The sequence below is a fragment of the Myotis daubentonii genome, chromosome 3, assembly GCF_963259705.1.
Source record: "Myotis daubentonii chromosome 3, mMyoDau2.1, whole genome shotgun sequence".
NCBI lineage: Eukaryota > Metazoa > Chordata > Mammalia > Chiroptera > Vespertilionidae > Myotis > Myotis daubentonii.
The window spans coordinates 213,548,032-213,689,347 of record NC_081842.1 but is presented as its reverse complement, the minus strand read 5'-3'; the positions used below and the strand labels follow the sequence as shown (position 1 = coordinate 213,689,347).

Sequence of the window (141,316 nt, the reverse complement as noted above, 5' to 3'; positions counted from 1 at the left end):
AAAAAATGCCAGGCTTCAGGTCTAAATCTAATATCTTCGCAGTTTCCCCGGAGGGCGGCCTCGGGTCCTCGGCGTGCAGCCTGCCCCCTCTCAGCGGCTGTGGGGCTAAGCTGGCCTCTCGCAGCCTCTTTTCTCCCTCCTCCTCCCTCCCCTCCACTCTGCCCTTTCCTGCTCTGCCTCCACCTCTCAGCCCTCAGCCCTCAGCCCTCCACAATCCCCTGCAACTCAACTGCCTCCTGGTTTCCAGTGCACAGTTCATTGCTGCTTCTTTTGATTAAATTTCCAGTCTCTTCCAGTTGATTTCCCCTGGCTTTCCTGGCCAGAAGGGAGCAGAGGTGGCTGACTCTCTGGAGATGGCTGGAGAGTCCGGAGACGATGGGGGAGTGGGAAGGAGTGGCCATTCCTACTTGGGGGAGGCACCCCAGTACTTTCCTGATACTAGAATGTATCCACATTCTAGATGGGGCACTGAGCCGACTCATGGCCATGGACCTTCTTTCTCCAATTTCCACCCACCCCCCACCTTCCAGTCCCTTTAGTTCCTTTCCCAACGGCACCCGCTTTTTCTACCCAAGTCCTGGTACCTAAGAACGCGTCTTGCTGCATAAGGCTAGTCCAGCCCAGGCCAGCCTGCTGTCTCCCTCACCCCATCCTGATACCATTGGAGCTGAATGGGTGGCCATCTGTCAGTCTCTACGCCTGGCTCCCTGAAGTAGGGCCTGCCTCGCCTCTCCTCCATGTGGACTTCTCTCCAGCGATCACGTGCAAGAACGGCCTTCCCCTTCTACAGGAGGGATGGTGCCTGCTTTGGGCCCAGAGATAAGAACCCAGGCTTGGGTCTCGGTCCCCAACTTGTTTATCTGAGCAGTTGTGCAACCTTTGGCAAATCGTGTAGCCTCTGCTATGTCCCCTCAGTCTCCTTTCACCTAGTCTTTGGGTCTTTCTGTAATCGCCATTTAAAAAGAATATTTTTTATTGATTTCAGAGAGGAAGGGAAAGAGAGATAGAGACATCAATGATGAGAGGGTATCATTGATCCGCTGCCTCCTGCACGACCCCTACTAGGGATGGAGCCCTCAACCTGGGCATGGGCCCTTGACCGGAATCGAAGCCGGGACCCTTCAGTCCACAGGCAGACGCTCTATCCACTGAGCCAAACCAGCTAGGGCTGTAATCGCCATTTTTTAAGAGGGCCTATCAGATGCCTTGTAGCGTGTCTCACCATCTGAATACGTCTGGTTGTTTCCTTCTGATCTGATTCAGTTCAAACATTTTCGGTGAGAACCCTGCATAGGAGGTGGCACGGTCTCATGATGACATCTTCCAAAAGGGCAGGTAATGTCAGTTTGTCCCACTGCTCGTGACCCTGCCTTTGATCGCGTGGGAAAGTGTCTTTTCCTTTTCGTGTTGTGTAAGTAACCTGGGAGCCATCACGAGACCGTGTGAATTTACTGCTGTGCCTATTGCTGGTCTTGCCTGGAGCGATGATGATACTGAACGCTATTATTTTCGTTGCTACTTCATAACTGTAATGTTGCTACTGTTATGAATCATCATGTAAATATCTGATATGCAGGATGGTCTTAGGCAACCCCTGTGAAAGGGTCATTCGACCGCCAAAGGGGTCGCGACCCACAGGTTGGGAACCGCTGCTCTAGAAGGACCAGAGCTTCCGCTGGCAGGTGGCTCATACGCAGGGTCTTGTGAGCTCCCTCCATGCACCGCCCAGGAGGGGGCTTCAGGAATTGTCCTCAGTGGCCTGTCTCAGCCCCTCCCATCAGCCTTGCCTTTTGCTGTCCTTGACCACAGGGACTGGTTTCTCTGGCCAGAGAGCTGGTCCTCCACCACCCGGAGGAAAAACTTTGTCCCTTGGCACAACACAGTAGAATGGTTTCTAGTTAACTGGGTCAGCCAGGTGGTTGCTAGGAGTGTGTGTGTGTGTGTGTGTGTGTGTGTGTGTGTGCCCGCACATGCGCGTGCTGGGTGGGAAGAGTGTCTGGGGACTTGGAACCCAGAAGTAGCATATGCGCCATGTGCCTGGGAGCTGCAGGGTGCTGGGCTCCGGCCTTGGTTTCCATGGCAATGGGCAACCTCCTTCTGCAGTCTGCTTCTCTTTGGACCAGCTGACAGTCGTGGGGCCAGGAGCTTTGGGCCAGAGACGGAGGCTGGGAGGGGGCTCCCTCAGACGCTCTATGACTCTCTTGGAGAAGAGAGCACCTGGGTATCTTGGAGATGAGAACTTTGGGCCACTGCTCCCCTCCCTGGACTATGGGATGGACTTTTCCAGGGGTCCCTGGTACCTTCTCCTCACTCGCTGCAGGATGGACTCTTCCATCAGTAAGTCTGTGATACCACCTGGGTGGGAGCAGGATCCAGGTGGCAGCACCTTGCTTGTGAAATCAATTCAAGCATTAAACAGAGTCAGATTCCTTTTCTTTTTAAAATATATTTTTATTGATTTCAGAGAGGAAGGGAGAGGGACAGAGAGAGGTAGAAACATCAATGATGAGAGAGAATCATTGACTGGCTGCCTCCTGCACGCCCCCTACTGGGGATCGAGCCCACCACCTGGGCATGGGCCCTTGACCAGAATTGAACCCGAGACCCCTCAATCCACAGGCAGATGCTGTATCCACTGAGCCAAACCAGCTAGGGCCAGATTTAGATTCTTGATTTCTGAATTTGCTACATACATGATCTTGATCTTCTATTACATACATGATCTGCCTCACTCTATGGCAGCCATTTGAGGTGCTCTTATTATGATTCCTATTTTATAGATATAAGGATTGAGGCTCAGAGGGTCACATGGCTAGTGAGGGGGTGAGGCTAGAACAGGAACTCAGGGAAACATTGTGGTAGAGTAACCATGAGCATGATCTGCAAAGACAGGTGGTGCTGGTTTCAAATCTTGACAATTTCACCTATCAGCTGGGGGATTCTGGCAAAGATGGAGGCCGACTGCTGGCCGAGGCCGGGACTCCCCGGGGCCCAGGATCTGCGGGTAGACTCACAAGTTCAGCTGCTCCATGCTCTCAGTTCACCCAAGGCTCCCGAGGGAACTGACACCAACCAAAGTCCCCGAGACGGATGTGTCCATGGGACTAAGCTCTGGCTGATGAAAAATAAGCAAAAGTGATATATCTCACCTCTAAGAAGTCTCTGAAAGAAAGGGGCTCTCCCTTCGGTCTCTTTTCTTCCTCCTTCCTGCTGCCAAATGCAGCTGTGATGGATGGAGCACCAGCAGCTGTCCTGGCCTAAGAGGTGACCTAGTCCTAGAAGAAACAGGAAGATCCTGGGTCCCTGTTGACTTCACGGCCCTCTATTGTCTACACCCGGACTTCCGTGCACGAGAGTATAAACCCTGTGTGTTTGAGCCACTAGCTCACAGTGAGCTGATACTTGCAGCTGAATGTTATTCCCACCGATACACCAGGTGGTCTGTGCACAGGCCCATCCTACTCACCCACCATCTAGGACACCTGGGCTGAGTATTCCCCCAGAGGTTGTGGCCGAGTGTGGAAATGGCAGAGTCCCACCCGGGGAGGCGTCTGATTCTGGGCAGGGATGAGCTCCCAGCAGGGCCCACCTCTCTCCTAAGCAACCAGGATGCTCACACTGTCCGCTCAGGGTTCCTCCTTCCCGCCAGGAGGCACAGGAGGAGCAATACTCATTGCATATAATAGGCAGATGACAGCATGGCTGGTTACACTTGACTCTCCAGCCCCATGGAGAGACGTTCAGATGGACCAGAGAGCTGCTCTGCCCTCGGCTTCGACGCAGGAGATACCTGCCTCCTTTCTTTCCTGCAACATCGACCCATCATCTTTGAAGATGGTGCACTTTGAAGGGTGTCATGTCCTGGCCTTGGTCCCAGGGTGTGTGGATGGTGGTGGGCAGGGTTGGCAGCTCCCTTCTGGAACCTCCTACCCTTTAGGCCCTGTCACGGTGGCCTGGCTGGTTCAGGCTGCATTGCACGGCTCCCTTCTCTCCTCTGGCCGCTCCTCCCCGCAGCTCAAGGCATTAAGTTCTGACTTGCTAATTCCCAGTTCAGAAGTGCCGATCAGTCCCCCTGCCTTTTTGGTGCAAGTGGGGAAGAGGAGTCAGTGCCAGGTTTTGGTTACATCATGTCGGGGGATTTTATAACGACTGCGAGGGATGCCGTCAGCATAAGTTGAAGGGGCATTTCCTACAATTGCAGAAATTCAGGACTCTTCCATCCGCCCATCCATCCGTCCCTCCATCCACCCCAAAACCCATCCATGCACCCCAAAACCCATCCATGCACCCAAAACCCATCCATGCACCCAAAAACCCATCCATGCACCGGCCAACATTTATTGAGGCCTCTGTGTCCCAGGCACTCTGCCCGGCATCGGGGATAAAGAAATAAATAGGAGATGGTTCCTTTTCTCAGGGAGCCCACAGGTGTACAGGCAATTACAAAGAGAGGCTGTGCGGGCGAGGGAAGGGGAGCAGGCAGGAGTCCGTGGGAGCACAGGAGGGGCGGCTACAGAGCTGGGGGCGAGGAGGGTCTGGAAAGCTTCCAACTCCAAATGGTTTTCAGCTGAGACCTGAGTGGGCGTGGGAGCTGCTGGTGGGTGTGAGGAGGGGCGGCTTCCTGGCAGAGGGAGGAACAGGTGCAAGGCCTGAGGCCGAGCCTGGAGCTCCCTGTGCTGCAGGCAGTTCGGTCTGGTGGAAGGCGTGGGCAGTCAGGAGGGAGAGGTGGGCAGAGCCTGGGGGCTGGTCTATCTGAGATGGTAATGGCATCTCTCTATAGAGCTTCCCCTTTTTCTGGTTTATCCAGGGAGATAGAGAGGAGAAAACCATTCCCATGGGGTGATCCTGGCAGCCTGGAGAAGGGGAGGGACCTGTCCCAAAGCCATTCTCTGACTTCCAGCCCACCTTGGCTCCAGGCCCCGTTCACCTGCAAACTACCCGACCATCAAGGGCTCCCTTCTCCTTGCCTGTCCCACTGAAGAGCAGCAGGGGCACTGGCCCAGCCTTCACGAGGCCAGCGAGAGGGGCTGCATGGTGGCTCGGCTCCCTGCGCCATCACAGCCAGCCCCTCCAAGGTCCTTACCCTCCAGCAGAATCAAGATATTTCCCTTTGGGTCTGGGGCAAGCTCCAGGCTTGGAGGCCTGAGAGTGGCCGGGCCCGCAGGACGACTGGGGGAGCTAGAAGTGAGGGGCTGCAGGGATGGCTCTGCCAGGCAGGCTGTGGGCAGCGAGAATTCCTCAGCTCCCTCCCCTCCTTTCCTCGCCCCTTCCCTGGAGTGGGGCACCTCCTCTAGGAAACCTGGGTCCCCTGGATTGGCCCCACGGAGCTGGGCATTATGGCCATTTTGGCCGACAAGGGGCTCCTGCTGCAAAGGGTGGGTAGCTCAGAAGTTATCCAAACGCTGGCCCCGACCCTGACCAGAGGGGCCCTACAGGCTTGTTTGCCTGCAACTGGAACTAATAAAAGGCAAAGCACGCACGTGCACTGCACGACCCACAACCCCCCACCGCACACAATCCACAAACCACACCACGGGCAGCACATCCTATGCACATGCCCCACACCCACCAAACCCACGCATACGACACTATTCCATGTGCTATGCAGCATACACACTCGCACGCGCACGCACACCATATGCAGCGAACACACCACACAGCGCATCCATTGTGATGCACACAGAACTTTATAATAGGAATCGTGATAACGGCGAATGTTAACTGGGCACTCACAGTGCCAGGCACTGTTCTAAGAACGTCACATAATAAACTACCTTAATCCTTACAGCAGCCCTAGGAAGCAGGGACTGTTGTCTCCACTCCACTGCTGTCAGGTTCCAGGGGGCCACCTCCTTTCTTGCTGTGTGTGTCCGTTGCCTTGACAGGGCACATTCTCCTCTGCTGCAGGTGACCTGTCACCCCCCCGCCCCTCCCCCAGGCCTCTTGCTCAGGAGGGGGCAGTGTGACCCGGTCCCTCTTCCAGGCCTCTCTGTCCAGCAGGAAGAATGGCGTTGCCACAGCAATGATTCTCTCTATTCCAGTCCCCAAGGACGCCGCCCACCTACCAGGGCCCCCCTGGCGCCTGGGCCTCTCCCTGCTCACCGCCCACACGCCGTCCTCAGCTGCAGCTCCGTGGGTGCGGGTGGTGGAAGCCTCTCTTCTGGTCCCCTGGCTTCTCCCAGGCCAGGCAGCTGCCCACAGGTGTGCCCCAGGCACGAAGGGGTCTGACGCATCAAACTGCCCTCAGCCCCTCGCCCTCTGCTACCTGCGTTCTGTCTGGGGAAGTGCTAGGGTGTGTGGGGCGCGTGAGGGTGTGTGGGTCCTGCCAGGGGCAGTGGGGCCTCTGGAGACCCCAGGCAGCAGCCACAGCAAACCAGACCTTTGCACGTGGTAGAGGTGATGCCTCCGGGAGGCTGGGGGCTCCAAGCTCCTTTAAGGGGGCCTGCCCGGATGAGGTAAGGAAGGTTATGGGGCGAGGCCTGGCTGGGCGGGCTGGCCAGTGGCTGCATGGTTTCCCGATGAGTGGGAATCCCGTCAGCCCTCCAGAGAGGCGGGACGACACTGGACACTGCGACACTCCTCCTGGCCCAGGCACTCCCCGTGAGAGCAGCCATGGCCCCGGCAGGTCCGCCTGGATGGCCAGGCATCAGCAGTGGCCTCCCTCTGCAGGAGGGGGCATCCTCACTAAACCAGTGACCCGGCCTCCACGCTGCTTTCAGGGAGCAAACGTGAAGGACGTCACCTCATCTCCCTCGCGTGTGCACAGTGTAGAACTTAGGGTTTCTTCTTTTTTCTTTTTTAATATGTTTTTTAAAAAGATTTTTAGAGAGGAAGGGAGAGGGAGAGAGAGAGAAACATCCATGATGAGAGAGAACCATTGATTGGCTGCCTCCTGCACGCCCCACACTGGGGATCGAGCCGGAGACCCAGGCAGGTGCCCTGACCAGGAATCGAACCATGACCTCCTGGTTCATAGGTCGACGCTCAACCACTGAGCCACACCGGCTGGGCAGAACTGCAGGTTTCTGAGGCTCTGCCTGGGGGGGCGAAGGCGGGTGCCTGTTGGGAATAGTGAAGCCCAGAGCACCCTGGGAGGGAGCAGCGTGCAGGTCACCCCCTCAATGCACTGATTCGGTGGTTACCGTGTCCTGATTTGGGGTGTGGACTTGGGGAAACTGCTAGAACTTGGCAGTAGGCGAGGCCCATGAGAAGCCTCTGTCTGAGTCGGGAGGACAAACCCTGCTGAGCTTTAGCCGCCAGCTCTCATCTAACAGGTGACAAAGCAAGTCCCGCGATCTGGCCACCGGGGCTGATGTCATTTTTGTTTTTCTAACTGGCCATCCTGTACGGACAGCAGGGAAGCCCTGGGTCTCCACCGTGTTCCTCACCTCTGTGGTAGCGGGGTTCCCCCAGGGACCCCTTGGCTGCTGCTCCAGCCCCTCCCCTCCTCTGGGAGACAAGGAGAGCCAGTCCCAGGGTGGGGGGTGTTTCAGAGGCGCGCTCCTCACCACCCTTCCTCGCTCTCCCCTCTCCCTCTCCATCATTGTTTAGACCTGGCCTCTCTGAAGCGAGAAGACAAAGGGGCAAAGAAAACAGGAAGGAGCTACCGGGAGGGAGGAGAGGGAAGAGGGTGCAGGGCAAGGTAGAGGGGAGAGAAACGGGCTCCGGGGGAAGGGCAGGAAAGAGGGGGTGATGAGGCTCAGGATTACGCCTGGGCCCAGGGCTCACCTCCCTCATCTCCTTCAATTCTTTGCTCAAATGACACTACTCCAAAGGCGGCCTCTGTTCTCACCTTTAAAATGTCATCTGCTCATCATCCCACTTCCAACCCCCACTCTACTCTGATTTCCTTTCTTTTTTCTTTTCCTTTTTTTTTTTAAATCTTTATTGTTGAAAGTATTACCTTTGTTCCCTTTTCCTCCCACCCACCCCCTGCAGCCCAACCCCCGCCCCTCCTTTTTTTTCTGACACACCCTCTACTTTCCTTCCTTATTATGTTTATTTCCTTATCGCCTATCTCTGCTTGCTCCACTGCCGCCACTGGAATGCATTTTACCGTTATAAAAACTTCGGGGGGCGGGGAGAGGGCAGGGGAACAGAGTCTTAGGGCTTGAGTTCTAGCCCGGATTCTGCCTCTAACTTAGTGTGTGAGCCTGTGCAAGACAGCAACCTCTCTGGGTCTGCCCCAGTGACACCGTGGCTGAGGGAAAGGGACCACCGTGGCCACCCTCCTGTAAGACCGTACAGGACAACGTGGGGGCCAGCCTTCAGCCCAGGGGGCTGTCCCCGCAGTGGCCCTGGGACTCTTGCTGCCACCGGCCCACAGTCACTCTGGTCTCCCAGGCCAGCTCCTGCGGAACGGAGAGGAAGCCACGGTCAGGAGTGTTGATTGGGTTCCCCAAAGACCCGTGTTCAAATCCCAGCTTGCTCTTTACCAGCAGCAGGCCTAACCTCCATGGGCCTCAGGACCACATCTGTGAAATGGGGTAATGCACATGGCTACAGCACAGGGCTGCTGGAACTAAACGCAATAAGGCACGTGGCCGGCACATGGTGCTTGATGAGTCAGCTTCTCTCTCTCTCTCTCTCTCTCTCTCTCTCCAAGAAGATGGGAAGCTGGAGAGGCAATTCAGGGCCTGGCCTGCCTTCTTACCAGCTGGCTCTTTGGGGTCTGGAGCCACAGCCCCTCCCCATTCTGAGTTTAGCTGTGAGACAGCCCGGTGGTGGTGGTGGGGACAGGACGCCGCGTGGAGAAGCAGAGCAGGCACAAACCCTTGTTTATTCTCCCCGCCGGGAGCACAGTGGTCTCCTGGCTGGACCATCATTCTCAGTGAAAACCTTCGCTGAGATTTATCGTCCTGTTCCTGCTGGCTGCGGACGGCGGGGAGGGAAAAAGTGTCCTTTTGAGGCAATAAAATATAAAATGGAACCCAATTTTTCTCCAGGGCAAGAATCATTATGTTTGACAATGGCTGTAAAGTGTGCAGCAGTGAGGCGTGGGGTGGGCTGCGGGCGCCTGGCTGGGGGTGGGGGTGGGGGTGGTCGCCTCGGTGCGATGCAGTCCCCGAGTGGGCCTGGAAGGAGCCCAGGGGCCAGGAATGCCACCCTGCAGCCCATCTAATGCCCGGGGCCCCTGGAGGTCCCCGCGTGAATCCCGCGCCCAGCTATCGAGCACCTACGCTGGGCGGAGGTCCAGGCCGCCCTGCGTGCTGCACGGAGTACTGCGGGAGAGAAGAATGAACATGTGCTCAGTTATGTTAAAGTGAATTGAGTGCTACGCAGTTTGGCTCTTATCCAGGGGGCACCAAGGAACCCATTTTAAGAGTTTGTGTGTGTTTAGATTTTTTTTTTTTTTTGGATATAACTTATAAAGTGCTCAAGTCTTAGCTGTACACTTTTATTTATGTTTTTCAGGTGTAGCCACTACTCAGATCAAGAGGATGTTTGTAGCACTCGAGGAATTTACCCCCTTCCCCGGGGTGCCCCCCCGGGTACCCCCGGAGGTGCGTTTCCTGTCTTCTTAAACGTCATGTAGGGAGACAGGCAGTGTGCACGCTTTCGAGTGTTTGCTGCTTCCTCTCACACAGTGGCATCCTTCGTGCTGTTGGGTGTAGCAGTTCATTCTTTTCTTCGCTATTATCCCATTTTAGGAATGGATCACAGCTTATTTATCCATGCTGCTGTTGATGGACATCATAGTTGTTTCGAGTTTGGGGGTTTAGTAAAGCTACAGTGAACATTCTCTTTTTAAGGTTTTTATTTCTCGCCCTGGCTGGTGTGGCTCAGTTTGGCTGAGCATTGTCCCATGCACTGAGAGGTCACTAGTTCGATTCCCGGTCAGGGCACGCGCCAGGGCTGTGGGCTCAGTCCCTGGGAGGGGGTGTGCAGGGGGCAGTAATCGATAGTTCTCTCTTTCATCGATGTTTTTCTCTCTCCCTCTCCCTCTCTCTCTCTAAAAAAAAAAAAAAAAAAAAAAAACAATAAAAACATACTTTAAAATTTTGTTTCTCAATCAGAGTTTACATTTAATATTATTTTGGATTCATTTCAGGTGTATAGCATAGTGGTTAGACAATCAAATACTTTACAAAGTGATCCCCCATATTTCAAGTACCCATGCGGCACCATCCATAGTTATTACAATACTAGGGGCTGTGAGGCTGTGGTGGGCACAGGGGTGGGTCTCGACCCATCCTCTGCACCCCTGCCCAGCGCCTCCCACCACAGCCTGGTCCCCTGTCTGCTGGCAGTCCCGCTCCTGCCGCTGCTCCCACACGCTGAAGGCGCCGGCCCCGCTCACAGGCCCTGATGGCGCAGAGCGATTGGGGCTAGCGCCAGCAGTAGGTGTGAGCGCCAGGCAGGACCATGGTGTGTTGGAGCAAAGAATTTTCAGTAACCACCAGAGGCTTGCCCAGATGACAGTGACTGGTGCCCCGCCTTGACCTGGTGCCCCTGCTCACCTGCTCCACCATCCCATTGCGGCTGATGCCCACCGTGTCCCATGTGCGCCCCCTGGTGGTCAGCACACATCATAGCGGCCGGTTGTTCCGTTGTTCTGTGGTTCCACCGTTTGGTCTATTTGCATGTTAGAGTTTTATATATATAGATTATTGACTATATTTCCTATGCTGTGCTTGACATCCCCATGGTAATTCTGTGGCTACCAACTTGTAGTTCTTAATCCCTTCACCTTTTTCACCCAGCCCCCGAGCCCCCTCCCTTCTGGCAACCATTGATCTTACAGTGAACATTTTTGAACGTGTCTTTCAATGGATGTAGGAAAGAGTTGTGAATAGAGGAGTGACATGAGTAAACATTGGCCTTTTTTTTTCTTCTTTTGTCCCTTGTGATAGTTATGTGTCAACCTGACTGGGCCATGGGGTACCCAAATATTTGGTCAAACCTTATTCTAGGTGTGTCTGTGAGGGTGCTTCTGGGATTAACGTTTGGATCAGTAAAGCAGACTGCCCTCCCCAATGCGGTGGGCCTCGTCCAACCAGGTGAAGGCCTGGATGGAACCAAAAGCACTGAGCCTCCTGGGAGGAAGGGGCGACCCCTCCGGCCTGACTGCCTTGAGTTGGGACATCGGTTCTTTCCTGCCTTTGGGTTTGAACAGAAACACTGGCTCTTCCTGGGTCTGGAGCCTACTGGCCTTGGGACTGAAACTCCACCATTGACTGTCCTGGGTCTCCAGCTTCCAACTTGCAGTTCTCGGGACTTCTCGGCCTCTATAACCAGGTGACCCAATTCCTTATATTAAGTCTCTTCCTGTACATGTGTACTCCTTTGGGTAGGTGTCTATGGAGAACCCTAACATGTTCCTCCAATATTTTATTTTGAAAGCTTTCAGACTTAATGAAAGGTTGAGGTAGTAATGCAATTGTGGTAAATGGGCTGCATTAATGATGCCTCCCGTGTCACCCTCATTAGAAGCATCTAGGCTTGGCCACGTGACTTGCTAGGACCAATGGGACAGCCGTACAACTGATGTTTGAAAGAGTGTGTCCTTTTTCTCTTTCTCTCTCGGATTCCTGCCCGTGCCATGAGGACCCTGCCTGTGGGATTGAGAGACTCATGGCCGAGAGCTGAGTTGTGCAGGCCATGGCCACCCTAGACCAACTGGGCCGCAGCCCACGCACCTACCAGTTGATGACAGACTCATGAGTATACCCAGTCAATGAGCTCTCAGCTTGCAAGAAATCATAAGTAGCTATTGTTTTAAGTTTCAGGCTGGTTTGTTAACACAAACAACAAACGCTTCTTTAACCTTTACCTAGATTGACCTATTATGAACATTGTGCCATGTTGGCTTTACTGCTCTTGGCTGCTGTTGTTGTTCATTTTTTATTGATTTTTAGAGAAAAATGGAAGGGAGAGGGAGAGAGAGAAACATCAATGTGAGAGGAAACATCAGTGGACTGCCTCCTGCATGCTGCCCGGACCGGGAATCGAACTGGCAACCCCTCAGTGCATTGCATGACACCCAACCCACTGCGTCACACTAGCCAGAGCGGCCTTCTTGCTCTTCTGATGCTCGTTTCCCTGAAACATTTGAAAGTGGCCGGCATCCTGACACTCCCCGACACCTACGTTAGCATCTAAGAACTAGGCCATCCTCTTGCACAAGCACACTACCGCGATCACACCCAGGCACTGAATGTTGCTATGATACCATCATCGGATATCGCGTCCATTTTCAAATTCCCCCAGTCACCTCCAACAGCCCCTGACAGCTGTTCATGGTTTTGATCTAGGATCTAATTAGGATCAGTTTCTCACACGGCCCACTTCCAGCGTCCTGTCCCTGTACACGATGTTTGAAGGCCCAGCCCAGTGTCCACCCAGGGCAGGGCAGCCACACTTCCTGCATTGTCACTTCCCAGCTGGGTGGCCTTGGAGCTTCATCACATTCCTGGGCCTTGGAGCTGTCTCCGCAGAATGAGCAGGTCCCTCTCATCCACCTCATAGGGTTATCGTGGGCATTAAATGAATCACACACAGGGAGCGACATGGTAAGTCACTGCGCTTGCATTAGTGCGTTGTGTCCGAGAGACGGTCATTATTGCTCTTCGTGTCTGTTGATCAAAGCATTTCGTCACACACGTTTGCGGGAGCAGTGGGGTTCCGTACAGGGGGGAAAGGGGCTCAGATCCTGCTCTGGTCCTCTGAATGGAGACTGAGGAGGCTGCGGAGTTTGGGGCAAAGAGCACCTTAGACCAGCGGTTCTCAACCTGTGGGTCGCGACCCCTTTGGCGGTCGAACGACCCTTTCACAGGGCTCGCCGAAGACCATCCTGCATATCAGATATTTACATGACGATGCATAACAGTAGCAACATTATAGTTATGAAGTAGCAACGAAAATAATTTTATGGTTGGGTCACAACATGAGGAACTGTATTTAAAGGGCTAGAAGGTTGAGAACCACCACCTTAGACTTTGTTTGACCTCTAACTTGCTGTGTGACCTTGACCAAGTCCCTTGCTCCCTGGTCCCAATTTTCTGGCTCCCTTCCTCCTTCCTTCCTCCCTTTCAGTTTTATTGATTGAAGGTTCCCCCGCCCCCCATCATTCCATTTCCCCCCATTAATTTGGAAGCTAGAACACATGCTATTTCTATTCTCTTGTAATGAGTCTAGCAAATTTAACACGCATATTGAGGTTGTAATTGGCATTTATGATTTCTGTCTTCACCCTCCTCCCACACAATCCCAGGGCCTTAAGATGCTTCTTACTCAGTTTGCCCTGTATTTTGGTTCTCTCCTGTCGTTTGTTTTAACCCCACAAATCACACATTCTAAATTTTCAATGTTTGTTTAAATTTACCCACTCCCCCCCCCCCCCCCCCCACACACACACTATTTTTTTCTGGCATCTTAGAATTCCCGCTGGGCTTCTTTTCCTTTGTTCTGGAAGTTTATTCTTTGGAACTCCGTCGGGGAGGGCCTTGGTTGTAAACTCGGACGGTTTTTGTTTATCTGAAAATGCCTTTATTTTGTTCTCATGCTGGAAGAATGGTTTCAGAGGTGATAGAATTCTCAGCTGACAGCCTCGCTCGCGTCTTCCCCAGCCCTTTGAAGGTGCTCTTCTCCTGTTTCTGGCTCCCAGAGTTTCTCGGAGAGCCGCCATCGGTCTGTTTGACATCCCTGTTTAGGTAATCTCTCTTTCACACCTGGTCGCCCTTAGGATTCTCCCTTTGTCTGCGACACTGCAGTTTTCCTATGGCGTGTTTAGGTGGCGGTCTCTCTTCATTTATTCTGCATGGGATTCGCTGAGCTCTGTGAATCTGAGGATTGGAGTCTCACAGCTCTGGGCAACTCTTCGCTATTTTCTCTTTGAATTTGCCTCTCCATTATTCTTCCTCATCTCTCCTTCTGCAACTCTGATTAGACACGTGTTAGATCTTTTCATTTTATCTCCCATTTCTTAATCTCTTATCTTTTCCTTTTTTTTTTTTTTAATCCTCACCTGAGGATATTTTCCCACTGATTTTTAGAGAGAGTGGAAGAGAGAGGGAAAGTCAGAGAGAAACACATCGATTGGTTGCCTCCTGCATGTGCCCCGACCAGGGCCCGGGTAGGGGAGGAGCCTGCAACCAAGGTACATGCCCATGTCTGGAATCAAACCCGGGACACTTGGGTCCCCAGGCCAATGCTCTATCCACTGAGCCAAACCAGCTAGGGCTCTTTTCCATTTCTTTGTCTCTCTCTGCTGTGCTCTGGGAAAGGCTTTTTTTTTTTTTTTTCCAGTTTACCAATTCTCTTCCCAGCTTTATTTCATCTTCTGTTTTACCTATTACTTACGTTTCAGAGTTTCAACTATTGTACTTCTCGCTTCTAGATATTTTATTTGATACTTTTTCAAATCAGCCTTGAACTTTTTGTGATCTCATTTTCCTTTGTCATACACTGGTCCTCCCTATTTCATTTTAAACACACACACACACACACACACACACACACACATATTTATTTTACATTCGATGCCTGGTCATTCCAACATTCACCGTCTTTGCAGGTTGGACTGGTGGGCGCCTCGGCTCACTCCTGCCCATGGGCCTTGCTTCCTTCTGTGTTGGGCTTTCTTTACTGCGCACCCACATTTCTTAGAACCTGTTTCCTGTAGGAAGTCTTTGAGGCCTGAGAGAAGAAGGGTTGTGCTTCTCTCAGGTGCCACTGCCGATGGCGGCCCAAACCTCTGCTTGTGGCTTTTGAGGCCACAGGAGCAGAATAAACGCAGGCCCCACGCCCCAAAGAGGGAGGTTGTGGTTAGGCATTCTCACAGAGGGGGGTTCCCCCGCTGTTTTGCCAGCGCCCAGGCAGATCTTCCTTAGTCCACGTTGGGAGGGCCCCACTGTATGCAGCCCACCTCGCTCAGGCTCAGACTTTGTCTCCTGTGCCACTCACGTGGCTATCCACGCCCAGGCTGTGGGTTGACCAGATGCCCCCAGAGAAGGGCTGGCTTCAGGGCCACTCACTCGCTTCTCTGGAATCGCTTTTCTTGCCCCTTCCAACCTCTGAAGGTTTTCTTTTCGCTCCCGCCAACTCTCCCTGCATTAAAAAATACTTTAAATAATTCACCCAGCCATTTGAAGCACCCTGCATTGGGAAGATAACGTGAGATTAGAAGTCAGCCATATGGCCCGGTTTTACGGATTCTTCACTCGTCCACCTGTGCAGCGGACATTTCCTTGAGCACCTGCGAGAGGCCAAGTCCTGGGTTAGACAAAGGGGACGCAGAGATCCATCAGCCACAATTCCCGCTCTTGGGAGCTCACCATGGAGTAAAGGCCCTTACCACGTGACGGGATGGTGTTTGGAGAAAGAATTCAAACGATACAAATAACAACTGCTGTTGTTGATGGAGCCTCTCTTCACAGTACCAGGCAGCGTGCCAAGCTGCCAAGCGCACCACATGGATCATTTCATCGCCTTCTCTTGACAACCCAACATGGGAGGCAGTATTATTAACTCACTAATGGGGAAACAGAGGCTCAGAGGGGTTGAGTCACTTGCCTGAGGTTACAGGGTTGCAAGAAATCAGAGGCATACTTGGAAACCAGGCTTTTTCACTTAGAAACGGAGAGCACCCCTTACCATCTGTGCTGAGGGTGGTCCTCCACCTTCCCACCCTCCTGCCCTGAGGAAACCCCTTCCCCCCATCCTTCCTTCAATCCTTTCTTCCCCCCTCAACCACCTGGCCCGCAGTGGCTTCCCAGGCCTGCCTTGGGATCTGGGCCAGACGCATGCAGGCCCGTGACTTCCTCCCAGCCTGTCCTTAGAAAGACCTTCTCCCTGCCAAGAAGCAGCTCTAGCAAAAGAATATGGTGAGGGCAGCCTCATTCATGTCTTTCCTTCTGCCACTTTGGCAGGGAGGTGAGATCACGGGGGGAGGAGGGGAGGAACGAAAGCACCTGGCAAGAGGAGGGGGCTTGTGATCATTCATGAGGGGTCCTCAGGAGGCGGTCCCCCAAGGATGGGAAGGGGTGGCCTGGACTAGATGGAGGGTTAAGGGACTGGGTTGCCACCCGCAGGAGGTCAGGACCAGGGCCACCCCCGAGCTGGGGTTGACTCCTTAGGGCCTGTGGGGCTGGGGGATGGTTACAACCAGCATCACCATCCTACGTGTGTGCCATTGTGCCCACATCTGTGTGCTCCGTGAGGGAGGACAGGGAGGTCCGAGTCATCTCTGTCCCCCGCCCACTCAGCCTGGCTCCCCACTATAAATATCTAGTGAACAGATCCTGGCTATATGTGTTAAATTAAAATAGAGTACTCACATGTGTTATATCTGAGTGTGTGCCCACTGTGCAATTCAAGCATTGGAGAAGCATATCGTGGAGAAAAAGAGAAATTCCCTCCTTTATCTCACCCTCTTCTTATCCCTCACACAGGTACCACTGAGCACACACACACACACACACACACACACACACACCTCCAAGGGCCTCTCCACGCCCACCTTCGCTTTGCCCCCACAGATCTGGAGGAACCCCCCACTCTCCCCCTCCCCTCCCCATTCCCAGCATTTCTTCTCTGACAAGAGGAAGGGGTGAGGGAGGGGGGGCTAGGGATCCCCGGGGGGGTCCCCAAAGGGTAGGGAGAGGAATCGAAAGACCCAGAGTGCCTGCCTTTTCAAAGGGAACCGCTTCCCTGAGATCCCACGTCCACCCGCCCCTTCTCCCTCCTCCTTCTCAACCGCTCTCTGACTCCCCCACCCCACAGGGTCGCCTGCCTGCCTGCTCTGATCTGGAACCCTGCATGGAGGTCTCGGCTTGCTCTGAAGGCTTGTCATGTCTGCGTTTAATGAAGTTTAATTATCTTCCGAGATTCGAAGAATAATTATAAATCTTTTCAAGATGCAATCACACGGGTTCATGCTTCATTAACGGTGGAAAATCAATTGTAATTCGAGTAATTCCTCTCTTCTGGAGATCAGTCTGTTTGTACACGCGCTCCCCCTTCTCCCCAGCTTTGTCTCCCCCAAGAAGTACATTGGATGCCTGGCTTTTTCCTTCCGAATTAATTGACGAGCCTATGGGGGGGCGGGCGGGGGAAGGCGCAGGTGGAGGAGGGGAGGAGAGAGAGGGAGAGATGGTCCCAGTGGGTGCAGGCCTGGGTAGATGTTTATAAGAGGCAGGGAGAACTGGGAGAGGGGAGGGGAGGGAGGGAAGGGACAGGGAGAGGAGAGGAGGGAAGGTACAGACCCCTTTGCGTATCTGGAGAAAGCTATTGACACCCCTGGAAAATGCACCCAGACTGCCTTGCTGACTGTTGGCGTTTAGGTCCCATGACCCCTCCCCCAGCCACTCAGGCCGCCAAGGAGCCCCAGATGGCGCAGAAAAGACCAGACAAAGCTGCTTCTTAGCGACTTGGGACCTTCGTCCACCTCTGAGAAACCAGGACGCCCCCTGACAGCTGGGCGCCTGACGCTGTCTCGGAGAGAAGCTATAACCTGGATTTTTCCAACCACGGAGAGCCTGGTCCCGGCAGCTTTCCCGGCATCTCAGATGTCTTGGGGCACCTGTGGCCAAACTCCCGAGACCAGCACAGCCTGCCCGGCTAAGGCTCGATCTTGCTTTGAAGGTGGCGAGGTGCCTGCATTGCCACAGCAGAGGGGAGCAGGGCTCCCCCAGGGCTTATGGGGGGCGGGGGCACAGGGACTCGGGGGAGAGGGAGCGAAGGGAAGCCTTGTGCGGAGCGGTGGGCGGGTCAAGGTGAAAGAGGACGAGGACCCACGACCCGGCTGCCGGTCCACTTTGCCTCCCTGAGCTTTTGTTCGAAGCCTTGAGCGGCGCCGTCCAAGAGAACCTTCTGTGATGATGGAAAGGCCTCACACTGTCCCGCACAGCAGCACCAGCCATAGGTGGTTGGTTAAATGTAATCGAATTGAAGTCGAAGACAATGAGGAGTTCCGGCCTCCGCTGCCGTGGCCACATTTCGGTGGCTCAGCCACCACACGGGGCTGGCGTCTGAACAAAGCAGATGCAGACATTTCCACCAGGGCAGACACTTCTGTGGTCGGCACAGGGTTAGGTCCTCGGACATGCTCGCCCCGATCAATAACAAATGCTGCCCCTACACTTGGTGATAAGCATCGCTGCGTTGGCCTTGTTAGTTTCCTGCAGCTGCTGTAACAAGTTACCACGAACGCTGTGGCTTCAAACCACGTGCATTTTTAAACATATATTTGTATTGGTTTCAGAGAGGAAGGGAGAGGGAGAAATAGAGACATCAATGATGAGAGAGAATCATTGATCAGTTGCCTCCTGCAACCCGCCCCTCACCCCGCCCCACTGGGGATCGAGCATGCAACCCAGGTATGTGCCCTTGACCAGAATCGAACCAGGGACCCTTCAGTTCTTGGGCCGATGCTCTCTCCACTGAGCCAAACCAGCTAGGGCAGTGGTTCTCAACCTTCTGGCCCTTTAAATACAGTCCCTCATGTTATGACCCAACCATAAAATTATTTTCGTTGCTACTTCATAACTGTCATGTTGCTACTGTTATGAATCGTCATGTAAATATCTGATATGCAGGATGGTCTTAGGCGACCCCTGTGAAAGGGTCGTTTGACCGCCAAAGGGGTCGCGACCCACAGGTTGAGAGCCGCTGAGCTAGGGCAACCATGTGCATTTTTTATCCTGCAGTCCTGGTGGTCAGAAGTTGGACACTGATCTCATTGTGCTAAAACCAAGGTGTCCGCACAGCTGTGCACCTTTCTGGAGGCTGCAGAGGGGGGTCTGTTTTCTGGCCTTTCCCAGCTCCCAGAAGCCACCTGTGTTCCTTGGCTGGTGGCCCCTTCCGTTGCCTTCCAAACCAGCAACACCACATCTCTCTGAGCACAGCTGGGAGAGGGTCTTCCCTTTTAAGGATTCATGCGATTCGATTGGGCCACCCAGAGAAGCCATGATAATCTCTCAGTGTCAAGGTCCTTACCTAATCATATCTGCAAAGACATTTGTTTCCATACAAAATGACATGATTGTGCACATGTACCACATCTCTTTTATCCACTCATCTACTGATGGGCACTTGGGCTGTCTCCATAGTGGCCGCACCAGTCTGCATTCCCACCAGCAGTGCACGAGGGTTCCCTTTCTCCACATTGTCACCAGCACTTGCCGTTAGTTGATTTGTTGATGGTAGCCATTCTGGCAGGTGTGAGGTGATACCTCATTATCATTTTAATGTGCATCTCTCAGATATGGTACATTTACATAATGGAATACTACGCAGCTGTAAAAAGAAAGGATCTCTTACCCTTTGAGAGAGCCTGGAGGAACCTGGAGATGATTATGCTGAGTGAAATAAGCCAGTCAGAGGAAGACAAGGATCACATGACCTCACTCATTTGTGGAATCTAATGAATAAAATAAACTGATGAACAAAATAGATCCAGAGACATGGAAGCATGCAACAGACTGATGATCTCAGAGGGAAGGGGGGAGGAGGGGTGGGAAGAGATTAACCAAAGAACTTATATGCATACTAGAGGCCCAATGGACGAAATTCATGCAAGAGTAGGCCTTCCTTCCCTCGGCTACTGGCACCAGCTTCCTTCTGGCACCCGGGACCCTGGCTTCCCTCGCAGCCCCAGCTTTGTCCGGAAGGTCATCCAGAAGGACGTCTGGTCTAATTAGCATATTATGCTTTTATTATTATAGATATGTCTAACCCATGGACAAAGATAATAGTGTGGTGAAGGTCCGAGGAGTGGAGCAGGAGTGGGCTGGATGGGGTCAATGGGGCAGAGGGGGACAGGGATATCTGTAATACTTTCAACAATAAAGATAAATTTAAAATAAAATTAAAAAAAGAAATTAGTAATTTGATCAACCAGATTGGCAGACAATAAATGTGTAAAAAAAACAAAAGCAAAACATTATTCACAGTGTCCAGGACTTAGGACATGGGCCCCTCTGGGGCTCATCCTTCTATCTCAGGGCCCAAACTTTCATTTTTCAGGGGACCCTGAAGTCCAGAGAGGAGAGGGGGCTGCCCCCAGGAGACGCAGGGCATCATGGGAACTGCAGTATCAACCCAGATCCCCTCTTCCGGAGCATGTGCCCAGCCCCACATGACAGGATCGTGGCTGCTGACAGCTCACAGCTGTGCCCCTCGCAGGGCCGCGCCCTTGGCCGCAGGAAACTGCCTCACTCAAGGTTACCCCCTACCCCGCCCTGTTCCTGCCAGTGACGTTACAAGGTGGAGACACAAACATCTGTCATTTGGCCTCCACTGGGGGCCACGCTGATGGACCAGGCCAGGTCCTGAGCTCCTCACAGGGTCAGCTGAGGGCTCAGCTGCAACTTCATCATCACAGGTCAGCTCCTCCCTCTGTCCTGTGTCACCGTCCTCACGGCCTTGCATCTCCAGGGAGACTCCCCAGGCCATGGCACTAAGCTCCAGCTCCTCACCTTGGGTCATAGCGCCCTTTCTGATCCGACCCCTGCCGACCCCACAGTTTTAGCAACTCACATGCCCCCGCCCCCCATGCTCAAGCCCAGATGAGTCCCTTCCAATTTCCCAAATGTCCCAGGCCTTTCCCCCTCCACCTCAGAGCCTTTGTCCATGCTGTTCCGCATGCCCTCTGTCTCCTGGTCATCTTCTCCTCACTCTTTAGAACTCAGTTCGAATGTCACCTCTTCCTGGAAGCCTTCTCGGATCCCATCCCCCTATCCAGTTTCCAGGAGCTCCTCCTCTGAGTTCCCATGGCTCCTGTGGCTCCCGTGGCTCCCGTGGCCCACTAGCTCTCACCACGGTCTGGAGGACGCCCTGAGATTGGGGGCTGCGTCTTATTCCTTTCTGTTATCTCCAGACACGGTCTTGCCCAGAGCGGGTGCTCATTGAGTGTTTGTTGACTGACTGTTGGTGACCTCAGCTGGCCCTGGGAGCTGTGTTCTATTATCCCCATTTACAGAGGAGGAAAGTGAGGTGGAGAAGGAAGTGAGACCAGGGACACAGCCCCTTCCTGGAGGCTCGTTTTCCCAAGAGAAGACATCCTGGCATTGCCCCAAACGCCCTGTGGGCCAGGAGCTGCCAGCAGCTGCTTAGGTCTGAGTTAGAGGCTCAGGAGCCGTAGCTCCTGATAATGAATGACTCCTCTTCCACACACATGTTTCTGGTACTCAATTGGTGTGTCATTAGCCCACGGCAGTAGTTGTCTCAACTCCAAATGAAATGCAAATGTAATTGATTTCCTTAGGCCTGGTGGGCAGGGCCCTGTCAAGCTCAGGCTCCCTCCCAGGAGGGACCAGCCCCCTCTCCCAGACCACAGGAGGCTCCAGACTTGCAGGGCCTGCGAGTGGCCTGGAGGGAGGCTGGGCGGGGCGGGGAAAATGGAAAAAAAACCACCAACGCTCACCCAGTGGTGGGGACAGGACCCCAAGTTGGCAGTTGGTGGGGTTGGGCGGCCATGAGATCAAGGGACCCCTATTTCCTGCTGGCTTGGGCGGAGGGGGGCCACGGGACCTCTGATGCTCAAGGAGCCCTCCCCTCTGCACAGGCTCACTGAGACCCTGTGTGCCTCATGAGAGGCAATGTGGGACCATCGCGTCTGGGCTCATCTCCGACCCCCACGCCACCTACCACGTGCCAGCTGCACCCTGGGAGTCTCAGTTGGTCCAATGGAAGTGACACCATTGCCTCGCAGGGAGGTTGTAGGATGCTATGTGATGTGCCCAGGATGTCCTGTTCAGTTGGAGCTGAGCAAATAGGTGTTATGTGATGAAGTAACATCTCACCTGTAAGTGCTTATGTGTACCAGGCCTTATTCTGTTTTGCACCCATTATTTCATCCCATCCTTATGTTGATGCTGCAAAGTAGGTGCTGGTATCCCATTTTTCAGATGAGAAGGCAGAGGCACAGAGAGATTAAGTAATTTACTCAAGGTCACACAGCTAGAGGGAGCCTGGATTAAGGCCTAGGTTGTTTGTCTCTACAGTCTGTGCTTGTGATCATCATTAGTCTATACCAGTGGTCGGCAAACTGCAGCTCGCGAGCCACATGCGGCTCTTTGGCCCCTTGAGTGTGGCTCTTCCACAAAATACTGACTTCTGTGCATGGACCACTAAGTTTCAATTGCACTGTACATGTGCGCCCGCATGTGGTATTTTGTGGAAGAGCCACACTCAAGGGGCCAAAGAGCCGCATGTGGCTCACGAGCTACAGTTTGCCGACCACTGGCCTATACTGTCTCTGACCATGCATTCACCCTCTGGCCCTCCCTTAATGTCCCTGCTTTCCACCTTACTCATTAAGGCCTGCCAGGCTGAACTCTGCTTAGTTGGTATGTTTTCTGGGCCCTTTGAAAAGGGGGGAACCCCCGGCTTCTGGAGTCTGGTGGGCTGGCCCCATGAAGGCAGCTTATGAGTGATTGGTGGGTGACATGGTCTGAATCTCCAGTTATCGGATTGGTGGACTCTATTTTACACCCAGAACCCTAGCTGCAAGGGAGTCTGAGAAACGTAGTTTTGGTTCTGTGGCTTCTGCAGTTCAGGAACTCACACTAGAAGGAGGTGGAACCCTGTTTTTGGTTCGCCTTATGCAAAGGAACGAAGGACCTCTGCTCCCTCCAGGGTCCTTGGTTCTCCCTGCCCCTGCCCTCCTTCCCAGTCGTTGGGCTTTACTATTCAGTGTGGCACAGCCAGAGTTCAACCCTGGCTGGCTCTGCCTCTCTTTCGCTCTGTGACACCGGACAAGTCACCTAATCTCTCTGACCTCATTATTCTCATCTGTGAAATGGCGATAATAGTGCCTCTCTGGACACTCTTGTTGTGAGGGTTAAATGAGATTCTGTCATGCAAAGTGCCCCCGAAGGAGCCAGCCCACATGCAGGACTCCCTAAACGTAGCTGCTGTTGCCACAGCTCCCTCTACTCCCTCTTCTATGCCCTTTCCTCCTCCTAGTGCGTACCCCGTGGGTTAACTGGAGAGAGCTCTGAGCTGCTGTTGGAGCTGAATTATTAAATGTTTCCAAAGTGGTAGCTGTATATTGGTTGAATTCTCTCTCTGCCCTAGGCCCCTTCCTCTGGGCAAGGGTGAGTGACAGAGCCGGTGATGTTTTTTGGAAGGGTGAAGGTCAGAACTCCCTGAAACCCCTGAAATCCAATCAAATCCATTTGCTTAGTTGTTTGCTAAGAAACAAACAGTCACAAGATTCGTCCTCTCTACTGGCCAAAGCCTTTCCGCCTTCAAGGCTCACGGGAGGGGTTGCCTCCTCCAGGGGGCCCTGCTCGACTGTCCAAGCTCATCTCAGCTTTTGGGTTTGTTGGTTCTGTTTCCCTGTCTAGCACCACAGTCGGCTTGTCACTCTGGTACGCAGCTCTGTTGCAAGTACACTCGAGCGCGTGTCACTAATAATCATTAAAGCACCAATCTCTGTGAGTAATTTGCTTTTTTTAAAAAAAAGGATCAAATGTTATCTCTCTAATAAGGTCACTGTCACTCATCCCATGTGCTTCCTTGTGGGGACCAGGGAGGGGGCATGACTATATCTGGAACAGCACAATCCTTCCCTTTGCTGTGGCAACCCGAGGGTCATAAACAGTCAGGGCGATTGTGAGTGATCGTGGGGCGCGTGCAAGTGGTTTTATAGCTGCAGCCATTTCCCCCCACATGCTGACTTTTATTAAACTCTGGATGAGCTCAGAGGGGGGAATTATCGAACGGCTCATAATGAGGATAGTTAGCCCCTCTGGAGCACATGCCCGCGTCCCGGGGACGATGCTCAGCACTCTGCGTGCAGGATTATCCTATTAATCCTCCACACGCCTCTGAAGTCGGTTCTATTCCTCTCCTTATGTTAGAGTGGAGAAATGAAGCTCGGAGAAGTCGATAAACTTGCTCAAGGTCACACAGCGGCTGGGCGGCAGAGCGAGGAGCTGGGCCTGGGTGTAGCTGAGTCCAGAGCTTACTTAAAAAAAAAAAAAATATATATATATATATATATATATATATATATATATATATATATTGATTACAGAGAGGAAGGGAGAGGGAGAGAGAGATAGAAACATCAATGATGAGAGAGAATCATTGATCAGCTGCCTCCTGCACGCCCCCTACTGGGGATTGTGCCCACAACCCGGGCATGTGCCCTTGACTGGAATCGAACCCGGGACCCTTCAGTTTGCAGGCCGACGCTCTATCCACTGAGCCAACCGGAAAGGGCCAGAGCTTGCTTTTGAAAATTCTTGCAAGGTATTTGTTGAGCCCCCTGGAGGCACGCATTCACCCACCAACTGGGAGCCAGACGTGCTGGGAACTCAGGACCATAAGAAGACAGACCCAGAGGACCCTGCACCCCCCAGGGAAAGGCCACTGGCCACCTACGCCCTGGTGTCCCATCCCCTCTCCCTGCTCAAGGACAGCTCTCCAGCCGTCTCTCCTCTCGCCCTCTCCTGCGTCATCTCTTCCTGCTCTACTGGGCCATTTCCAGCACCATAAAAGTGTGCTGTTATTTTTCCCATCTGAAGAAAAAAATCTACCATGCTTTTCTCTTCCCTGCCTCCCTATTTCTCTTTTTCTTTACAGCAAAACTCCTTGAGTGGGTTACCATGTGGTCTCCAAGCCCTTTCCTCAAGTGCCTGTTGAATCCAGCCCATTGGCTCTCGCCCCCATCACGCCATCAAAACTGTTCTCGTCAAGGTCACCATGACATCCTCCTTGCTAAATTCAATGGTCGATTCTTGGTTCTCTTTGTCCTTGTCCTACCTGCTGCCTTTGACCCAGACATCCCTCCTCCTGGAACCTTCTCTCTGGGCTCCCAGGAGCCCCCGTCTCCTGGCTCTGCTCTGTGCATCCCTGGCTTCTCCCTCTCCACCTCTTTTGCTGGTTCCTCCTCATCAACCTGCCCAGCATTCAGTCCTCAGATCTCCTTCTCTGCACTTACTCCTCAGAGGTTCTCATCCAAGTCCATAGCTTCAAACACCCTGTAAGGGCTGATGATGCTCAGATGTCTATTTTCAGCCCCGATATGTCCCCTGAACTCCAGCCTCATATATCCAGCGGCCCGCACGGCATCTTCTCGTGGCGGATTAAAAGATCTCCAATGCAACACACACAAAACTGAGCTTCTGACCCCCCCACCCCAAGCCTACCCCACCCCTCTTCTCCATCCCAGGTGATGTTACCTGCATCACCCAGACGCCCAGGCCAAAGGTTTGGGAGTCATTCTTGACCCCTCTCTTTCGCTCACCCTCTAGATCCAACCCATCAGCAACTCCTGTCTGCTCTACTTTGAAAATACATCCAGGATCCATCACTTCTTATTGTCTCCACGGTTACAACCCCCTGAGTACCCATCCTTTTTCTCTTCGTTTATTAAAATAGCTTCCTGACTGGTCTCATGGCTTCTGCCCTTGCCCCCTTCGCTGTATCCTTGGCCCAGGAGCCAGAGGGATCCTATTAAAACATAAATCAAATCATGTGACTTCTCCTAAAATCCCCTCACATGGCTTCTCACCTCACTCAGAATAAAAGCCAAAGGGATATTATGACCTGGGAGGCTTCTCATGATCTGGCCTCCCCTACCCCCCCTGGCCACGTCTCCTCTCACGTGACCCTTGTTTGTTCCACACCGGCTTCCTTACTGCTCCTCAAATACCCTAGGCATGCTCCTACCCCAGGGCCTTTGCACTTGCTGCTCCTGCTGCCTGCCACTCTCCTTCCTAGAAATCCACAGCCTTATTCCCTCCCTTCCTTCGGTGAAGCCTTGCCCACCGTCACTCCCATCTTTCTTCCAAGTCCTATTTTATCTCCTTAGCTCTCATCACTAACAAAATACACATTTTGTTTATTTGTAAGTTGATTATCTTCCACTGGAATGACAGCGCCAAAGCTTTTTGCTTTTTAAAAACCGCAGCACCCCAAGTCTGTGGCACGCGTTCTCAGTGATATCTGTTTAATGAATGAGTGAAGAGTCCCCTTTCCCGTCCAGCACGGACAGACCCCGTTGTCTGCAGCACCCACGTCGCCCCCGGGTGGGTGGCGGCAGGGGCTGCTGAAAAGGATCACAAGGCAACAAACGGGCCCTGAAGGTAAGGGGATTCTCCATCTTCTCAATGAGAACATTGAAGAAGTTTCCTGGGCCAAATTGAATTTCTATTTTCTTACGCCACTGGAAAAAGTGGTTAAATATCTACTTATCATATTTATTAGTTTAATTACATGTATCTACTTGAAAGCACACGTCGAAACCGAGGCGTGCTGATTTAGAAATGTGGATTTTTCCACTCAGTGCATTTCATGAAGTGATTTCACTCAAGCTCCTCTCCCGGGCGCCCCCCCCCCGCCCCCACCCCACCCCACGGGGCAGGGCGCTTGCCAGAACCCCGTGCCCAGGTGTCTTCTGAACAGACTCTGCGTCCCTCTGGGGTGTCTGAGCATTGGCACCTTCTGAGTCCTTGCCTGTGCTGCTGTCACTGAAAATGTCAAACCTGGCGCCAGGTGCCTGTTCACTGTGGAATAAGAAGGGTTTGGTGTTGTTTTCTTCATGTATCCACTGGGCGTGTGTCACGCCCGCCATTACAGGCCAGTGGTGTGTAGGTAGGGTGGCGGGCTGTCCTGGCTGGCCCCCGACCCATAAAGGTCTTGCTCCCATCCACGCCCTGCAGTTCCAAGATCACACACCCAGGACGAGTGAATGACTCTGGGCTGGTTTCCCTGGCTGCGTGGTGTAGGCTGACCCTCCAGGAGGCTCCGTAAGGGCCCGAGCTTGCTCTGATGAAGGCTAATGTGTTTTTCCTAAAAAGTGCTGTGGAGTCCCAGGTCATTGAGAGAGGACTCCCAAAAGAGGCTTTGTTGGGACCCTAATATAACCCAGTCGCCCGGCCTTCTGTTGTGAGCATTCAGTAATGAAAATTCTCCCCGCCCCCCGACCCTCACCCACCCATCCTGTGGGTGCAAGCATGTCAAACTCAAAGGCTAACATGGGCCAAATAAACAAGGCATGTGGCCCACGGGCCATGAGTTTGACATGCTTGGTCTAGTAAATCTCTCACTGACCCAGATTCCCCATCCGAGGGGCAGTGTGGCAGGCTATGGCATGACCTCTAGTCCCCATAACACCTTATCTCCGTTTCAGAGACGGGAGAACTTAGCTGAGAGGGAAGCAGAGACTTGCCCAATGCCAGGCACCCAGCACCCACCATTTCTGGGGCGTCTTTTCACGGGTCCAGAACTGTTCTAAGTGCTTAAGACGGATGCGCTCCTCTAGCCTGTCAACAGCTCTTCAAGAAAGGGATGAATGTTATTGTCCGCTCCCCACTTACAAATGCAGTACCTGAAGCCCAGAGGGGCTACAGAATGGGCCCGAAGAGCCTTCAGCGTCGGTAAATATGGAGTCTACATTGCAACCGGGTAAGTCACCCCCAAATCCATGCTCTTCACCTCTGCATCACATCACTGACTCCGAGTTATCAGGGGACCTGCAGACTTCAGGGGCTCTGATCCCCCCCCCCCCTACTCCCCCCGGAACTGCAGTGTCTGCATCTTTCGGAAGAGAGGATCGATGGTGTTTATCAGGTTCTCAAAGGGGTGTAACCTCACCCCCAAATGAGGCTCACTGTTCTATGTGACATTAATTGGATGGGGTTGGAGGTGAGCTTAGTGGAGTAAGAAAGGTGTGTAGGTTTGTGTGTGTGTGTGTGTGAGAGAGAGAGAGAGAGAGAGAGAAGCTGGGATGGAGGTGGGTGGGGCAGGCACCTGCTCTCTCCATTTTCCTGTCCTGTCTCCTGACAGTCCTTCCATGTCAGCAGCCCGTGGACATCAGGGCCCGGCCAGCGCACACGTGTGCTCCCATGCACAGCAGGCCGGACTCACCGCCCACTTCCACGCCATGTTCCATTTCTCTCCTGCCTGTCAGCCAGGCCTCCCCAGGGCCTGATCCCCCCGGCTGTTTCATGGCAGGTGTCGGCTCCCCGCCCCTCCCTGGCCTGATGTAGTTATTAGGAAGAGCTACAAGAAGAGACAAAACACCGGGTGAGGAGGTGGGGCTGGGGTCCCCAAGGCAGCTGCTGCCGGCGTGTAATCCCTCATCCCTCGTGTCACCGAGACAAACTCTGGCTCCTGCCATCACTTCCTATTTAGAACCGCATAGCAATTAGGATGCGTATTTGGAAACAGTTAAAAATAAGCTGCCAGCATGTGACTAATTTCACTCCGGCCGCCATCAAAATATTAATCGAGAAGAAGGGGGAGGAGATGGCCGGTGGAGCCGCTGCAGGTCATCATGACCCAGGGCCCAGGGCAAGCCCTCTGCCATTGGGCAGGACATGCAGCCAACCCAATACTCAGTGGTGCAAGCAGGGGTTGTCATCCTTTAGCTGAGGGCCCCCAGACTCTCAATGGCCTGGGCCTGGGCCTGGGCCTGGTGGAGGCAGAGATGGCTTGGGCCAGCAGCCAAGGACCCTGGTGGTCAGTCGTCAGGGGGGCTGGGCTGGAGGACTCGCCTCTTCGATCTGGGCCTACACGCCCAGTGCTCTCTTGCTACCCGACAGCTGAGTCCCATGTGCTCACAGAAGATACATTCCGCCCCATTGGCCAGCCCCCTGCTTCTGAACCCCGTGGTTCCTGCTGCTCCGGCAGGTATCCGCTGTTATAGGACCTGGTTTGCGTGCGGATTGTGCTTTGGGAACCCTGGAGGTCCCGGTTCGAGTCCTGCCTCTGCCTCCTGTGCCAGAATGACGTTGGCCGAGCTCCTTTCCTTTTCTCCCTCTCCCTCTGCTGCTGCTCCAGACACAGGAGGCACTCAGCTTCGGCCTCAGCCAGATCTCATTCAGTCTACTACCTCTGCCCGCTCCAGCTCTGTGATTCTGGGGAAGCCTCCGTGGCTTCCTCTGCACAACGGGGTAACAGCACTGCCTTCCCTGCGGCAGAAGGTTCTTACGAGGAGGGAGGAAGCATGTGCACCGTGCTCAGCGAGGCGCCTGGCTCAGGGCGAGCTGTAGTGAGTGACAGGTGCGCTCATCCCACGGCAGCAGCCTGATCACCTGGGAGACCCACACGCACAGCCTCAGCGCTGCGCTTCCCTCGCCACGCTATGTCCTGGGCAGTGAGCTCTGAGAGGCAGGGACCAGGTCCCGGGGCGTTGGGTGTCCCCCGTGAGCACCCTCCCCGCCACACTCAGTGCATGTGGGTCAGGGGCCTGTCGGGATTACTGCGTGGCCCCTCCCCTCCCCTCCAGGCCCTTCCCAGCGTCTGCTCACATCTCCCCTCAGCTCAAACCCTCTGCTGGCTCCCATTTCACAGTGAGTGCTCAAGGCCTTGCTATGGTGACAGTAAATAATACAAATGTCTTCTCTCAAAATTTTGGAGGCTAGACATTCAACATCAAGGCAGGGCCACCCTGTCTCCGCAGGGTCAAGGCCGTCCCTGCCTCTCCGACTCCTGGGGTCAGCGAAGCCCAAAGGTCTGGGCTAGTCAGCAGCCAGCTTCATCCCCAATGGGAACATCAGCTGCCTCTCAGGGGGGTTGGCTGCATGTCCTGCACCTACGGCAGAGGGCTTGCCGTGGGCCCCAGGCCCTTCCACCTGGGCACACTGTTACAGACCAAAGACTTCCATTCCTGGCCAGAGCTCAACCTCCTCTTGGTTGGCCATATTGTATTGTCTCAGGTTCAAGGCCAGTGGCCGCGTCTGTCTTCCCATGGCTTCTCCTCTGTGTCTAGGTCTCCTCGAAGGACATTTGTCATTGGACTTAGGGGCCTCCCAGCTCATCCAGGTTGATCTCTTGATTGCAAGATCCTTAATTTAATCACATGCAAAGGGCCCTTTCCCCAAATAAGGTCACAGCCAAATAAGGGGGCTGGGACATGGCCATATCTTTTAGGGGTCATCCTTGAACCAGCTACAGCCAAACAGGTGTGGCGAGCCGGCACGGCCATGGCATACTCAGCCCCACATTGGGCGCCTTATGTGCCGCGCCAGCTCAGCCAGGTTCGGTGAGCCTGAGAGGGGCGGTGAAGGACTGAGAAAAGACAGACAAGAGAATGAAAGCTGAGTCTTGGCAGGACGCTGCCCTGATGGAGAGACAGTGCCACGGACTACAAGCCATGTCTTTATTTTATTTTTTAATACTTTTTATTGATTTTTTACAGAGAGGAAGGGAGAGAGATAGTTAGAAACATCGATGAGAGAGAAACATTGATCAGCTGCCTCCTGCACACCTCCCACTGGGGATGTGCCCGTAACCCAGGTACATGCCCTTGACTGGAATCGAACCTGGGACCCTTCAGTCCGCAGGCCGACGCTCTATCCACTGAGCCAAACCGGTTTCAGCGCCATATCTTTATTTTATAGCCAGATTCCATGAGGCAAAGTAAGGGTGTGGTCAAGATGTTTACACTGTTCTAATCTACTCAACTACATGCACCTGAACTCTATCAAGCCCACATCACTCAGGCACGTGGGACCACGTGTTTGGACCATAGGTTCAAGCTTACAACTACAGCTGTTGGCTATAATTGTGCCGGGAGGGCTCTGCCCTCCACGCTGGGACGTGCACGTGGCCATGAGAGGACTGTGCCCTCATTAGTCCGAGGCTTGAACCTGTCCAAACACTGTAGCCGCTCTCCACAGCGGATGAGGCTGGCTGCTGACTAGCCCAGACCTTCGGGCTTCGCTGACCCTGGGGCCAGTCCCCCAGGCCACTGTGGGGGTCAGCCTCCACATGGCACTGGCTGGCTGGCCAGGTCCCCGCCCCTGCCAGGAGGCCCACCCGGCCTTGGAGCTTGCCCCGGCAAGGGAAGGTGCTCTGCTAATGATGCCAAGCTACCGAGCCAGGAGCGGCGGACTGAAGGGCATGTCATCCATTAAGGGCCCAGCCTCTCACCCAGAAACACACAAATCACCGCGTCACCTGTCATCCCCTTCACACCTGCAGTTCCAACCGGGCCCTGCTGTCGCTGCCGGCTGCAGCCGCTCCGCAGGGACCTTCTCCGGCAGGTGTTGGGAGCCGGCTCCTTGCCCCCCCCCCCCCCCCCCCGGAGCAGAGAGCAGCTGGCAGGGGCATAGCAGGCACCGTCCCTCCCAGGCCCGCATCCCACACTGCTGCTCGGGGAGACTGAGGCAGCCCATCCACCCAGAGCCCACCAGCTCCCACCCCTGGGAGCAACTGGGCAGGGGTCCCGGCCACACGTTCCTCCCAGACACCCTCAGGCTCAGCCTGTCTTCCAGATGCAGGCCCGGTCCCCATCTGGCTTCGTAGCAGCGGTGGCCCTCAGGGCAGCAGGTAGGGGCCTGGGCAGTGCAGGCAGCTTCCCCGCCACCATCGCCCGTCATCTGTCCTGCCCTGGAAGGGGGCCTGGCCCTGCCTCCCGCCGGCAGCATGTGAAGGACAAGCTGCCCGCACGGCCGCTGCAGCCTGGCAGGCTCGTCAAAGGCTGTAATTGTCGGAGGAATTCGCCAGCTGAGCGAAATAAAGGGCCTTGAAGGTATAAAGAGCCGCGCCGCCCGCCGCTGAGAGACTGATTGATAGAGACTTTCATTCCCCAGGACCGGAATGAGAGCACGGGGTTGGGGTTTCTTTTATTCATCTGAGCCAAAGCCTTTTTGCCCCCAAAAGGCCAATGTGGGTGCAACAGAGATTGATGGCGGGGGGTGGAGGGTGATGGGGGCTGCCCAAGACCCCCCATGGTGGCCGGAGCATTTCCTGTCTCCTTGGGCTGCCTTTTTTTTAAAAAAAATATATTTTATTGATGTTTTACAGAGAGGAAGGGAGAGGGGTAGAGAGTTAGAAACATCAATGCGAGAGAAACATCGATCAGCTGCCTCCTGCACACTCCCCACTGGGGATGTGCCCGCAACCAAGGCACATGCCCTTGACCGGAATTGAACCTGGGACCCCTGAGTCAGCAGGCCGACGCTCTATCCACTGAGCCAAACTGGCCAGGGCTCCTTGGGCTGCCTTTGAGGGCCCCTCTGAGCGACCCTGTGGCCCAGAGCCCCCTGTCCCTCCGCTGCCCAGGCTGTGTGCACGCCCACCCAGCTCAGAACCAGGGGGCTGAGCCAGGTAGATCCCGGGACCCCATGTCTGCTGCCCCTTCCCCCCAGCAGGTCAGGCAGGGGCTGAGGGGAACTCCCTGTGGTTCTTCCGCCTTGAGGGTCCCTCTGCTTGCATATCATTTGGTTTAAGTGACACAGATTCCTGGTAGAATATTGAGAAAAGAGAGGAGCGCAGAGAGACGACGTAAGCTAGCCTGCACGTCTGCCTCTGCATTGTGTGCTGTGGCTTGGCCGTCCTTTCTCCCTGTGTATTTACCAACACGGGCTCCCACTGTGTCTCCATGAGCCGCTTCCCCCCCACCGCCTACTAGGGTATTAGGAACACGTTCCGTGAAGCCTGTTCATTCAAGGCCCACCTGGTCCATGAGTCCCACTGATGTCGGCTGTCCGCTGTGACAGCAAGTGACCTTGAAGGTATAAAGAGTCGGAATCCAGCTGACGAGCGAACATGTGTTTACGAATCACAACAGCACCTTCACACCCTTGGAAATGGTCTTGCAAGACACAAAATTTAACTTGCAGGCAATGCGTGAATGTGCGCGGGCCCCTTTAAGCAATCGGTGGCCCCTTAGGACCTGTGGCTGGCTTGGGCCGGGAGGGGGCCGTGCGAGTGCCCAGTGGTGTGTGTTGGGGGTCGGGGAGGGTTGGCTTCGGACCGACAGTGTCTCACGTGTAGGCTGAGTCACTTGAACTTTGGGATTTGTTGTGTTTGCTTCCAGGTTCCGCTCTCCTCCTAGTTACAGTCACGTCCTTGGGTCAAGGCAGGTCTCTGGACTTCCTTCCCCCACCCCCCCACCCTCCCTACCCTATGAATGACTGGGGGCAGTTACCCACTGACCCCTTGAAATCCACCCACTTAGACATCAGCACAGATGAGCTGCCTACTTAGATGGATAGCGAGGGGGTAGGACACAGGAACGTTCTGATGCGTGAGAGCCAGAAAGGATGCAGGCACAGAGGACCCAGGAGGGAGGGCTGGGAGGGGAACTGCACTGGGGGCAGCGGGAGGGCCTTTGAAGTGAAAGGAGGAGGCGCCCCTGGTGGAAACAAATGTGAAAAGACACAGATCCAGGCTTCTTCAATATCTGACCAGGAACCAGAAAGAATGCAGAGTTGCAATGCTGGGCTCACCAGTATGAACACAGGCCTAGGAACCATCCCTTCTATCTCGGCCCCAACAGGGAATTGTCCAGCTACTACCGAAGGATCTCTCTAAAACAGTGGTTCTCAACCTTGGCTGCACATTAGAATCACCTGGGAATCTTTTTAAAATCCTGATTTCTGGGCCTCGTCCTCCAGAAATTCTGTTTCTGTGTTATGGGGTGGGGCCACAACATTAGCAACAAGGAAACAGAATTTCCGGAGGATGAGGCCCAGAAATCAGGATTTTAAAAAGATTCCCAGGTGATTCTAATGTGCAGCCAAGGTTGAGAACCACGGCTCTAAAACGTGATTCAGACACGGTCACGCCCCTGTGATGGCTTCCATCAGTCTTAGACTCAAACTCCTCACCCTGGCCCATAAGAATCCATGAGCCCCAGCTGGTTTAGCTCAGTGGATAGAGTGTCGGCCTGTGGACTGAAGGGCTGCGGGTTTGATTACGGTCAAGGGCATGTGTCTCAGTTGCAGGCTCGATCCCTGGCTCCTGTTGGGGCACCTATGGAAGGCAACCCATCGTGTCTCTCTCACATTGATGTTTCTCTCTCTCTCTGTTTCTCCCCCTCTCTGCTAATCTCTAGAAACCAATGGAAAAATATTCTTGGGTGAAGATTAACAACAACAACAACAAAATCCATGAGATCCACTTCACCTGCCTCTTCCACTCATTCCATACCTCGTTCTCCTCCCGCAGATCCCGGTCCCAGGAGCGTCCTTGCTGTTTCTCCAACACACCAGTCTCTGCCCTGCCTCAGGGCCTTTGCACTAGCTACTTCCTCTGTTGAGTGTGTTCCTTCTCCAGACCTCTGTATGGCCACCTCCTTCCCATTACTGGAATTTCTCCTTACATGAACCTCCTCAAAGAAGCTTGCCCTGTCCACCCACAGTAAAATAGTCCCTTTCTCTAGTATTGCCCTGTTTTAACTGTCTGCCTCACTTTTCACCATCTGTGATCATCTTGCTTTATAATTTGCTTAAACTTTTATCAACTGACTCAGTTCCTACTCTAAGAGCCACTAGAACTGCTGTCTCCCTGGAACAGTGCTGGCATGTAGGAGGTGCTCAGTAGATACCTGTTGACTGAACGAGCAAGCAGAGATGGACTCTCACTCCTGAGTGAGGCAGCCCGTTGCATTTTGGGAAACTTCCATTGATTAGAACTAACCAGAAATGGTAGGGAGAGGTTTTGTTTCAGGTACCAGGGCCAATTGGTGGGTAATGGCTGCCTGGATTGAGAAAGGATTTGCTATCACAGTTGACCTCTGTAGGAGAAAGAGAGAGGGAGGGAGAGAGAGAGCGAGAGAGCAGTGATTGACTAGTAATGTCTGCCATGGGCATTAAGGCACCAATAGTGGTATGTGTGCCACATATCTGCCAAGCCTGGGTTAGACTGGAAGCCTCCTTGAAAGACATAGGGGCTGCTTCTTCTCCTCTGTAACTCGAGCGCCTGTCACGTGCTAGGTGCTTGGTCATGACTGCTGTGGGCTGTCCGCCCGCTGGGAATTGTTCAGCTTTGAGGCTCCCGCTCCTGAGATAGGAGAGAACACCGAAGCCAGCGACTTTCCATCTTTTTTAAACCTGCAGTGTTAAAACCTGTTTTAAACCTTCAAGGGACATCTTACATATCCTGGCATATGTTAGCAGACAAAAGCAAAGCTGCTCCGGCTGAAGCTGGCTTTGGGGCCTAGAGCCTCAGCTGGCTGCACCCCCACCTCCAGAGACAGTCCTGGGACACCTTCAAGGGACCTAATGGCTCCCCAGAACCCAGTCTGAGGCCATGGGTGAGGAAACCAAGGTCCAGAGAGGGGAAATGACTTACCCAAGGTCACACGGCAACTCAGAGCTGCAAACGGAGGTACCATCCCAGGGACTCCCAGTTTAGTGCTCTTTCTGGCGCCTCTCCGGGGTCTCCCATGGGGCAGGTGGCCTCGGCTCTGGGCTGGGCCTGGAGGCCAGGAACCGACATGCCTCATGTCCTTGAGGCTGGGTGGACACCTGAGCCACCTCCTCCCAGACCCTGGGAGAGGAGCTCCCGCCCCTCCCCAAAGGGGTTTATCGTGCTCCGGAGCCCCTGGCCGCGGCATTGAAAACAGCTCCCTCTCCCTGACTGCTTTATTAATTAAAGCATTTCCCCTCTTCGGTAGCAGCTGTGTGGAAAGAGCTCAGGGAATGTTTAATTCATTGGTTCAGAGCTGGTGCCCCCCACGCCCCCCAGCACCTCCTTCCTTCAAAGCACTTTCCTGGGAAACCCTCCCAGCACCAGGGCTGTTTCCCTGCTTCTCCCGGAGCCGGAGCCGCCGAGCTGCCTTTCCCGCTGGCTTCTCTCTCCGCCAGCGGAAGGTGATTTGTTATTCAGCTCAAGAAATCTATTAGGAACGAGCGAGGCTGGGTGCAAGCCCAGGTTCTCCGACTTGAGACGGTTTCAAAGGCCACAATTTGTCGAATTACTACATGAGTATTTAATGGTCATCTTCCTCGGCCGTCGAGAGGCAAAAAAATGAGGGTGTTGATTACCCAGTGATGCCAATCCGAGGCCGTGCCTCCCCAAGGTGGGGCGGGGGCTGCGGGCTTGGGGCTGTCTGGGAGGGAACCTGGGGAAACAGCATCTGGGGGGCCCCCTGTCCTCTTTACAGCTGTGGTCAGTGGAATAAAAGGACCATGTCACCCACGGGTGACTGCAGGCCCATCTCCACCAGGGCCGTGTGGGACGGGTGAACAGGCGACTAGCTTAGGTGGGAGCTTCTAGCTTAGCGGGGAGTCTCCCCACTCCCCCAGGATGGGCCTGCACATGTGCCGGAGCTTCCACCCAGTTTCCTTGGGAGACCCAGTTTGGACTTGGCGGTTGGATCTGTACAAACCCTCATGATGGGGAGCAGCAGCCCCTTTCCTCCTCTCGTTGGCCTGTGGGTCGGAGCGATGTGTGTGGCCTCGGTCAGTCTGTCTCCTCACTTGTCCCCTCCTCGAACCCCTGGGGGCTCCTGTGCCCTACCCCTTCCATGGGTGTGTCCCGGGTCACGTCCAAGTCCTCTTCCTCTCCCACCCAGGGGAGCCCAACAGGACATGGCGACATCATGTCGCCCGAATGTGTAACAGGAGCAGATGCTGAGCAAACTCGGGGACTTCCGGGTGTCAGGAGCCGAATACCTGGGCACGTCTCACCAGGGACGGGGACACAGCAAGAACCTCAACCCTGGGGTCAGGATCCCCCGATCGGCCAGCCTGGGCCCCTCGCTGAGTAATTCGCCCAGCAGCTGGCCCAGCCTGCGCCCTGGAAACCCTGGGACATGTTAACTAGACATGGGAGAAACGGCGGTGAGAGGAAACCGCCCATCCAACATGCAGGCGCTGTGTGAAGCAGCCAGCAGCGGCGGCTCACTGACTTCTCAGCCAGTGGGGGTGGGGGCCATTTCGTGGATGAGTAAACTGAGGCGGGTTGAGAGCATGTACCTGCTCGGAGGCGCGCAGTATCGGGTGGTGTCTGGATTTGCACCGGGGCCGGCTGTCCCCATGTCCACACCGCCCCCAGGGAGGCACATTAGACCCAGCAGGGCAGCTTCGGGTCGGCTCCCGCCACACCGGGAGGCCGAGGGAGCGCGCCTGGTGTTGGAGGAGGGGCGAGGAGGTCAGCGTGGCTGCAGCAGAGAGGAGAGAGGGCGCCAGAGGGGGTGAGGGCTGGTCAGGAGGGGCCCAGAAGTCTCCAGAAGGACTCTGGCTTCACCCTGAGGGAGGTGAGGGCAGTGAGAGATCCAGGGCGGTGCCGACGGGCTGCCTAACATGGGCAGTGCCGGCTAAAAATTAGTTATTTGTTATTCCTTAAAACGGCTACTTTTTTGTAATGGGGCCGAGCGGGGTCCCAGTGCCGCCTTGGAGAGATCCTCCCTCCTGCTCTGGAAACTCAACTGGACGCTGGCCCCACAGCGAGGGAGCTTCCTCCCGGCCTTGCGCTGGGAGACTGCTCCTTCGTGCTGCTTCCCACTGAGAACAGCGGCTTCGGTCAAATGCGGGCTCCCTTCCCTGGGCAGGAAGGGGCGGAAAGTAGGGGAAGAAAGGGAAAGAGAGGAGGAGTGGGAGGGCTCAGGGAGGGGTGATGAGGGAAGAGGCTGGAGGGAGAGGGGGCGCTCCATGGGGGTCAGAAGGTCAGTCAGCCCCTCTGCTGGGGGATCCCCACGTGGCTCTCTCCCAAGGGGGCTCTGCCAGGAGCCTCAAGCAGCGGTTATTTTGGGTGGCAGCGTGATTGGGAGCTTGGAAAGCAGAAAATTGAGTGGTGATTAAGGTTGTAATAAGTTGACAACATCAAATATCATTACCCCTAGAACATGCAAATGATCCCTTCTTTACCCGGGATTTGCCATGCAAATACCAATTAGCAGAAAAAGTGTTTGCCTAGCTAGGGGGAGGCCGGTTCTCTTGCCAACGCCCCCCTCACCGCCCCTGCAAGAGGGTAAACAAGTGGGAGGGGCCCTGTGCCTGAATGTCACCATCAGGAGACAGTGAGAATCCACAGGGGAGACGCTGATCCCATGGAAGGTGCCGGAAACTCTGGCCTCCACCTCCCCTGCCGCAGGCTCTGCCTCGACACTGGCTCCAAGGCTGCTAGAAGCTTCTTGGGGCCAGCCCCTGGGGCAGCTGGCCTCTGCCCTACATCTGTCCCGGCCATGGCTCACCTCCCGGCCATGGCTCATCGGTGCAGCCTTTGCAGCCTGGGCGTCCCTGCACGGTCGACAGTTCATTGTCTGCGACTGGGAGCTCATAGCTGGTGCTGCCCGCAGAGGAGGGATCTGCCAGGAGACACGTGGCCCCAGGAGCTGGCACTGCTGTGTCTTGGGGATTGACCTCTGAAGAGGCTGGGGCAGAGGGCTCGGGGTCACTGGATAGGAGCCCCCGGCGTTTCCTTCTCTCGCCAGGTATTTACACCTGGTCTGATGCAGAGGCCCCGGCACGCACACTTGGTGAATGGGGCACAGTCCTGCCCGCACAGGGCTTCGGGTCTCACTTGTCAGGAAGAAGTAACTGCGGCCACACACAGCACACGATGAGGTGAACGGTGAGCGGTGCCAGCAGGAGTGTCTTCGGCTCTTTGCAGAGATGAACTTGCCTTTTGCTGTGGTGGCATGAGGAGGTGGCACAGTTTGGGTGGAGGCTTGAAGGAGGAGTAAGTGGAGAGAGGGGAGGGAGGGCATTCTTGGTGGGAAGGATGGTGGGAAGGATGGCAAAGTCAAGATTTAGAGGTTGGAAGATGCATCCTGTGCTCTAGGGTCAGTGAGTCTGCTATCCATCCTATCTAACCATGCAACTGTCCAGCCCTAACCCACCCATCCAACCCACTATCCAACCCACCCATCCAAACCACCCATCCAACCCACCAAACCAACCCACCCATCCAAGCACCAAACCAACCCACCCATCCAACCCATTATCCAACCCATCAAACCAACTCACCCAACCAACCCACCCAACCAACCCACCCATCCAACCCATTATCCAACCCATCAAACCAACTCACCCATCTAACCCACCCAACCAACCCACTATCCAACCCACCCATCCAACCTACCCAACCAACCCACCCATCCAACCCATCTAACCCACCCAACCAACCCACCCAACCAACCCACCAAACACCCAGCCCAATCACCAACTGCCTTTCCACCATTCAACCCACCAAACCAACCTACCCATCCAAGCTACCAAAATAACCCCAAATCCATCAACTCATCACCCAACCCCCATCATTCAATCCATCAATCCACCTCATTAGCATGAACCAACTCACCCAACCCGCCAGCCCAGGTGTAGAGCATAAACGCTGGAGCAGGTGGCCAGGTTCTTTACATGAGGGTGATGATTATATGGGGTCTGTTGTGAGGAGATGACGGCACCTTGGGCTAATACACGTCAACAGCGTGACCCAGCGTCTGGGATACAATAAGCTCTTGCTATATGATGGCACTTGCCGTTTAGCGTGATAGGATTCACTCCAAAGCCAACAGGCAGGGGAGCACTGGGGCTGAGCTGAGCTGGAGAAAGGTTACCCTGCGGGGAGATACAGGCGCGATCGAAGGGGCCGGCCTGGAGCGGGGTGTCCAGCAGGCCACTCACCCAGAGCAGATCTGGTGGGGAGGAGACAGACGCTTGGGGACCCCACCCTCGTACCCACCCATCTGCCTCAGAGGAGGCCCCGCTCGGGAACCTGGGCCCCAGAGTGATGGGTAGGGGACTTGCTCTCATTCTCAACCCTCATCGCTGACCCTCTGCTGAGCGAACAGCAGCAGCCTGGGCAGGGCAGCGGGGACAGGCTGGGGATCTGCAGATCTGGGTGCCCCTGGAGCCCCCGCTGGTCCAATCCTCCTTCCGCCCTCTAGCCCACCAGGCTCCTGCCGAGGGCATGGAGGCTTCCCACAGCTCCCATCCCAAAGGAGCTTCCAGCCGCTCCCGGATGGCCGCCTCCAGAAATGCTTTTGATCATCTAAATCCAGGTTGCATCAATTCTCCAAATCCTTTTAACTCGCAGGATTTTCTCTGACGTCTAATGGAGGTCCCTTCCCTGGCTCCTTGGAGCGTCCCGCGTGGCCACAGGAGGCAGGTGAACTTGAGAGCAGCTTCCCAGGCAGGAGCCAGAGCTGCGGCCACCCCGCACTCGCCCTCCTAAGCTCATACCCGCCGGGCGGCACGGGGGTTGGGTGCCCAGCCCGCAGCGCCTGGGCGGGGCGGGCTGACCCGGTGGGTTACCAGGCCCCGGCCACCGCTGGCACAGCCATTACAAGGCACAGTGCAATTTCATGCCCTGCTTCCTCCTTTCTTGGTCTGCAGTTTCTGCTCTATTTGTCCAAAATGAACAGAGATGAAGTGAAATGAATTAAAGCGTCCCCCCTCTCCACCCGGCCCGCTCCCTCTTTCCCTCTCTCTGCCTCCTTGGTATTCCCCAGCCAGCCCCTCGCCTCCCCCCATCTCCCTGCCCGGTTTTCTCTCACGCTGCCTTAGGCTCTGCCTTTGCTCCTCGCTCCCTCTCTCCTTCTCTGTGACAATCTGTGACTCTTACCCACTCGTCCGCACATCCATTCAGCAAACACTCATTGAGCACCGGCTGCATACCAGAGAACGTGCCCTGCGTCCTTGCTGGCTCTCCCCCTTCTCTCCCGTCTGCCATCCTGCCTGGCAGGGGGTGCCTGGGCCCATGTCAGGTACTGGGGGAGCTGGGTGTCTCCAGGAGCCCCCAGGAGTCCACTCACTCCACTGGAGTAACCTGGGAGGGGTACACTCTCAGACTCTGATGCTGCACTCCTGTTTCAGCTCAGGTGGTTCCACCTGGACGACTGGCCCTAGGGCACCCCTTAAATGTCAGAGTCACTGCTGCCAAATGTCAGGGTGCTCACAGTGCTGACCTTCCAGTGGGGACTAACTCTGACACCCAACCACACCCTCACCAGCCTTGCAGTAGATGTGTCCCAGGGTTGGTCCAGCCTAGCCCCTCTTCTCTGAGAAATGCAACTGTCATCTCAGGGCCAGGCCCTGTGCCGTGTTCCCCAGCCACCTGGGTGGGCCGGGCCGGGGTGTGGGTGCCGGTCCAGTCTGCACCCCAAGCAGCCCATGTGCAGAGGCTTGGAGTCAGGCCCTGGCAATTCTGGTCTCTGACGGGCAGGCACCTGAACTGAATGTGGTGGGAAGCGGGGCTGTGTTGTCGTCCGACCTTGTGCATGGGACAGAGGGAGAGCCGTCCCATGCAGAGAGGAGAACCAAGTGGACCTGCACAGGTACAGGAGACAAAACAGAAAGACAGACAGGCAGAGGCAGAGTGACATGGGGAGAGAGGCAGGGAAAGGAGACACACAGAAAACGACACAGAGAGGAACACAGACACACAGACTGAAAGACAGAAAGACAGCGATGGAGGACAGTGAACGGGCAGAGACGGGCTGACACCTGCACAGAGAGAGAAAGACCCAGGAGCAGCCCCTTGAATCTGACCATTTTGCTGTTCAGCCCCCACCTTTAGGACTAATAAATCCCCTTATTCCACAGGCCAGGCCAGTTGGCGTCGGGATGTGAACTTGACTCCTGTGGGTCTGTACAGGGAACACAGCACGGCCTCCCCCGGCCCAGGGCCCATCTGGCACTGTCCTCCCGGCCTGCTGCCCCTTGACAGTCCCTCCTCTTACCACTCCCATCCGCAACCCCCACGGCAGCCTCACCGCCTCCTGGCGTGGGGGTTGGGGAGGCTCTCCAGTTCATGTAACACCTTAATTCTTCTAAATTCATTCCAGCAGGTCCTGGCCAGCATTTACCGAGCACCTGGACTGTGCAGAGGGCGGCCCGGGGCCGAATTTATTCCTTCCACACCCCTGTGAGGTGGGCCCCGCTTCTCATTTACCGGAAAGCCTGCTCAGAAAGGTTAAGTAACCTGCCAGAGTGCACGCGGTCTGTAGGTGGGCAGGCCAGACATGCCCCTTCTTCTAGACCAGTGGCTCTCAACCTTCTGGCCCTTTCAATACAGTTCCTCATGCTGTGACCCAACCGTAAAATTATTTTCGTTGCTACTTCACAACTGTAATGTTGCTACTGTTATGAATTGTCATGCAAATATCTGATCTGCAGGATGATCTTAGGCGACACCCATGAAAGGGTCATTCGACCGCCAAAGGGATCGCGACGCACAGGTTGAGAACCGCTGTTCTCCCCTTCTGCGCTCTGGCCCCTAGTTCTTAGCTGTGCAATCCAACCCTCTTCATTTCTAAACTCTCCAAACTCGAAACCGGAGCTCTACCCTCAGGTGGCCAAAGGGCTCGGACAGGCGAGTCAGTGGGCAGAGCGGGCTGGGCGTGGCACTCCAGGGAGAGGAATGCTCGGCTCCCGGAACAGAAGCCCCTCCGGCCAGCCCACTGCTACCCTATGGGATTGTGGTCCAGCCCGGCCACGCTTCTCCTTTGTCCAAGAGAAACTAAAAACGGGGTTATTCTTTTTGTTTAATTACGGTGCCGGTCAGCATTTTAAAACAGGCCCACGGGCCCCCAGCTGTCCGTCTGGAGCCATTGCTCTAAGTGCCCGGAACCCTCCAGAAGGCCAGGCTCGCCCCCTGCGCACTGCCGTCCGCCCAGGAGGGACCACTCCCGCTGGCTGGGCCCAAACTGCTCCGAGCACTGCCTTTGACGGGGAGTAATTACACTCTGACATTAATATTTAAACCACAAACAGAGTTAGCGTGCTAATGCCGTCCCCACAGGCTTCACACTTGCTTAAGATTTTTTTCTTGAGAGACCTAATTATTGTCAGCAATGAATCCTGTAAGCCTGCAGGATTAGGGCCGGGGAAGAAGGGTGAGGCAGAGGGTGGCTGAGGGCCGGGCTCGATGCCCACTGCTCAGGGGGGCCATCTGAGGGCTCTGTGGGGGGCGAAAGGCTCTGTGTCCTCCTGACAACCCCATCATCAGGGGGCAGCTCCTAACCCCTCCCCCACGAGGACTGGGGCATCTAGGCCTCACACTCTGGGAAGTTCACAAGAGTCTCTGACCTTTGACCCTTTGGCGCAACCTCATGGGGAACCCCCCCCCTCTGCCCCAAACCATTAGGGGGGATTTCTAGGAGAAAATTGGTGTTTTGTGCTTTCTGTGCTTGTCTGGAGAGAAGAAAATGGGTTGTGAGGTATGAGGAGCCAAGGGCTGGGGCAGGTGTGTGGTGTAGAAAGGAGATTGGTTTCCAGAAGTTTCCACCACTGGATTGGTGGACAGCTGAGGTGTCTGCATTGTCACTATGATGGCGGCCCCACCTTGGCACAGGTGGGGCTAGCGGCTGAGTGGCTGTGATGAGCCAGGAGGCCTGTGCAGAAACAGTCCACGGACTTGCCGTCTGTGTCTGCAACCAGGTTGACCTGGAGAAGAGGGTCTGGGTGGTGGGGAGAGGGGAGAACTGGACGGCCCTACAAGCGGAACCCAGGTCTCTGCTCAGAACGCCGGAGTTCCCTCCCCTCGGCGACGGGGCTGGGAGCTGAGTGTCAGAGCCGGGGAGGCCTGTGTGCTGTGACGACTCACTCAGCCCTGCTAGGCTTCGGTTCCCGCTCTGTGAAATGGGGTCGTTTCTGGGGTGCAGGGTTTGACAATATAAATATAAACACAGAAGCTGGAGCCGTAGCTGCTTTTACTGAGAGCAGAGCAACGGGGGGGCTCTTCCCCTGCCAGCCCCTGCGCCCCATCACAGCCCACAAGCCCCCCCATGCCTGACCCCACGGCTGCCCCGCCCCCCCATGCCCTGGTGGCCCCTCCATGTCTCCTGCTCCCAGCTTGCCCCACAGCCTGGCAGCCTGTGAATGTTCTGTTTATCTCGGGAAAAGAGAGGCCCCGATAAATTCCCCTGATGAATTCGCTGGAGGAATGAAAGGCGCCATAACTCAGCCGATCCTCCTAGCTCGGGGAGGACGCCTGGGCGGCAGGCCTGGGCGGCGGAGGGTGAAAAACTCGGGGGGTGAACTGGAGAAGGTACTGAGCCCCCCTGGTCGGGTTTTCCGGCTGGGGGACCAAGTCCGAGAGCTTCTAGGGATAGTCATGTCAGGAAGGAGGCCAGTGGGAGGGGAGTCACCCGCCTGCTCCCCTCAGAGCCAGGGAGGAGCCACAGGAGACCCGGAGAAGCTGGGTCTGGCTCCATCCCTTAGCCCTCCCCACTCCGTGAGAGGCGCCATCTACCTGCCCTCCAAGCAGCGCCCACCTGGGCAAGGCCACCTCTTCAGAGGCACCTCTCAGGGTTAAAACTGCACGAACCCTTTGACCCAGCAGCTCCCCTCTAAGAAACCCCCCTCCGAGGGACTCGCCGTGCGTCCCTGAGGGACAGGAAACCGCCCGACACCCGTAAACAGGGGGCCAGTTAGATAAATAGCAGCTCAGCCACGCAGCCTGCAGATGCCGTTTAAAAAGGGGCCAGGCAGCTCTAACACGAGGCTGGGGACTTGTCCCCGAGATCTGCTGAGATCTGAGGTGCCCAGGGGGCTGGGAGTGCGGGTGTTCCGAGGAGGGAGGCGGAGTCACGCAGGACACATCCCGGGTGAGCCCACTTACCTGCCGCCCCTAGAGGAGTCCAGCTCCCAGGGACAGAGCAGATGGTGGTACAGGCTGGGGGGCAGGGTGGCGGTGGGGGGGTAGTGGTTAAGGGGGACAGTGTTAGTTGGGAAGATGAAGTTCTAGAGGCAGATGGTGGTGATGCCGCACAGCAGTGTGAATGTACTTAATGCCACTGAACTGTACGCTTACAAATGGCCAACATGTACACTTTCTGTTATAGTTTTCCAGGATAAAAATAAAAGGAGAAAGAAGGGAAGCAGCAGTAGGGTGAAGGGATGCTTATCCTTCTCTGTCTATATTCTTTCACGCTGCGTGGATTTTTTCAAATCACACAGATGTATTACAAAATGTATTACAAATACATTACAAGATCCCTCTTCTGCCCACGCTGACCACACCCGGCACACCCCACCCAGGCCGCGCTGGTCGAGGTCAGCGTCCCAGCGGTGGTTTGGCGCGGGGCTAATGTTCCGGCTCCTGCCACGCTTGCTGTGTGAGCTGGGGGAGACCCGGGGAGTCTCCGGGCCCCTCTGGGCTTCAGTCAATGTCCCCATCGGTGCAAAGAGGAGGTTGGATCTGGTCCTGCCTTCCCTGGCTGCAGCCTCTGGCCCTGATCCTGGGCTAGCGGCCTCCTGGGCATGGCTGAGCAGGGCAAGGACAGACCGGCGGCAGCTGGGCCAGGACGGCAGCTGGGCCAGGCAGAGCCTCCTGGGCAGGGCAGGGCTGGAGAGCTGCCCCTAAATGTTGAGGCTGACGGCGCCCTCGGGTGGGGGCGCTAATGAGAAGGAGGGGCAGCCGCAGCCTCTGCTGCAGCCGCCTCTGGGCTTTGTCTGAGAGCCTCCAGCTCCTGCCAAGTCCCAGCTGCCGGGCCCCCCAGGACAGAGGAAACAGCCTCCCAGAGGCTCCTGAGTGCTGGGCAAGGCCCCCACCAGCACACACAGCGCTTCTGGGGTAAACAGCGGTCCTTTCCTGGACCAGGGGCTGCTAGGGCGCGAGTTTCCCCATCTGTGCAGATGGAGCTCCTGGGGGCCAGCTCAGCAGCACCCATGTTGAGCAGGAACTGGGTCCCCACCCCCTGGAGCAGGGTGACTTCTACTCCACCAGGACAAGCCTCTCTGCTGAGCAGTGACGGGATGGGGAGAGTGAGGAGGCCAGAGGGCCAGGGCAGCGGCGCTGGGGCTGAGAGCCTGGGCCAGGGCTAGAGCCTGGGAAGCGGGAAGGGGGCAGGGGGGCGGGGAAAGGAGCAGGGAAAAGACTCATCACCGGGAGGGAGAAGCGGGCAAAGCCGGAGAGAAGCTCCCACCTTTACCAAGGTGATGAGGAGCCAGCCCTGGAGGCAGCTGGGCCTGGGGGAGGGCGGGCACATCCCCAGCCCTGCTCCTCCTGAGCCTGTTTCCTCCTCTGTAAACCAGCAGCAAACACAGCCACCGACCTCCCTGCTTAGCGGGCTGTGAGATTAAGTGCGACGATCATGCAAGCCACCTGGCACCACGCCTGCCCATCACGGAGCGCTCGGAGCAGGAGCTATTATTACTACTGTTGTTACTATTGTTACCTGAGACGGTGGGTGGTTCCGGCCTGAACACCAGAAGGCTGCTTTTTGCACATTTTGTGAGCGTCTCTGCCTGTCAAGACCCAATGTTGTGGCCCCAGCATGTTGGGCTCAATGGATAGAGCGTCAGCCTGCAGACGGAAGGGTCCCAGGTTCGATTCCGGTCAAGGGCACATGCCTGGGTTGTGGGCTCGGCCCAACGTGCAGGAGGCAGCCAATCAATGATTCCCTCTCGTCACTGATGTTTCTATATTCCTCTCTGAAATAAATAAAAAAAATATTTTTTTAAAAATCCAATCGTGTGGCCGGACCAGCCCTTGCGGTTCTCATTATGATTGCAAGACGCCCTTCAGCCATAACCATCAGGAGACTTGGGAAAGATTCAGGTTCATTACTCACAGGACCTGAAAATCACAACACCCACCTGGGCCGCAGCTGGAGGTCGCAGTTAGAGAGAGAGAGAGAGGGTGCCCAGGCCTGGGGTGCTGCTTTTATTGAGGCGGAGGGTGGGGGGCCTGGGGTTTCACAGGCTCCCTCTTTATTGGTGAATTTAAAACATACGAGTGGAGATTTAAAGCGAGGGATGAGAAAGCAAACAAGTAGCCCCGAAGATCAGTTATTGACATCAACCGAGATCTCGGAAACAAAGGAGTCTCAGTGGGGGAGGCGGCCTGGCTCCGCGGCTGCCCGGCTGGCAATGTGTTTATCACAGACAGTCTTAGAAGGGCATGCCTTGCCATCAGAGCTGAAGCCAGGCACTTGCATGACAAAACAAAGAGAAAAAATGTCAGGGCTCACAGGAGAGAGAGGGAGAGAGAGAGAGAGAGAGAGAGAGAGAGAGAGAGAGAGAGAGAGAGAGAGAGAGAGAGAGAGAGAAAGTTTCCCAGGTGGCCTGGAGCGGGCAGACAGGCTGACGGCTGAGTGTGGACATTTTCCGGGGCCTTCCTGAGCGCCTGGCTGCCTTTCACCTCTGCACACACCACCTCAGTTGCAAGAGGCCTGGAGAGCGCAGAGGACTGGCTCCGGGTGGAGTGACAAACCGTGGCCTGAGCCCCCGAGCAGAGGGGAAGGGAGGGAAGCACGCCCTCACAGGTGGCCCACACGGCAGCCAGGAGCGCCTTCCTGTCATTTCTCTGAAGCTCTGAGTCTCGGTGGTTGGGGGCGGTGTGTTTTGGGGGCTGCTGACCAAACGCCTGGTGCAAAAGGGACGGGCTGAGCTGTGAGCTCTTCACCCACCCTGAACAGGCCACTTCTCGTGGAGCTGGAGGCCCCGTCATCGCCATTTCACAGACAGGGAAACTGAGGCTCTGCGAAGCTGACTGCTCATCTGGAGGCCCATGTTCAGAGCGAAAGCTGGGACCTGAATCCTGGTTGAACTGATGTCAGAACCTGTCCCGGGCACCAACACACTGCCGGTCAGCGGGGCTGAGAAAAGCTGGTGATGTCTTTGGCAAAGACAAAAGGAGGGTGAGGGTCCCTGTGTCCCAGGCCTCGATCCTGCTCCTGAGTCCAGAGCCCAATTCATTGTCAGAGCCCAGACTGCTCCGGCCTCACTGTCAGCCCTGCCCACCCAGGCCCTGGCCAGTCTGCCTGTCCAAGTTTCCTCTCATGTGGATCAAGCTTGGATGGAGGAGGCCTCTGGGCTCCAGTCCACCTGCAACCATGACCTCGGTTAAGCCTTTCCTGGCCTCAGTTTCTTCATCTGTGAAGTGGGGAGCTGCCCTTGCATCAACTGGGTGAATAAAAATGAGTCCTGGGAATGACCAGAATGTGGGGCACGGGTACAGTGTTTTGGCCAGGCTCAAGCCTCGGACTAATGAAAGGACAGGGTCCTCTCATTGCCACGTGCAAGTCCCAGCTGGAGGGCAGGGCCCTCCCGGCACAATCATAGCCAACGGCTGTGGTTGTGAGCGTGACCCTATGGTCCGAACACGGGGCCCCACGTGCCTTGTGATAGAGTTCCGGTGCATGTAGTTAAGTGAGGTTGGAACTCACGAGAATGCTGTAAACAACGTGATCACGCCCCTGCGTTGCCTCGTGGCATCTGCTATAAAATAAAGACACGGCTTGTGGGCGCTGGCGCTGTCTCCTCATCAGGGAGCAGCGTCCCACCGAGACCCAGCTTTCATTCTCTTGTCTGTCTTTCCTTAATCCTTTCAACGCCCCCACTCAGGATCACCCTTGGCCGTGCTGGCGTGGCACACCAGAAGATACCTCCACCATCACAAAGGCCAGGAGACTCCACGCACGGGCTGTGGGTGATGGGAGGGGAGAAGGCCCTCCCCTCACGCTCCATGGCCTTCAGGTGGCTCTTACACCCAAGGAGAGCAGCTGGCACATGACCATCCCCCGACAGCCAAGCATTCCGGCCGAGCCTCAGTTTGCATCCGAAGTCATTGTGAACACCTGAGTTACCTAATCCTCCAGGCTCAGGAGGCCGCTTGACGAGCCTGCCTTTCCTGAGAGGTCGTGGGAGAAACTGGAAGAGGAGAAGGCTGGTGGTGGTGGTGGTGGGTCATGCATTCAGACATGATTCACTGGGGGTTGGGGGCTCAGCAGACCGGAGGGAGACCTGGGGCTCAGCTCCGGTTTGCACGCGGCGGGCACCGTGGCTCTTGGTAAGGTTCCAGCCTATCTTTGTTTCTGGTGTCTTTTCCTCTCCTCCCCCACCTCCCCGTCCCATCCTACATTCCCCACCTGACCCAGGGTCCGTCCACATCCCTGTGTGGTCGGAACCGAGGATGAGGCGTCTGTGCTGGCCTCCATCCTTGGCCAACTACTCGGACCGCAGGGTGGGGTGAGCCGGGCAGCCGGACAGTGACAGCGGGAGGACCAGACGACCTTACCCGGAGCAGCCTGGGCTGGGGAGCTTTAATTTATTTAATCAATTCTGGCCCCCAGGCTGGGAACGGAAAACGGCAGGATATTAAATCTGTCGCTCTTGCCAATCTGTCATAGGGATGTCAGCCCACACGGAGTCTCGTCCTCCCGCCCTTATCAGCTGTCTCCTCTGGGTCCCAGCCGGGCCGTGCCCGGGAGCAGGCAGCAGGGTGCAGGTGGAAGGAGCAGGGAGGGGCAGGACGCAAGGACCTTTGCGGGGACAATTAATGTTTAGAGTTGGGAGGCAGGATCGTTTGTAATCCAAACCCTTCAGTTTATGGGTAACTCCCAGCCAGAGAGCATGGGGGTTGCCTCACTGCACGCAGCCAGTTGGGGGCAGGCCTGGAGCTCAAACCCAAGACTCCTGATACCCAGGCAAGAGTGCTTTCTATTCATTTAATCAACATAGTTTCCTTACATGACAAAGTGCTGATAGCATCGATTGCTCATCGGGCGCAGTATTTGGGTTCCTATCACGGCTGTAACAAGTTACTATGAGCTTAGAGGCTTAAAAGAGCTCACATTTGTCACCTTACAGTTCTGGAGGTCAGATGTCCGAAACGGGCGTCTCTGGGCTGAATTCAAGGTGTCGGCCGGGGTGCCGTCCATCCTGGAGGCCCCAGGGGAGGCTCCATTTTTGTGCCTTTGCAGCTTCCACGGGCCGCCTGCCCACGTTCCTTGGCTTGCAGCCTCCTCCGTGTTCACAGCCTGCAGCGGCCAGTTGGGTCTCTCATATCCTGTCACTTTGACATTGACTCTGCTGCCTCCCTCTCCCACTCCTGAGGACCCTTGTGATTACCTTGAACCCACCTGGATAATCCAAGTTAATCTCCCCACCTCAAGGTCAGCTGATCAGCAACCTTAATTTCATCTGCAATCTTGACCCGCCCCCCCCACCATGTAAAGTAGCATAGTCACATGATCAGGGGGTGAGAATGTGAACATTTTTTAGGCCATTATTCTGCTGATTTCAGACCGATCGGCAGACCAGGCTGAGCACTTCACACTCAGCACCTCACTTTATACTTAAAACAACTTGACTGATCACTGCTAGTGTGCCCCCATTGTACAGAAGAGAATACTGAGCCTCAAGGAGATTGAGACTTGCTAAGTGAACCACACAGCGAGTCATGGGTGGAGCTGGGATTCAGACTTTGGTTCTGTTGAGCCAGAGGCCAATCTCTCCCCTGATCTGCTGCACTGGGGGTCTTGATGTCCAGTTTCAGTTGTCCGGGGGTGAGGGGTTGTCTGAAATCACCTGCTGTGAATCCAGGCAAGGCAGGCGAGACCCTGCAAGAAATCTGCCCCTGGCCTTGGCCCACACAGCCAGGTAAAGAGGCCACACTTTTTAAAAAAGGAGGGGGGGGGATGTGAACAGCCCCCAGACTGTCGGAGACACTTTCTGTTCTAAGTAATTGGGCGTCTGGCTCCATCTCCCTCTCCCCAGCCCACTCTCACTCATATGATTTATTTGCTCATAAAATTGAAGGCCTCCTCCTCTGGTGCCATTTTCTACTCAGCTTAGACAAATATTTAGCAGCCAGACCTGACCTTAATTTCCTTAAATATCAGGGGCCCTGGAAGATGGAGAGCCTGCCCAGTGGGTGAGGACAAGATGAAGCTGGGGTGGGAAGAATGGATGGGATGCTGCTTCCCCTTCCCCTGGTGAGGACCACATCTCCCCATGACCATCCAGGTATGTGCCCCCAAACTTTCAGGTCTCCCCTACTGAGGCTGTAAGACACGGTGGGTTGCAGATGGCAGGGTTCCAGTGACTCCCCATGGGACTGCTGTGATGTTCCATCTATGGCCTGATACTTTGTAGCATCTTCTCGGATCTGGATCAGGAACCTGTCACATTGTAGCAACATGGATGTATCTCTCTCACATCGATGTTTCTCTCTCTCTCTCTCTCTCTCTCTCTCTCTCTCTCTCTCTCTCTCTCCCTCTCCCTCCCTCCCTTCCTCTCCCCCCCCCACTTCCACTCCCCCTAAAAATCAATGGGAAAAATAGCCTCCGGTGAGAATTAACAACAACAACAGAAGTGGGGGTAGTGATGGTACCTGCCTCATGTTTCTGTCGTGAAGATTCTATTACAGAGAGCTCACAAATAGCTCCTCGCAGAGCGCTGGCCATCAGACACGCTACCAATAAATACGCTGTTTGTTGTGGGTTGAAGTGTTTCCCCAAAAGATATATTGACATTCTAAGTCCCCGGGACCTGGGAATGGGACCTTATTCGGAAATAAGATCTTTGCAGAGGTCATGGAGTGGAGATGAAGTCGTTCTGGGTTACAGTGGGCCTGCCCAGTGGCTGGTGTCTGTGTGAGAGGAGGGGAAGGTGGACGGATACACACTTAAGAAGGGCACCGTGTGTGTGGATGGAGGCCAAGGTGGGAGCGAGGCATCTGCACGCTCAGGACCGCCCAGGGAGCCGCCCCCCCTAGAGGCAAGGGGAGGGCCTGGACCAGATTCTTCGTCAGAGCCCCCAGAAGGAACCCATTTTGCCAACACCTTGACTTTGGACTTCTGGCCTCCAAAACTGTACAAGAATCCATTTCTATTGCCGGAAGCCCCCCAGCTTGTGTTCATCCGTTACAGGAGCTGCGGGAAATAGCACACTGTTGTTAGGATGCTGCAAGGCTCTGAACACAGGCTGGGTACACAGTGGCGCTCAGCGACTGCGGCTTTGCTGTCCTTGGTGCTGACTCTCAGCCTCCAGTTCCACCCCCAGCCCCACCCCCCTCTCCTCCTCCTGGCGCTCTCGCCCTCCCTCCTCCCTGGCTCGTCTGGCCAGGCCCGTCTGGGCTGGAGTGACTCTTGCCACCACCCCCACCGCCCACCCTGAAGGTGGCCAGAGCAATTCCTGGCCCCATGCAAAGGCCTGCAGCACCTCATTACCAGGCAGAACACAGTGCAATTTCACCCATGGACAGCGCTGAAAGCCAGGACTTTGCTGGGGTAATGGATGGGCCGGGAGCTACTATTAGTGCCTCCTGCCCCCTCCTGGGCCCAGCAAATCTCCCAAGCGCCCAAGAAGCTGGCACACACACGCTTCCCAGCTGAGGCGCACAGATAAACCTCGGCAGAGCGCTGGCTATTCGGTCCTAGGGCACATCAGGAAATTAATGGGTCTTTCCATGGGCAGCGCCTCTTGGCTGGCCCCGCTCCCGGCTGCCTGCCTCGCTCTGCCTGCCCATCTCCCCCGTCCAGGCTTTGTTCCCTTCTTCCCTTTGTTTCCTGTTTGCAATAAATGTGATTCATGCCAGCCCAGCGGGGCCCTGTCACCCCGCCCAAGGCCGGCGGTATATCTCAGTGATGAGCCGCTGTGGCTGCAGCCGGGGCCCCATAGGAAGTGGCCCCGTGGATGAAGGCAGAGCTGATGTGGGGGCACCAGGTGGATAGCAGAGTGCCAGGGCTCTGTGAGGTGCCACTGCCCAGGGGGCACTCAGAGAAGTGATGGTGGCCAGGCACTCCCGGGTTAACCAGTCTGCCCTGACAGCTGCAAGTAGCCTGGCTCCTGAGTTAGTTTCCTAGGGCTGCTGTAACAGAGTATCCCAAGTGGGGGGGGAGACGCTTAAAAAAACCCAGAAATTTATGGCATCACAGTTCTGGCCACCAGAAGTCCAGTATCAAGAGGTTAGCAGGGCCATGCTCTCTCTGGAGGCTCAGGGAAGGCCTTCCCAGCCTCTGCAGCTCCTGGTGGTGGCCCCAGCCCTGGGTGCTCCTCCGCTGTGTCCCTCCAGCCCTCCTCCGGCTTCCCGGGGCCTCTTCCCTCACGTGTCTGTCTTCACATGGCCTTCCACTCTCTGTGTCTCCTTCCTCTTCTTATAAGGACACCAGTCACCTTCCATCAGGGGCCACCCTACACCAGTCTGACCTCGTTTTAATGAATTACATTTACAACGATCCCATGTTCAAATAAAGTCAGTCACCGGTCCTGGGGGTGAGGGCTTCAACATACCTTTCTGGGGGACAGATTCAACCCATAGCAGCTCCCATGGCTCCCAGCAGTCAGGTCCCTGCCCTCCCCTCCGAATCCACCTCTCATCACCGCCCCTCACACACCTGATGTCCCGCCACCCGGGCCACACCCTCCTATGTGCTGCCCCTCTGCCTGGGTGCCAGACTCCTGTCTAACGGCTCACCTGCCGCACCCCAGGGTGGTCCAGCTGCTGAATGCCTCTTCCTCATCCATCAAGGTGAAGCTCGGTGGTCACCACCCCCGGGAGCCCTCGCTGGCCCTCTGCCTCTAGGCTCCCTTAATGCCCGTGCTGACCGCACTGCGGCTCCTTACCCATGTGCCACTCCTCCTCAGGCGCTGAGCTCCCAGGCTCCCAGTGGGCGGGATCTGTGTCTTACCTCGGCACCCCTAGCACACGGGTGCCCAGGAAACGAATGACTGAGTGAAGAGTGCTATCAAGCAGCATTCATTGAGCACTTACTGGGTCCTCATGCCCGGCACTGTCCTAAGCCAGTGGCCGGCAAACTGCGGCTCGTTTGCCACATGCGGCTCTTTGGCCCCTTGAGTGTGGCTCTTCCACAAAATACCGACTTCGGCGCATGGGCCACAAAGTTTCAATCGCACTGTACGTGCGCGCCCACACGTGGTATTTTGTGGAAGAGCCACACTCAAGGGGCCAAAGAGCCGCATGTGGCTCGCGAGCCGCAGTCTGCCGACCACTGTCCTAAGCCCTTTTCTTACATTAACTCACTTAATCTCCGCAATAACCCTATGAGCGAGGTGCTGTGGTTATCCCCATTTCACAGATAACCAAACTGAGCTCAGAGTAGTTAAGCAGCCTGCCCAAGGTCTAATGATTGGTAAACCGCAGAGGTGGAGATTTGAATCCGGCAGCGTGAATGAGGACCCTACCCCACCCTTGGAGGGCCACGCAGCTGAGCAGACAGGAAGCTCGGACTTCAGGGTCCAGGGAGAGGCCCCGAGCTTCGGTGTGGGAGAGGCCACGGCCCGCAGGTGTGTCCCTGGACTGAGGAGGTGGTGTTCTTGCACGTCACCATGCTGGGGCCCCGTCATTTGATCATGAGACTGTGAGCTCCATGGGGGCAGGACTGTGAGTTCCGACAGAGCCCTGCCCACAGCGGCCGAGCCTGGCATCTCCAGGTGGGGGTCCTACCCAGCGGGGCCCTCTGCGTCCTTCTCCATCACTCCAGAGCTGCCGTTCCCTGAGGCTCAGAGAGAGGCAGCTGCAATGTGCTCCAACCCACTCTGAGCAGGAGGGAAGCGTGGCTTTGGGGTCACCGACTGCTCTTTTCCTCTCAGGGCCGCCACATGCCAGCTGTGTGACCCTGGCCCGGTCACTTGCACTCTCTGGGCTCTCCTTTCCTCATGTGGACGGGGGCGAGGTGTTGGGGGGAAGACAACGCGGAAAGCTGGGACAGACAGGTAGGGAGCAGCAAGCTAGCTGGCAGTCGATGGCGGCCATTACGCCTCCCCCGTCTCTTCCTCCATGGTGTGATGGATGCAGCTTCCAATTCCTTTGCCTTTAACTCACTTACTTAAATTTTAACAATTCGTTTAAAGAAATGAAGCAAAACACAGATAAACAGCCATTTAGAATCATGACTCCATAATCGAGGAATTCTCTTCGCGGTGCAATCTGTTCAGTAATTGTTTGTGAAGTGGGAGGGAGAACCTTGTGCGGCTGGAGGCTCCCGGGGAGGGGCGAAGGCCCTGCCTCTCCTGGCGGGTCTCTTCTCCCCAGAAATGTCACTGGGCGGCAGCCTAGCGGGGTGCGCTGAGAACCCGGTGCGGTGCTGGATGGATTAGCAACGTCTGCTGGGGGAGCACCACGCGAGGTCAGCAGCCCTGGTGGGGTTAGCCCCCTGGTTTACACACGTGGGAACTGAAGCCCAAAGGGGGCGTCCCTCGCCCAAGGACACACAGAGCCGAGGATACGGGCTCCTCTCCCCATACGGGCTCTTTCCCCTATACCCATGGTTCTCGAACTTGAGCGGGCAGCTGAGTCGCCTGGAGAAGCAGGAGAAAGCACAGATTCTGGGCCCTGCCCAGTCTCTGATTCTGAAATCTGCATTTCTAATGCCCTCCCAGTGATGGTCCGGGGCGACCTCACTGTGGGAACCGCTGCTCTCCACCGACCTGCTGGGTTGAAAATCGAGGTTAATTCTGAAAAATGGGGCTAACCGTCCCCTCCTGAGCTGCTCGGGTGGCAGGGAAGGGCATGCCAGGTCAAGTTGGGGGGTGTGCTCTGCAGGTTAAAGCAGAGGCCTCCACCTCGGCTGCACGTTAGGATCACCTGCTGCTCGAATTGGAAAAGTCCTGCTTGAAAAGAAATAGTAATTGTGTGACTTGGCGGAGGTGTTAGTGATGCTACGGTGTGAATCATTCTGCAACACATAAATGTATCAAATCAACACGTTGTACACCTTAAACTCCCACAAGGCTCTATGTCAATCATCTATAGTAATAAAAGCGTAATATGCAAATTAGATTGAACGTCCTTGCTGAGGAAGCCGGGGCTCTGAGGGAAGCCCGGGTCCCGGGTGCCAGACGGAAGCCGGTGCCCGCAGCTGGGGAAAGGAAGGCCTACTCTTGCATGAATTCCGTGCATCGGGCCTCTAGTACCTCAATAAAGTCCTGCTGCTCAGGCCACAGCCCAGACCAATGAACTCAGAATCTCTGGGGTAGGTCTAGGCTTCAGTGGTTTCCAAGCCTCCCTGGTGATTCACAGTCAGTAGGTCCGGGAAGAGGCTGAGAGTCTTCCTTTTAAACAAATGCCCAGGTGATGCCAGTGCTACTGGTCCCCGGACCACACTTTGAGAAGCAAGATCCAGAGAGAAAGAGCCCCTGCTGTTATCACCTGAGCCTGGGCACCCCTCACGATGCTTTAAGGAGGCAGGTAAGGGTCCACCCTCAGGTTGGCAGCCCCCCTCCCTGTTACCAGTGTTAGCAGCATGCCATCCTGACTGCACTGTTCCCACTTCCCTGCAGTCCTGGCTGGGGGCATGGGGGATCCGGGGACCACGCCAGAGCTCCTGGCCGAGCGCAGCCCCTGCAGGCCCCGTGCTGCGTTGTCAGGCGGGAGCCCAGCACACCATCCGCCACCACTCATTTGCTTCGTCTCCATTCTGGTCTTTAGCAAACAGCATCAGAGATGGTAGATTTTTTTTTTTTTTTTTTGCAAACCCAGCCTCGAGGCTGGAAATTGACATCATCCTCTCTCCTGTTGCATCCTTTGTGTCCCACTGTCTTTTGGCCCATGATTCCTCCTTGCCAGTTGCGCACAAGGTATTTCAGCTAATTCATGCTCTGGTTGAACACCTACTGTGTGCAAAGGGGATAGCAGTTTGCTCTATGACCTTGAACAAGTCTGTTACTCACCCTGACTGAGAAGTTTATGGGTTGGGATCTCGTCTTAGCCACCTTGGTGTCCCTGGGGCCTGGTACAGTACCTGGCAAGTAGGCAGTGCTCAGCCAGTACCTGTTCAGTAAACGCTGTTGAAGGGATGAAGTCAGGACTTCTCAGAGCTTTTGTTTCTTTGCCTATAGAACGGCCTGTTTCATAAGAGTGCAGTGGGGCTTATCATCATCGGGGAGGCCTCCAGTGTGCAGGTGGATAAACTGAGGACAAGATATGCAAGCAGTAAGGCACTGGAGAAAGCTGAGCGAGAGCCTGAGTCTATTACACTCAGGAACCTCCATTCGGGGCAGAAGAGCCATTTGCCTTTGAAGGAAGAGCGGCCAGACCAGAAGTGAAGCTGGATGCAGGATGGGGTTGTGTTTGCCCTCTAGCACTTCTACCATCGCCAGAAAAAGAACTTAACCTGTGGACAGGCGGCAGGCCCTGTGCCTGCAGAGGAGCAAAGCCAGTGGCGCCCCAGCAACTGGCAGAGGGAAGTGGCCCAGGAGCCAGGCCAGCCATCGGCACTTTTGAGGACTGACTTAGCAGGTAGAGAAGCCGGGGTGAGGTCTGAGCCTTCCTCTCCCTTCCTGAAGTATCTTCTCAGAAAGCTCAGCCAGCAGCAGTGGGCACTGGTGCCAAGCTGGGAGTTGGCCACAGTGGGCCAGGCGCCTGGCTCAGAGGAGTCCAGTCTGGGGCAGCCTTCTCTGTCAGCCAGATGCAGCCCTGTGCAGGGGGGGGGGGGGCGCATCTGCACCGTCCACCTCCCTCGGAGCCTCCCTTGTGCTTCCCAAACCCTCGTTTGGAGCAGCTTCTCCCAGCAACAGTGCTTGCTCTGCCCCGGGCAGCTCAGACCCCATCTCCTCCTTGGGTGAGGGGATGAGAGTGCACCACATAGAAACACAAACATGAAGCGCTACAGGTTGGTGCCATTGCTGAGACCAGGGAGCTGGGGATAGGTATCTCCTTGTACCCAGCTCACCCAGGCCAGTGTACAGTCTGGTGTCCGCTGCCGCAGGAGCTCCTGGTAGAGGGCAGCTGTGCAGGCTCCAGTGGGGTGTGTAAAGGCATCTCGGTCTCTCCCCTCATCTACACCCATGGCTTTGGGCCTCTCCCCATGAGATTCAACAAATTTATCATTCTGAGCATCCTTGGCTCTCAGTGTCCAAACTTCTATGATTATAGGGCTCCAGTTTTATGTAATCAAGACCCTCAGTTGCAACCAACAGAAAGCCTGGTCTCAAAGCTGAAAAGTCCAAAAGCAGACTAGGACTCCAGGCATAGCGTGGTTCAGGAGCTCACGGCAAGTCTATCTCTGTGCCTCGGTTCACGGTGAGGTTGGCACACTTTATGCTTGGAATAGACCTGATGGCTAGTGGTAACCTTCCTATCCTCTCAGTTTCAAGTCCTGCAGGACAAATAGAGTCTCTTCCTGGCTTCCTCTGACTCCTCATATCAGGCCCAACAATCTGACAAAAAGTCCAGGACAGAATTCTGACTGGTCTGTATTTGCCATGAGCCTAGTCCTGAACCAATCACGGGAGCCCAGGGGACAATGGGATACTCTGATTGGCTTAGGCCTGAGTCACATGTACATCCCCCCCACCCCCATCCAAATCACATGGATTGAAGGGGAATAGTGATTCTCTATTGAAAATTGGTGAGTTGCTATCCAAAGAATGGCATACAGATTCAGGAAGCAAAAATAAAAAGTACCCCCGCACTGAGGCTCTGAGGCTGAATAGATGAGTGACGATGCTCTGGGACTTGACTCAAGGTTTCTAGGAGTCCCTAAAGCTCACCTCTCAGATTTGGGACAACGGGTGGTGCCAGCGGTGGGGGTGAAGGTAAGTCTCCCCTACTCTCCACTCTTCCAGAGTTAAACCATGTGTCCCTTTACTTTTCCTTTAGATCTAATGCTTGGAGCCCGAGTATTCTCTTCGCATTTCTTCTCTGTTGTTATGTTGCAAGGAGTGGCTTCGGGGGGACAGTCAGCTGTCAGTTTGAATCTGTAGGAGGGAAGGGGGAGGTACAAACACAGCACAGAAGATTGAATTATTGATCCCCATTCTTCGTTCTCCTGGAGTGGTACTTTATATTCATACCCTTGCCGCGGCTACATGGTGAGGCGAGTCTACTTGGCTTTGGGCTTGGCCAGGGGACTTGGTCTGGCCAATGGGATGGTAGCAGATATAATGAGAGAAGAGGTGTGAGATGTGTTGTGGGGTTGTGTTTGCCCTCTAGCACTTCTGCCATAGCCAGAAAAAAAGAACGTAACCAGGTAGCACGGCCCCTTACATGACACATGGAGCAGGCATGAGCTGGCCACACCCGAAGCAGAGCTCTCCGGCCAGCTTCTAGGCTGTGAGCAAAATGTAAGTGTTACTGTCGAATGCAGCTGAGATTTGAAGTGGTTCGTTATGCAGCATTACTGTGGCAGTAGCTGACCGATGAAGGTAGCAAGGAGGATCAGAGGCTCTGGCTGACCAAGAGAGTGTGGGGTCAGCCCTACAACTGGGCCTTTGGGGACCCCACAAAGTCAGGAGGTGGGAGCCCGGGTTCTGGCATCTCCCCCCACAATGCCATATGATCACGGGAGGTCATCCCTCTAACGAGCCTTGACTGTCCCTCTTCTAAAATGAGAACAATGTCTGACCCTGACTTCTAACCTCAGTAGCCAGGTCCTGGAGCAGATGGTCCCAGAAGTCCAGGCTCTGCTGCTGCTTGTGACCTGCCCGCTCCCCTGGCCCCAGCTCTTGCCTGGGAAGTGGCCCCCCTAAGGAACCTTCATGCACCCCCACACCCTGTGCACCCTCACGCAACAGACTCTATATAGAAAACAAGTCAGACTGTGATGGGTGCAGAAATAGACGTGCGAAGTTGTTCTGGGAGCAAAGAGGAGACAGAGCTGAAGACTCTGGGGGAGAGAGTGGGGGTGGGTGGGGGTGACTTCATCATAGAAGCGAGGAGTTGGGCCTGAAGGATGAGTAATGCTTCAGCTGGTGCACAAGAAGAGAAAGCATTTCAGGCAGATGGAGTGACGTGAGTAGAGGCGGGGGCATGACGGAGCCTGGTGTGTTTGAGCGATGATGGCAGCTTGGCAGCTAAGGGCTGAGTCAGGGCTGTTGGGGGTGGGGTGGGGGCTGCCGTTTGATGAGGGTGGAGAAAGGCCTTCGAGGAGAAAAAGGCCTTGAGTGTCGGGGCTGTGTCCTGTGGGCAGCGGGGAGGGTGTGGGCATGAAGCGCTTGGAGCAGCAGACCCTCCTGCCGGGAACAGCGGGAGTCACTGAGGGTTCCTGGATGTCCCGGGTGCTCTCCTGGCTTCCCCAGCCCCTTGTAGTATCCGCAGGAGAGAGCAAGGCCTGGGAGCCCTGCAAAGTGAGCAGGTTTGGGGGCGGAAGAGGCAGGGACTCTGAGGGAGTTGAAGAGGAGTCTGCTTGAAATAGATGATGACCGAGTGGGGAGCAGTGGGCTTCCAGCTAAGACGAGAGGAAGGAAGAGGGCGGGGCGGTGAGCTCCTCTGGGCCACAGCATCGAGGGGGCTGACGGAGCCTCTGGTGTGGCCACAAACCCCGTCCCCTTACACCGCAGACCTATGGTTGCAGCAGGGCACCCTAGGTCCAGCAGTCAGTCAGACCTGGGTTCAAATCTTCACTCTGCCATTTACTGGCTGTGTGACTTCAGGCTAGGGACTTAAGCTCTCTCAGTTCCCTCTTTTGTGAAGCAGGGACTATACTATCTGCTTCCTGGGATTTTTGTGGCGATGAAATAACAACAGCTGGCGTTTACTAAGCATTTATCATGTGTAGACTCTGACCTCAGTGCATCCCTTGCACCCCTGACTCCTCAGCACAGCCTTAGGACGTAGGTCCCCTTTACAGATGAGAAGCCTGAAGAACAGAGAGGTTATATGAATTCCCCAAAGTCACACAGCTAATAGGTGGCAGAGCCGGGATTTGAACCCAGGTTGTCTGGCTCCAGGGCTTGTGCCCTGAACCCGTGTGCTGTATCTGAGATGACATGGACAATTCACACATAGGACACATACAAAAAAGGCTGGGGATTCCCTTGTTACCTAAAAATCCTACCAAAACTATTTGGGAAAACAAACAATTCCTGGGAGGTGAGTTGCAGGAGGCCTCCGCAGGCGGGGAGAAGATCCTCTGAACCTTGACCCCAAATGAGACCGAGCAGGACAGTGACCTTGCCCACGGACTGCTGCACGCCAGTCACACGGCATATGCCATCCTCACACCCAGCCCTCGAGGCGAGTCTTATCTCCCTTTTATGGTAAGAAAATTGAGACTCAGAGAGTTGAAGCAATACCTCCTGGCCAGTAAGTGACGCAGCTATAAAGGGACTCAAGTCTGTCTGACTCCAAACTCCATTCTATTAACCACCCGCCCTGCAGGCCCCTCAGTTATTCATGGATTAAAGTGATAATGATCACAAAATCCTCCGGGGATTAGCACAAGTCCTCTGCTCTTGGTCCAGTAATGCTGGGTCCCACGTGTACTGATCCGGTTCCATTTTCCTGTCTTAGCAAACGTGATGAGTGTTCGCTGACTCCAGGCAACCTCTACACGCACGGGGAGGAGAAGGGTTGGAAGGTACAGAGAACAGAGCAATCCAGGTGAAATCAGCTTAGAGTTTTAAAGAAAAAGCAAAAGAAAGAAAGCATCCACCCCACAATCCATCCAAGGCCAAAAGAGACTGATCGCACCCCCTCGGGCCCCGTCACCCACGGGTGACGAGGTGCTGTTGGCCCCAGCAGAGCATGGGTATGGGAGAGTGTGGGCTCCAAGGTCAGCTGGGCCTTACACACCCTGGCCCCTCTGAGCCATGCTTTGCTCATTCATAAAAGGGAGATGGTTATTCTCCAGGGGCTGTGGGAAGATAAAAGAGGATGGTGTATGTAAAATGTTTATACGGGGCTTGTCAGACAATAAGTGCTCAATAAATGTTTATTGCGGTCATTATGAAGAAAGGGGATATGCATAAAGGAGAGAAGGTGGGAAATTTAGGAATTTGGGGAAAGAAACAGGAAAGAAAACAAGAAGAGGAGGAGTGGGGAGGAGAGGAGGAAGAGGAGGAGCAGGAAGAGGAAGGTAAGGAGACATACCACCAGCCCAGCTCCCCAGCACAGCCAGCTGTGCTGGCCTGGCCCAGGCGGCTCCCCCACATGTCACTACTCCTGCATTCCTCCTGCATCCTGCTGCCACATCTGCCAGGCAGAGCCCTGGATGCCAGGGAGAACAGCTGTCCTCAGACGTGCCCAGCTGCAAAATGAGGACCCAGAAGTGTTGTGAAGGACACAGAGGCCTTGGGGGGATGCCCCAAAGGGCAGTGCTGTTAGGAGGCAACCACACTGCTGCAATCACCTACCTCGGGCCTCAGTCTCCCATCGGTAAGTGAGAAGTCAGGAGATGACCTGGCATTTTCTGTGCCAATCCCGTGGGGTGTTCACAGACAGGGGCCTCGGCCCCTGCGTCTTGTCCTGGAAGGTGTGGGTACAGCCCTGCCCTCCTGGGTCCTGGGACTGTCCTGCCATTTTGCAGTGTGGTCTTTCTAGTTTGCATGGGTGAATCTCACCAGACAAATCAATTCTCGAGTTGGGATGTGGGCTGGGTCGAGAACCCTCCCCTTAGCAGATTTGGGCTCAGAGAGAGGAAGTGACTTCCCCGATGATGAATTGGGAAACTAGCTTAGCTGTGTTTTAGACATGAGACCTGGTGCCACAGTAGGGGCCTCTGAGAGTGGGCACCCAGCAGGGACCTAGTTCAGCCAGGAGCAGTACAGCGGAGCAGATAAGTGTGGTATCTTTGACATCAGGCAAACCTTGGTTCAAATTCTTTCCATCGCTGGCTCTTTCTGTAACCCTAACAAAGTCCCTTAACCTCTCTGACCTTCCATTTTCTGTCTGTAAAATGGGAATAATAGCGTGGTAAAGAACTTGGACTATCAACTCAAAGTGCCAGGGGTTGAGTCCTCCGTATTTATCTGCTGTGTGAGCTGAAACTTACTCTCTGAGCCCATTTTGCCATCTGGAAATAAGGATGGTAAGAGGACACCTCATGGGGTGGTTGTGAGTTTAAATGAAGTAAATAATGCATGTATACAGGAACTGGCACTCAATAAAGGCCGGCCATTCATTATTATTGATGCTGATGCTCTTAGTAGCCTCCCTCGCTGCCTAAAAGGCATTCTATCCGCCTGGCACTGATGATCTATCAGCCAGCTCTTCATCCCAGCTCAGAGGCCTGGACCACAGAGTCCTCTGGCACAGAACATTCCCCACCCTGCCCACACGGAATATGCCAGAATAGGAGCTGGCAGTGGGGCAGCCCATCAGAGCTGCACAGACTCCTAACTGGGAAAGTGCCAGAAAAGCTCTTTCTTGCTGTCACTGCAGAGGCCCAGATGGAACCTGGTGGTCAGGGTTAAAGCTGGCCTGGCTCTGGCGCCAGTGGGCCAGCCAGACTGACTGGGGCAGGGCTAGGTGCTGGCCAGCTTGTGCCAGGAAGCTGAGGCCAGAGGGACAAACAGCAGGGCTGGGTGAGAAGATGGGGCTGAGATTCCGTGCTGAGTCATGAATGAGCTCACACAAAAGCAGGTACACCAGGAGCCCTAGGTATTCCTGAGGAGGGGCGGGGGGTCAGGCCCTGTAGATCTCCCTGCTCCTCTCCAACGCTTGGGCAGTCCCCTCGGGCACTCAGAGACCTCCACCAGGAGTAAGTGAGTTATTCTTGAACCTCAGCATTACTCACAGCGAGCATCACCCCACCTCCAAGGATTCAGCTCAGTGGCCAACTCTACGCTTCTCATCCCTTTGCCCTCACCTCAACTGTGGATCGGGTGTTACACCAGAATTAGCCACTGTCCGTGGTCCTGAAACGCCCCACCAACAAGGACTGCTGGTGTGTGTGGGTGTGGGGGGCGGGGAAGGTGGACTTCTACCTAGCCACTCCTGGGAGTTCTGAACCAGGTGATGGTTTTCTTTCCAATATCTGTGATCCCTTTTACTAATACAGAACCAACAAATTCTCGACTTTAGGCCTAACTATGTAACTGGTTTCGTGTCCTTTTGATGTTCCTTAACATTTACCTCTGCTGCCACTCATCCCTTTGAAACATTGGGAAGTCCATATTCCCCATGGCTTGCCACCCATTCTAAACTCATTCCTTCTCCCCATACTCTCCTGGGAGATCACGGTTAGATCTCTAGCCTCATGTCATCATTTGTCAGGTCAACACAGGCCAGAGTGGGAAGGGCACCAAGACCACAGTGTAAGTTAGAGCAAACCTGGGCCATCACATAGGTCTCCTGGCTCCCCATCTACCTCACTCCCCATTACCCCACACGTCTGCTCCCCTGCCAAGGGAAAGGGGGCCCCCAGGCAGCATGGAATCTTCTTCCAGGGCCCTTTCCACAGAGAACATAATAGCTACCATCTATTTCCACTCCGTGCCACGCACGGTGCTTCTGCATAGGGTCTCCCTCCTCAGGGAGGTGTGGTCACTGTCCCCAACTTACAGGTAAGGAAATGAGCTCAGAGACGTGAAGGGATTTTCTCAAAGCCACACAGCTAGTGTGCGACTGACCTGAGATTAAAACCATTTTCTTTTTTTTTAAACCAGAACTTATCGGCTATTTCTGACCTTTGTCTTTCAATCCAGTCGTATTAATAAGACCCTCGGGGAGTCTACTTTAAAGCCCTTAACTTGGAGGTTATATTCTCTCCCACATGATGGACTGGTCTTTGGCTAATGCTGTCCTGTCCAGAACTTTGACAGGGTCCTGCTCTCCCCTGCCAGGACTTTGGCCCTATGATGTGAGAACACCCTGGGGTCCTGACCCCTTATTGACTTCCACTCTTGAAGGCCTCAGCCATAGCCCGTCTTCTCCAGATGTTGGGGTCAGAGCAAGGCCCCTGAAAACATGGGTGGGAGATGCGGGGTCATCTTGTTGGGAGAGCTTTATGTGGCAGCGTGAATATTGATGAAGCTGTAATTGGCTCCCTCTTTCAGAGCCAGGGCGTCTGCAGGCCCAGGCGCCCGGGCTAATTGTTGCAGGCAATTAATAACTTGGATTGTGTTCACTCTGGCGCAGGCTGCCTGCTTCCTTGGAGGAGGCAGGCAAGGCTGGGAAAGGAGTGCAAGGCCGGCTGTTTGCAGAATTCTGGAGGAGGCGGGAGTGAAGGGCTGCCATCTGCTCAGCCTCTCTTACCCCAGCCTGGCCCTATCCCCTCTCCCCAGACTTCTCTCTCCTCTCTTGAATCATTGCCCCCCTCCCCATCCTCTTTCCCCTTCAGCTCACACTTGCCCCCATGCACAGAGCGCCAGGAAGAACGGGGCGTAGAAGAGGAGAGATGGTGACTTGGGAAGAGCTCAGGATTGAAACCCGGGAGACCTGGGGCCAACTCAAGCTCTTCCACTAACTTGCTGTATGACCTTCAGGTGGAAATTCATTCGCCAGGAACTTGGGCGAGTTTTCTGAGCTCTTTTGCATCTATTATATCACATGAAGTGCAATCAACCCTGAAAGTCATGGAAACAAGGACTGGTCATTCTATCATAATCTCTCTAACTCTATAACTATAACTATATCACTACATACATATATAACTAATTATCACCTATAAATCTGTGCTCCACCTCAGCTGAAAAGATCATGGCAGGCATATTATAAGCAGAGGTCATTAAACTCCCATTTTGCAGTTGGGGAACCTGAGCCTCAGAGAAATGAAATGACTTACCCAAGGTCATACCATTAGTAAAAGACACAGAGAAAACTCAAACTCAGTTTTGTAAATCTGAAGCCCTTTCCCGCACACCTCAGCCACTTGCCTCCACTCACTGGCCAAGAGCTCCAAGTCAGGGTGTAGCCAATTGAAGGAGGGCTACTTATACATGTGGTTACTCTATTCCCTGATGCTGGGACAATGAAGAAACGGTCTTAGTCTATGGTATTTTAACAGATAAACACCCAACCTTCCCCATATACTCTTCCCCTCAGCTATTCAACCATCTGGTGGGAGGACTTGATTTGTATACAGTCCTCCTTACTAGGGCTGGGGCTAAGAAGTGAGAGGTGTGATGGTCACCACTAGGTCATCTCTTACCCAGAAGGTAAGAAGAAGAAAAGAAGAAAGAGAAGAAGGAGGAGGAGGAGGAGGAGGAGGAGGAGGAGGAGGAGGAGGAGGAGGAACAACTAGTATTTATTTAGAGCTTGGCTTATGTCATGCCCTGTGCTAACGGGTATTTTTGCACTGAGTTTATCTCATTTAATATATCTTTGTAACCACTGCTATGAGACAAGTGCCTTTCCAATCCCCATTTTATAGATGAGATGACTGGGGCTCAGCGAGATGAAGTGACTTTCCCAAGGTCACACGGCTGGTAGGGATGGAACCAAAGTATGGCTGTGCTGGGATCCGTGCTGGGCTCAGAGGCTCCACTTCAAACACAGTCGGAGAGAAAACAGGAATAGAAATAAAGGGCTGGGAGCTAAGGACAAAGCAGCCCTTCATGGCTCAAACCCCTTACAGAAGGCTTTTCAATTAGCGGTGAAGACAGAGTCCAGGGGAAGCCGCCTGTTGGCGCCCAGAGGCATGTAAATCAGACCCGGGAAGAGCTTCCACCAGACAGCTCTGGAGTGGAGGGTCAGGGGCGGGGGTGGGGGTGGGGGGCAAACAAAATCTTATACTCTGCAGCCTTTCTATTGGGCAGGTCACTGGGCCACTGGAGCCATCTTTAATTAACATCTGGAGATAAAGGGAGCTACAGGGTGCCCCAGGTCGGACAGGGATCTCTGAGTCCAGCGCCCCCAGGCCTCCATAAACAGACATCCTGCAGGCAGAGTTGGAGCAGAGGGAAGGGAGTTGGACGATGAGGCCCCAGGAGGAGGATTCTCATGACTTTCCCTGCCCGCGCCAGCTCCGCTGCCACCACCGGCTCCACTTTATGGCAGGCATATTTCAAAGGCCCGGTTCCATTTGCATTTTTAAAACCTCGCTGATGGCCTGGGAAAATTGTATTTTCCCAATGTTCCTGGGTACCACACTCCTCCCCTCCTCCCCCACTCCACTGGGCCTCCATCTCTACACCCTCCGTTCTGGGAAGGCTCCCCAATCAAGGGCAGAGCAAGCCCAGCCCCCATCCGGGATCATCTGGAGGTCCCGGGAGGCCAGAGACGGCTTCTGGGAGGATGTGGAGAAGGTGGCCACAGCTAGGACCCCGATCCACTAACTCTAGTTGGCCAAGGAGTGGGGGTGGTATCCCCCGCAGAGGGCGGAGGGTGTTGGGGCACCACAGGGCACATCACTGGCTCTCCCTGAGGGTTTGTCAGGCTGAGAGGGTTTGTCAGGGCAGGAGCTTTGAGGAACTTTGAGGAGGCTCCTGGCAGCAGCCTTCACACCAGCTGAAAAGAGTAAGCCATTCACGCAGCAAACAAAACACTTTGCTCTCAGCTGGGCTTGGGAGCACACTCTGTCTCCCTATTGCTCCTTTAAATGCCAGTCTTTTCCTGTTCTTCCTCCCACCCTCTCCAGGGCACACATTCTCGGCCTCCCCTCTGAGATGTGCCAGGAGGGGCTGGGAGTTTGCTGGTGCTGCTGGGTCTGTCCTCTGCACTCAGATGTCAGCTTTGGCCTCTGATGTCGGAGCAGCAATACATACGCTATCCACCTTTTGGGTGAGGACTCCGGTCTCTCTCTGTCCGCCCTCACAGCTCAGGGCGGCACCCCTCATGCCTGGAGCTGCTCCCAACGCTGTTCTCCAGGCCACCGGGAGCTTCTGGAGTCCCCTACAGACCTGGCAGCCTGGCAATGGCTCCCCTGGCGACCCTGAGCACATAGGGAGTGAGTGCTGGGGCAGGGACACGGCCTCAGGCCATTTGCTTCTGCACAGATGTGCTCCCCAGTCTTCCCTGTTCCTCCCTCAGCACACACTCCGTGGATGTATGACAAGCTCCCGGCTCACCCCTCACACAGCAGTGGCAATGGCCTCCCTTCTTCCTGGCTTCCCTCGGTCCTACAGCCGGGGACTGGCAGCTGGTCCTCTTTAGAGGCATCCCCGTTGGATCTCCCTGGGTGACACCAATGCCAATGCCCTCTGAACACTGACGGAGAGAAATGGGCCAGACACTGGCCACCGCTCCCCAGCTGCTTCTCCTGTGGTCCTCGGGCCAGGGGTATCAGGCCAAAGGGGTGTTAGAGCTGGAGGGATGCCGGGTGCCAGGAGTTGGCATGACTCTGGGCTCTGGTGCCAGAGAGGTGAATGGAGAAGGAGGGAGGGAGGGACGGTGCCAGGAGCCTGGGCTTGGCATCTCCCTCTGGGGAGACCCAGGGATGCCCTCGATTGTCAAGGAGGCTGGTGACCTGCCAAGGCTGGGTGACTGGGAGAGGAACCTAAGAAACTCCTGGGGAAGGGAAGGAGGCCCCGTCCTGAGCCATTTGCACAAGCGAGAACTGACCCCCAGGGGTCGCTGCGCCGCTCGCAGCCCGGGCCGCTGGCAGTGGGAGCCAGGTTGTACCACCGCACGGCTCCCGCAGGGGGAGCGGCGGCCACCGCGGCGCCTGGCGGCGGGCTCGGGAGACAGCAGTGCGCGGTGGAGCGCAGGCCCTCTCCCGCCACTGACGCAAGGCCCGGCGGTTCAGAGGCCGGTGGCGCCGATGTCTGGGGGTGGGGCCCGGCTTCAGAGCCTTCCCTGGACACCCCCACATCCCGTGGTAGAAGCCGAGACCCAAACAAAGGCGGGCGGCGAATAAAAGGCGGCGGCGCGGAGAGCTCGGGGTTGCGCGTTGGGGACCAGATTCCGCACCAGGCTGTGCGCGGTCTGTGCGCTCTGGAGCGGGACGGGGAACCCCGGCCTCCCGCAGCTCCGAAGAGCTTTTCCCTGCGACTTCCGCGAGGAGACCAGTCCGCCCCGCTGGGTGGCTGCAGTCCCTGGCCGCTCCGGCGCGCTTCCCTCCCGCGCCCGCGGCTGAGCCCGCTCAGCTTGGCCAGCCGAGGTGAGTGCGACGGCCGCTGGGCGCCATCGGGGTGTGGGCTGGGGGATGCATTGCTGCGGGAGCGGGGCAGGTCCTCCGCGCCGCCCCTACCCCGGCCTGCGCGGGGCCGTGTGTGAAGTTCTCCCGCGCCCCAGCCAGCCCGGGATGCGGGCGTCGGAACCCACCAGCTCGGGAGAACCCAGAGCTTGTCCCCCGCGGCCGCTCTCCAGCTCCGCACCAACTCCCCGCGGACCCAAGCAGCCTCGGTTCTGCACGGACCAGTTTGAGGTCCAGAAACCACGAGGCATCCGACCTGCGGGGCGCCTTCCGACCTCTGGCCCCCTGCTCGTCCCGGCGGGTGGATGACTGAGTCCATAAAAGTTGTCAGCCTGAACCTGTCTCGAATCGGGCTCGGGGCAGGCCTAGAGCGGAGGGAGGGGTCAGAAAAAGGTTTGTGACCGCCACGCCACCTGCTCGCAGCCTGAGCGCACTTACGCTCTCAGCGGGACATTTCCCGGGAGCCGCGGCTGCAGGTCCGGCGGGGCGGGCGAGGGAAGCCGAGTGAGAGTGGAGGTGGGGCGGGCAGCGGAGCAGTGGCGCGCTGAGGATCGGGGAAGATTTCTGGCACGAGTGGTGCTGAGTCCCGTGAGTCAACCCCGCCTCTGGGAGAACTTTTCCCAACTCCCGGGGGTGGGGGTGGGCGCAGCTAGGCTTCCGGGGCCCCTCTCTGCTGAGGAAGCCCACGCCAGATCCCTGCAGTCCCTCGGGAGGCGTGGTGACGAGCCCCGCCCCTCCACGCCCTGGGTCAGCACCGCGGACAGCGCCTCGCGGGGGAGCGTAGCCTCCAACCCCAGGAACCCACACGCACCCTCACACAGATCTACAGACCACCCGCAAACAGTCCCCACCCGGATTCACAGTCCATTCACGCAAACCCATATCCACCCACCGTCCGCACAATCCACACACCCGGGAAGGTCCATCCACACGCACGTGGACAAGCTCAGATCTTCCCAGGAGCCCCTGCAGCCTGGCAGCCTCTTCACTCCAGGTCCAGTTGTCTCCGGACCCAGAATAAGCCCAACTCCAGAGCTCACTGCTGAGTCCTCACAGGGATACCCAGGACTCAGAGCCCTCACCACACACACACACACACACACACACACGCACACACACGCACACACACGCCAGTCCTGCTCCTGCCAGGGGAGCAGAGCACACCCCCCCTCACCCCAGTGCAGAACCGGGCAGGAACCCGGGCCTTTGCCAAATGGAGGGAGGAGCTTCCGGCCCAGTGGAAGCTTGGCTGCGGGCAGAAACCCAGCCTCCCCAAATCTTGGTTTTAGGCTCAGTGCGTTTTGCTGAGCCCCCCTTCTTCAGACCTTACCCCAGACAAACCTCCTTCGACAACCAGGGTCTGTGCCCCTCGCTCTCTGCATCATTCTTCACTTGCACCTTCTGTGTCTTTGTTTCCTTGTGCTGTTCTCTTCCTCTGTGTTTATCTTTCACACACATTCCGCCCCCCCCCCTTTTTTCTTTTGCCTTTTCCAGTTCCTCCTTCCCAGGCACCTTTACTCTCTCCCCAACTTTCTTCAGTCAGCCCACTCCCCTGTGGGTACAGCTGGCTCCTACGGGGAGCTGACTCCATTCTCCTGGCAGATTCTGCACCCCTACTTTCCTCTTTGGGAGTCTGACACACACACACACACACACACACACACACACACACACCCTATTTCACCCATGGCCTCAGCAGCTTCTGCCCCTCCCCAGGAAGATGTCCAGGAATAGATGCACCCGAGTCCCCACAGTCTCTCCAAGGGGCCGGGATTCCACACCAAGTGGCTCCATCCCCACCTCCCTGGGGACCTGACTTTTTGACAGACCTGGTGCCCATGCCCTGGCTTGCCCTTTGATGCTGCTCCTGCTGTCGCCCATAATATCCAGAAACTAGGCTCCAGCGGATGTGGTGGGAGGACCTCTGAGTGCAAGAGGGGAGGCCTGGGACCTAGGCTCAGCTTGGCCACAGATCAACTGTGTCCTTCAGTGAATTCCCTTCTCCGAGCCTCAGGCTTCTGGTCTGCACAAGAACAGGGCAGGTTGAGGTGACCTTCCGGGTCTCTTGTTGGCCCTAGTAATATGGGACATTGACTGTCTCATGAGCCTCTTGAGTGTGGGTGGGAATGAAATTTTCGGTTCTAACCCCAGAGCTATTGTACCTTTCCCCTTCCTCAGAGCACCCACCACTAGTGAAGTCATCCTGTCCCTTGAACGAGGGATGTTGAGATGATTTCCTTTATAGGACCAGAGATGTCAAATAATTTTCTTGAGGTCACAAAGCTGAAACGCAACCTCCATTGGGGCAGGCAGTGATTCCACTGCCTGTATATCCTCTGTATGAACCACAGTTTCTGTGGTTGGTGGATGCTTAGTGAATAAATGAACAAACGAATGAATGAATGAATGAATAAATAAAGGAGTGGAGACTTAAACCTGGATCTCCCGATCCCCAGAGCCTTGGGGTCATGGTTTAAGCCCTTTTCTCTATAGTTTAGACATGTTTCCCTTGTCCCCCCATTTCCCTTCCACTTGCCTGGTCATGCAAAGGCAGATGAAGTTGTCTAAGACTCTTTCTCCCCAGGACCGACTCTGATTGTAAATGACCACGGAGAAGGGACCAGCTGAGAGCAGCTGTAGAGGGCCTGCTGGTGGGTAGGGCCTTGGCAATCAGCCCCAAGTCCCTAAGACTCGAAAGTAGGCTGTGCATGGGCAGCTGGCCAGGATCTGAGGCTGGGAGAGAAGACAGTCATCCCTACCATTTGGCTAAGCAGCCACTTCCCACAGCCCCATGAGCTGTAAAAATCACCTTTACAGACGAACAAAGCAAGATGCTGGGAGAGGAGGTGGTTTCCCTAAGGGCAAACAGCCCACCCACGGTCAGCCATAAAAATAGGCACCCACACATGGAGGAGGTGGCGGCAGGGCAGCAGCGGCTGATAATAGCACTATCGCTGTTGATAATGATGGTAGCATCATCATGATTGGAAGTTCGGTGATTGGCCTCTTTGGTTCTCTTTCTCCTCTTTGAAATTGTCTCCCCATGGGACTCTCTTATGCTTGTCCCCCACTCAAATGTGGAGAAACTGGGGGCTGGGACAGTGAGACAGGGGGTCTGGTTGTCCGTTAGTCCCAGCCGAGGAAGAGGGCTTGTCATTTGACATCCTCCTCCTCCTGCCCACCCTCCCCCACCCGCGTGCGTCTCTGCCGGAGAACCAGTGTCCGAGTCTGTCAAACACCCTTCCTCGCTGGGTTCCCCATGCAAGGCGCAGGGAGAATAAATAAAGAGCAGTGTTGGTCCGAAATAGACTCACAAATATGCATGTTTTCCCAAAGTCGCATTTCACGGGCAAACATTTTGATCTGAAGGAAGGAAGAGCCCTTATTTTGCCCAGTGCTCTACATTATTTTATTTATTTAGGCTTAATCCTCACCTGAGGGTATGTTTAGAGGAAATGGGGGAGAGAAACATGGATTGGTTGCCTCCCATCTGCACCCGGGCCAGGGACTGAACCCACAACCTAGGTATGTGCCCTGACTGGAAATCGAACCCGCAGTCATTGGGTGTACTGGGTGACGTGCCCAGCAATGGAGCCACCTGTCCAGGGCTCTGTATTATTTCTGGTATTCGTTCGTTCATTCATTCATTCATTCAGTAAATATTTTTTGTGTGAATGTAAATTCCTCTGCTCCCTGAGTCAGAGGTGAAGGGCAGTACTGTCACCCGAGTCTAACTCTGGCCATCTCTCATGGGCCCAAGGTGGGAACTCCAGACTTCTGAGCGAGGGCCCGAACTGGGTGCCTCACCTTTGCATCTCGGGCTCTGTCTCCAGCCATAAGAGCTGTAATCCGTCCGCCTGGGGGATGGGCTCAGGCAGGCGTCCCACTGTGAGGCTTGGGCTAGAAAAGATCTTTAAACTCCGTAAGAGGCCAGGGCTGCAGGTGGGACGTTGTTTCAGGGAGGCAGGTGAGCTGCCCAGCATCACACAGCAAATTGGCCGCAGAGCCTGCGTCTCAGCGTCCCAGCCGGGCATGCCATGGCGCGAGGGGAAAGGCAGCTGGCTCCCGCTGCCCAGGGCCTCTCCTCCGCATCCCCTCAGCATCGAGCCTGACCCTGTGGCCTGTCCCAGGTCCCCAACTCTTCATCATCACGAACACTAGCACATACAGAACACGTGCCCTGTGCCAGGCACTGTGTAAATGCTTATATTAATTGATGTGATCCCCACAACAGCCAAAGTGTGCTTGTTCCACTTCACAATGGAAGTACCAGCGGCTAGAGAGGTTGACTCCCCTGCCTAAGGTCACACAGCTGGTAAAGAGGCAGGGGGGCCCCCAGGGCCTCCATGAGCAGGTTCACTCTGGGGGTGAAGAAGGAAGTTTGGAAGCAAAGCCGAGGGAGGAGGAGCAGACGGACAGCGGCAGGCTATTTACGCGACCCCTCCTGCCCTGCCATTGCTTGCTGGCATTTGTGCCGGCAGAAGCGGTGCCTCTGCCAAATCCTGGAAGGAAGAAACCCGGTGCGGGGTCCTGGGGCCAACCCCTGGGGGATGTAGGGTCTGGGTATTTCTCCCTGAACTCAGGGGAGAGACCGAACTAGGCATGCAGAACCCCGAGCATGCGCTTGACTCTGACATCTGCTTCCTCCCTCTGAGCGACCCAGAGTGGGGACCTGGGCAATTTGGAGAGGGCCATTGGGTGGCAACTTAGGGTCTTGCTGTCTGCAGTGAGCTTGGCCACTGGGGACGAGGAGGTGGCGGGGACAATAGGAAGGACTGACTTGGAGTTAGATGCCAGTGGGAGCCACGCAGGTCTCTTATAGGGGGCGCTCTTTGGAACCCAGAAGTGATGTCCCAGGAGACAGTGCCCAGAGGTTTAAAAAGCCTTCTCCTCAATCCCCATCCCAAGTCCCTGCCTAGCAGCCCCACTGTGCGCCAGGCACTAGACATGCGGAAGTGGGGAAGCCTGCCTCTGTCCCTGTAGAGCTCACCAATCTCGCATCCCCGCCCCTGGTACCTCCTGCCCCAGCGGAGGTGAGGGATGAGAAGGGATGGCTCACCCAGGTCCCCCACCAGAAGTAGACGAGGGACCCATGTGTCCCCTGGGACTCAGAGGACATGACCCAGGCACGTGGTCATTCCAGGGTCAGGAGAGACGTTTCCCACGGTGGTGCCTGCAGGACACCTGAGTGTCCACCCCTCACCCCCCGCCCCGGCTTGGTGTCCTGGTGGGAGGGGGTGCAGCAGGGAAGACTCACGCCTGTCCAGCCATCTGCCCCATGCCTCCGGCACACATACTGGCACCTGGACCACGCGTCCTTTGCCAGATCGTGTTAATAAAGGGGACATGACTGCCAGCTGGAAGCCACTCCTGTCCTGAAGGAGAACGCGGTGATCTGCTTGTCTCTGGGGAAGCAGCTCAAAGGGGCTTGGAGTTGGGGCCGCTGGGGCAAACGTGTTCCCAGGATGTGTGGGGAGGAGTGCCGCGTGCTGCCCTCCCGCGTTGGCCTCTGCACTCCCTGGTGGGCTTCTCGCGTTCTTAGCTGGGAGAGTTCTGCAGGGTGATCGCCCGGAGATAACGATGATGACAATAATGGCCAACGTATTTTGAATGTTTACTCTCTGCCAGGCACCGGGCTTAGAGCTTTATAGGTATTATCATCCCATCTTCATCCCAGCCCTATGCAGAGTTGCCATTGTTATTTTATTTTAAGGATGAGAAATGAGAAGCATAGAGACACCGAGCAGCTTGCTGGTGAGCCATGGAGATAGGAGTCAAACCCCAGGCAAGCTGGCCCTGGGGATGCCATAACCACGGCCACCACAAGACAACTGAAGCTCACACTCTGACCTTCCTATCAACTTGATTTGGGTCTTTAAAGATGAGCGTGATTGAAACCCAAATACCTTTGGGATCCTTCAGTAATCTGGGTAATTTGTACATCAGGATTTGAGCTACATCCCTGTTGACTGGGTGACGTGGGTTGACCGTTTGCCTCTTGACTGCCGAGCAACCAAGCAGATCCCTTTTCAGATGTCCAGATGTGGGCAACATCTGGCAGACTGGCAGGACTTTTCTGGCGGTCATCCAGATGTTTCCCCTTTTCGTTTCATGTAGACACAGCTGGGACTTGCATCCCTCCGGATATGCTTCCATGTGGGAAATTCCTGGTTGAAAGCACTTGCTGGTTTAATTTTATTTTAATACTAGAGGCCCAGTGCATGAAATTCGTGCAATGGCGGGGGCGGTCCCAAAGCCCAGCCTGCACCCGCTCACAGTCCAGGAGCCCTCGGGGGATGTCCGACTGATGCGGAGGTGGGAGAGCCTCCCACCACCGCCCCTTTAGCCGTGAGCTCGGCTTCTGGCTGAGCAGCGTTCCCCCTGTGGGAGTGTGCTGACTACCAGGGGGCAGCTCCTGCATTGAGCGTCTGCCCCCTGGTGGTCAGTGCGTGTCATAGTAGCCAGTCATTCCACCACTTGGTCGATTTGCATAATAGCCTTTTATTACATAGGATTGATTTTTAGAAAGAGGAGGAAGGAAGGAAGAGAGAGGAAGAAACATTGATATGAGAAAGAAATACTGTTTGGTTGCCTCCCACCTGTGCTCTGATCGGGGATCAAACCTGCAACCCAGGAGTGTGCCCTGACTGGGAACGAACCCACCACCTTTCAGTGTACAGTGTGACGCTCCAACCGACTGAGCCACACGAGCCAGGACCGTTTGCTGGTTTTAAAGCATCACCTAGTGACTTCACAAAGGCAGGATGGCGGCGTAGGTTCCTCCCTGCAACCCAGGCCTGAGAGCCTGGACTAAGCCGGAGGAAAACCGGGCTCTGGGGAAGTGGCAGCAGGTAAAGGAGAAAACCTCCTTCCCTTCTCAGCCCGGACGCTGGGGCGAGGCTGGCTGGTGAAGGGCATGCGGGCGAGTAGCTGCTGCACGTTCCCTGAGAAGTTCCTGACTTTCTGACCCTGTCCTCCGGAGGCTTTGAGCAGATGGTCCCCGAGTAGCAGCAGGAATTGGTGATGAAAAGAGACATGTCTGCGGAGAGGCATTCTCGGGCATTAATGAGCATGAGAATAGATCTGGGGTGAGAAGGTTCCCAGAGCCTTGGGGAGGAAAGGATTTCAAGATGTTGCAAGTTAAGATCTTGAAAATGTAACAGAAAGTCCTTATTTTATATAGCGAGCACCAACCAGTGAAGGAATTAAGACTATGAATGACTAAGGGAATGAATGAACTGGGAAATGTAGAATTGGTGAATGGGGCTGATGGACTTGCACAGCCAGGGCCTTGATTGGGTGGGGCCTGACCTGGTTCTCAGTACTGACAAAGGGAAGGGTCCTGTTCTTGTCCCCCTGGAATCCTCTTTAGCTCCGGGTCAGAAAGAATTAGGATGAACCCCTGAATCTCATCTTCTTACTGTGCACCGCACCCCCCATCCTGTTCTGCAGGACCTCCGGTCACGGAGCTCCTCTGGCTCCTGGCCATGGCAAGGTTGGCACCCCAGGTGGCTGCAAAGCTGATGGGGGCTGCAGTTTCCACACCCCGAGAAATCTGCAACCCTCGTCACCTTCCCAGCTGCTCCCCCAGCCCTAAGTCCCCCCTCCTCTCTTGTCACACGTCTGTGTCTGGACCTTTGGGAACTCCAAATGACAGAATTGGGAGGTACCTGAAAGCTCATTGAATCTAGCTCTCCCATTTGACAGACAGGCAAACTGAGGCCCCAGGGAGAAGGAAAGACTTGCCCAAGGTCACAAGCAAATGGGAGACAGAGCCCATTATTGTGGAAGGACTAAGGAAGTTCCCACCAGATAGGCTAGCACCGCGTCACTGGGCAGGGGCAGCAGGGGCCTGGGATTCTTGGGCCCAGGGAGCGTCCTTGGGTCACTCCCGGACTCTGGGGCCAGGGTCAGTGGTTCACAGTTTCTGGGGTCCTGAACTTCCCAAGCATCTTGTGGGAAAGGCGGCAGAGTTGGGGGGTGGTCCTTGGGGATCATCCTATTGCGGCTGCTCAGCTCCAGCCCTGACCCCTGTCTCTAGGCAGCGGCACCATCGTGGAGGGTGGGCTGAGGCTGAGGCCAGTGTTAGACACCCCGCCCCGGCAGGGGCCTCTGTGCTGGCCCTGGGTGCGAAGGGGCTGGTGGACTTTGACATCCTCTCTCCCCACTGTGCACACCTGAGCTGTCAATCAACAGTGTAGCCAGGAAGCCCTTTCCCCGAGCCACTGACCTGTGCGGGCACAGAGGTGCGTTTCTACCTGGACACCCAAGATGGTGAAGTTGGGTGTCAGTTCCTGATGCTCTTTTCTCGTCCCCCTTCCCTGGAAGCTGCCCCACAGGCTGGGCTGTGCCCAGACTGTGGCCAGAATGACTCCAGGGGCAGGCACTGAGTGTGTATGTGTGTGTGTGTGTGTGCGTGCGTGTGTGTGTGTTTGCGCGTGTGCGCTGAGTGTACGCATGATTGTGCATGTGTGCAGGCCATCAAGGTTTGGGAGGGCTGGCTCTAGAATTCTGGGAGTTTTCAAACATGTAAGATTCTAATACACTGAGAAGAGGAATCAGCTTATCAGAAATCAGGTTCAAAGAAATCCCTTTTCTTAGCTTCAGTTTTCTTGTTTGCAAATTGGAAATAATCCTTACGACTGGAAACCTATAGGAACATGATCTCCAGTGCCGCACCGATGCAAATCCTTCAGTCCCCCAGGCCGAGGGGAGGGGACAGGAGAAAATGGCTCTGACCCGGGACCAAGGGTCTGAGCAGCCTCCAGCATCTCCTTGCGGTGCTCCTTTCATTGGTGCTGGCCTCCTCGACCCCCCACAAGCCCAGGCGGCTGGGGCTGGGGGAGCCCCGAGTTTGCAGAGGGGGAGATTTGCCCTTTCTTTCTAGGCAGTGAGGCTGGGGGTACAGTCCCTTCTCAGATCGCCACCCAAACCAGTCCTGGTGGCCCCTTGGGGGGCTTGATCGCTTTGCATTAAGTGCCTTTTATCTTTGCACTTCCAGCTTACCCTCAAGCTTCTCTTTGGTGGGGAGACCCAGGAGAGTCTTGCAACGCCCTGGACCCACAGATGTGTCTGGGTGTGCTGCGGGGAGCAGAGGGAGACAGGCCTCCGAAGCTCCCCCTGAGCTAAGAACTGGCAGGCGGCCACCTGCCGTGTCCCAGTGCAGCCCATGGCATCGGCACATACTGGTCAGCGGACCTGACACGTGGAGTGATGATACAGCAGGACCCACCCTGTGTGCTCCCCAGTTAGACAGTAGCTTCCGATTAGGGGTGAAGGGGAGCCCACTTTAGAGAGCATCTCCCTCTAGATGGGGGACCATCCATCCAGAGATGGGAGTACCTTGCTCTGGGTCACCCAGCAGGCTGGTGGCAGGGCACGGCCCTACTCTAGCCTCAGGGGGCCCCTTGGGCTGCCCCACGCACCCATCCCTGCTTCCTCTCCTCCCTGCCTCTGAGCCTGAGTTCCCAGGAAGAGCTGGCTGGAGCTGAGATGCAGAGATGCCCAGGGAATTGTTTTACATATTTGTTAATCGGGTCTCGGAGAGAGAGAAGGGCCCCGAGCTCATCAGCCAGGAAGGAATCCAATTTGGCTTTTATGGCCATGGTTATTGGTCTTATTTTGCAGGGATCTTTTTATTTGTTATTAACGCAGCGATCTGGGGGCTGGGGAGCTGACTGGCTACTGGGCTCAGGGGGTCCTGTGGGCTCACTCGGAACTCCAGGCAGCGGCCGGGACTCAGGGGTGGGGGTGAGGGGGTGGGAGGAGGCGGCCTGGACAGGTTGGCCAAGGCATGCAGTGAAGGTTTTCCGAAACCTTCTGACCCTGCAGACAAGGGGCGTTTGAGGGGCTGGCTATAACTCGCGGTTCTGTATGTTGCCGGTTTTATTAAGCTTTTATTGCCTTTTCCTCAGAGATGCAAGGCTGCCGATAGGTCTGGGATGTGAGGCCTGAGCTGTGTAGGCAGAAAGGGGTGGAGAAGAGAGGGCAAGAGTGGGCCAGCTGGGGTGCAATTCCTCTGTCAGAGCAGTGGCTACAGGATGGGCTCTGACCGGCCTGCAGAGGCTCAGGTCCCAGCCCCCTAAACTGCCTCATGGAGCTGAAGCTGGAACAGAAGTGGCATTAAGTAAAGTGCCCAGTGCTGGGTGGGCACACAGAGTGCTCAGTGGGTGGGCAGCTCCCGCCCCAGCTCCTCGAATGGGGCCTGGCAGGCAGGGAGCCGGGGGCCTTCTATTTTCTTCCACTGCCTGGCCCCACCAGGAGGAGCTGGTTGGCAGATGTGGGTGGCCTGTTTGTGTGCCCCAGCCCCCCGGGAACATAGTCCTGTTCCTGGTCCAAACGTCATCATTTCTCCCCCCCCACCCCCACCCCACCCCCATGGCTGGAAGAAGAGGCACTTCAAGGCATGAGTCCTGGACACAGATCCGGAGGCTGAGTCTACTCCCAGTGCCAGGGGGTAACCAATGTGAGCCCCGGTGGAAGGCAGGGCAAAGGCTAGATCATGCTGGGGGGAGACGGAACGGGGGAGAATGGTCCTGGACCATCTGCAACAGAATCCCCGAGGAGATGGTGCCAAGGGATGCCCCACCCCCCGAGTCTGGTTGGCTACATCCGGTGTCTGTCCCAGGCGTTTGCATTTGCACCAGGGACTGGTCCCCATCCCAGTCCGAGGGCCGAGGTGGTAGAGAGTGAGAGTCAGCTCCGGCCGACCTGCAGACCTGCCATGAGCCGGGGCCAGATTCAGGCCTCTCCCCAACTGCGAAGCTCACGGTGATCATACTGTGACTCAAAAGGTGGGGTACCTCCATCCCCACTTTACAGATGCAGAAACTGAGACTTGCCCAAGGCACCCAGCTAGTGGCAGAGCCGGGTGTGAAGCTAGGTCCATCTGACTACAAAATCCATGTTAGCACCCTCCTCCCCCTTACAATCAGGCCCTGGTGCTCTGGGTGCCTGGTATACCCTCTGAGAGTGGGGGGACCAGTTCTGGTCCCCTGAGCCCACTAGCCAGAGAACGCATGGAACGGGGACAGTCACAGTGGCTGTTGTGACCATTAATGTTCGTTCCTCTGGTGCCGACTGGTTCCCCGGGTGATATATTGGCGGGAGCAACGCTTGTTTGCCTGATATATATGGAGCTGTTGGGCTTACGAGTCAGTGCCCACAGCTTCCTCACCAGCTGTCAGCCCGGGGCGGCCATCTGTCCTTTAAACGCTTCATCCCCACAGTCTGCCCTCGTTTGAGAAATGAGGGTCCAGGGCAGGACCACCACAGAGCCCTTGCCCAGCTCTCTCCCCTCTAACCCCCACCTGGGCTCCCAACAAATAAGTCCAGATTTCATTTGGGGGGAGGAGCACTCTGATTTTCTCACCCTCCGCTGGCCACGGTAGCCCATAAGAATGGTATGGATTCCTTGCGGGGAGGGGGCAGCAGGTCTGATGGGAGAAGGTGCAGGTACCTGCCTCAGCTGCAACCACAAAGCAGGTTTTCTCAGGGCTGGGGAGGCAGAGAGGTGGTATATTTAAGTTGTTCTTCTGGGGGAAGGGCTCAGACATGTGCTGGCAGTCACCTGGCCAGGCCCCTTTCTCTACAGGGCTTCTCCTGGCTCTATTGCCATTTTCATTTGAGATCTAGGTAGGACTTGGGGCTTCTGGAGATAAAACTTTAGGAGGGGCCTAGGATGCAGCTTCTAGGAGGGCTCCCTGCTTCACCCCCACTTTCCCTCTGGGATGCTTTATGTCCCTTTGTATTAGTCAGGGTTCTCCATAGGAACGTTTAAAGGACAGATGACCAATAGAGTGTAGAAAGATGGGTGGATGGGTGGATGGGTGGATGGATGGATGGATGGATGGATGGATGGAAGGATGTGTGGATGGATGGATGGATGGATGGATAGATGGATGGATGGGTGGATGGGTGGATGGATGGAAGGATGGATGGATGGATGGAAGGATGTGTGGATGTGTGGATGGATGGGTGGATGGATGGAAGGAAGGAAGGAAGGATGGATGGATGGATGGATGGATGGATGGATGGATGGATGGATGGATGGATGGAAGGAAGGATGTGTGGATGGGTGAATGGATGGAAGGATGGATGGGTGGATAGATGAATGGATGGACAGAAGGATGGATGGATAACAAGGAATTTGTTCACATGATTGTTGAGGCTGAGACGTCGTTTCTGCAGCTGGCAAGTTGGAGCCCCAGGACAGCCCATGGTGCCGTTACGTCTGTGCCTGGGGGCCTGACCACCAGGAGCAGCCGATGCTTCAGTCCGAGTAGAAGGCTGGAAGCACCGATGGCCCAGCCCCAGCAGTCAGCAGAGAGTTCCCTCTCAGCCGCGCTCAGGGCTTCAACTAATTGGATGAGGCCTCCCACACGAGGGAGGACGAGCTGTTTTACTCCGTCTGCACACCCAGAATTGTGTTCAGTCAAATGTCTGGGCACCCCTGGCCCAGTCAAGCCGACACATAAAATTAACCATCACACCCAGGCTCCCACCGAAGGGAAGCTAGGCTTCTGAAACTGGTAGGCTTCCTTTGCACCCTGCCCTGAGCTGTCACCTACTGAAAGCAGAATTGCCGAGGCCTGAGTGATCTCCGGTCCTGTGAGGATGGTGCGGGCTGGCTAAAGGGCAGTGGGTTTCTGACATCTCAGCTCTCAGGGAACTCAAGCGCTGCTGGGAGTGGGGCAAAGAGCGTGGGCTTTGGGATGGGTAAGTCTGAGGTTCAAATGCTAGTTCCACCTCTATTAGCTGTGTGACCACAAGGGAGTCGCTTTACCTCTCCTATTGTTTCTTCCTCTGTGAAATACTCATGATGCTCCCTTGCAGGGCTGATGTGAGTATGAGAGAGGGTGGACAGAGTGCTCGCACACAGTGGGCGCACAGCTCATTATTATGTTACTAGAGGCCCGGTGCACGAATTTGTGCACCAGTGGGGTCCCTCAGCCTGGCCTGCAGGATCGGGCTGAAACTGGCTCTCTGACATCCCTCGAGGGTTCCCGGATTTCAAGAGGGCACAGGCTAGGCCGAGGGACCCCACCGGTGCACAGTTGGGGCCGGGGAGGGACCCCGGGAGGGCTCCAGGGCGAGTCCAGCAGCAAGCTAACCTACCAGTCGGAGCGTCTGCCCCCTGGTGGTCAGTGCACATCATAGTAAGCAGTTGAGTGGCCTTAGCATATCATTAGCATGTTACACTTTGATTGGTTGAACAGCCGGCCAGACGACCGGACACTTAGCATATTAGGCTTTTATTATATAGGATGATTCTCTTAAAGGATGCCAGAGTTTCTGCATGGAGCTAGCCCAGCTTTGGCTTCACCCCATCTGTGTGATTTTGCCCCAATTTGACCTCCATGTCCTCAACGATTCTGCAGCCTCCTGGCCTAAGGGGGAGTGCTGGGCTTCTGAGAAGAATTTGGGATTCTGGGTGGTAGGCACTAAGCCAGGGCATCTGAGTGGTGCAGGCCCTGGGGAAATAGGGAACTAGGACTAAGATGCCTAAGAGGGACAGGACCCTCCTCTTCCCATTCCTGCCTTCTCCTACTCAGATGAGCTGCATCACCAGAGGGCAGGGCAGACCCGTACCCAGGAGGCAGTCAGCGTTCAGGGGTAAATGGAGCTGCTCAACTCACAATATCTCATTTTGAACTTCCACTCGCTCAATCTCTCAGCCCAAGGATCAAAGGCCCCATGATGTTTTCCCAGGAGCAGAGCTGAACCAGGGAGGCAAAACACCCCGAGACAGGAAGAAAAAGCTGATGAGCTCCTAATTGCCATTAAATTATAGATACATATAGGTATTTTAAGTCGAATCTGCATGTCTAATGTGATTTTTTTGGATTACATTTTCATCATCTGGCTGGGGTGGGGCATAAAGAGGGAGGGTTCCGTCACCCTTTGGTGGCAGGGAAGTTGTAAACAGGGCTACAGGCAGGCTGTGGGTGAGGCCACATCCCCAGGGGGCTGCTCTGGAAACAGCCAGGCCAGGAGGGAAGCTGGGGGTGTCTTTGAGGCAACACTGCCTCCCACCAAAGCCCCATTGTGTCTAGATGGGCAAGTCCATCTGGCTGGTGACTTGAGGAATGCCTTCTTCCTTAGACCTTCAACTAGCTTCCCTTGGCGTGGTGAACACACGGTACAATGTACAGATGATGTTATAAACTGTACACCCGAAACCTATGTAATTTTATTAACCACTCACGCCAATAAATTCAATAAAAATATTTAAAAAGAAAATTAAAAAGATAACTCCCCAATTATGGCTCTTTGGGTCCAGATGTCATCTTCTCCTGGGGTTGCCAAAAGCTCCTCCCAGAATCTGGTGAGGGAGCAGATTGCACACTCCTTCGAGCCAAGAGTCCTGGCTCTGCCACTGAAATATGACCTTGGGCAAGTCCCTTCTGGCAGGGCCGCGATTTCCCCGTGTGTAAACGAAGGCGTTCCGCTGGGTGTGCGCGGATGTCTCCTCTGGGTCCCGTGGGCCCTGACCTGCGCCCTGCTCATTTTACAGAGCCCGCTCTCCAACGGGGAGCAGGAGGCTACGCGCTCATCCACCCACTGGGCCTTTGCCAACTCTCTCCCCAGGTCCTCCTGCTTTCCAGCCGGGATCTCCCAGCTGCCACCTGGGCCAGCTGGGCTTGTTTCTCTCCTTGGGGGACAGAAGCTCCTCCCACGCGCATTATAGGAGCTCCTCAAGGAGTTGAAGGCTCTTCGCAAAATCTCTTCCACACACAGGCACACACGTTCTATTTTTAAATAACATTTATTTCTGATTCTAAAAGTAAGACTGTACCTGCTTATTGCAGAAAAAGTGGAAATAGACAAGTATGAGAGAGAAAATAAAAATCACCCGCCACCCTCCAAGTGATAACCACTGTTCATGGGTTTTCTTAAATGCATATATTTGTGGATTTATTTTTTTCTGTTATAAGATTGGGATTATGCTGCAAAGGTGACTTTCGAGGCGACCACGCCTGGCCCTTGAAACTGGGTCAGGTTCTTCCTTCGGAGGGTTGCTGCTGCCTCTTAGGCGATTTCCCCACTTGCTTTTCCCAAGAGGAGGGGACCTTGTTGTGTGGACGAGTGTCCACCTCGGTGCGTGGGCCCCTGGGAGGCCCAGAGTTTAATTTTGACCACTTCTGAGTGTGTGTGTGTAAGTGTGAGAGTGTGTGAGTGTGTTTGTGTGTGTGAGTGTGTGTGTGTGTGTAAGTGTGAGAGTGTGTGTGTGAGAGTGTGTGAGTGTGTGTAAGTGTGAGAGTGTGTGTGTGAGAGTGTGTGAGTGTGTGTGTGTGTGTGAGTGTGAGTGTGTGAGAAAGAGACAGACAGAGGCAGAGGGAGGGACAGACAGCAAGAGAGCACACGGGCCGGTCACTGAGCAGGAGCCTATGCCAGGGCCCACCCAACGGGAGAGCATAAGGCGTGATCACAGTCCCTTTTGATGAGTCCTACTTCGGGCTCTTTGTCTGAGCCAACAACAGGCACCTTGCAGCAGCTGGAGCTCCTTGCTAATCTAATCAATTCCTGTCATTTGAGAAAGGAAGACAAATTCGAGATTTGCAGCCCATCCCGTGGAGGGGCCTGGGGAGGTGGTTGTCGGCTGAGGCATCAGAGTCAGACCCCGCCCACCAGCGGGGCCCCCCTGGGGAGGGAGTCCTCCTCTCCATTCCTAAGTCATCTTTACCCGGCAGCACTGGGGGCCAGGGGGAGTGTGTTCAGATCTGAGAAGGCTTCTTGGCAGAGGTGACACTTGAGTACGGCCTTTAAAGATGCTTTAGATTTGGGCAGCTGGGAAAGGGAGTGGCATTCCTAGGGGAGCAGCAGCGGGATAGAGGGGCCCCCAAATCACCCAAGGAGTGCTGCTGTGACAGACCCAGAGTCCTGGCCTTTGACATCCTAACAGACGAACGCATTGTAAACCTGTACCCTGAAAGGAGGCTGAGACTGGGGATGGGGGGATGGACTTGGTCCCCAGAAAAAGTGCCAAAGTGGCCCCTGCCCCTCTCCACTCTCACCTCCAGCTTCCTTTGAAGGCTGGGAATGGGACCCAGGCTCCACGGGCCCCTCCGTCCACCTCCACGTGCAGCCTGGGTTTTGCTCTTTGGAGACAGAGTGAGTCGAGCCACCTCCGGCTCACACTCAGGAGTTTCTGCTAGTACAAATCAAGCCTCTGCGGTTAGTATGTCTTCGTCAGGCTCGCTTTAGGGCACCGCAGAGGGGAAGTTTAATTGTTTCATTGATAGGAACCGTGCAGAGGACAGGAGCAGTCCCGCCCCTTCCCGGCCTCTCTCTCTGCAAGTCTTCTGCTTTCCTAGTTCCTCTCCCACCCACCGTCACGTCATACCCCTGCCCTGCTCACTCTGTTAATCTCTTCCTTTGTTTTTCTATTTGCATCTCTATCGCCCCCCACCCTCCAGTTCCCCTCTCCTCTCTGATCTCTCCCCTGTCCTAGTCTCTTTGTCTGTTTCCTTCCTTTCCCCTCACCCTCTGTTCCCCACTTTCTCTGGGCTAACGGCAGCCCCCTCTCTACCCGGCAGCCCCCTCTCTACCCGGACAGACTGTCTAATTGAAATGAAGCACTCCAGAGAATGTTAATAGGAAAGGCAGCATTAATTAGCCAGCTCTGGCATAATTAGCTTCCTTCTCTCACTGCCTGACATCTAACCGGATAATGAGTCTCTCTCCATCCAAACAGAGGGCAGGCAGGACAAGGGGGACAGGCCCTGCCCAGGGATGCCAGGAGGCCTCCTTGCCTTCAGGCCACCCTGCTGGAGTCCTTAAGCTGCCCAGCCCTGCCCTCTCCTGCCAGGCCCCCTCCCCCACCCCCCCCTGCTGCTTGTTCCCAAGTCATAGGGAGACAGATGCCCGGCCCCTGCCTGTGCCCAAAGGTTTGCTGTTGCTGGAGCTGCATGTTAAGTGGTCTGAGCCTGACAAACAGTGGCTGCAGCTGCAGCGTCCCACAGACGGGGCGGGGAGGTGTTGAGAGGAGTTCTTGAGGAGAGCCATGGCCCGCATCTAGCCCTGGCACAGCTGCATGGGCAATGGCCGGGCACCTTACACTCCCCAAGGGGTGGGGGGTGGGGGGTGGGGGAGGAGAGACCAAAAAATCTGTGTATGTGACAGAAAATAACTAATGTACTACACAGACTGCAGAGCGCTTCCACCCTGCCCCCACCCGCCCCCTCCCGCCCATGGTGTGAGGCAGGAATGGCCATCTCTCTTTTACGAAGACTCTGAGGTTCAGAGGTTCACTGTCTTGCCAATGTTCACACTGCCAGGACCCAAACCAGGGTCCATCTTGTTCCAAAGATCAAGTTCTTTCCCGCTCCCTTCATACTTCTAGAAAGTACTTTACAGTTGCTCAATATATGTTTTGTGCACATGTGGTTGAGTTCAGTTCCGTTGAACTGAACTGCTTGATGCAATTCCATTGCGGTATTTGTCCGTGTCTATGACCGGGCAGGGTTAATGCCCAGGCCTGGGCGACTGCAGCCGGGCACCTCCTCCCCTCTCTCCAGCCTGCTGACCCTCTCCCTCCTCTGTAGGCTATGGACTCAGAGGATGACCCGTTGTTGCAGGATGTGTGGCTAGAGGAGGAGCAGGAAGACGAGGAAGCAACGGGTGAGGCCTTTAGGAGAGCCCAGAAGCCCGGGCCCCAAGCTGGGGCAGAGGGACAGTGTTGCTGGCGGGGCTGGACCTTGCCCTCCAGGCCCCCAGCCTCCGGCTTCTGGAGCACCTTGGGCTGGGCCTTCACCAACCCGTGCTGCGCGGGGCTGGTGCTCTTCCTGGGCTGCAGCATCCCCATGGCCCTGTCGGCCTTCATGTTCCTCTACTACCCGCCGCTGGACATCGACATCTCCTACAACGCCTTTGAGATCCGGAACCACGAGGCCTCCCAGCGTTTCGACGCTCTCGCTCTGGCGCTTAAGTCCCAGTTTGGCTCCTGGGGGCGAAACCGGCGCGACTTGGCGGACTTCACCTCCGAGACGCTCCAGCGCCTCATCTCCGAGCAGCTGCAGCAGCTGCACCTCGGCAACCGCTCGCAGAGGGTGGCCAGGGCCCCACGCGCGGTCCCGGCCGCCCCAGGGTGTGGCCCAGGCCCGGGGCGGGACACCGCCACCGCCCGGAAGCCAGCAGCCAATCAGAGTGGGCGTCTTCGAGACGCATCGACCCTGGCAGATCTGGCAGCCAATCACAGTGAAGCCCCGCTGACCCAGGGGCTGGACTGGAATGGGCGGGGCCAGCTGGGGACCCCGCCCACCCTGGCCAATCAGAGCCGTGCCCGCCGGGGCGCCTCGCGGTGGGACTACTCCCGCTCCTACGTGAGCACCAACACCCAGACCCACGCCCACTGGCGCATCGAGCTCATCTTCCTGGCCCGTGGCGACGCCGAGCGCAACATTTTCACCAGCGAGCGCCTGGTCACGATCCACGAGATTGAGCGCAAAATCATGGACCACCCCGGCTTCAGGGAGTTCTGCTGGAAGCCGCACGAGGTGCTCAAGGACCTGCCGCTCGGCTCCTACTCCTACTGCTCCCCGCCCAGCTCGCTCATGACCTACTTCTTCCCCACGGAGCGGGGCGGCAAGATCTACTACGACGGATTGGGCCAGGACCTGGCGGACATCCGGGGTGAGCAGGACAGGGTGCGGTGTGTGGGGGGGGGGAGGGGGAGGAGGGGACAGGAGGGGGGTCTGTAAGGGGCAGGGTTTGAGGCAGCCTCGGGGTGGGACTTGTAAGGAATGGGGCCTGAATGGGACTGGGGACAGGGTTTGGAGGGGTTGCTTGGAAGGTTCAGTACTTCAGGGGCTGGAAGGAGGCTGGGGAGGGACTTGGCTGTGAGGCTGAGTCAGGCTGGGGCTGAGTGCTGGGCAGGCCTGAGGGCCATGTGAGAGAGGGTTTGGTAGCAGGGTTGGGTGTGAGATGAGATCCAGGGCAGGCAAGGAAGGAGGTTTGGGCGCGTGCCTGGATGGAGGGGGATTGGGGGTTAGTCTATGAGCCTTGGAGTTAGCTGAACCTCAAACAAAAATGAAAATGTCAACTAAGTGGGAGCTGCCTGCCCGTGGGGTAGGCTCAGTCTCCGCTGTCCCGCCTTTAATCTGCCTAGAACCTGCCCACGCCCCCCTTAAACCATCCCTGTCCCATTAGGAACAGCTTGGGGCTGCTTGAGGGGCAGTTTCCCATTTCCTTCGAAGGGGCGAGGTGTTGAGGAGAGGAGGGTGACCCTGATGCAGGGCTGGTGGGAGTTGACCTGCTGAGCTCTTTACCCGCCCCCCCCCCACCCCTGCACCTGCAGGTTCCCTAGAGCTGGCCATGACTCACCCCGAGTTCTACTGGTACGTGGACGAGGGCCTGTCTGCAGAAAACCTCAAGAGCTCGCTCCTGCGCAGCGAGATCCTGTTTGGCGCGCCCCTGCCCAACTACTACTCCGTGGACGACCGCTGGGAGGAGCAGCGAGCCAAGTTCCAGAGCTTCGTGGTCACCTACGTGGCCATGCTGGCCAAGCAGTCTACCAGGTAGGCGGTCGGCCACCCCCGTGAGTGCCTGCCCGTGCGTGCACCAGGGAAGGGCTATATTAGGATAGGTCAGTGGTCGGCAAACTCATTAGTCAACAGAGCCAAATATCAACAGTACAACGATGGAAATTTCTTTTGAGAGCCAAATTTTTTAAACTGAAACTATATAGGTCGGTACATTGTTATTAACTTATTTAGGGTACTCCTAAGGCTTAGGAAGAGCCACACTCAAGGGGCCAAAGAGCCGCATGTGGCTCGCGAGCCACAGTTTGCTGACCACTGGGATAGGGAATTGGTTTCCAGGTGCTTCTTTCTCATAAGCCCCAGATCCCCTTCCCTGCAACCTTTTCCCTAGGAAGTCTTTCTGTCCAATCAGGGGCAGAGCCAGATATAGCCTCGCTATCCCTCTGACAGGTCAAAGGCTCCTCTTCTTGATCATCACTAATGGTTAGTGAGCCTGACAGCTCTGGAGGAGGTAGGAAATCCCAGAACTCTTGCCCTGGAGGTCTTGGGTATTGATTTTTTTTTTTTCCTGCAATGGTGCTTGAGGGCTTTCTGAAAAGAGTATATTAACCAGGGATTGAGGAGTTCCTCTCTTCCTCTATATCCAGGGAGATAGTTGACAAGTCACTTTACTTCTCTGGGCCTGTTTTCCTACTTGTGTAATGGGGATGACGAGTGCTGCTACCCTTCTGGAGTCAGGAGGAAATGAGCTAAGAGATTGGACGGTGGGCTGTCCAAAATTACTAAGCCCACAAGAGGTGGGATGGGGTTAAAACCCAGGCTCTCTCATTCAAAGTCCCCACCCCTGGGTTTTCTATGCCAGTTGCTGTGTTAGGAGCTCCTCCCAGCCCTGCTTCTTTGCCAGGCAGACCCCCGTGTGTCCTCTAAGATCCAGCCTGGGAAGATTCTTCCCTGAGGCTTGGATTAAATGCCCTTCTACCCCTGCCACAGTCCCCCTCCTTCTCCCCAAGGGAGGCAATAAAGAGCGTACACAGGCTTTGCAGTCAGATCCCAGTTACTCCACGCAGCTGTGGGAGTTTCAGATGTAGTTCACCTCCCTGAGCTACAGTTTCATCATAGCCCTTGCCCACCTGTATTTCAGTCGTTTAATTCCTTGTCACTCGAGGTGCAGTCCTCAAATCAGCAGCATCCGCAGCTCCTGGGGTCTGTTAGAAATGCAGAATCTCAGAGTCTCCAGGCCTTTCCTACACCTACAGGATTTCCAGGTGACTTTTTTGCACATATAAGTTGGAGGAAGTTCTGGTTTAATTATGTCTCACTAGAGTGTGAGTTTGTTGAGGACTGGGATTGCTCCTGGCTCATTTCTACAGGCTTAGCCTCTTGCACAGCGCCAGGAACACCTTAGCAGGGGTTTGTCTGGGGGAGGGAAAGGAGGAGGAAGCCCCGGGTAAAGGTGCTTGCCGGGGTTGGGAAGCTGGGAGGGGCTGGCTGTAGAAGGAACTTCAGGGTTTCAGATACCAACGCCTCTGCCTGATACGCTCAGCTGCTGAGGCAACACACCTGCTCTGGGTAAAAAGCCTCTCTCCCCCTTCCTGTCCTCCCAGAGCTTCATGGGAGTAGTGACAAGCAGGACCTTTGTAAACGTGACTTAGCACCTTCCTTTGGATTAATAAAATCTTTTTTATTATTCTATTATTGGTTACCCAAGAGATGGTAACGTGCACCTTGACTTATTACAGAATAATACAAATTGTCACTTTTACTACTTCCATGATAATATTAGAATCTTAGAACACAGTTCACAGCATTTATAACCCTTCAGCCTTTTGCATTTTTGTTGCATGCATTTTAATTCTATATACATTTTAAACCTCATAAGACACTACAGTATTGTTTTACTGAGTCAGTTTTCATTTATATTTACTCACATATTTACCTTTTCTGTTGCTCTTCATTACTTGCTACAATTTTATGTTTCCCTCTGGGATAATTTTCCTTATATCTGAAGAACTCTCTTTAGTATGTTTTTTAGTACAGCTTTTCTGGTGACAAATTCTCCTTTGTTTGCCGAGGAAACTTCTTTTACTTTTATTTTTAAAGTATATGTCTGCTGGTTTAGAATTATAAATGGGCAGTTATTTTCTTGTAATACTTTAAAGATGTTGATCCATTGTGTTCTGACTCCCATCATTTCTGTGGGAAAGTCAGCTGTCCATCTTTTGTTGCCCTTTGAATGATGGTCCTTTTTCCTGTGGCTGCTTTTAAGATTTCTCTTTGTCTTTGGTTTCACCGGTCTTACTATGATTTATGTTGGTGGGGTTTTCTTTGTTCTGCTTGGGGTGCACAGAACTTCTTGAATCCATGGGTTGATAACTGGAATCCGTTTTAGGAATTTCCTGGCTATTGTCTCTTCAAATATTGCCACTGCCTCACTTTCTGTTTCTTTTCCTTTTAGGATTCTAATTATATGAACGTTAGCTCTTTTCACTGAGTTTCAAATGCTCTTCCCTAGTTTTTTTCTTTTATGTTTGGGTTTAGATATTCCAGTTCACTGATCTGTCTTCTGTTGTATCTAATCTGCCATTTATGTGGATAACACCTGGTGCTCCTCAAGTGTTGACAGCCCTCTCTAATCCGCTTCCATCTTTCTCTGTCCGTGTTCCTTCCTTCCCCCAGCAAAGTCCAGGTTCTTTATGGGGGGACAGACCTCTTTGATTATGAGGTGCGCAGAACCTTCAACAACGACATGCTCCTGGCCTTTATCAGCAGCAGCTGCATTGCCGCCCTCGTTTACATCCTCACCTCCTGCTCAGGTAGGGCTTCTCTGGAGGGCTTGTCTCCTCCCGGCGTGCTCCTATCCGGACAAAGCCTTCCTTCTCAAGAATGCCAGAAATAGTCTTCTCTCCACCATGTCAGAGCCGGTGGGGAAGGGTGCTCAGAAATCACTTTCCAACCCCAGGCAGGTAGGCTGAGGTCCAGAGGCGGGTGGGCCTTACCCAAGGGCCCCCACTCCCGGGACCTCACACAGTTTAACCCTTTGCCCTTTGACCGTTATTGTTCTTGCTGGTAACCTTGTTTGGGGGAGTCTGGAGTATTGGAACCTTATTATGGATTATTCTGCACACTGTTTAGTCCCACATCAGCCACATTTCTGTCCCCCAGTGTACTTTTCCAATGCTACCTCCCCATGGACCCTAGTTCTTCATACTATGTATACAGTAGGAACTCTCTATTGCCCAAATGAAAATGAAAAAGACATTCATTCATTCATCCGTGTAACAAATATTAACTGCCACCAACTCTGTGCCTGATGCTCTAAGGTTTCAGGGATCCAGTGGTAAACATGACAGACACACTGTCTATCCCCACGGGGCCTTTGCCTACTGGGATGGCAGGCACAAAATAAATATGTAATGTTTGCAGTTTCCTAATGGCCCTTGAGATAAGTTCTGCAAAGATGAGGGCCCTTGAGCAGACTGCCTTACTCAGAGATGGCTTCCTCTGCCCCTCGGGTCTCTGGTTTAGCCCCTTCGCTGGGTATGGAGAACTATGCTGGGCATGGAGGGGGTGCTGAAGAATACTCCATGGTGGGGGGCAGGTGTGAGGCAGGACCAGCCATGGTCAGGGACACTAAAGAGGGGGTGTGTTCCATGGGGTCCCCCCCACTGTATTCCCTGTCCCCTTGCCCCACCCAGTGTTCCTGTCCTTCTTTGGGATCGCCAGCATTGGCCTCAGCTGTCTGGTGGCGCTCTTCCTGTACCACGTGGTCTTTGGTGTTCAGTACTTGGGCATCCTCAACGGCGTGGCTGCCTTCGTGATAGTGGGCATTGGTGAGTTGCCCCCGTTGCCATGGCGATGGGCTTCCCCCTTGAGAACTCTGCCCCAGAAAGGGCCTTATCCCAGGATGCAAACCCTGGCTCCTGTGAAGTCTCCAGAAAGTCCCTCTCAGACCTTGAGGCCTCAGAGTGTGGTGGGAGGTAGAATAGGGGTGAGGAGCAGAGCCCTGGCATATGGTGGTGGAAGCCCCAAGGGTGGGAGGAGCAGGTGAGTCTGCTGGATAGAGGTTAAGAATGGTGGGGGAAGTCTAGCAGAGGCGGGAAGAGGCAAAGATTTGGAAGAAGGAACCTCGTTGTGGGAGTGGGGTGTGGCCAAAGAGCACGGAGGATGGGGCTTGGACTCCTGATGGGTGGACCCGAGGGTCAGCTGGGTCTTTCCAAACTCCAACCTGAGAAGCAGGATTTCCCTGGAGCCTGACCTCTCAGGGCTCCCCTCCGGGTTGGGCTAGGCCAGTGATGGCAAACCTATGACACGCGTGTCAGAGGTGACACGCGAACTCATTTTTCTGGTTGATTTTTCTTTGCTAAATGGCATTTAAATATATAAAATAAATATCAAAAATATAAATCTTTGTTTTACTATGGTTGCAAAGATCAAAAAATTTCTCTATGTGACACGGCACCAGAGTTAAGTTAGGGTTTTTCAAAATGCTGACGCGCCGAGCTCAAAAGGTTCGCCGTCACTGGGCTCGGCCCAGCCTGGGTCTGATCCTGGAGACAGCAGAGTGATCCTGAGCCTGCCCGCTGGCCCGGGACTCCCTCCTGCAGGTGTGGACGACGTCTTTGTGTTCATCAACACCTACCGCCAGGCCACCCACCTGGAAGACCCGCAGCTTCGGATGATCCACACCATCCAGACGGCAGGCAAGGCCACCTTCTTCACCTCCCTGACCACGGCCGCCGCCTACGCAGCCAACGTCTTCTCCCAGGTGGGGGACCGCCCTCTGTGCCTGCCCCCGCCTCCCCGTCTCTCCCATACTCCCCTGGCCCCGTTCTCTGCTCCTTCCACCGCCCCTTCTCTTGTGGCCACACAGCCTTTTTCTCAGGCTCTTGCCATGTCGGCAGAATCCATTTTTGTTACTTATCACGATTACCAGAACTTAACAAATGAGACGATTATAATAATACAAATAAAATGTATTATTGATGCTCATTAATAGTAATCCAGCATCTGCCCTGAAGAGCATTTGGCAGTTTCCAAAGCTCTTTTGCATTTAGTCCTCATGAAATACTTGTGACAAAGACGTCATTACATCCCTGTTTTCCTAATAGATAAACTGAGGCCCAGAGAGGTAACGTGACTTCTCCGAGGTCACACAGCTGGTAACTGGTGAGCCTGACCACGTCTCCTGACCACTGGCTCTTTCCACCCATGGGCTTGGTACTGCGTTGTCATCACTCACACTGACCGTCCTTTGGCCGGCCCCATGCTCCTCTGGGCTTCTGAGTTGGGCTCAGGAGAAGGCTCTGAGTTTGGGTCGGGCTGTTGGTGCTGATAGAACCTGAAAGGCAGTGAGCCTGCTCGAGTTCCTGAGGGGTTTCATCGCCTGGGCTGAGCCTCCCATTTAGAAACTGTGCTGAGCCGGCATGGCCATGGGTGAACCTGAGAGGGGGCGGTGAAGGATTTAGAAAAGACGGGTAAGGGAATAAAGCTGGGGCTAGGTGGGGTGCTGCCCTCTCTGATGGAGAGACAGCGCCACAGCCTGCAAGCCGAGTCTTTATTTTATAGCCAGATTCCACGAGGCAAAGTAAGGGCGTGGTCAAGATGTTTACAATGTTCTCTCGGTTTCGAATCTACTCAATTACATGTACCGGATCAAGCTGTGTTTACTTGCTGCACCTCCCGCAGCCCATATCACTCAGCCACGTGGGACCACAGGTTCAGACCATAAGGTCAAGCTCACAGCTATCGCCTTTGGCTATAATTGTGCTGGGACTTGCATGTGGCTTTGCCACGAGAGGATCGTGCCCTCTCATTAGTCCCAGGCTTGAGCCTGTTCAAACGCTGTACCCGCTCTCCACAAGAAACCACTAGACCAGTGGTTCTCAACCTTCTGGCCCTTTCAATACAGTTCCTCATGTTGTGACCCAACCATAAAATTATTTTCGTTGCTACTTCATAACTGTCATGTTGCTACTGTTATGAATCGTCATGTAAATATCTGATATGCAGGATGGTCTTAGGCGACCCCTGTGAAAGGGTCGTTCGACCGCCAAAGGGGTCGCGACCCACAGGTTGAGAACCGCTGCACTAGACGCTTTGGGATAATCCAGGCCTTCCTAGAGAACCACATCCAGGAAGCAGGCAGAGCTGAGTCCAAAGCCCACCCCTGCCACTTACTGGCTGTGTGACCTTAGGCAGGTTGTTAACCTCTCTGAGCCTCACTTTCCTCATGTGTGGATTAGGCGGGGACTGAAATGAGATGACTGTGAAAGTGTTTCACAAGCAGTGAAGGCTTGTCTGCTTGTTGCCTACGGTTTTCTCCCGTGCCGGTCCCTGTAACAGTTCTGGAGCACACCCATTGCTCCGAGCTCCGGGCTCCCTCTTCCTGTCACGTGGCAGCGTTCGCTCCCTTCCCCCTCACGACCGTGTGGCCTGGTCTAACGGGGTGTGTCTGGCTCCCAGTCATTCCTGTGATGACGGTGATCGCGCTTGCTCTATGCCAGGCACTGTTCTAGGCAGTGGGCTGCAGCACAGACAGGAGCCTTCTCTCCCTCCCCTGTTGTGTCCCCTGGCACCAGCCCTTGCCTTCCAATGTCCTCCTGGGCCAGTGGTCGCCATCCCAGCAGCCGGGCCTCCTCGTCCTGCCTTAGGGAGTGGAGTGGTCTGGGGTCCTGAGTGCCTTTGGCTGTAGAGTCCGCAGGCCCGTGGGCTCCAGGCCTGACCAGCCCCACATCCTTCTGCCCCCTCATCTCTTCTACCACTCTATCCGCCAGATCCCGGCCGTCCATGACTTTGGCCTGTTCATGTCCCTCATCGTGTCCTGCTGCTGGCTGGCTGTGCTCTTCACCATGCCTGCTGCCCTGGGCATCTGGAGTCTTTACATGGCACCACTAGAGGGCGCCTGCCAGACCAGGTGAGCTGGGCAGGTGGGCTGGGGGGCCTCTCCCTGAATGTCCTTAACAGTCCCTTTTGATTCGTTTTTGAGCACCTTTTGTATGCCCAATCCTACGCTGCCCAGGGGACAAGGAAGGAGAAGAGAACCTGTCGGGAGGGTCCCACTTGTGACCACCTGTGTGTGCCAGGAAGTGGGCAAAGCGCTTTGGTACTGATCATATTGACACCCCCCACCTCCTCCCGGGACCCAGGGAGCTGGTTCCCCTCATTCTGCCCATTTTACAGATGAGGAAACAAGGGCTTGGGGAGGTTAAGCACGTTTCTCCAGGTCACCCACTTAGTAGGCAGCAGAGCCGAATAAACCCAAGAAAACCTGACCTGGATCCCAGGCTCTTAGTCGGCATGTTAAATGCCCCCAAGGCTCTGGTCTTGGTGGAGAAACAATATGTAGACACAGGAGCCGTGTGCCAAGTCGGACATATGAGTCCAGAGTTGCTGCGGGAAGCTGAGGGCTCAGGATCTCGTGGGTCGGGTGGCCGGGGAAGGAAGGGAAAGAGGGAAGGAAGGAGGGAGGGAGGGGAGAAAGGGAATGGAGTCTGGCCCAGGGTCTGCCTAGACTGGGATACTGAGGAATGAGGGAGGGTCTCTGGCCTGGGGGCAGGACACACAAAGGCAGGAACGTCGGGGGTCTGTGCCATGTCACCTGACCGTGTGAGCCAGGAGTGGTAGGAAAGGGTTGGAAGCCCAGCTCAGGGTTCAGACTTCACCACTCGTGGGTGGTGGTGCGGGCTGGGCACTGCCCAAGGCCACTCCAGCTGAGGCACTGCGGTGCACTGTGGGCATTCACATCTGACTATTTATTTTCTTCTAAGTGTTTTTATTGATTTTAGAGAGAGAGGAATGGAGGATAGATAGAAACATCGATGAGAGAGAAGCATCGATTGGCTGCCTCCTGCACGCCCCCTACTGGGGATCGAGCTCACAACCTGGGCATGTGCCCTGACTGGGAGTTGCACCAGTAACCTCTTGGTTCATGGGTCCACACTTAGCCACTAAGCCACACCAGCTGGGCTCAGTGGTTATTTCTATGACAGTTTCAGGACAGAGGCAAAATGTCTTGGGGAAAGATGCGTTTTCTAATCTCTACAGAGATACCAAATATGCCTCCCCCATCTCCATCTTCACCCCCAGCCCCCAGGTTGGGGCCGGGGACCAAGTGGACGCAGTGGGCAGTCTGCCCAGCCTTGGGCTTCAGCCTCAGCCTCTTTGCCCGGCAGTTGGGACCTCGGGCGTAGGACTCAACCTCCCTGCGTCTCAGTTAGCTTGCCTGTTTCGGTGAAACGAGTGTAATTCCTGGGTAGGATTCCTGTGAGGATTAAGTGAGAGAATTCCCCTGGGGCTGGTAGCTGCTGCCTGGCACCGAGCACTCTTTATGTTCGCCCGGCGCATAGGTTGTGTTCCTAGGGTGAGCCTCGTCTCCCCCACATTCTCTCCACCAAGGCCGTGGCCACGTGCTCAGCCCTCTCCACTTCCTTCTCCTCCCGGTCAGGGCCCTGGGCCTGTGCCAGCACAGGCAGGACCCTTGCTTTGGTCACCATGATGGGTGGGGGTCTGCATGTTGTCATCCCCGCTCCCTGGGTAATGGCTGCTTGGTCACTATTTGTCCCTCAGAGGAGTCGCTGGGGTGATGGAAGGCAGTCAGGACAGGTTTCTGGAGTCCATGGTGAATGTGCCGGGTGAGATGTCAGTGGCCGCGTGAGACCTGGATTCCTGTGGTCGCCAGGACCCGGCCCCAGTCTCCCCGGACACCCAGACCATCGGGGCTCACCCCTCTCCCCACTCTCTCCCTAGCTGCCACCAGAAGTGTGGCCGCAAGAGCTCCCTGCACTTCCCTGGGGACGTGTTCGCCACTCCGGAGCGGGCCGGGGGTGGCCCCGCCCAGGGCCCCCTGCCCTACCTGGACGATGACATCCCCTTGCTGAATGTAGAGGAGGAGCCAGGTAAGAGGTGGCGCAGGCCTGACCCTGGTGAGACCTGGGGCTGCCTCTGCCAGGGGAGTGACTCTGGACAAGATGGTTTGAGGAAGGGCTGGCCCTGAGGCAGGGGGCTGAGCCAGTGGTCTGGGGCTTCCCCGGAGAGGGTGGAGACAGCGCGGGCTTTGACTCGGGTCTGGGCCAGGCCTCTCACAGGCCCCCGCTCTGCCTGGCAGTGTCTCTGGAGCTGGGGGACGTGTCTTTGGTGTCTGTGCCCCCCACGGGCCTGCAGCCCGTCCCTGACAGGGGCAGCCGGGGCCAGCTCATCGCTCAGCTACAGGAGCTGCTGCACCACTGGGTCCTGTGGTCAGCCGTCAAGAGCCGCTGGGTGATTGTGGGTGAGTGGACCCCCATCCTCCTCACCCTCTATCTTATAACCTCTACCCAGTGTCAGAGTGTGGGGAGCAGACTCCCCCAAAGGACATGTAGGCACTGGGACCCCACCCTGTCCTGCAGATGAGCGAGAGGTCAGAGACCTGCGTTGGCATCCACACTCTCCCTGAGCCTCACCTCCCACCTGTGTCCAATGAAGCTGGTCCTCAACAGCTTTTGTTTATTGAGCACCTACTATGCGCCAGTCATCGTGTTGGGCTCTGAAGTTAGACCAACTCGGCTGAGTTGGACTCCTCATTGTACCATGTGCTAGCTGTGCGACCTTGGCTATGTCCACCAGCCTGCGCCTCAGTTTCCTGTCCTGTGATTGAAGATAGTTACAGGGTCTGTCTCTATGGCACTTGGGAGGCATGGCACAGTGCATGTACTAAAGCCCAGTGCATGGCATGCAGTAAGTGCTCAATAAACTCCAAGTGCCATTATTATTCTCCTCATTATCAGGGACAGTATTTAGGGCTGTGTGCAAACACTGGACGAGCCAGCTCTCTATAAACGAAATGCTCTGAGATGGTGACTGCTTGTCCAGGAGTGTGAGCTTGTGGCTTATAGCCTGATTCCCAGGTGACGCATAACAAGCAACCCCCACCCCTGGAGGACTGATCCCTAGCAAGCTCCACCCACCGGCTGGCATGTGGGGTCTGCCCACGCCATGGGAGACCCTGCCCCCTGCTCCCCCATGGAGGGAGCAGCCCTTTGCCAAGGCTCTGGAGGCCTCGCCGGAGCCCCAGCCCCGCCTAGTGTGGCCTCCTTCCCTCGCAGGCCTCTTTGTCTCCATCCTCATCCTGTCCCTGGTGTTTGCCAGCCGGCTCCGCCCCGCCAGCCGGGCCCCCCTGCTCTTCCGGCCCGATACCAACATCCAGGTGCTGCTGGACCTCAAGTACAACCTGAGCGCTGAGGGCATCTCCTGTATCACCTGTTCAGGTGAGGGTTCCCATCTGGGGGTCCCCTGTGGGGTCTCAAGGAGTGTTAGCCTGAAAGACGTGAGGCCCACGCTCCGTGTTCCCACATTTCATTAAACAAGTGCACCCTGGGTGTCGGCTACCTGGCGCCGGGGAGGCCGCAACAGGTAGGACCGGCTTCCTAAGCTCAGGGAGTTCGTCCCACTGCTAGCGGCCAGCCATTGTCATAGTAGACCTGAGCTGTGATGGAGGAAGAACAGGGTGACTGTGGAGCACAGCATCATGGAAGGCTTCCTGGAAGAGGCAGTGTCTAAGCTGAGACTGGAAGAATGGGAAGGGGTTAGCCAGGCTGGAAGGGAGGGACGGTGGGGGGCTGGGGCCAGCACGCTGATGGTGGCAGTGGAGTCAAGAGACATTCAGGGAGTGAGATCCATAGGACTTAGTGACAGTGCATGTCCAGGATGAGCAAGGTGGTGAGACAAACATGTCTCCTTGCCTTAGAGATCCTGGGCCAGGCCCTCATTTTACAGAGGGGAGCCTGAAGTCAGGGTTAGGGCAGGGGGAGTTGACCCAAGGTCACCCAGCTTTGATTGGGTCGTTAGAAACCAAATGAGAAGATGCTTGGGCTACCGCGCCGGCTCCTGAGAGGAGATCGCTGGCTGCTGTAATTGCCTTCGTCTAATTAGGGCAGTGTTCGCACTGACTTGGCCTCCCCTCGGTAATGGCATCAGCCAAATGCATGATAATTGACTGCAGCTCGGAGAGGTGCCCGAAGAGCCCCTCCTAGATTGGAGCCAGCCCCGGCCACATCCCGGCTCCTTTCCTGCCGCCTGGGCTCACAAATTAAGCTCCGTGATCACCGCTGCTCCCAGGGCTCCTGCGATCCCTCGGGGCCAGGAGGCCACGAGCCGCGTCCACTCCCATGTCACAGAGGGACAGGCCCCAGGGTGACCCCGACGTTCCCGGGAGCAGCTGGGGAAGGACCAGGACCCCAGTCGGAGTCCAGCCCCCAGCCTCTTCTATCTCTTAGCTCTCCGGACTGCCTCTTAAAGGGACCCCTCCTGATTGTAGCAAAAAGGCTTTAGGGGCAGACAAGCCTGGGCCCTCCCGGGGCTCTCAGCCTCTCGGCTCCTCTGCAGGTCCCCCAACCTCCCGGACCCTCCGCTTTCTTCCCCCTCCAATGGGGTTAATAACAGCGACCTCCTAGGAGTGTTGTGAGGATTAAACTTTTGGAGGTGTGACGTTTCTCTCATTAACAAATAAAACCCATCTGCAATGCTTGGGCAAAACAGGAGAGCCTCCAGCACGCCTGCCAGCTGGGAACATTCCGTTTCTAGCTGCCCCTATAAGTGCTCTCATTGAGCATCTATTGCCAGCCCCTATCGCAGCCCCTGGAGGTCCGGTGTCACCCATCTGACAGGAGGGGAGTGAGGCCAGCGAGGAGGGGGGAAGCTTCAGGAGGCTCTGGCTGGCGGCTGCCTTTTTCTTGCCTTAAGGTTCCTGTACAGTCAATATTCGATGTCTTTTATTTTTTTAATTTTTTTTAGTTCCACTTAATTTCTTTCAGACCCCTGACACTCCCTCTCCCCAGGCTGAGGGTCCTGGGCTCCATGTCCGTGGGTTGTCACCGATCCCCGCCCCTGCCCGCCCCCGCCGGGCCCAGCCAGGCCGGCCCTGCTGCCCCTGACCCAGCTCCGGGGTGGGGGTAGGTCTGTTCCAGGAGAAGCCGCACAGCCTGCAGAACAACATCCGGACGTCCCTGGAGAAGAAGAAGCGGGGCTCCGGGGTCCTGTGGGCCAGCCGGCCGGAGGTCACCCCGCAGGGTCAGTGGGCGTGGGGTCCGCCTGGGGTGGGGGTGTCGGGAGACCCTGCCGTGCTAGGGCGTGGGAGCCCGTGAGGAGAGCCCGTTGTGGGACAAGAGCCTGTGTTCTTGGGTCGCTGTGGAGGGACTGGGTGGTGGGTGGACTTAGGGTGAACCGGGGCCTCTGCCCCTGTCCCACCAGCTGTCCCCAGCCAGCCTGTGGGCTCCCCTCCTGCCACCGCTCCTCCCAGCCTGTGGGCTCTCCTCCTGCCACCGCTCCTCCCAGCCTGTGGGCTCCCCTCCTGCCACCGCTCCGGCCAGCCTGTGGGCTCCCCTCCTGCCACCGCTCCTCCCAGCCTATGGGCTCCCCTCCTGCCACCGCTCCGCCCAGCCTGTGGGCTCCCCTCCTGCCACCGCTCCGCCCAGCCTGTGGGCTCCCCTCCTGCCACCGCTCTGCCCAGCCTGTGGTGCCCGTGAACCTGCCCTGTGCACCAAACCCATCCCGAGCGGGGGAGGGCAGGGGCTTCCCGACGCTGGGGTCGCCATCAGAGCCGGGGTACTAGGACACGTGTCGGAATTAAGTGCCCCACAGGGCAGTTCTACATGACCATGGTCACCCCATCTGTGCCCACCATTGTCCTTAGCAGCCCCGGCCCCACCGTTCACACTGCTCCCATCACTGGTGTCACTCACTCCCCTAGTCCATGCCGACACATCTCCACCAACAGCTTCCCATCACTGCCACTCCCTCCGCCCATGCCACCACCCGAACCACTGACCGCCACCTCGTTCCTCACTGTCCGTGCAGCCACCTCATCCTGGTGACCACCACCAAGGTCAGGGCTCGGCTCCTCAGCAGAGGAAGGACTGCTCCAGGGTCAGGGGGAGCCAGTCCCGGTAACTCGGCCCCTTCCACCCCTCTCTTGTCCCCTAGACTCCCCAGGCACCGTGTACGTGTCCAAGGTGAAGAGTAAAGGCCGCCCCGCTGTCTACAGGTTCTCCCTCAACGCCAGCCTGCCTGCCCCCTGGCAGATCGTGTCCCCTGGGGACGGGGAGGTGCCCTCCTTCCAGGTAAGCCGGGGCTGCCGTGAAGTGAGCCACCACGACCAGGGGAGGGGGCCCTCAATGCCTCACTGATGGGCACTGGCCGCACAGGGAGGGGGAGGCCGGGTCTATGAGGCTGGAGCTACTGCAGGCAGATGAGGATTCTCTCCCGCCAGTAGCCAGGTCTGTGGCAGGGACCCGCAGGGTGGCGAGAGCATGGGCTACCGAGTCAGCCAGGCCTGGGTTCGAGTCTTGGCTCTGCCATGTATACTCTGTGTCTTTGGGCTGCTTACTTAGTCTCTCTGAGCCTCAGTTTTCTCATCTGTGAAATGGGAATATGAAAAGTGGCAGCCAGGGTTGCTGGAGGTGCATGAGGTAAGGCCTGTGCATTATGTGCCATCTGGAGCCTAGTAAGTGCTCAATGAATGGTAGCCACTAGTTAGATTGTTGTTCTTGGCAGCTGCTCCAGAGCCCCAGAAAGAGCCTCCAAAGGCCAGCCCAGGTCTCCAGTTTTTCCTTTTTTCATTTGTGTTTCTTTAAGATGTTACATCCTCCAAAGTGACACTTAACACGTGTCAGCACATTTGTCCATTTGAAAGATGAGGTGTCTGAGGCATTTCCTGACTCTGAGCCTTTGCATTGCTGTTCCCGCTAGAAAGTGTTCCTTCCAGCTTAATGCATGCTGATGCCTCACTCAGAAGCATCAGCTGCCATGGAGCCCTGTCCTGGCCATCCTTCTTGGTTTGCCCTCCTCTTCCTCTGCCCATTTATCCTGTCTTATCATCATGATTGTTTAATTCCTGGCCCTTAAAAGAACCTACAGCTGTGGTAATCGCAGGTCATGAGGGCAGGGACCACGCCCATCTTGCTCACTGTGTTCTCAGAGCCAGCTCAGGGCCTGGCCTGGAAGAGATGCTCAGTTGAAGGAAAGACTGAGGCCCAGAGAGGGAAGGGAGGATTTGCCCGATCTTCCAACTCGAACCCAGGCCTCCTGTGTTTCTGCCCAAAGCTCTCTCGTCCACTCGGGGGGCCGGGACCGGGTGGGACAGGCAGAGGAGGGAGGGGCCGGAGCCTGAGGCTGGGCGCGGGCCGAGGCAGCCTCCCGGAGTCACGTGTCTTGTCTCTGTCGATCCACTGCTAGGTGTATAGAGCGCCTTTTGGTAACTTCACCAGGAAGCTGACCGCTTGTATGTCTACAGTAGGGCAGCTCCAGGCGGCGAGCCCCGCCCGCAGGTGGATGGTGACGACCTTGGCCTGCGACGCCAAGCGGGGCTGGAAGTTCGACTTCAGCTTCTACGTGGCCGCCCAGGAGCAGCAGCACACCCGGTAACCGCCTTGCAGATGAGCCCGCTTCCACCGGCCCCGCCCCCTCCCCTCCCCTCCCTCCCTCTCCCCCTCTCTCTGCCCCTCTAGCCAGCAGGTGCCCTTAAGAAACCCATGTTCCTTTCCGCACATCTGTTCAGATATGGCTCTGCCCAGGACAGGGGCGTGGGGACACTGGCAAAGATGGCAACGTGGCCTGTTCCCCATCTGCCTCCCTCCCTCGCGATGGGCATGATGCCTCCTCGCTGCTCCTCAGCAGGGCAGGCAGCTCCCGTGCCAGAGCCTTTGCATTTGCTGTTCCCTCTGCCTACAATGCCGTTCCGTTCCCCAGCTCCTCGTGGGGCCGACTTCTTCTGAAGAGTCAGGCCTCAGCCCCCGGGAGAGGCTGTCTCAGACCACAGTTCCCTCCCTAGTTAAAATAGCCACACCTGGTCTCTCATCGCTCTCTGGCCCCGTCACCACCTGGGATCTTACTGACCTACTCAGGAGCCTGGCACACCCAGCAGTGGGCACTGTTGGTCCAGGCTGTGCCCCCAGCACCCAGTGTCGGCACGAAGCGGGTGCTCCAAAAACACTTGGTAGCTGGCTGCTGAAGGAATACACTCTGCACTTCCTCTCCCAGGCACTTCAACACTCTCCATATATCTCTAATTCAGGAAATATTTAGTGTCCCTGCTCAGGCTGCAAGGTGACAAGAGGGACCGCCTGTCGTGTTTCCCTACTGTGCGCTCAGGCCCTGCCTCTGCCTGGCTTGATCTAAGTGCCCCAAACGCTTCACTGCTTTCTGTGACTCCGGCATCTGGGGCCAGCTGGGGGCATCCCTAGGCAGCTGGGGGCATCCCTAGGCAGCTGGGGGCATCCCGAGGCAGCTGGGGGCATCTGGGGCCAGCTGGGGGCATCCTGAGGCAGTGGGGACATCCCGAGGCAGCTGGGGGCATCTGGAGCCAGCTGGGGGCATCCTGAGGCAGTGAGGGGCATCCCGAGGCAGCTGGGGGCATCCCGAGGCAGCTGGGGGCATCTGGAGCCAGCTGGGGGCATCCTGAGGCAGCTGGGGGCACCCCGAGGCAGCTGGGGGCATCTGGAGCCAGCTGGGGGCATCCTGAGGCAGCTGGGGGCATCCCGAGGCAGCTGGGGGCATCCCGAGGCAGCGGGGGGCATCCAGAGGCAGTGGGGGGCATCCTGAGGCAGCAGGGGGCATCCGGAGGCAGTGGGGGGCATCCTGAGGCAGCGGGGGGCATCCGGAGGCAGTGTGGGGCATCCTGAGGCAGCTGGGGGCATCCTGAGGCAGCGGGGGCATCCCGAGGCAGCTGGGGGCATCCTGAGGCAGCTGGGGGCATCCTGAGGCAGCGGGGGCATCCCGAGGCAGCTGGGGGCATCCCGAGGCAGCTGGGGTGTCTTTTCTCAGGTTGCATCCCGAGTTCTGGGCCAGGCCCCCGCATGCACTTGTCCAATGAGCTGTAGCAGCCGAGGGCCTCTGCTTTTCTCCATTTGTTCATTTAGCAAACACTGCACACCGACGAGCCGGCACCATGCAGGTGCTGGGGGTACAGGGGGTGCAGTGGTGAACGAGACAGCTGCCCGCTGCCCTCGGGCCCACTAGCGGAGGCAGCCGCTAACAAGTCAACCTCGGTGTCATTACAAATTATGACACGCGCTCCAGCAGGAGGCCAGGCTGCCATGTGTGGGGCCCTGCACGGGGCTGTGGTCTCTGGCGGCCTGGCCCCAGGACATCCAGCCCCCACGCAAGGCTGAGATCCTCCTGGGTCCGAGGGGTGAGGCGGGAGGCAGGGGGTGAGCAGGAGGGCTTGCTGGGCCCTTCCTCTGGGCACCTTGGCTCAGGGACGGGGGTCCCTCTGCCCACCCTCCCCCGAGCCCAGGGCTGGGCTCACTCTGCATGTACACAACGGCGACTGGGGGCAGGCTTCCTGGACGAGCTTAGAACATTCTAGAAAGAACCTTGAGCTACATCAGGTCCAGTGGCCAGCAAACTGACCGTAGAACCCTTTCTTCAAGGCAGAATCTTGAGTCCCCTTAACTGTTGAGGTTGAGGTGAGGCGGTATCAGGGAGCTCCTGAGCAGGGACCCTCAAGGCTGGCCTTGGACCCCTCTGTGAACTCTTGCACCCCCTAGAGGGCAGTTTGGAAACTGTTGGTCTCCTGCACTCCTCAGGCCACAGGTGGGGAGACACTCATGTAGGGGAAGGGCCTTGAGCAGGCCCATACAGTGGGCTTTGGCCTCCGATCCCCAACCCCCAACTGGGGGCCAAATCCCTATGCTGGGGGAGCCCCATCTATCCCCTGCATTCTTCCAACCCCACACATGACCACACTTGCCTCGCCTCCCTGAGTCCTCCCAGCCTCCCTGGCTTCAGTCCCAACCTCCCTAGCTTCAGTCCGGCCTCCCCGAGTCCTCCTAGCCTCCCTAGCTTCAGTCCGGTCTTCCCAAGTCCTCCCAGCCTCCCTGGCCTCAGTCCGGCCTCCCCGAGTCCTCCTAGCCTCCCTAGCTTCAGTCCGGTCTTCCCAAGTCCTCCCAGCCTCCCTGGCCTCAGTCCAGCCTCCTCGAGTCCTCCTAGCCTTCCTGGCCTCAGTCCAGCCTCCCTGGCCTCAGTCCGGCCTCCTTGCCTCCACAGGAAGCTGTACTTTGCACAGTACCACAGGCCGCCTTTCCACGGGCGCGTGTGCGCGACGCCTCCCGGCTGCCTGCTCAGCTCCAGCCCCGACGGGCCCACCAAAGGCTTCTTCTATGTGCCCAGTGAGAAAGGTACTTGTGGGGAGACCACAGTGGGGCCTGGGGGGCTGGGCCCGCCTCCGGTACAACTCTGACTCCCCTGCAGGGCCCAGGGCCCGCCTCTCGGCCACTTTCGGCTTCAACCCCTGCGTGAACACGGGCTGCGGGAAGCCGGCGGTGCGGCCGCTGGTGGACACGGGGGCCATGGTCTTCGTGGTCTTCGGCATCGTGGGCATCAACCGCACTCGACAGGTGGACAACCACGTCATCGGGGACCCGGTACGTGGACCAGGTGCCCAAGGGCCCGACTAAGCAGTGTGCCAACGAGTAGCAGCCCTGAGGCCACCCCCCCAGCCCTCCACACGCCCCCCCCTGGCTGGCAGGACCCCCGCAGCCCCTGGCTCTCGTTTCTTTTGAGGACTGAGCAGAGTTGAGGTCTCAGAATCACCCAGGAATCTGGATACATTGGGGTCTGAGTTGGCTGTCCCTCACCATGGGGGCTGGCGTGGAGATGAAGATAATCCAGGTGCAAAGCTGCCTGCCCTTCGGGTGCAGGGGTCCCCGCCTGTGGGGTCTCTCTCCCCTCGTACGCGTGTGTGTTCTGTGCTGGGCTCTCGGGCATTTGAAGGGAGAAGGCTGATGGGGCTGTGACGTGTGTTCCTGGCGCGCAGTGGGAGCGGGGCATGTGGGAGGAAGGACGACGTGGCGCGATCGGGCCGCTGCCTTGAGCAGTCAGTCCACCTGCGAGTCCAGGGTCAGGCAGGAAGTCCTTTGGGAGCCGGGGCGGGGGCGGGGTGAGGGGGCGGAGATCTGTCTGCTCAGGCCAGCCTGAGAGTCGTGGTGTTCAGAGGAGGCTGGGAGGAGAACAGGCCGCCTGCCAGGGAGGACGTGAGGGATTTGGCTGTGGGGAGGGGGAGGAGAAAGCAGGAAGCGGGTGAGGGGTGGAGGGGCTGTGAGTGGAAGCAAGGAGGTGAGACTAAGGGACCCAGGACTGCGTTCCCGTCTCACTGAGCGGCCTGTGCCGCTTGTGTCTCCTTGGGAAAGGGCAGCGTCATCTATGACAGCGGCTTTGACCTCTTCAAAGAAATTGGGCACCTGTGCCGCCTCTGCAAGGCCATCGCGGGGAACGTGGAGCTGGTGAAGCCAGGCGGGGCCCAGTGCCTGCCCTCAGGTGTGTGAGGAGCCAGGCCCTCAGAGGGAGGAGGGACTGGGGGCACCGGGGTATCTGCAGACATGCATGAGTGCTTGAGTGTCCGCACTGGGGTTGGGGGTGTGCGAACATTTGTGTGTCTCATGTGTGATGGGCTCATGTGTGAATGGGAATTGGCCCAGAGGTGCCGTGTGTGGTGACAGGTGTGGTGTGTGGGGGCACACCTGCAGGAGTAGCTTTTCTAAAATTGGGGGCACGGGCTGGCCCCCAGGTGCCCCCAGGCCTCCCTGAGAGGGCACAAGATGTCACTCTCCACCCTGGGGGCAGATGGGTGCTGTGGGTTCCCAACATTGCCAATGGTTACACACACTTTAAACCTGGAGGTTAGAGGGAGGGCGTGTGCCCCTCCCACACGCGCACACACACACAGGTGAGCACGAGTGCATGGCGGGAGGGGCGGCCTGGGATGGGGTGCCCTCCCAGGTAACCGCCTCCCCTCTCCTCCTCCCCACAGGCTACAGCATCTCCGCCTTCCTGCAGATGCTGCACCCTGAGTGCAAGGAGCTGCCTGAGCCCAACCTGCTCCCGGGGCAGCTGTCGCACGGGGCCGTGGGCGTCAAGGAGGGGCGCGTGCAGTGGATCTCCATGGCCTTTGAGTCGGTGAGCCCCCGGTCGCCTCCCGTGCACCCCCCGGTCCCTGGCCCTTGTCCCAGAGCAGAGAGCTTGCTCTTTAGCAGGGGATAGAGGCCCGGAGGGGTGAGACTGCTCATCCAGGTCACCTGTGAGTGAGCTCAGGTGGAGGCCAAACCACAGAGCCGCAGGGCTCGGCCTTTCTTTCTTTTTTCTTTTTTTGTTAATCCTCACCTGAAGATATTTTTCCATTGGATTTTAGAGAGAGAGTGGAGGAGAGAGGGAAAGACAGAGAGAAACATCGATGTGAGAGAAACACATTGATTGGTTGCCTCCTGCATGAGCCCTGATCAGGGCCCCGGCCGGGGAGGAACCTGCAACTGAGATATGTGCCCTTGACTGAAATCGAACCTGGGATCCTTTGGTCCACAGGCCAATGCTCTATCCACTGAGCCAAACCAGCCAGGGCAGAGCTCAGCCTTTCTACATGCGGGTGGCCAGCAGCTCCCTGCACCTCTCTCCCCACCTGCCTGGGTCTAGTTGTTTGGCAGCCTTTGGGCTGCAGGGGCAAGTGGGGTGGGGGTGGGGGGAAAGAGCAGGAGGTTCCCCTTTGCCATGTGGGGGGCTCCCCCTAGGGGGCCTGGGAAGCCAGGGGACTGGCCATCCCATAGCTCACTGCTTCCTCTCTCACCGGACACTCCTGGGCTCTGCCCAAGGAGGCACACATGTGTGCGCACACACGCACACACACATGCACACACATGCCCTGGGCATCTGCGGGCCTTGCCCAGCTGCCCCTGCTGCCTCCCCTGCTGAGACCTGGGCCCAGTCCTGCTCTGACCCCCGTGGGCTCTGTGTCCCAGAGCAAATAGCTCGTCCCCTGTGGCAGGGTCACAGATCCCTGCCCTCCGATGGCCACCGAGAAGCAGCAGGGACACCACGTGAGGGCGTTGGGGAGCGAGAATGACAGTGACGCGGGTACAACTGGAAGCCGATTCTTGTTCTCTGTCCCCACCCCTGCTTTCCTTCCCACCCTGTGTGCCACTCACGGCACAGGTGACCGCCACCAGCGAGGGGGCCCAGGGACCCTCCCAGCCCTCAGTGAGCCCCGGGCTAATGCAGACACCGGTTCAAAGCCCAGGAAGTTGTTTTAACTGTGGTGAAATATGCGTAAGAAAACTGACCATCTTGAATGTGTAGTTCAGTAATATTAAGTATATTCACATTGTTGTACAACCACCACCCCATCTATCTCTTAACTGTCCCTCTTACAAAACTAAAGCTCTGTCCCCATTGAACACTAATTCCCCACTCCCCTCCCCCTGCCCTGGCACCCACCACCCTCCTCCCTGCCTCTGACTCCTCTGGGTGCCCACATAGGTGGGATCGCACAGGACTGGTCTTTTTGTGTCTGGCTCATCTCGCTTGGCATACTGTCCTCCAGGTTGGTCCATGCTGCAGCACGAGTCAGAATGTCCTTCCTTTTTAAAAAAAATATGTTTTTATTGAGCAGAAGGGAGAGGGAGAGAGAGATAGAAACATCAATGATGAGAGAGAATCATCCATCAGCTGCCTCCTGGGACTGAGCCCGAAACCCGGGCAGGTGCCCTGACCGGGAATCAACCCGTGACCTGGTTCATAGGTCAGCCTTCAACCACTGAGCCATGCCGGCCTGGCAGAATGCCCTTCCTCTTTAAGGCTGAAACCTCAGGCAGTTTCAGAGGGGAGAGGATCCCTGCTCAGGCTTCTCTGCACGACAGATGTCACGTCCAAGCTGACCACCTCCACCCCACCCCCAATACACACACACACACAGACACACGTGTGCACAGACACACTGGACATGTCTGTTCTCAGGGAGTGGCCGGTGAGATCACACAGGGGGAAGGCCCAGAGGAGGGGGAGCGCCATGTCTCTTCCCCCTACAGCTCCCAGCGCCGGGCCCTGTGAACCAGACAGGCCACGCCCGGCCTCCCTGGACGCAGTCCAGCAAGGTGGCGGGCAGGTTGCCGGGCAGTGATGAGAACTACGATTCAGAGTTTGGGTGCCCTCCTGCTCGGGGGCATCAGGCCGTTCTCCGACCCTGAATTTGGCCACTGAAACGGTAATGATAGGTTTCTTGCAGAGGGCAGAGGCTGCCCACCATGGGGTATCCCGGAAGGCTTCCTGGAGGAGACAGGACGTAGAGAGCCTTGAAGGATGAGCGGGAGCTGGCTTGCAGGCCGAGGGTGGGACACAGACCACAGGGGCGCTGGGAGCTGAGGTGGCTCTGGGAACAGGGCAGCGACTTTGGTGCCCTGGAACCGGCCGTGGCTGTGAGAATCATACGTGTCCCCAGAAGCCGGCGGGCGGTCATCTTGGATTGGCTTGCCCTTCACTCCCCACAGACAACACCCTCTGTTCACAGGTGGCCACGAACTGGCTGCATCTGCCCCAGGAGTAGGACCAGCCGTGGCCTGGGAAGGGCGAGGGGGCCACAGCCACCCGCCCGTCTCACTGGCTGTGTCCCCCACAGACCACGTACAAGGGCAAGTCCTCCTTCCAGACCTACTCCGACTACCTGCGCTGGGAGAGCTTCCTGCAGCAGCAGCTGCAGACCTTCCCGGAGGGCTCAGCCCTGCGCCGCGGCTTCCAGACCTGCGAGCACTGGAAGCAGATCTTCATGGAGATCATAGGCGAGCAGCCGCCCGGCCCCGCCCTCCCCCCCAACCCCCAGGCTCCCGGTGGGGTGGGTGGTGGCCGCGGACAGGGAGGTGACCGGGGCAGGGAGGGCAGGCCGTGGCCGTTCTGAGCCACACTTGTCATCCTCTCCATCCTGGCCTAGAGCCCTGGAGGGAAACGGGAAGAACCCAGCGGCCGGGAACACCGATCAGCAGCCGGAGTTTGGTCCCCCTGCTCAGGGCATCTGGCCACATTCTCTGGCCCTGAATTTGGCCACCTAGAAAGGGAAAGCAATGGCCGTATGGCCGCCTGGTATCATTTCAGTGCCGGGCCCTGTGCTCCTGGCCTGGGCTATCTCTTTTTAAAATATATATATATATTTTTATTGATTTCAGAAAGGAAGGGAGAGGGAGAGAGAGATAGAAACATCAAAGATGAGAGAATCATTGATCGGCTGCCTCCTGCACGCCCCATGCTGGGGATCAAGCTCGCAACCCGGGCATGTGCCCTGACCGGGAATTGAACTGTGACCTCCTGGTTCATAGGTCGATGCTCAACCACTGAGCCACACCAGCCAGGCTGTGCTATCTCTTTAAACTCCAAATGAGGCCTGTGGGTTAAATACTGTTATTGCCCCATTTTACAGATGTTGAAATGGAGGCTCCGGGAGGTCAAGTGACTTTCCCCGAGTGACACAGCCAGCTGTGACTGTGCCCTCGGTTTAACCCCTGTGACCTCTGAACCCTGAGGGTGAGGGAGGGTTGTGGGTGCCCCACCTCGCAGCCCGGCTGAGGACCCCCTTCTGTCGCCTCGCAGGGGTGCAGAGCGCCCTGTACGGCCTGGCCCTCTCCTTGCTCATCTGCGTGGCCGCGGTGGCTGTGTTCACCACCCACGTGCTGCTCCTGCTGCCGGTGCTCCTGAGTATCCTGGGTATGTGGCCGCGCCAGGACCTGGCCGGGTCCCGCTGGTGGCCGCCCATCGGCAGCTTCCTCTCAGCCCTTAACTGTTACTTCCCCAGAGATGGCTTCCTGGCCAACCCAACCCTGACCCCCAGCAAAGTGCCCCTCTGCTTGGTGTCCTGGCAACAGGGGTTCATAGCTGTGGGCCCAGTGCACCTGGGCCCCCCCAGCTCTCTCTGGCCCTGGCCCTCCTGCCACCAGAGTTGGGGGCCCCCCTCGAGACTTCACCCCATCCCCCAGGGGCCCTCTGAATCCCCTCAGGCCCCCCGGGACTGTGTGGTGGGCAGGTCTGAGCTGCCTGCTGCTGCCCCTGCCCCGCAGGCATCGTCTGCCTCGTGGTGACCATCATGTACTGGAGCGGCTGGGAGATGGGCGCCGTGGAAGCCATCTCACTGTCCATCCTCGTCGGCTCCTCCGTGGACTACTGCGTCCACCTGGTGGAGGGCTACCTGCTGGCCGGAGAGAACCTGCCCCCCCACCAGGCCGAGGTGAGCAGCCTGCCTGCCTTACGGCTCCCCGTAAGCCTTCCCGCCCCAGTGCAGCGGAGGGACACCTCCTTCACGCCCAGGTGTGTTCTAGAAGCTGTGGCTCCCAGGGCCCATCTCCCAGGGGACGTAAGCTCCGAGGCAGCTCCCCCAAAGCAGCGCTGTGGGCCCCGGCGGGTCCATCCCTTGGCCTCCCTGAGTGAGCGTGAGGGGGCGGACCAGGTGGCATCCAAGGGCCTTGCCTGCTTCTGGGCTCCTGAGTCCGCGTCTCATTCTGCAGCCCGCGGAGCAGGGCTGGGTCCTCGCTCATGACCCCGAGGCCACCGGCTGGCCCTGGTTGGCTTAGTGAGAACATGCCCTTGACTCGAGGCCAAAAACAGCTCTGGGTCAGAAACTTTTCGTTTCATCCTTGTTCGGAATTGTATTGATGTGAAAACACTCATAAATAAGTTATTTATACATTTAGCTGCTTTTGGTCAAAAGAAGGAAATCAGTTCCAGTTAGGGTTCCCATTTATGAGGACCTACTATGCAGATTATCACCATCTTGGTTGTCATAGCAGCACTCAATGCATCCCCACTGTGCACGGAGCCGCTGTGGGGGAACCATGTCATCCTCACCCCAACCCTGTGGAGTAGCCGCTATAATTATCCCACTTACGGAGGCAGAACCGGGGGCTCCCAGGGGCAGGGCTGGCCTTGGGCAGGGGTGCATGTTTACCCAGCATCCAAGCCCCCAACCCTGGCCCCAGGCAGGGAGGGACGCCGGGTCACATCAGGTCCCTGCCCCCAGCTTCTGCTCTCACCCGCCCCCACCCAGGACGCCCACTCGCAGCGCCAGTGGCGGACGCTGGAGGCCGTGCGGCACGTGGGCGTGGCCATCGTCTCCAGTGCCCTCACCACGGTCATCGCCACGGTGCCCCTCTTCTTCTGCATCATCGCCCCATTCGCCAAGTTCGGCAAGATTGTTGCTCTCAACACGGGCGTCTCCATCCTCTACACGCTCACGGTCAGCACGGCCCTGCTGGGCATCATGGCACCCGGCTCCTTCACACGGACCAGGACTTCCTTCCTCAAGGCCCTGGGTGCCGTGCTCCTGGCGGGGGCACTGGGGCTGGGCGCCTGCCTCCTGCTCCTGTGGAGTGGCTATAAGATCCCGCTGCCCAACGGGACCTCCCTATAGCCTGGGCCCTGGGCCCTGATGGCTCACTTTGGTCCAGCGGGTGGGGACGAGACCCTGGTCCTGTGACCCCAGAGGGACTTTGGTTCCCAGCTCGGCTCCAGCTAGTTTTTGTTCCCACCCGAGGCCCACACTGCCTTCATCCCAGTGGCCAGCCGGAGCTGGATGGTGAAGCCGGCTGCCACCCTGCCCTGCCAGGCTGCTGGCAGCCACACTGGGTTCCCCCTGACAGCAGGAGAAACCAGCCCTCCTCCCATGCCTGGGCACCACGGAGGTCTCCCTCCCACGCTGCCTCGGTGCTCACAACTTGCTGAGGGGGTGCGACAGGGCTCCCATTCTACAGATGTGAAAACTGAGGCACCAGGAGGCAAAGTGACCGACCCGTAGCTGGGTCAGTGGCAGAGCCAGAGCTACTTCCTGAGCCCCATGCCTCCCTCGGGGACTTTTCAGGAAGAGCAAGCACAGTGATTTCAAGGGCAGGGGCCTCGTACACCCCCTGTCCCCCCTCCCCCACTTCAGCTTTACTAGGCCAGTGCTGGGTGCTCCCGTGGTCCTCCCCAGGCCTTTTGGTCCTGGCCAGAGAGGACATAGGGACCAGCCTGGGTTCTGCATGTCCTACCCTTGCCCCGGCCTTAAGGGGCCCTTTCAAGACCCTCCCCGAGGGCTTTGTGGCCCCAGCACAACCTTCCTTACAGAGCCGCCGTCTCCCTGACCTGACTCTGGGGGTGGAACCTGGGGGAGGGGCAGCCCCGGGAGGCCAGCTGGCCGTGCCCGCTGCCTGCTCACAGCAGATGGTTTCTATTAAAGTGAAATGAAACCGCAGACCGCCGCCATTAACACGAGAATTTTAAGCACCACTGGCTGTATCATGTTTTTAAAGTTGAAATAACTCAGTGTCCGCATGCTGCCCAGAGCCTGGCATGAGGGGTGGGGCTGGCCTGGAAGGAGACGGAGGTGGGAGGAGCATGCGGGCCGCTGGGGCCCAGGGCCAGGGAGTGCTCTGCTGGCCCAGGGCAAGGCTGGGGGCCTTTGGGGCTCACTGGGTGCCCCTTTCTTTAAGGGGCTCATCTGGCTCCCCAGTTGGTACATCTTTACATGCCGTTGGCGGGCCTGGCCTTGTGCTGGGCCCTGACCTTTCTCGTTGGGGCAGACATTGCCCCTGGGCTCTGGGAAGCTGGACACGGGCTGCGCTGGGCCTGAGCCCTGAGAGTGGGAAAGATGTCATCAGGGTGGCCTCCAGGCCGGCTCACCTGGCCGTCTGTGAGCATGAAGGGGGCTGAGGACGCAGGACGTGGGCAACGCCATGTGCCCTGCCGAGCGCACACCTGGCACCGAGGAGCTGCTTGGTATCTGTCGAGGGAACGTCAGACCTACAGACCCATCATCCGTGGTGAGACACGCCAAACCAGCCATGAATGGTACAAGGTGACACACAGATGGCATTGTGCGGGGGGTTGTGTGAGTCGGCTGGAGCTGCCATCACACAATGCCACAAGCTGGGTGACTTATAGCCACAGACATTCACTCGCACACAGTCCTGGAGGCTGGAAGTCCAAAGTGAAGGTGTCGGCAGGGCTGGTTCCCCTGGAGGTTCTGAGGAGGGTGTGTTCCGAGCCTGGTTCCTGGCTTCTGGTGTTGCCAGCATCCTTGGCGTGCCTTGGTATGCAGACATCTCTGCCTCCGCCTTCTCGGGCCCATCTTTTCTGTCCCGTTTCCATCACCGCCCCTCTCAGAAGGACACCGGTCGGCTTGGATTAGGGCCCACCCTGGTGACCTTAACTCCATCACCTGCAAAGACCTATTTCCAAGTAAGCTCACAGTCACAGGTACCAGGGTTCCACATATCTTTGGGAGTTGAACGTGGGTCAGCTCATTGGTTAGCCTTAAGGAGTAGGTACTGTCATAGGCATGTCACACATGGGGAAACCAAGGCTCCAAGAAACCGACTTGGCTGGGTCACTCGGGTAGTGATGGTGGGGCCAGACCGAGCCCGCCTGTCTGCCGAGGGTGCACCCCCTGTTCAGTGGGCAGCCTCCCGGAAAATTAAGGTTGATGACAGCCGCAGGAATGTTCAAGGTTGGTGCTTAAATCAGGAGGCCCGTTCTTAGAACATTTGGAATGAAACCCTTGAGTTTGTACAATATCTCACACTTAAGCATTTTCCCCGTCAACCTTGTATGAACCTGAGCCCTGGGAGGCCCAGCGCAGCGCTGTGGCTGAGGGTCAGGGTTGCCTGGGACCACACAGCCCCGAGGGGCTGATCAGGGATTCAGGTGGTCCCACCCAGGGCTCCGGCAGCCCCCTCATGTGGCGGGGGGATGGGGGGAGAGGGGGATCTGTGGGAGTGACAGCTTCTCCCCCGCCCCTTTCCCACTCCTTCCGGGGACCACTGGCAGGAACAGGAAGTTGTGGGAGGAGGCCAGGTGGGAGGGGAGGGGCGAAGGAAGGGCTGGCCAGTGGACAAGTCATTCCAGAAGGTGTTGAGTGAACGGACTGTCATTTCCAAGTCCCTGTCCGGAGACCTTCCCAATAACCTAGCTTTAATGTGGAGCCAAACCATTTGCATATCACTTGCATGCCTTCCAAACAACACCCATTTGTAAGGAAACCCTCACTCGGCCCAGGTCCTCTCCCTTCCCCTTGGCCTCTGTCTGCCCAGAGCGTGGTGGGGTTGTTAGGTCTGTAGGTCAAGGGCAGAGGAAGCCAGGCCTGGGTCACTGTCCCCTGACCCCCAGGTCATAACCTTCCCGGGAGCTGGGTTCCATCTTACAGTGGAGCATCCTGGGGCCCCAAGCAGGGGCAGCAAGTGCAAGCAGCACCACACCAGGCAGCCTCTGGCCAGGGCCCGCCCACTCCGCCACCTGCCAGCCGCACCCTCTGCGATGGCATTCTCAGCTCCTCATCACGGCCTGTCCCGGTCCCTTGGGCCCTCCGCGGTGACGGCTCTGCCCAGCTCCCGGCAGGTAATTCCCCCTCCCAGGGCAGGTCCCGGCAAGGCTGGGGTGCGGATGTGACGTGGGTGACGCTCTGGGAACTCCGGAGAACTCTGGGCACACGCTGGCTGCCTATTGCCTACAAATGAATGCCCCTCCGTTCTGTGTGTGCATGTTGCACCGCAGGTCCCAGGGGCATTCACTCCCATGAAGAGAACCTCGACCTTCCTTTGCGGCTGATGCACAGCTCACGGTCTTAATGAGCTTTCGCCGAGCATTAATGAGATGCTCTTCATTTCCTCGGCACAGCAGCGAGCCGGGGGCTGCTGGGATGTGCAGGCATTGGGGGGGGGGGGGAGCCGAGGAGGGGCAGAGCGACCCCTGCCCCGGCAAAGGTTCCCCGGGCCCCTGCTTCCCTCTGCCCTTCAGTGATGGGGCGCTCTCTTGGAGTGCCTCCCCTGCCCCAGGCCCCAGCCATGCTCTCTCAGGACCCTCATGGCATTCCTCAGAAGGGAGGGGTTTATCCTATTTTGCTGCTAAGGAAACAAGCCCAGGGAGGTGAAGAAGCTGGCTTCGGAGTGTGTGCCTCCCGGCACAGGGTGAGATCTGGCTGGCAGAAGCAGCCAGCGGCAGCCAGCCGGGCAGCCAGGGTCCTCCCCGCACTGCAGCCACCCCCCTGCCTGCTCCTCTGAGAGGAAGGGACCCAGCCCTAGAGTTGGGAGTCTCAGCTCCAGCCCTGCCTGGGTGACCGTAATCAAGCCACCGACACAGATTTAATCCCCTGGAAAGTGGGGCAGGGGGTCTGACTCCCTCCACTGCTGTGCTGCCTGGATTGGATTCTAAAATTAACCCACCCCCAGTGCCCACCCCCAGGGCCCACCCCGTGTGAATCTCTCTTGTTCCCGTCATTGTTCACATCCGAGGAGCAGGAGGGTGCTCACTGGAGCTGTTGTCTATTCCTTTGTTTATTCCACCACTGTTTATTGAGCATCTATTGGTGCCAGGCACTGTTTCTGTCCTCAGGGACACAAGGGAACAAGACCCTGACCTCAGAGGCCTTATAGTCAAGGTGGGGAAAATACCATGAATAAAAGGATTCCTCAACTATATAAACACAAACTAGAGGACTTCAAGGGTGAGGGCACAGAGCCAGGTGGCCTGGCTGGCCGAGGGGTCCCCGGGGAAGTGGCTTCTGTGCTGAGATTTCAAGGAGGAGGACATGTTTCCTGGCCTCTGGGGAATGGACCCCATCAGACACAGGCCTTCTTGAGCCAAAAAAGCAGAGGCTGATGTTTAGGCCTAAAAGAAGGGACTCGTGTGTGAGAGGGGACGAGGCTGGAGACTTTTGGGGCAGTGGACAGGGAAAGGGACAGCTCACGGGGCCAGGAGCTTGGCGCTCATGCCTACCGGACTCAGGGTCACACACCCACCCACAAAGAAAATGGAGAGCGACAGGCAGGCTCGTGGAGTGGCCTCTGCGCGGGCCCTGTCACTCTGTCGCTGCAGAGAGAGCTGCTAAGATCAACCGAGTCTCCTCTTCCGCCCGGGGCCTCCAGCGGGGTTCGGAGCGGCCTTCCCACCCGCTCCCCAGCCTAAACCCCGTGGCCTTTGGCTCTTGGGGCTCAGTGCAGCCCCGTGAAATGCCAGTCACTCCAAACGGACTTAAAACATGGGCCCAGCAATCAATGATTCTCCCTCATCATTGATGTTTGTTTCTCTCTCTCTCCCCCTTTCCCTTCCTCTCTGAAATTCATAAAAATATATTTTTTTAAAATGGGCCCAGCAGCGGCGGGGAGGGGGCTCCGAACACCACTGCGCACACACCACCTGGTGGTCTCAGGCGGGCGTGGGGCCTGGTCTTTGCCCAGCCCTGTCCTGCCCTCTAAGGCGGTCTGGATTTGCCTTAGGGACTGGGTCTGCAGTCTGCTGTAGAACCAGGACGCAGCAGCTGGTGGAGTGCGCCTCTTGGCCACAAGGAGGCGCTCAGGCCCCCACCCCAGTCCTTCAGAGGGAGCCTCTCCTAGTGCCCTCCTCCTCTTCCTGAACTGCGTCCTTCTTAGTCTCCCCACCTTTAACCTGTTCCCCAGAGAAGCCTGTTCTTCCCTCTGCTGGTCATTGCGCCTTGATTTTAAGGGTCCTACCCCAACCCAGGTTGGGTGGTGCCATTGAAGCTGAGGACCCAGTCCTGACCAATCAGTGCACTCCGTCCTCCTGGCCATAGGAATGGGTTGAGGATGGGCACCTGACCCGAGTCGTCCAATGAGTGTCTTCCTGGGGACTTGCCGAAGTTATGGGGAAAGGTGCACTCTCCTTGGACCGATATTTCCAGGCGGTGGAAGGAAAGCTTGGAGCCTGCCTCGGAATGAGGGCCACAGAGGGATGCAGAGCCCAGGATGAAAGACAAATTTCCGATGACATCTCTTAAGCCCCTGGATCTAGCCATGCCTGAAGCTGACATACCCCTAGGTTTTTCCATAAACAAGCCGATCAGTTCCTTTCTTCCTCAAGCCACTTTGAGGAAGGTTCTCTTTCACTTTTTAAAAAATATCTTTTTATTGACTTCAGAGAGGACGGGAGAGGGAGAGCGAGATAGAAACATCAATGAGAGAGAATCATTGATTGGCTGCCTCCTGCACACCCCCTACTGGGGATCGAGCCCACAACTTGGGCAGGTGCCCTTGACTGGACTAGAACCTGGGACCCTTCAGTCCACAGGCCAACGCTGTATCCACTGAGCCAAACCAGCAAGACTCCCAACTAAACACCCACCCACCTCACAACCCTCTCAAAAGGCTTCATGGCATCCTATCATTTACAGGTTAAACCCCCATGACATTCAAGGCCCCCTGTGACCTGACCCAAACCCCCTCCAGACTCATCTCCTCCTAGGTCCTCTGGCCTCGCTGGGCTCTTCACCCTCCCCAGACATTCCCAATGTCCCTTCTGGACAATGCAAACATGTCCCCCATCCCTCTCCCCCCTCAACACCTGTCAAACTCTCTCTCTCAAGGCCGCCTCCCCCACGAAGGCTCCCTTTTCTCTCACGTGGCTCTTTGCTGGAGCGCCAGCCCAAGCTATAGTGGGTTGTGTCCACATCCACCTTGCTGGCTGACCATGTCCTTTCCTTGAGTGTGGGGGCCCTGACCAGGGTGCGCCGGAGGCTCAAGGCCCACTCGCCACACACATGCACTGACACGGCAGTGTTACTGTGTTAAAGGCCCCTTTGCCCTACGCATGCTGAGGGCAATGCCTCAGCAGTAGCACTGTATGTACTGCGCAAGCGCGCCCTTGTGTAACCTGCTTATGTTAAGGTAGCACGAGCCTCACTAATTGGCATGAGGCCTCCTTTGTTTGAGCGGGTATAGAAGGTGCCACCGACCAGCCAATTGTTGGCTGCTTTGTTCATAATAAAGCACGTCCCACCTACCTACTGTCACTCGTGTGTTTTTGAGCAGGAGACCATTTTATGCCGATCCAGTTTGTAAAAAGTATAAATGTGTGATACCACACTGTTGGCAAGGCTGTGGGGAAATGGGTGGGAGTGCAAACTGGCTCACCAGCCAAGGAGGGGAATTTGGCGGTCACCATCAAATCACTGCTTGATCCTTTGGACTCAGCAACCCTGCTCCTGAGTTTATCTGCTGATAAACTTAACCGTGGCCACGGGTGGAAGTGATGCCCTGGAGCTTGGTCTGGAGCCCGGAACCCTTCCTTTGCACAGGGGCTGATGAGATGAATCGCAGCGGCCCGTTCAGGATGCCCTGCAGCGGTGAGGGCGGAGCAGGCAGCTTTCTAAGGGCCGATATGCTGACAATCGCCAAGCTGTTTTCAATGTTGCAAAACAGTGTGTACACGATGCTGACTATGTGCTTAAAAAATGGGCAAGTGGGCCCGGCTGGCGTGGCTCAGTGGTTGAGCATTGACCTATGAACCAGGAGGTCACGGTTCGATTCCTGGTCAGGAGACATGCCGGGGTTTCGGGCTCGATCCCCAGTGAGGTCCTGCAGGAGGCAGCTAACCAATGATTCTCTCTCATCATTGATGATTCTCTCTCTCTCTCCCTCTCCCTTCCTCTCTAAATCTATACAAACCTATAATAATAAAAGCATAATATGTAAATTGACCAAACGGCTGAACAGCAGAACAACCGTCCAGACGACCTTCTGGATGAAGCCGGGGCCGCGAGGGCCGAGCCCCTTGCATGAATTTCATGCATCGGGCCTCTAGTATATTTAAAGACCAAAACGGGGCAGGTGGGAGAATCTGTGCTCCTTTTTGCTTGTATATGCATGAAGAAACTGAAGGAAACATGAAGAAAACTAAAACAGTGAGTCCCTGTAGGGGCGGGGCACACCTGAGTTTCTGACTGCAGGAGTTTTTGAAGGCAGAGAGAGAGGTGGCTTTCAGTGGCTCCTGAGAAAGCTCGCGGGCTGTGGGAGGACTGTGGAGGCAGGAGAGCCCTGAGGAAGGAGGGAGGGGGCGCACCTCCACCCCAACAAGCCATCAGCAAACGTCAGCTGAAGTCCTCTGACCCGGCACTGCCAGGAGCTGGTGGGGCCCGTGCAGCCTCCCTGCAGGCCCGCCTGTGACTTCTCTGAGCAGATCCGGGACCCTCGCCCACTCTGTGGCCAGCGTGCCAGTCAGAGCCCTTGGAGTGATCAGGGGCGTGGTGTGGCCCCAGGCTGCTCGCTCCTGTTAGGTCGGAGAGAGCCCAGGATCGGATACATGCAGACATGTGATGAGACAATGGACTTCCCCTGGGATTTCTCACAGATCAACGTGCCAGACACAGATACCAGCTTCTTCTCCCTGAATCCACATACCCCCACACAGATACTGACTTCTTTCTGGATACCCCCCACCCATCCCCTGCGGCAGAGAATTCCTCAGCTCATGTCCCCGCCCCTCACCCAACTGCAGTATAAAAAAAGCGCCCCCTCCCTGTTGGCGTGAATCCACGTGCCCTGTCCTTGGGGTACGTGGGTCTCCCGGGGACGCAGAAATAAACCTTTTCCTTTCCTTTCTTTTCTGATTCACTGGACTCTCTATTTCTTGCGCCGCCTCCTGAGCCACCTAACCTAACAGCTCCCTCCCTCCTTGTGGCTGAGCGGCAGAGGGAACGCTCGGAAGAGGCAGCCCAGGGCAATAGAATGAGCCTGCAGTGGGCCATGTGGCTGTGCGGATGCCGAGTCAGAGAAATCGGGGTTTGCATCCTCATTCTGCTCCCATGAACCGCGACTTTGGGCAAATCGTTGGCTCTATCTTAACCTGTTTGCTGACCCATTCAATAGGATAATGGCGTTCATCATGCATGGTTGTATTTTAAATGAAGTGATACCTGTCAAGGGCTCGGCCATGGAGATCCCCGCTAAGTCACCATCACTGCCATCATCCTTGTTCTGAAACGGACTTCTCCCCGCTCTGGGTCGCGTTTATGTGCTTGGAGTTGCAAAGCGCTTGAGTACACAGGAGCTATTCTCTCCTTGACTAGTTTCTCCCCGGCGGGGGTGGAATACATTTGCTTTACCCATTAGGATGTCGGCAAGAGTGAAGCCAGCAGAGTCCTGGGAGGCACTTGCCCTCTGGCCTCTGCTTCTCCGTGGGAAGAACGTGCCCCGGGAGCCCGCTGGTTCCAGGAGGCGGAGAGACACTAGCCTTGACCCAAGCCCAGCAGGTCCTGCAAAGCACAGGTCACCTGACTCCAGCTGACAGCAATATAGCGATTGTTGTTTTAAGCGCTGAGTTTGGGGGATTTGTTATGTGGCGTTATTGCAGCGATCGCTGGTGGAAGCCTCCTTTGTTACTCCCAGAATAAAGGCAAGGGGCCTTCCCACCACCCTCAAAGCCCTTTGGGAATCTCACCGACACTTTCCCCGCTTTCATCTCGGGCTCCTGACTCCTTCACTTTGCACCTCGGACCTCAGCCAAACCAAACTTCTCTCTGTTCCTGCTCCGGGCAGGGCTGTGGCTCAGCTCCAGACCTCCCGGGAGGCTGCCCCTGCCTGGTCTTCACCGTGCTCCCTGCTGTGCCTTCATGGCTCCTCCTTCTCCGTCAGCACTCAGCTTCCTCCAGGAGGCTTCATGGTGCCCAAGTCCCGTCAGTTGTCCTGGGATGGGGTTCCACAGCGCTCGGTGCTTCCTGGGCCCGTATTAGTAATGACCTCCTACTCGTCTTCGTCTCCCTGCTAGGATGTGCCCTGGGAAGAAAAAGACTGGGTATCCCAGTTCCCACCATTTGGTCTGTTCACTGTAAATAGCTACTGACTGGATGGATTTCCTGTCCCTTCAAGCCCCCATCTGCCTCCTTGTAAAATGAAAAGTATCTCATCAGAGCTGGGGCACAGCGGTGCCCTTGCCTTGCTTCACGGGGGAGCAGGGGGCGCCTAGCAAGTACCTTTCGCTCTCCAGAAACTCTGCCTCCCCAGGGGCTGGAGGGGAGGGAGGGGGATTATCAGCAGAAGATCAAGGGAGCCTTTGTTCTGCACAACCCACCCCCTGGGAGATGCCTCCTGTGTTTATCTGTCTGGGTGGGGAGAAGGGTTTCTGACCAGGCTGTCCTGTCACTTGCTCTGCCTGCTGGAGCACCTCAGGGCAGGTCTGCCTTGCCCAGGTGGGAACAAGCAGAATTCTGCAGGGCAGGTGAGGGGGGTGGGAGGGAAGGAAGCTGAGATGTAATGGAGTCCCGTCCACAGGCCTCTCTCCACCCATGAAATGACTTTATCCGCACACCCGCCCTGGGAGGAAGGTGTGTCCAGTTGGCAGTGAGGCTGACTCTCCCACGGTGGCTGGTGGTGGGATTCTAACCCAGCCTGGCTGGCTCCAAGGTCAGGTTCTGCTGCTTTACTGCTCTCCCCAGAACATGACCCGGGCACTCCGTGATGCAAGTCGTACCGAAGGGGACAGAGCACATCAAAGACATCTATCTATATAAAAGGGTAATATGCTAGGTGTCGGACCGTCCGGGTAATGACGTCACATAGCAACTCCCGGCTTCCTCTCCCTAGCGACCAGCCTCCTTGCAGTTTTGTCAGCCCAGGAACATGACTTGCTTTAAAGCCAGGTGGAAACATTTCGCACTGTAATCAAATGTCTGTGAAGCGTTTTCCCGTGCCTCATCTCATTTGATCCTCACAGAAGTCCTGGAGTAGGCAGATAGGAGACTCGGTAGAATCCTATTTTCTTTTCATTCGCTGGAAAACGGAGATTTAGAAAGCTTGGAAACTTGACCTGACTGAAAAGAAGTAAGAAATGGTGGACCTTGAAAATTAATTCAGGTTTTCTCACTGCGCAGAATGTAGTCAAACACTGCTGCAGTTAAATATTTCACCCTTTGTTCTCCCTGCATGATCTGCAGTAATAATCTGCTTCGTGTTGATATTTACTGCTGTGTTGCTGACAATTACATGAAAGAGAAATTGGGGTGCTTCAAAGAGCTGGAACAAGGTTAGCTAAATCAGAAAGCAGGTCTAATTAAGCAAGTTTATTCTATATCTATAAAAGGCTAAGTTGACTCATGCATCTGCAATACATATAAATCCAATCGCACGGGTGTGTTTCCATCTGTCATTGTGGATCGTGAATTTGGTTGACACTTCTATTATAGAGAAATGGTGAATAAGGATATTAAAATATTTCTTCTAATTAATTTACTTTCAATGTGGACAAATTTGTGCACTGGGCCACTAGTTAATACCATAAAAACAAAGATTCCCTGGGATACATACAGCACTATGCAATTCACCAGAGGCTGTCACATTCAGAATCTCACCAATTCCTCACAACTTTGTAAGTCAGGCTTATTGCCAGCCCATTTTACAGGGGAGAAAACTGAGGCTCAGTAAGGTGAAGTGCCTTTTCCCAGGGTCTCTCAGCAAATGGTGAAGCTGAGGCAAGACTCCTCCTAGCCATGCCTGGATCACCGAATTCCAGAGTCCCACTCGGAGACTTTGACAAGTCTGATCTGTCGGGACATCTCTTTTCCCCACAGTGTGGTAATCAGACCAGCAGGCTGCCTGGGTTCCACCTTTAGTTCCGAGACCTTGTGCAAGCCACACTGAGCCTCAGTATATCAATCATTTATTGTTGCCTCTCAAACCATCTCAAAACAACCATTTATTTAGCTCATGATTCTGTGAGTTAATTACACTAAGCTGGGCTCATCTGGATGGATCTTCTGATCCCAGAGGGCTCCCTCTTGTGTCTGCACTCAGCTACAGGTTAGCCGAGTGGTTCTGCTCTGGGGGCTTGGCCGGCTGTCGGGCTGTGGGGAGAAGGGGAACAGGGCCACATGTCACTGGCCAGGCTTGTTCATGAGGCAGAATCAGGGCTTCTGAAAGTAGTGCATGAGGCCTCCTTTTATAGATTAAACATGTCTCCCCCTAAGTCATATGTTGAAGCCCTAACTCAGTACCTCAGAATGTGGCCTTATTTGGAAATAGGACCTTTATATTGTTTTGTTTTTTTAAATTATATTTTATTGATTTTTTTACAGAGAGGAAAGGAGAGGGATAGAGAGTTAGAAACATCGATGAGAAAGAAACATTGATCAGCTGCCTCCTGCACACTCCCACTGGGGATGTGCCTGCAACCAAGGTACATGCCCTTGACCGGAATTGAACTTGGGACCCTTGAGTTCGCAGGCCGACGCTCTATCCACTGAGCCAAACCGGCTAGGGCTGGAAATAGGACCTTTAAAGTGGTGATTAACTTAAAATGAGGCTGTTAAGGTGGGTCCTAATCTAATCTGAGTGGCTTCCTTATGAGAAGAGGACACACAGAGAGGCACCAGGGATGTGCTCACACAGAGGGACGACCATGTGACGAGGCAGCAAGAGGGGGGCCATCTACAAGTCGGGCAGCGAGGCCTCAGAAGAGACCAACCTGCCGGCACCTCCCGCTTGGACTTCAGCCTCCCGAACTGAGAAAATGAATTTGTCTTGTTTAGGCCACTCTGTGGTTCCTTGTATGGCAGCCCTAGAAAATTAACATGACTGGTGTCCTTATAGAAAGGGGACGTTTGGACACGGACACGCACAGAGGGCAGACAATGTGAAGACACAGTGAAGACGGAGGGTGGGAGCAAGGCATCCTCAAGCCACGGCAGGTCACAGGCTGTCCTCAAGGCGCCAAGCCCGGAACAGCGGGAAAGATCCTCCCCTATGGGTTTCAGAGAGGGCATGGGCCAGCTGGCGCCTGGATCTTGGGTGTCTGGCCCCCAGAACTACGAGATGATAGATGTCTGTTATCTAAGCCACCAGTTGTGGTGTTTTGTTCTGCCAGCCTAGGAAATGACGCCGCCTCCTAGGGCCTCCATCCAAACCAGCACCTCACCTGCACTTTACTGTCAAAGTCAGTCTGGGTCAGCCCAGACCCAAATGGCGGGAAACAGGCTATCCTATATAATAAAGAGCTAATATGCTAATTAGACCAAACAGCAGAACCACCATCCGGACGACCTTCTGGACAAAGCCAGGGCTGGGAGGACCGAGCCCCTTGCACGAATTTTGCGCATCGGGTCTCTAGTATATATACACACACCCCTGGAAGGCAGGGGCTGCCAAGTCATATTGCAAAATGGTGGGGATACAGGGAGAATAATTGTGGCCATTTTTTGCAAACAACCAACCACACTTAGTTACTCCATCTGTGGAATGGGGCCGGTGATCATGTCCAACTCAGTCTTCTGGTGAGGAAGCAACAAGGCAGTGTAGATAAAGCACTCAACACAGAGCGGGACACAAGTAAGGGCTCCATAAATGCAAGGGATGGTCCACCAAGTGGGCATTTCTGAGCGCACGGTCCTTGTTCACTGAGCCCCAGGGCCTGGCATGGAATAGAAGTTCAGGAGGAGTCTCGTGAATTCCAGCTGGTTTGGTGCGGAGTCCCTGGCTGCCTGCAAGGGCTCACCCAGTGCCACGTCAGGGAGATGCCGGGTCCACGGTGAAGAAGCTGCCACATAAGCCAACAGCCTCATTGCTCCGGCAGTTGCTGGGGAGATCACAAAGGCCACTCAGTGGCCAGGCTCCCTCTTTCCGGAAGCTGCTTCCTGAGCACAGGTTCCTGTCTCCTGGTCCAGGCAGAGGCAGTGACTGCAGCAAAGAGGGCCTGGCCACCTCCCACTGAGCCAGGCAGAGTGAGCTCAGAGGCGGGTCAGCTCTCCCAGGTGCACGACTCTGCACCATCCTCCTCCCCACATTGCCACTGACGCACAGAGGTGTAAGCGCTTAGCAGCATCTCTTTCCTGCTCCAATTGTTCTGAAGACCGAAGACATTTTGAGTAACGGAGGGTTTCAAGGTGTCAGGCTGTGGAACAGAGGTCACAGGGCCATGTGCCACTCACCAGGCGTTCTCACAAAGCAGTGTCAGGGATCCGGGGACATGCGTGGGCGTGCACATGACCTCCTGCTATGGGTTGAATCCTAGAAGATGGGATTTTCAACCTTTGTTTTAGAGAAAGAGGGAAAGCGAGGGTGGAGGGGAGACATTTGCCAACCCCAAAGTGCAATTTATAAAACGAAAATCGGGTGTGACATTCAACTAAATTAGCAATTTATAGATAATTCACAATGCTCATATCATTAAGCAAATGCACTTTAAATTGATTTCAAATTAGTGTCCTAATGATTTCCCCCAGGTCCAGTCTCCGCCAGCCCCCAGCGCAGCGTGTTTAATGGGAGATAGGTGTGCAGTAACAGTCTCTTTATTCCATAATTGAAGCCATAATTGAACTTGAGGTCATATCCAAGGGCCCTATTGATCTACACAGAGAGGGAAAGTGCTGACAGTGACCGTCTTTAGGCCTGAGGGGAGGGGCGGGGCAGGGGAGAGTCCTGCAGTGGCAGGTTTGGAGATCACCTCCTGTATGACCTGCAGGTAGCCTTGATGGCTGATGAGGAAGTTCAATCACCTTGAGGCAGGCAGAGCTCTCCATCCCAGTCCTGCAGGGACTCCCTAAAAGTGATGTGAAGGGTCTATGTGACTCTCCAAGATTCCCAGAGCCCCAGGGTGCACCCCTCACCCTCTCTTATCTCACCCTGCCTACCTGCTCCCCAACTCTCCAGGCCAAGGGAATCTAAGCCAAGGTACATCAGAAATGTGTTCTACTTTCCCTTTCTCCTCACCCTAAGTTTTGAGTCCTTTAACCCTCAGCTCAGCCCAGAACTCCCCAACTCCATCTCAAGAAGGGCAGGTGGAAGGTATTTGGTTCTTTCTTTAAAAAAATATTTTTATTGATTTCAGAGAGTAGGGGAGAGGGAGAGAAAGGTAGAAACATTAATGATAAGAGAGAATCATTGATCGGCTACCTCCTGCATGCCCCCCTACTGGGGAATCCAGCCCACAACCCAGGCACATGCCCTAACCAGGAATAGAACTGTGACCTAGTTCATAGGTCGACACTCAACCACTGAGCCAACCAGGCCAGGCGGTCTTTGGTTCTTGTTGGCATAGGTCTGATTGCTTTCATTTCATGAGTTACAAGACATTGCCCTCTCTATTACTATCTCTAAAGGGGCTATAAGAACCTTTAGCTTCATCTCAAGAGAACATTGGAGCCTCATCTTATTCTACACCAGCCATTTTGGCTGTCCTGAATCCAGGGGTCTTTTCTCCAAAAAGTATGCCAGATGAGTAAACATGGGAGGAGAAAGAGGGGTCCAGAGGAAAGGAGTGAAGAGAGTGACAGACACCTTGTGTTGAAAAAGGAGAGTGGGGAGGGAGGGGGAAAGGAAGAAAGAGAGGTTTCACAGAGGAGTAAATGTGTAATGGGAAATCTCATGATGCCAAAGTCAGCGAGAACAGCCAGACTCTGGGCACTGGGTCTCCTAATAAATGTATCAGTTTAGGACAATCTGAAAAATACTCCGTGTGCTTGGAGTTTCCAGGACTCCTCCATGGCCCCAGGGTGAACACCATGCTCCTAGCTCAGCCGTGGGCAAACTACAGCCCGCGGGCCGGATCCGGCCCATTTGAAATGAATAAAACTGAAAAAAAAAAAAAGACCGTACCCTTTTATGTAATGATGTTTACTTTGAATTTATATTAGTTCACACAAACACTCCATCCATGCTTTTGTTCCGGCCCTCCGGTCCAGTTTAAGAACCCATTGTGGCCCTCGAGTCAAAAAGTTTGCCCACCCCTGTAGCTCTTCCTGGCTGGATTCTTCTCTCAGACATGTTGCAGCCTAGGGTGTGGAGAAAGAGGGGGAGTTACCCATTCTAAACTCTGAATCATTATTGCATTCAGATTCCATTACAGGAGTCAGTCGTGGTGATAGCCAAAGAGAGGGAAGGTCCGATGGGAAGAATGTCTCTGGTTTCTAGGAAGAGATTAGTAGGGAATAGTCATCTAATCAATATTGATCAATAAAGTGTTTCAGAAAACCCTAAATCCACATTATTAAACAGAGCCTTCCCCAGAACATCTTCTCTGTTGAGCAAGAGAATGCATAAAAGGCAAAACCAGGAAGAAGAATTTAATTTGTTTTTTCAAAAAAAAAAAAATGACTGTAACTTAAAACAGCCACTTTGGCAACATATGTACATTGTGACCAGCAATTCCACTCCTGGGTGTAGACTCAGCATAAAGAAGTGCTTTGTCCATAAAAAAAAAAAGGCCTGCACAAGAAGGTTCACAGCTTTATTCAAATTAGCCTCAAACTGAAAACAACCCAAATGCCTATCAACAGCAGAATGGATCAATAAACAGTGGTGTTTCACACAAAAGAGTATCATAAAGCAAATAAAAAGAATAAACTAATGATATGCAGCAACATGGATGAATCTCAAGAGATAATGTTGAATGCAAGAAGTCAGACACGGCGGAGTTCATACTCGATTATCTCATTTATATGAGGTTGAAGAACAAGAAGAACTAATCCATGGTGACAGATGTCAGAAAAGTGGTCACCCTGGGCGGGAGGTGGTGCTGAAAACGTTATGTATTTTTATCTGGATGGTAGTTACACACACACACACACACACACACACACACACACACACACACACACACTTAAGCTATATAGTTAAGATTTGTATACTTTATATAAGTGATACCTCAGAAATGTTAACACATATTTTTAAATGGTCACTCCATCACTCCGAAATGTCAATCATCATCTGTCACTCACTTCTCGAGGGCCATGAGCTTTGCTTTACTTTGCACCTGAAGGGAATCGGGGACATGCCTGCCCACTGTGCAAATGAGGAAACTGAGGTGCGTAGGATCTTTAGACAGGGGCACCCCTACAGACCACTAGGCTACGGCTGGACTGACAGGTGTCATGGCGAGTGCCGACTGTGACTCATGATCTGTGGCACCTCTGTCCTTTCTCACGGCATCATCGATGCGGTTCACAACGCCTGAGGCTGGACACGCTCCTCAGAACTGCCAAAAGGGCTCATCATCCCATAGCCCCGCCTCTCCCTAGAGCAGAATAGGATGGCTGTGGCAGCAGCTCCTAAATAGCTTCAAGAGATACCAAATGATAATTGAATTATAGTTCAGCCTTGTAATTTCCAGCAGCTATCATTTCAGAGTGACCCAGCTATGGCAGGGCGCAGTGACCACACGCCCCAGGCAGCTGCCGGAGCTGTTTCAGCACCTCGGACAGAGGCGCCCTGCACACGGCCCGTTCTGTTATTCAGCACCCGGGACAGCGACTCGTTCTTTACATGAGTGTGGAAATGACTGGGTTGGCAAAACGCATGTGCGGAAAATAATCTTCCCATGGTTTGCTATTTGGGCACAACGTTACTGCTCCCAGCTTTGTAGGACAAATTAAATTCTGACAGCATTAAAAATGTGCGTGTGAGGAGAAGACTGTTTTGGAAACCAGCCAACAGTTACCTCCTTTCCACCTCTACCTCCTTCCTCTAACCCAGGCGTTTCCCCAGGGACTTGTGCATCAGGGAATTGGCAGGTAAATGGAGTTTCTCATATTTAGAATTGCCAGCGTAGTACATGAGTGGGAAAGCAGAACCCCTGGCACCCAACTTATTTTCCCTCTGAAACTTAGATGCAAGAATACCTTCCTCTCTGGGAGAGAAAAAAGGGGGGTTACTTAGAAAGCTTTCCCTTAAAAGATGTGCACCACCAATTAATTCATCCACTCAGCTACTAGTCATTGGAATCCTATTGTGGGCCAGGCCTTGTCCTAAGCACTGGAAATAGAGGACAGCCAAGTAAATACCCTGCTCTCATGTGGTTGACATTCTAGTGGGAGGGAAACACAACAAATGCATAAACATATCAGTAATTGGAACAATTTCAGTTCGTTGTAAGTTCTATGAAGAAAGTAGGCAGGGGGATGGACCGGGTAGTGTCTGGGTGAGAATGTCTCCAGCTAGGAGCGTCAGGGAAGGCAGCTCTGAAGTGATGATGTTTGAGTTGAGACTTGAACAACGAGAAGGAGCCAGGCTTGTGAAGAACTGGCCGAAATTCTTTCCAGGAAAAGGGTGCAGCAACTACAAAGGTGCTGAGGTGGAAACAGGTATGGCCTGTTCAGAGGACAGAAAGGAGGCCAGTGGCTGGAGAAGGGTGCCTGGGGGGAAGACATGGAGGAAATAAAGTCTGAGAAGTTGATAGAGGCCTGGTCACGTGGTCCCTGCAGGCCAAATAAGGAGTTTGGATCTTAAGCGTGGGAGAAATGTGACCTGATTTATGTGCAAAACAGCCTGCTTTTTAAGCTGCTATGTGGAGAATGGACTGGGGGAGGGGGAAGGGAAGCTAGGAGACCAAGCTAGCTGTTGCAGTTGTCCATTGAGAGATGATAGGGATGATAACCCCTCCTCACCTCCCACCACATGCAATTGTATCTCCAAAATTAAGGATGCATTTCTCTGAGTCAGGCTCCTTTCCTCTAGTCCCTCTTGTAACCAGTGCCACACATTTGTGAGATAGTATGAGAGAACATGCACAGGGTGACCTGTTGTGGCTTATTTACTGTTGAATAAATGAATGGATGGTGGCATCACTTCAGAGTCACCTGGCTCATCTAGAAATATAATCTATAGGCTTTTTATGCCCTTTCTTCTCAAACTCTTTCTATTAAGGGCTACCACTTGGGGATGAGGGCATGCAGAGCATTTAATCCACTCCTCAAGGCTCCTCATCTGAGAAGCAAACCTCGTCACAGCCGGGGGGAGGTATGGGTTCATGCGGATGGGATGCTGATGGAGGAGACTCTGCACTATCCATTATGCAGTGAACAAAAGCATCAATACATATGACATTTAAAGCATGAATACTGCAGGGATATCACTTCCCATCCAGCCAGAGGACCCAGGGAGACCACAAAATGCACAGTGTGCAAGCCCACGCTCTACCCAACTTGGCTCACCAGCCATCGGAGCCTTGAGAATTCCTCCCAATATGACTGCCGGGAAGGGAGCAAATGAACAATGAGGGGGGAAACAAGGACCGGCTTGGCTTAGCATCAGGGTCCCTGGCACTTGGTCTCATCTCATTCACTAACTCACTCAAGGATGTCAAGCAAATCCCTTCCTCTCCTGGGGCCTCAGTCTTCTCAACTGTAAAATGAGGAGATTTGTTTAAACTGCATCGCCCTCCAGCTCAAGTAGTCTGTTAACGGCCCTAAGACCCACATTTCCCACGCTCCTTTTGTATCTCCTCTGGACCTTGAAAAACCATTACTGTGCCCATTTTTCAGGATGGGAAAACTGAGACCTCAAGGACACAAAGACTATTCACAAATGTACAAACTGAGCTACAGGAGGCTTAGATTCCATTACAACTCACCCAGGTAAATCCTAACTCTTACAGAAGGGGCTGACAGCAACACATTCTGCAAAACCTTGCTCTCCTCACTCTCCAGACATCCCTTTCCCCGCCTCCCAGACCTTCAAGCTCCAGCTGGGCCCTGCGACCTCTCTGGTCATCAGCAGGAGGTGCGCGGGGACTGCGAAGATGCCTGTGTGCCACGCAGCCTCTCGGTATGCATTGCTATTTCAGTTTCAAGACCACTGGCAAATTCCATCGTGGCCAGGCCCTTGCACTGGGCTCGTACCTGGAATCTGTTCAGCTCATTAGCATGGGGAAGGAGAGGAAGACACTCTGGGCTTTATTCTCTGGTCTTGATTTAGCAGGTGTTCCCTTTGCAGCGCCTTGGGCCTTGGAGGAATCTGTGACCCGCCTGCGTGCGCCTGTGTTTGTTATGGAAATTACCACTCACCACACATATACATCTGCATGAGAGTCTCGTCATTTCTAATAGTTCCACAGGCTGCACCGGGAGGAGCCTGGGCGCGGCTGAGGCTATTTGGAGATGCTAAGACCTCCATCTTTGTGCTAACCTCAGAGGAATCTTCATCCCTACAGAGTTCACACAACACGCTGTGCCTGGCACTGTGCTCACGGTTTCCCATGCACCGCCACATCTAATCCTCTGATAACCCGCTGACCTCCATGGTTTAGAGGAGAATACCGAGGCTCAGAGAGGTTTGCTCAATACCACAGGAATGAACAGCAGCTACTCTTGTTATCCAACTTCAAGGTCATCTCCATGATTCTTGGATTCCCTGGGGGATAAAATTGTGGTTAGAGGAAAGGAAGGAATGGCGGTATTATACCCCACAGAAGGTGGAAAGCCACCCCCCGCCCCCCAGCAGTCTCCCGATAGTCTCCCCTGGAAGATATTCTGCCTTCCTCTGGAGGAAGCTCTTCTCCCACAGAATGAGCCTTGGGGCTCAAAATATTAGTCCTTTACTCCCATGCGGCACAATCATCTCTCTCCCTCCCTTGCTCTGTTGTTGAGAATGCTTCCGGTTGTGCCAGAAACATGAAAATCCAGGGCAAAACCTGATTGGGGGCACGCCTCTACCCCAGGCGCAGGCAGCGTTGTTAGAACTCTGTGTCTCCAACTCCCGGCCCTGCAGCTGTCCGCTTGGAATCCTTCTGGAGGTAGACCTGCCACAGCTGGCAGCGAAGAGGGTCACCACGCCCCCAGAACCGCATCCTCCCAGAAAATTCCTCTCTCAAGTCCACAGATCGACACCAGGGAAAACTCTAACGACCCTGCTTGGGGCATATATCCACTCCCAAACATCTCGCTGTTGCCAGAGCGATGGAGTAATCTGGTTGACGAGCCTAGACAGGTGACCACCCCTAGGGGAACAAGGGGGACACCATCATGGAGAACCTTACCAAGAGGGTGTGTGCGTTGTATCTTTGTCTACATGGCCCCCACAATACCTCCATCCCACATGCTCTTTTACAATGTGACATCGACATTCCTCCCATCTCATGGTCGAGTTTAAGTCCCTTCCCCTTAAATCTGGGCGGACTTTGTGGCTGCTCCAACCAATAGAACATGGCAACAGTGGTACTGCCCTCGTTTCCTGGCCAGCCCTTAGAAACTGGCAGCTTTCACTTCCTTCCTCTTAGGACACTGACCTCTTTCAGAAAGTCAAAGCCACCATGTTGTGAGGAAGCCCAGGCCACATGGAGAGGCCCAGGGCAGGTGTTTGGACTGACAGCCCCAGTTTAGGTCCAAGTGGACAACCAACAAGAACCTGCAGCCATGTGAGTGACGCTGCCTCAAGACGATTCTTGCCCCTAAACTGAGTCCTCCTCGGTGAGGCCCCAGGCGTCATGTGTAAGCAGAGACAAGCCATCCCTGCCATGCCCTTTCCCAATGCCTGACCCCCAGAAGCTGTGAGCATAATAAAATGGTGGTTCTTGCCCTGGCCAGGTGGCTGTGCTGGTTGGAGCATTGTGCCATACACCAAAAGGTTGTGGGTTCAATTCCCAGTCAGGGCAACACCTGGTTGTGGGTTCAACTCCCAGTCAGGACACATATGGGAGCAACTGATTCAAGTTTCTCTCTCACATCGATGTTTCTCTCCCCCCGCCCCCCTCTCCCCCCCCCCCCCCCCGCCACTACCTCTCTCTCTCTAAAAATCAATAAAAACATTTGGGTGAGGATTTTTTTAAATGGTGGTTTTTAGCCACTAAGTTTATGGTAATGGGTTATGTAGCAAAAGATAATTAGAATCGTTATCTTTTCTGTGTGTGTGTGTGTGTGTGTTGGAGAGGTTGCTCCCCACAGTAATTAGGAGGAGAATGGACAAGTACATTAGACAGACCAGCACCATATCTCACCTGAAGGCCTGCCCATGGTGCCCGCCCCTTTTAAATGCATGAACTGTCATTACCAGGAGAGTGATAATTCGATAAAGGCCATGAAAAAGCCGGTCCGTTCCAGGCCGAGCCTCACATTGCCCAGCTAGCTTGGCAGAGTGTTAAAGCCCTTGCTAGGTTCGTCTGTATACCTTCCTCTTATTCTACCCAGGGAGCTCGCTGCCCCTCGAGGCAAAGTGTCCCTAAGCAGGGTCTCCACCCTGTCCCAATCCAGGATTTACCTTCACCTCATTTTCCTTGTAAAGCCCCCCCCACCCCCACCCCCGCCGCCGAGTTGCACCATGTCAGTGGCATTGACCTTAAAATCTCTGTCCCTTTCACCAACCAGACCCAGGCCAGTCATTCTCACAGCCCCTGCAGCCTTTCCTAGGCTCCTCGCACTCCCCTGCTCCCCCTGCAGCCTCCTGGATCCTGACGCAGGAGCCCCCTCCAAATTCTGCTCCTCTTCTTTCTTTTCTGCATGTATTTCTCCCTTCCAGCCTCTGCAGCGATGCGCTGCCTTCTTCTCTCCTCTTTTCCGAATGCTTAGATTCTAGAGAAGGCTCCCTTCTCTTCACCCTCTGCTTCCCAGAGTCACCAACCCCCAGGAGGAAATGAAACCGCGCTCCCCCGGAGGCCGGAGGCCGCTGTTAAGATGCGGGCTCTACGTCAGCCACCTGGCTGGAACTCCTGGCTCTGCCACCTGCCAGCTCTATGCCCTTTGGCACATTAGTCAGTTTCACCACGTCTCGCTGTCCTGTCTGCAAAAGAGAGATGACAATAGCGCCCACCTTGTGGGGCTGTGAGAATTAAGCAAGACAGCCCGGGTGAAGAACTCTGCACTTCGCTCCTTTGTGATGAAAGGAGACAAAGCTCTCAGACTCCTGTTGGAATAAGAATCCCAGCAGGCCCAGCTTTTGTTCGCGCTCATTCCTGCGGGAGAAGAGGCGCGCCCACCCTCCTCCTCTGGTTTCCCAAAGACAACTGGCGAGTACTTCTACCTTCCGGAAAACAAACAGCCATTTCAATATCAGTGCCAGGGTAATAAACGATTGAGCGAAAGGATCGATCGGGATCTTGGGGTTTTTCTCTCGAAGAGTGCTTACCACGGGCGCTGCAATCACCTCCGGAGGCAGGGTGCCCTGTAAGCTCTTTTGTTAGCAGTAACAGGTGCAAGGATGGATTTTCGCCGCAGCCTGGAACCAGCTCCTCTTATAGCTGCAGGGGCAGTGGAAACACGTCTCTACTGCTTATCTCGCTGCGATTTCTTTCACCAGCCGTCAGGACTTAGAGTTTCAAGACTCAGTGTCGGAATTAGTCTGCGGGTAGGGAAGCGGGCGGGTAGGGAAGCAAGCTTTGGGAGGTCAAAGCTTACAAGATAAAAAAGAAAGAAGGCAGAGTGGTGTTCTTAAACGAAATGTGAGCTAGTGGGCCGTTTTTATTCCTACATGGGCACATTCCGGACATGCTCAACACCCTTTCTGTCTTTGTTCTTAGGACAGGTAACCCTAGGAAAGCCAGCATGCGAAGGCCAGTGTCGCCGTGATGAACGTCGCACAGTCTAGCAACACGCAAGTTATTTTAAACTATTTCAAATTCTTCAGCTGCATGTCTCACGCCTTTCGAAGGGGCGCGTGCTCAGAAGAACTTCCCCGCTGCCTTGTCCCCTACCTTCCTGGTCTCTCCCACCTGCTTCCCTCTCGTTCTACATCGGATTCCAGTGCCTCCTTCCTCCCAGACCGCCCCCCTTCAGCCCTGGCTCCAACGCCGGACCCTCTTTATCCAGCGGGGGTGGGGACAGGTGGGGACACACCAGAGTAATCCTTGGTGTCCAGGCACACCCCCACGCGTGTGACAAGGACCCTCGGTGGCTCCTGTCTCTCTCCTTCCTAGCAGCATCAGCATTCCCAATGTGACGGTCGTTACACGTCACCCCAACTCCAGTCCCCTAGGACTGCAGCAGATCAGCCTGGGGGAGGGGGCGGACGACGCAGGAGAGAGAAGGTTCCGCTTCTCCCAGCTCAGGCTGTTCACGGCATCAGGCCTGGAACATTGGGAACCAGCCCGGTGATGCTGCTTTTTTCATCTCAACCCACAGCCGGGACGCTGGCCCTGCCACCAACTCCCAGGGCAACTGGGCATGAGTCGCTAGAGTCTCCCCTGCCAGCGCAGCCAGGCCCGGATCAATGTGAGGCTCACACATGGCAGCACTTTGGAGGCCTCCCTGCCCCCCTCCCCCCAACCAGAGATCCTCCCTCACCAGCCTCCACAGGCCCAACACACCACCGTTCGTCTTCTTTCTTCCGTTCAAGAAACTGCCTCTGATGGGAGAGAGCTATAATACTACCAACAATAAAAAATATATTTAATTTAAAAAAAGAGAAATTGCCCCCGAGACATTTCCTGAGAGCAGCAACCTTTCGGCCCTGGGGGATGAGTGTATTGGCCACAGGAACTTTGTCTGGCACAGAGTAGGTCCCCAATATAGGGAGGTCGAATGAATGAATCAGTGCCCACTGATACAAGAACGTAGACTAAGTTAGATCACGGTGCTCACTGACCCTTGGCAGAGAGCTAGTCTTTGAAGGGACTGGATGCGAAGGTTATTCCTTCATCCTCTTGGCACATCCTAGCTGAGCCTGCACGCCAGGCACTGTGCTAGGCACTGGGGTGCAGGTGAACAGGCAGGAGCTGTCCCTGCCCTTGTGGGGGTGAACAGAGCTTCCCTGGTGTGACGTCAGGACACCCCTGCCCCACTCAGAGCAGAACTTACTCGGCGCCGCGGACCTCGTCTCCAGAGAACCAGCTCTCTCCAGGTTCCCCACTGTCCTCCCCCTCCCTCCCCCAGGAACCTTAGAAAGGGAGAGACCAGAGGTGAGGGAGCCAGCGTCACTGAAAATGGCCATCATCAGGTTAGACAAACCCCAGGTCCCCAGCCAGCAATGCCCACAGCCCCAGCTGCCAACCAAAGGGATGAAAAAGACTCATCCATATTTCATCACAGGCCCTCAGCTCCCTCTGCTGCCACAGCTTCCTCCTGTGGCCCATTTTATGCCTCCCTGCCCCGGAGCAGGCTCCAGATCAGAAGGGACACGCAGCCCCTGAGCCGCCGGCAGCCCCTTTGCCCAAATCTCTCTCTTCCCTCCCGCCCCCCCCCCCTCACACACACACACACACACACACACACACACACACACACACACACACACACACACACACACACACACACATTCTATGATGGACTCAGGTCCCTCTCTGAGCCCAGCCCCCACCTTCTGTCCCTTCCCACAGGCCAGAGGAGAGCCATTCACCCTTCATCAGGCAAGGCACCCCTGCCACGGGTGTCCCCACCTCCCGTGAGGGACCTGGCCCTGTGCCCGCTACAGACCTGATGGGCGTAGGCAAATCAGCACAGGGCTGCCGGGGCCCACCTCCAGGCCCTGCAGGCGAACCTAGGACAAGACCGGGGATTTTCAAACAAGGAAAGAACCTCAGAGTTGATGGGCTGCTGTTCATTTTCTCCCTCCACCAACAGAGTGATCTGCATTCCTCTTTTCCGCCCTCCTTGCAGAACCAACTAAAGTCGCCGCAGGGCTTGGCGGGATGCAACAGTCTATGGAAATCACAGGATTGTATTAGCTTGGCCACCAAGAGGCCAGGGGAGGGGGGAGTCAGCTGAAACACAGCCCGGCTGGGTCTGGGGAAGACATGAACGGGAGCGGGAACCGTGACACCCCGGGGACACGGGGGAGCCTCGTTCTCGCCCAGCTCTGCCCTGGCGACCCTTGGTTTCTCTGGACTTAGCTCACTCGGTTGTAAATGAAAGAATTGAATCGGAGCAGTAATTCAAGAAAGAGTGCTGACTCACCCCTCCGGAGCGGGGCTTGTTAGCAGCCCAAGCTCCAAATGAGGCAGCTTCCGAGCAGAGCTTTGGGGGGTCCCCAGACTAACCCAGTGGTCCCCAGAGCGACCGGATCATCTAATCAAGAGGGCCCCACCCACCCCTCCAAGCCCCACTCTTCAGGATGGAGGGCCTGGGGACCTGCGTTTTCTGAAAGCTGTTCTGCTGAGTCTAGTCACGAACCAGGTTTGGAGGCAGCGGAGCTGGAGGGTTGGGGGACGGGGTGGGGCAGGGACTCTCTGAGCTTCCACAGCAACGAGCAAGGAGTATGAGGGCCCAGGCTGTCTGGGGAGCACCTCCCCTGTCTCCCCGCAGGGAGGGCACAAGCAGGGACAGGCATTCTCTGCCCACCCACCCCCCTACCCCCAGAGGGGCCGGTGCCAGACGGGCCTTATCTGCCTCCCTGAGGCTTCTTGGCTTCTTTGTAGACACAGCAGGTCGAGGGCTCCCCTGTAGCGAGGAGTGTCTGTTTACAGTTCATTAGCCATTTGACAGAGAGGCTCCCAGAGCAGGAGACATAAAGAGGAAGTGTCAGGGCCCCGGCTGCGGCAGACCCGTCGAAATGAAGACAGAGCTGCTCCGAGATGAGGAGGTCTGACAGTGGCAACAGCAGCTCAGCAGACACCCGGCCTCACAGGTGAACGCAGACGAACGCAGCAGCTCAGCCACCTGCCCAGGGGCCTGAGACCCTGTGACCAGCCTTCCCAGGATCTTGCTGCAGGATCTGATCTGCCAGCTCCCACAGCTACGCACGACCCAGGAACCATCAGCATGTCTGGCAGGAGAAATCATGCCATAGCCCTCCCAGAGGTTTTATCTGGCCATTCAAAATTATATTTACAAGAAACTTGTCATTACGTGGGGAAATACTTATCTATATACTAGAGGCCTCGTGCACAAAATTTGTGCACTCAGGGGGGTCCCTCAGCCTGGCCTGCACCCTCTTGCAGTCCAGGAGCCCTCGGGGGATGTCCAACTGCTGTGGAGGTGGGAGAGGCTCCCACCACCACCACTGCGCTCACCAGCTGTGAGCCCAGCTTCTGGCTGAGCAGTGCTCCCCCTGTGGGAGCGCACTGACCACCAGGGGGCAGCTCCTACATTGAGCGTCTGCCCCCTGGTGGTCAGTGTGTATCATAGCAACTGGTCATTCCGCCATTTGGTTGATTTGCATATTAGCCTTTTATTATATAGGATATAAAAGCCTAAGCGACCGGCCAACTGGCTGAGCGTTTGACCATCTGACCGGCAGCTATGACATGCAATGACCACCAGGGGGCAGACACTCAACACAGGAGTGGAAACCACAGGCATGGAAACATGGAACAGACTGATGAATCTCAGAGAGAAGGAGAGAGGGGGGAGGGTGGGAAGAGATTAACCAAAGATCTTATATGCATACTAGAGGCCCGGTGCATGTGCACCGGTGGGGTCCCTCGGCCTGGCCTGCGCCCTTTCGGAGAGCCAGTTTCGGCCCGATCCCCACAGGCCAGGCTGAGGGACCCCACTGGTGCACAAATCTGTGCACTAGGCCTCTAGTATGGTATAAAAGTAAATGTGTGTGCGGCAAGGGAGCAAGATACAAAATTGTGTGAACTGTATCAACCCTGTGAAATGACAATCACACATAGGAAAGCAAATGAAATTTTCCAAAAATTGTTGATGATGATTACTGGGTGCTGCGTGCTTTCCTTTTCCTCTTCCTTCTTTTCTACATTTCCCAAAATTTCTGTCCTGAACGTCATTGTTTCTGTCATGGCAGCAATAAACTTTATGATTAAAAGAAAAAGACCCAGTCATTTACCACCTGAGCTTGCTCCACCTTGCCACCCACAGGCTTAGGACAGGCCTGATGGGAACATGGGATTCATGAAGTCCAGCCTTCCCTGCCCCAGATCTGGCCCCCTCAAGCCCCAAGCTCATGCTTCCTGACTAAACTGGGGGAGGCCTGAGCCCATCCTCAGCCTGGCAGCCCCAGGCAGAAGCCGGCTCTGGGAGAGAGCAGAGGGAGGCCCAGGGCGCCCCGTCCGGGACCCTAATACATGACAATGATATGCAGGTCACACTGCAGTGTCCACAAGTCAAGTCCTATCAGAATACAGCCACACCTGCTTGTTTGCATATCGCCTGTGACTATTGTCCAACGATGAGAGACTTGGAGTTCCAACAGAGACCTCCAGCCATTTCCTCTCCGGCTGTTAGAGGCCTGCCCGCCTCTGACCTAGCGTCTTGAATTCCCTTTATCACCTTGCACAGCTGTATAGGCACTGAAGAGCTGTTTCACCAAAGACCATATTTCCCATGCTCACTAGGCATTCATGAGGAAGGGGGGAGGCCAGAAGAGTAGGCTGCAGAGACTGTGTGGGAGCCCCCGACTTAGAGACCTAGAAACTCCAAAACGTAGGCACCCAGGTTCCCACTGGCAAGTGAGAGGACCCAGAGGACCCCGGGTGGATGGGGAAAGACAAGGCCGTTTTTTCACCTTCTCTGCTTCTGACCTGGTGGCGGAAATGTGCAAGCACAAGGGTGGGAAGCAAAGGTCGCTGCTCTCCCCTCCCGGCCTCCCCGGTGCCAGCACTCCCGGTATGCGGGGCCCAGCCTCGGCGTGCCGTGGGAATCGGTTCCCTTTAAGGAGGGAAAGCTATTTTCAAAAGGAAATTCTGTTATGCTCTTAAAGCAAAATCCTCAAATGAGTGAAGTCTCCAACTGTGCAGCCACACACAATGGAGAAAAGTCGCCAAGTAAACAGCCACTAATCAGCCCTGACCCACTTCTGGGTCTCGCCTTGCTAAGCAGCCTCGTCATGCTTCTCTCTCATTGCCCCAGTTTTCCTCCCTGGGTTCCCAGGCCGGCTTCTCTTCAGCCCCAGGCAGACGCAAACGGTGTTATTTAAAGTCTTTCATGTGCATCTTTGAGCCTTTGGATTATAGCTGTAGTCGGTTAGCAAACGCAGGCTGCTCAGAGGTCGTACCACTGTGCGGGCTGGGCCCCGCCCACCTTTGGGGGTTCTGCTCACACTTTGGGGTCCTAGGTTTGTCTATGAACGAGGATGACTGTCCAGGTGGCCGTACCTTGAGGAGGGACACCGTCCTTGAGTTTGCCCCTGAGCTGGCTTCTGAGGAAACAGCTATAACGCACCCCGAGAAGTCACTGTCCTCTCAGAGCGCACAGTCTCGTAAGGAAATCAGACACTGGAGAGGAAATGACAGGGGGACAGTGAAAGGGAAGGGATGGCCGGGCCCGCATGGCTCCGTGGTTGAGACTCGACCTATGAACAGGAGGTCAGGGTTCCATTCCCAGTCGGGGCACATGCCTGGGTTGTGGGCTTGATCCCCAGTGTGGGGTGTGCAGGAGGCAGCCGGTCAATGATTCTCTCTCATCATTGATGTTTCTATCTCCCTCTCTCCCTCTCCCTACCTCTCTGAAATCAATAAAAATATTTTTTTAAAAGAAAGGAAGGCAGGAAAGGGATGGGGTGGTACTCTGGGAAATCTACTTGTGGGGGATGGGGATGTAGGAATCAGCCCAGTGATAGGGCGGGGAGGGGAGGGCCAAGAATGTTCCAGGCCAGGGAGCATCCTGTGAAGAGGCGGCAGCAGGCGAGAGCATGTCCTCCCTCTCCAGGAGGGTCCTAGCCGCCCCTCAGGGCAGCTGGCGTTCTGTCCCCGCATTGGAGCGCGGTGTCACGCCTCGATGCAAGGAGAAGACAGAACATTTCCGTGGTAATGACCTGCGTCGTGGAACTGGGCCAATTTGTAAGTACACTTGCACTTCGGGCTCAATCACAGGTGCCCGTGACCCAGAACACACTGCGTCTGGGAGAATGGACGTGGGAATCGAGGGGGCTCAGCAGGCAACTCAGCCAGACCCGGCCCAGGAGCCAGGCCCAGCAGGCTGCCGCCAGGGAAGGAGCCAGGGCACCCGAGGTTCAGCCCCACCTCATCCCGGGCCTCTCCTGGGCTGGCAGCAGGCCCAGGCAGTACTTATGAGCAGAGGTTGCCTGTGTCTGGACTCACCTCTGCCAGCTCTGAGCTGTGTGACCCTGGGCAAGTTACTAAACCTCTCTGAGCCCCGTCTATCAAATGACATCATAAGAGAACCCTCCTCATCGTGTCATTCATTCACTCACTCACTCCTTCAACCATTATGAATGAAGTGCCCTCACGCAGTCCAGGTGTCTTGTAAAAACCCAGGAAGAAAACCCACGTGCAGGTGCAGCACGGAGCCTGGCCCACGATGATCTGCGTGACCACTTTCTATCCGCGAGCTCCCCAGACAAAGGCAGGTGGCAGCGCATCTGGGGGCAGCCAGCGCGAGCAGACAGGCAGTTCCAGGGAACTGCTGGGAGGCAGATATCAGGGCCCTAATTCCCGATGGAGGTGGAGACGGGTCACTGGCTGCTTCAACATCCGGGTGGTGGATTAATGTACTGGGATGCTGAGTTGTGTTGTGTGAGTCTCTCTGTCTCTCTCTCTCTCTCTCTCTCTCTCTCTCTCTCCCTCTCTTCCTGGCCTTTCCTTAGAAGCAGTGGCTCAGTGGATAGAGCCGAAGGGGGGCCAGAGGGGAGAGTAGGGTGGGGAACTTAGCTCTGCTCAAGGACGCATACCTAGGTTGCAGGCTTGATCCTGG

General features: G+C 55.6%; 1 protein-coding gene across 1 annotated transcript; it reads left to right on the top strand.

The window, feature by feature from the left end:
• The first annotated feature begins 67,661 nt into the window (after window positions 1–67,661).
• On the top strand, window positions 67,662–112,578 carry DISP3 (dispatched RND transporter family member 3). The gene is made up of 21 exons (XM_059691261.1): window positions 67,662–68,026; window positions 85,609–86,695; window positions 87,360–87,579; window positions 90,220–90,356; window positions 91,239–91,373; window positions 92,148–92,308; window positions 94,317–94,456; window positions 96,289–96,437; window positions 96,647–96,808; window positions 97,623–97,784; window positions 99,472–99,585; window positions 100,498–100,634; window positions 101,749–101,933; window positions 104,560–104,690; window positions 104,764–104,936; window positions 105,702–105,828; window positions 106,322–106,467; window positions 108,953–109,112; window positions 109,915–110,028; window positions 110,379–110,545; window positions 111,362–112,578. The coding sequence occupies exons 2-21, from the start codon at window positions 85,612–85,614 to the stop codon at window positions 111,722–111,724; spliced, it is 4,167 nt and encodes a 1,388-aa protein (XP_059547244.1). The 5' UTR covers window positions 67,662–68,026; window positions 85,609–85,611; the 3' UTR covers window positions 111,725–112,578.
• The last annotated feature ends 28,738 nt before the right edge of the window (window positions 112,579–141,316 follow it).

Excerpts from the sequence above, each read along its gene's own strand:
- DISP3 (XM_059691261.1), top strand. The coding sequence starts at position 85,612 with ATGGACTCAGAGGATGACCCGTTGTTGCAGGATGTGTGGCTAGAGGAG. Across the intron at positions 101,934-104,559 it reads CAGGAGCAGCAGCACACCCG|GAAGCTGTACTTTGCACAGT; the intron begins GTAACCGCCTTG and ends TTGCCTCCACAG. Across the intron at positions 104,691-104,763 it reads CTATGTGCCCAGTGAGAAAG|GGCCCAGGGCCCGCCTCTCG; the intron begins GTACTTGTGGGG and ends ACTCCCCTGCAG.